Here is a 143,391-nt window from a genome sequence, read left to right as displayed (position 1 = left end):
ACACACAGACACATACAGTTACATTTAAACAGACTAGATCTGCAACCCAGCTGGACCAGTTTGGAGCCTGTTCAGGGTCGGGTAGGTCGCAGCCAAGCAAAGTCCCTGAAGGGCCCTAAAAACTCATTGAAACAGGTTTAGTCTAAAACCTTAAGAAACATTGACAGGTGTCTGACTCTTTAAGTAAAAACAAAGACAAGGAAGCATATTTATGCAGACATGAATGATAGAAGGGACACGAACATGTAAGAAAAAGTAGCTGAACTAAACAACTCCAGCTGGTAATTTATCATGTTTCATTCATCCGTCTATTAGCTTTCTCTTTACAACTGCTTGTTACCATACAAAGCAGCATGCCGCCTTTAAAAAAGATCTCATACGCGGCGCTGTGGACACCATGCAGCTAACTTCTCCACTGCCCCCTACTGGGATGGAGGTCAGCCTCCACCTGCCAAACAACCCCCCCACCCCTCCCCTCACCCCCAACCCCCAGCTGAGAGCATCACAGGCCTGGACTCTCACCTTAGCTCTCAGTAAGGAGCTCGCTCAGGTCCTCGCTCTTCAACCAGAGGTAATTATGACACTAATAAGAAGAGTGCAAATCACAGGGTAACACGTGGACAGGAAGACGACTTTGACATGCTGCTTCAATTACAGAGCAGTCTGTCTCTGTAGAGCCCAAAGACGAAAGGGCTTGAGAGGAGTTAAGAGGATGAGGGAGCGCAGAGGGAGGAGGGGGGAATATACGTCCTCTCTAATTCATGTTTAATATCTGCATTGGTGTTTCACAGCAACCTCGCAGGCCACCAGTCATGTAAGCATCTGCTGAACTGGGTAGTTATGATTGCTAATGCCTGAATGATGTGCAGCGATATTTCTCCTTTCCCAAAAAACAAAAAGCAGAAAATGCACAAAATTCCCAAAGAAAAGGTAAGAACAGGCACATGTTTTGTGGGAAAGAAGTTAAACTGTGTTTTGTTTTTTTTTTATAAATAATTTTTTTCAAGTGATTCAAGGTTACACCGGACACATTCAACTTAAACCTGTCTGAGTAGTTCTTCCCTTGGGGAATTCAACTAAACACAGCAAATCCTGACACTCTGTGTGACACGGCGACCTCAGCTAGAGTGACATAACCTGGAGAGGAGAGTGCTGGCTCAGCAAACACAGCTGTAAACAGTCACTCAAAACATCACAACACTCACACGCCTCGAGGAAAACACACAAACACACACACACACATGCACCAAGAAGTGACAGTGACAGTGACAAATGTCTCTTTTAGATATCACATTCAGCCAGTCTTCAGCTGCACACACTTTAGGAGAAGCATACAAACACAGGGTGACTGGCATGCACAAACTCCCACATGCTCACACACACACACACACACACACACACACACACACACACACACACATATTCACAACAGATCTGGCTGTTACATTACTATTCTATTGAGGTTTAGTAGCACCTCCTTCTCCTCCCACAGGGAATTCGATAAACAGGAAAATCACTGCATTTTTCACACACGCGCAAACATAATTTTCCTCTCTACCGCCTTTTATTTGTCAGTCATCTTCCCCAAATTTCCCCATCCTGTTTAGATAGAAAAAAAAAAGACTACTGGTCCTTGTAGGGTTGATCATATTAGAGCCATTATATCTGAGGCTTTTTTTTTTTTTTTGACCTGTATGTTTTAGCCCAGGCATCTTTTTTTCTATCCTCTGGTCCTCTCTTATCTCGTTACACACTCTTCAGGCTTTGTGGTTAAATTATGTATTAAGGTCAATGTCAAAACACTGAAGATGTGTAATCTGCAGGGAGTTTCCTTTTATTCATTATTACAGTGAAGGCTGAGCACAACTGTCAGCCAGCCAGGGTTGTGCTCAGCATGGAAGCTTATGAGCTCAGCGGGGCCCCACCAAGCTTCTCTCCCTCACTTCTCCAACTTGCCCTCGGCTTCTCCTCCACACACACCCTCTTCATCCTTTTCCTCCTCCTCCTCCTCCTCCTCCTCCTCCTCCTCCTCCTCCTCCTCCTCCTCCTGGACAGGTCCTGGACAGCTAACCCATCTCACTTTGGGATCTCCCACTTCGGCAGTGCCAGTCTCAGAGCTGACAAGAGCACCCATAAGCCAGGGTCATAAATCTGAAGCAGAAAAACGACACACTGATGGAAAACAGAGCAAAAGAGGTGTGCAGGAAAGGGAAATGGCTTTTGCAAAGACAAGATTGTCATCCCATTCCCTGCTAGTTTAGAGAATTTGTTCAAATTGGCAGTGCCGCAGGTGGTGGTGGTCATCGAATGTCCAGAAGGTTGGCAGTTCAAATTCTGCTCCTCCAGTCAATCTGTCATTGTGTCATGGAGTAAGGCACTTCATACACCTTGCTCCTAGTGATGGGGTCAGTGGTGTATGAATGTTTGGTGATGTCTGAGAGGCCGTTGACATTGATTGGCCGCCACCTTTCCATCAGTCTGCCCTAGCTGTGGCTACACATGTAGCTTACCATGATAAGGTATAGAGGAGTGAACAAATAATGGATAAAATAGAGCATTTCGAGTGCATTGAAAAGTGCTATATATAAATCTAATCCATTATTAGGGTCCGAGCCATACGAAGTATGGCAGGGCCCTATTGTTGTTGAAATGTTTATTATTATTATTATTTTTGTCTTCTTATCAGCACAACTCACTCAATTTTGACCCCTTTAGCCACCGTGAAAAGTTGCAAAACTTGGCACACACCTCAAGTTATTATTATTATTATTATTATTATTATTATTATTATTATTATTATTATTATTATTAATAATAATAATAATAATAATAATTTAAATTCATGCTTGGAGACAGTGAGCCTCCACAAGAGTATGCCTTCTTCTTCTACTTACATATAAGATATATATATTACATTGTATCCACATATTGTGCGTGCATGACGGAAAAGAAGAAAAACAAAGGAGTGAAGGAGAGCCATTTCTGTTTTGATTCAAGGTAAACTGACACTATTTGTCGACAGGATAAGCTACCACTGTGCATTCTGCTGTCCTCCATAGGGATTTCGATATGGGGAGCTCCCACTTTCCTCTCGCCTGTCTCATAAAAGCTGAACACTTGACCCCTTGTTTTCTCAACTGCTGTCAGTCAATGTCAAAGCAGTGTCGGATGTATACTGACAGCTGTGGCATGACCAGCTTAGAGCGCTCTGGATGCCTTTAACCTAACTGGGTTTGTGAGCTCTTCCTTTAATGGCTCACAGGGGCAGGAAACAGTTTGATGAATCAGTCCAGCTTTGTTCCAGCCAGTGTAATTATCTTCCGATTAGATTAATTCAGTTAGGCCTTGGTCGCATTTACAATACTAACAGCATTCCTGGGAGGAGGCCACTCTGTCATGTTAACAATTACACAATTATGGCTGTAAGTGATAATAACTGCTGCTATTATCAACCGCACAACACGAAGAGGCCCATAAATAAATATATGCAACAAAATGCAGACATATTACAAAAGAAACAAGAAAATATATCCATATTTGACTTGAAATACAGAGAGCAGAGCTGAGAGGAGGTGTGCAAAAAAAAAAAAAAGAATCTTCAAAGCGGAAGGAAAAAGACAAGACAAACAAAGCATAGCCAAGGTTGTTGCTCTTTATTCCATTGATGTGATGAGGGGATGGAGACAGGTTATCACCTGGACAGTGTAGCAAAGAGTCCAAGGTTTGCTTACTTTTGAAAGAATTCACACGCTCCCTTAACCTTCCTGTTATTTCGCTCTCTTCCTACAGCCTCTCTCCTGGCAGTTGCATCGTCTCTCTCTAAGCTCACATGTTGTACGTAAGAAAATGTGTCTTGACTGGTGGGCCTAATTACTGGCTCTTCACTGACCCGCGCCGGGCCGAGGCCTCGTCAGAACACTGATTCAACATGAGCCCCGCACCGGCCAGCACCTCACACTAATGAATACTAATGAATAATTATCACTTGCTGGCTGGCATGTTCCCACTGCAGGGACACATGCTAGCACCGCCGCTTGCAGAGCTGTACGAGAAGTGTAGAGGCCCTTACCCAGGGAGGAGGCAGCCCCAACCAGAGCACAAGGCTATGCAGGAATATGACGGCTACCCTAAAGGGATGCAGAGGAAGCGTACAAACTCTCAAGGTTAACCAAAAGTAACATTGAGCCGGATAGAGTGCACTGACCCGTGCACAGACTGTTTTGATTGTCATGACCTGTGCACAACACGTTGAGCCAAACTGCAGCAGTTGATATGGGGTCTCCAGACACTTAGACTGTGAGTAGCACCTTGTTTGGTGATGATGAAACATGTCAGCTCAAATGTTGCATCAACCATTAGAGATGTAAACCTCTCCTCTTCTTCCTGCTGCTGCACTATAGGAAATCTATACTTAAATATGACTGTGAGAGGCTGATTATTGGATTTCAACCAGTGACAAAGTAGCATGTAAACAGATTTACAACCTATGACCTCAAATCAACATTTATAAAGCATCACAACTACTCGTGTTAACATATAGCTTATTGACATTCTTTACAGTGCTGGGACGATAGGAACATTAAAGTAATTGATAAATGTGGAGAAAAAAATGTCAATAACTAACTATTAGTATGAATATTTTATGTGCAAACAGGACTTTCTCTTCAGTAGCTCAGTGTTTAGAAGTGCCCATCCTTTAATGCAGTAAAACTGGGGGTCTGGACCCCCATTAGGTTGTGGGATCATTTCAGCGGGGTTGGCAGAAAACTGTAAAGCCTACATTTATCAAATAAATGTGGGAAGTTAAACCATTAATGCAGAGATATATTTGTGAAATTATAACTATTTTACTATCACGTTACTACATAAACAGCAAGGAAATTATTCATTCACATATAAAAGCTCTACATTATCTTGGTAAGCAAAGCTGATTTTGAGTGTATTGGTGCCTTGTCCCAGCAGCTTGCATCACCATTTATGAAAACACAGACAGTTTTTCAGGCTACATTTAGAGGATACTTTCAGGATAACCCATCTGATATGTGTTCTGATATAAGATCAAATCAAATTTTATTTATAAAGCACTTTTCATACCAAGCAGTAACACAAAGTCCTTTACATCATACTCACTGATGACTAATTCACTGACACTGGCAACAAACATGACCATAAATTATGCCATTCTTACATATGACTGCATATAAAAATACCTATGATTACAATTATGAGGATGTTCCAGAATATTTGATTGAGCTCCAGTTGTGATATAGATTGCAGCGCTGTGTGAGACTGACAGCAGATTGCTATTTTACTGTACAGTAAGCTGCCATTCCCAAAGCAGTATAACTAGCAGTGACCCCACAAAGATGCAAACTGTTCACCACAACTCTTCTTTTCTGATTTGATAGTTACTCTTTCATGTCTCTTTTGATTTACCCTTCTTTTCACAATAAGATGTCTTTGGCATAACATTTACAATGTGTGATAAGAAAAAAAAAAAGACTACCACCATGTCCTTGAACATGGTTCTGTTTCTGGTCCAGTTAAATACCCCAAACCTAAATGATGACTTCTTTGACGGTTACATATGCAAACTTGATGATACTGTAAAACCAGTAGTTGTTAGCTAAAATCACCTCATTGGTTTGAGGCTCACTTACGCTCAACGCAGAAGACAAATGGGAAGATGGACGTACAGTTTCATTCATCTCCTGTGTCAGTTACACACATAAATTGGCCCATTTTCAAGGGACAAAGCTGTCCATCGTTTGACTCAGAAAACCACCAAGCAAATACCACCATAAATCGCAGATGATTGTCTCAATTACAGTCACTAACTGGTGTCGAAACATGGAAGTGGACTCTGAACTCAGCTCTGCCCACTAGTGGATGAACTGACACAACAACCATGGCAACATAAAAAAAAAAACACATTAAATAAGTATGAGGGTGGGGACGTATGTCGACATTTAAAATGGATGTCTTCATTTCACATACATAAGTGCGAATGGGACTTTAGTTTTCACACCTCAAATTTTAAGTTCAAGTTCAAGTTTATTTATATAGCACATTTCTACAGCGGCAGCTGCCCAAAGTGCTGAACAAACAACAACACTCCACAAATTCAAATTAAACACTGCACATTAAAAAATAAATAAAATCTGGACACAAAATAAAAATCTAAAATAAAAGTAAAAATTAAAATACACGAAAAAAAGCTCAGATATGACCAAATGCCAGCGCAAAGAAGTGGGTTTTAAAGACAGACTTAAAATCGGAGACAGATTGAGCAGCTTTGATGTGAAGGTGAAGGCTGTTCCATATCTTAGGAGCAGCAAACGAAAAGGCTCTATCACCCCTGGATTTTAATCTGGCCAATTGGACCTTAAGTAAAAGTTAAGAAGAGGACCTAAGAGTCCTGATGAGCATCATGATTCCAAACCCTTCTGATTTTATACTCATTAAGATCATAATTACAAGGTGGAGGTTGGTCATACTCTTGTTAATTTATAGTTTTGATATTTTAGCATTAAGACTCCTGTAGATCCATATTTGTTATTGTTAAACCTGTCATAGCTTAGCTGCCAAGCTATTTTTCCTGAAACTTTAAATAAAAATCCCTCCATCCTTATTATTGTGGTGCATTTAAAGGTTCTTTTTTTTAACTAGCTTTTTCCTTCATTTTTCTATACACTATGTAATACATGACTTTGTGACTTTAAAATTCTGCGTTCTGGACTTATTTGATGACATTTATGATGTACATTTGGATCTTGAGCTCTCATAAACAATAAAAGCTTTGATCCAGTGGCAAGACTTTTTAATAGAGCACATAAGATCCACTGCAGGCTCCCTACCTGGACTCACCACTGTTCTGCTCCGTCACAGTTAAATCCATTAAAATTTTGTACTGAGCCATAGGATCAAAATGTATTTCCACCTGTTCAGTAGATGCTCATCTACAGCGTTACCTGACTGAGCACCCAAACCTAACCCCAGATCTAGTCAGACTTCTGCCACGACCACTTTTTAGAAACTATAGACTAAGCTCTTTCTTTAAGTGCTGGCCAAAGGATGGAACAACATCCAATGTAAAATTAGGATTGTGTGGTGTTAATAATACTTCAGGACGCTTTTCAGGGGAGGTTTTAGAAAAATAGTGTTGTCTTTAGGTAGTTAAAACAAGTAAACACCTAAATATAGTCTTTTTGTAACTTCTTTCAGAAAAAGTTATTCCTCCCTTGCTGGTATTCAGGTAGTGTCCAGAATTGTAAAGCATAATAAAAGTTAAAAAGGTGAGTATATTTCATCACTACACCAAATAAATTTTGTTTTAATAATCTATTATATATGCAAAAATACCATTACTGTCACTATTACAATTTGAAATTACTACCTGTATTTAATATTAGATCTCTGTGATTCTATTGCACAAACTAAAACTGCATTTACAGTCACCTCCAAGAATAAAATATGTCTTAACCCAAAGATATAAAGCTGTATGGGAAGTAGCAAACAGTTTAGCGATCTTATTATCCCTCTTGCTAACTCGCAGTATGAGCAGTGGAGTATCTACTGTATATGGCAGCTGACTACACCCTAATACTAAGCGTGGGTGTGTGTACGTGGGTGCAGGAGTGTGCACAACATGCCGGTTTTCCCCCTTGTGAGGAAATGTAAAACTTCTTGGTGTGTTATTTTTCTCCCCACCGTTTGTTCTTTTGATCTGTGTGTACATTATCTCCAGCTCTTTGAATTTCAATTTCACTGTCATGTAAGCTCTTTTCATCACAGCCGACGGTTGCAGCTCTAATAATATTCAACTTTTAGGTCACAGTGGAATGCTAATTAGATTGCTATTTTAATTAATATGTCCCTGCAGGTTTCCATATCAATTCACTTTTAACACTGTATCGTGCACTTTGAGCCAATAAATTAAAATGAATGCCCAAAATAAAAACACTTCAAAAAAAAAAAAGGGAAGAGTTTTAAGGTGTACAGGAGCAGCGCTCGTTTGAACTATGTTTACATAAATTGCTTATTGTTGCCTAATAAAGTGGATAATATCAAGCGTACTAGGGTAAATTTAAACCTGTTTCAATAAGTCATTGTAGATATGTCTATTTTCTACTGATAAATCCATACATGGCTCTTCTCATAGGATAAAAGGCTCAACTTAGCTGGTTATTTTCAAGGGCACTAGAGTGTTAAATGTGCTTTAAAAAGACAGAGATAAGTGCAGGTGCTGCAATACTACAGACTGCGTTTGCGTGTGTGTGTGTGTGTGTGTGTGTGTGTGTGTGTGTGTGTGTGTGTGTGTTCGTGCTGCGGGTGGCATTTAAGGACTTAAAAGTGCTTCACTTTCCATCAGAGTGTCATTTGTCTGTCAGCATTTCTGTGTGTGTGCACGTGCATGTACACATATATGCTTGAGTGTGCATGTCACCGTGGATTCCTCGAATGGTCGTTCTGTCCTGCAGCTCACAGAGTCCCATTCATCATGTTGAGTGGGAACGGAGAGGCCTGGGATATGAGCACGGCTGTATTCCTCTCATAATCAAAGGTCATACTGGAGACCAGTGTTCAAATTGCTTTACTTCACTGCAGGGAACACACACACACACACACACTCACAAATCAGTTGTCATGCCAAAATGATGCCATACTAGATATGTTGCATATTTCATAAAGAATGTGCTGTAACACCTGCACGAAAGTGAGCAATCAAATAAGTGGCTCTGACTATAAATTCATTCATATTTCTTCTTTTTTTTGTATTCGTATTGTAACTTTTTCTGTTCTGACAGCCAAATATGATCATGAAAGTGCACTTCAGCCACTTTTTCGGCTTTTACTAAATAAGAAAGATTAAAATCTTTCTAGACCGCATTCACAAACCCATACTTTCTATACAACCTCCTTAAGAAACAGTAAACCCTCTGCTTCTGCACACTAGCCGAAATTTATATTCAAAGATGAGGAGGGTGGGGGCTATTTGGATGTTTATTATACTTTAAAATGAAGTGATCCGCATTTCGCTGCCTGCGAGGTAATTAATGTGGGGAAATCTTGAATTAAAGATGTAAATCCTGACACTTTGGCAGGGGGGCCGGTAAGGGACAGTGGTCTCCAAGGTCTGGATTATTCTTAGCGTATACCAATTAACACCATGTATCTTCTTTTATGTTCACTTCAATTAAGAGCCTTTACAATTTTTAAGTTCTTTTCTTCTCAGTAGTTAGAGAATGTCAAAGAGACTGATCAAAGGCATTAGCTACCGTCCGCGCACCATAGGTAATGCTGTTTTGCATAAAGAAATCTGCATATCGCTAAGAAGGTTTTCATTTCATTTTTGCATGAATTATAGAGCCAGAGATGCTGTGGTAGATGGAGATGGTGAGGTATGATCTTACACCTTTACACAAACACACCTCAGAAAGCATTCTGCACTGAAACGTCAAACCTGGTTGAATCTTTGAGGAGCTTTATGGTGATAATCTCATGATAAAGCCGACCAACACCAGTTGAATGCATCGGATGCTTTTAGATTCCTGTAGCTGTGAAGAAAAGGCAGATGGGGTCATGCAAGGCTTCTGTTAAAAGCTAACATTTATGATGGAGAATGTTAACAACAAAGTTTGGGTGCGGTAATTTTCGCACCAAATAACCCCCTTTCTGTAAGTAATCATGCTGTGATTTATGTGGTGAATTTGTTACCGCCGTCTGACAAAGCTGTGCGTCCTCAATATAGCCTCCTTTAAACAGGCCTGCAAATCAGACTGGCTACTAATGGCCTTCTCCTCCACTCCGCTGCCTTCCCCCTTTGTTTTTACTCTTCTTTCCTCTTTTCTTTGTGTTACCTACATTTTAGCCTCAAGATTTTCAAGAATTCCCATGCAACTCGTACCGCTTTGGGAACATCATTTAAAAAATAATTAAATTAATATCGATGTTTGTGTATGGACAGTTTGAGCATTGTTCACCTAAATGGATCCAATATTGCAACTATTTGTACCACTGTGGACAAATGCAGGTGGGGAAAAAAAAATACAAACAACCTGTTCAGTTGTGATAATCGTGGCCACTTAATTCAATTACATCGTTGGCTACCAATAAATCAATGAGCAAATGAACTGACTGGCTATGAGGAATAACAATCCAGTGCTTGTCTGTATTATTCTATTGATGTTCCTCCAACGGCCATCCTGGAGATATTGAATGCTCTTTAAGCGAAGTGTTGACATCATAATAAAAGGCCACCACAAACTGGACGGCTGTGCGGTTTGGGAGCTTCAGGCTAAAGAGACGGACGGCCTCTGAAGGAGGAAGAAGAAAAGCAATCTTCAAAGTCAATACAACCAAGTGCTCTTTGTGGTTGCATTTACTGCACATAATGAAACTACAAATAGCCTCTTATACAAAGCCCACACAGTGGATACACAAATGGCACTGCAGTCAGAACAATTATGCAAAAGCTGAAATGATAAATAATGTGTTCAATGGTATCTTTTGACATTAATATCACCCCTGACTCGCTTTGAAGTCTGTCACTTTACTTGAAGTCTTTCCTGAACAACAATAAAATAACAATCTAGATGTGCAGCATATATATTAAAATTGACATAAGATGGAGTTTATTTTTAAACATACTCAAATGAACTTTCACCTGTGTGTGCATGTGTACCTGGCTTTTCTGATGACAGTGTATTTACGCTGTCGTTCAAGTCTTCACAAAAACAAAAATAAAAATAAAAATTAAAAAAATGGTAAATTCAAACGTAAAAACATTAAGGTGGGTGATATGTCTTTGTGGCTGTGTCTATTCATAACCCAAGTGTCTCAAAGCATTATTAACAAAAAATCTTTCACTCAGCTTTGCATTTCTAAGTCCAATAAAAGCAGCATGAGGAGGCTGCACCAGTGCAGCATATAGCACACGCGGCACAGACAGCCATCTAGTGTTGGAAATGAAAAGGTGTATGAATCCAGGAAAGGGAAAGGGACTTTGTTGGAGCCTATATGGACTGTGTTTATATCTCTATTTAGTTTTAAGGGCTAGGAAAAAGGGACGTTTTAGTAGAAGCAGATAAACAGACAAGTCAAAAAATGAACTAACAAAGCCTAGATTAGCCATCAAGATGTTTGTTGTGTGACATCATTACACCCACAAACCAAGGGAAAAAAATAACACACTTGCTCTTTTGTACTGTGGAAACAGGCGCATGAGGTACATTAATGGTCAGAACTTGTCTTTTCAGCCCACACAGAACACAGCACACCCTGGTTTAGCCTAATAGCTAGCCCGCTGTGAGAGCTTAACCTCTCCTAGGCATACTACAGAAATAACAAGGCATCAGATCCTGGAGACTGTGTCCACCTCTTTTACGAGAAACTTGTCTTCACTGTTACCTTTTACCTCCATTTGCATTACAACAGCATAAAATGTGGTTTCGTTAATGTATGCAACCCAAATAAACAAAGATTATAAACAAATGTGCGCAACTGTGTGCATATTGGGACCATGAATATGTATTTGCTGAGTGTTCAAACAAAGACACAAAGGGAGGCCCAACCTGTTGTCAGCTCAGCCCCTTTTTTCCCTGCTGTGAAAACCCTGCTCCCTTAATAATCACACATCATTATGACAATAGATGTTAGGCAAAACACATAAGCCACACATGCAAACAGAAGCAGAAACAAACAAACATAAATACTGCAAACTGTGCATATCATCAGATACACCTTCACTGCGTAAATGTAGCTGGTCGTATGAGACATTTAACAGTTCATCCCCTCACTCTCCCAGCTGTAAGAAAGGTCTCAGCCTCTGCAGTCATGCACATGCAAGGCCACTCCCACAGACTTATCATCTAATTGCTTTTCATCGATCCTGTCTGATCAGGTGACCAGTGTTCATCCTTTCCCAGTGTTTTCTCCTGAGCATGTGTGCCATTCCTAATCTGGGAAATGTACATCTGTTTCACTGCTCATAAAACACCCAGACACAGGAAGACAAGATAACAGATAATTGTCTGTATACTGTTTGAAAAGGTCCTCCCACAAGGGAAAAAAAAAACCTATAAGAATGCATTTACTCTCGTTTGTGTGCTCACACATGTGCTTTCATGAAACAAGATACCCCTGGCCTATTTTCAGTTCCCAAGCAGATCAAATGACAAAATTTATGTTCTTTTAGTAGCTTTAATTATTTTTAATGCATTGCGAATGGACAGTAAAACAAAGAAGCTTTATTACCTCAAGACAAGCAGAGAGTATATTTTGGACATGAGGGAGTACAATAGCACATCTGTTTATTTTGAAGGACATGCAGAGAAAGCTCATCCCGTGAGGTGAACCAAATCGAGGATTTGGGACAGAAACTCCAAGTTCCTCTTAAAGATTAAATGGTGTCAGCATCAGAAGTAAAGGCCAATGTCTGTTGGCAGACACTGAGCTGGACTTCAGGGTGATATTACAATTTGTATGACTATCAATTGACAGCACATAAGTCCAAACATAATTTTTTTTTTTCTTTTAGTAATAGCCCGAGCCTGGACAACAGCCATGTGTGCACTTACACACACATGCACAAAATTCATCTGTCTCAAAGGAGATGTATCACAGCTTTGGTTTTAACATGCAGGCCAGTTCTTGGTGGTACCAGATCAATGGAGGATTTTAAATCAGACACAGACACGGAGGCAGACAGAGAAGACCATCTTTGGCGCACATTAAGAGAACCCTTTCCTTCTCCTCAAGATCACAAGTTTTTACTGTGCTATTGAGTAAGACTCAACTGTCTTGTGATGCCTATTAAAAATATTAAATTTAAAGGTGAAGAGTTTTTTTTTTTTTTTTTTTTACTCCAAACCATGAGCTGGGGTCTCTTTGAAAGAGGTGTCTGAATTACAGCAGCGCAGTGTACTATTATACTAATGCATCTCTGAAAAGATGGTTGTATCAAATTACCGGAGGTCTTTTACAAAACCAAATCTCCTCCAAATATGTGCCATTGTTCTAAGAGTAATTTCATTAAATGTTTCCAGAAGAAAATAGAGTGACATCTCATTTACTTAGGTTATATTTTCTTAGTTTTACCTATCTTAGCCAAAGATATGACAGAATGTGTCATTTCAATCTGTTTTACTGTTTAAAAGCGCAATCAATACCCTGCTGCATCAAGCAAAAAAAAAAAAAAAAAAAAAAAGGCAACCAACATTCAAGTTACCAAGCAGCTTAGTGATCCCAAATTCAAAATGCTGTTATCTATTTACTTCACTTCATCTTTATATCCTAACTCTTCTGTATATAAGGCATAAGGAGGCAATCATCTCTTCTTTTGCTAATTCCCTTCGGACCGTCTCCCGTGCATTATTCACTCGTATCCTGAAGTAACAGCCGTCCTCTACGTTCAGACAAGCCGACCACGAACGTGCCACATTAATGCGATGTAAAAATGAATGATGAAATTCAAGGAGGCCAAATGAAAGAGGAATCAATGTGTGTTTGTGTGTGCACATATGTGTATGTGTGTGAGACCAGTCATTGGCCCTGGTGTAAGGTTGTCTACGTGTGTTCAAAGGTGAGGCCTTGGGTGATGGAGAATAGGATTCCCTTACCTCCCTATAAGTACAGAGGAGGATAAAAGCCAGCTGTAATGACCTTGGTATAATGAAGGCCTCCCTGATTTCCATGATTTTTCTTGCTTTTATGCCCCGATTCTGCTATTCCATAGGAGGGGCAAAAAAGGAAAAGAGGGAGCTTTGTCTGCAGCCGAAAACATTTGCTTAGAATCGAACACAAACTCTTGTTCCCAAGTACAAGCCATTATGTGGGTGATTATAATCTTGAGGCAAATTAATAGATGAAACACTTTTTTCTTAATGGGCTGGTATGTTTTGCTTTTTTTTTTTTTTTAGGTGACCAATTTACTTGCAATTTTCTTGATCTGTGAAGTTATTTAGAAAGTGATGTAATGCTTGTTTCTTTTTATCTTGAGAGCAAAGAGGCTGCTTGTTGTTTAGGGCTGCTCAGCTAATATGCCACAACGAAATGAAAGGCTTCAAAAGAGCTTTTCCACTTGGAGCTGATGTAGTGCTGTGGCCGACCTCCAAATATGATTAGACTGTAGTAAACACAACAATAGAAAACAATAAACATCTGGTAATTGGTGTGATCCTCTGTTCCAACTAAATCTTTCTTGATTTGCTATGAATTATGAGCCTTAATGTGTTTGCACACTATGGGCCTCTGAGGATATGAAAAAGCTCCTGCACCATCCTGATGGGCCCATCTTATTAAAGCAGAGACAGAGGCTGACGCTGAAAATTCATGTACAATACCCTGACCAGAAAAACTGGCATGAACTCACCTATAACTCATGCTGAATTGGAGTCTGATTGTGTATGTGCATGTATCTGTCTATGAGAAATGCCTAAGAGAAACAGTGAAAAAGGCCGTACATCATCCCAGGCAAAGTGCGCCCTCTACAGGCAGGTTTTAGTCACTAAGATCCTATGCATCAGTGATGGTTTTAGAAAAATGTCTTGATTTTTCAAACAATAGAAATGTTTGAGTTAGGATTTCTTAAGTAAGTGAATATATCACATTGCATGAGTCTGTTCTATGGTCTGAAGATACATGCAGCTCTCTTCTGCATTCTCAAACCAGGTTTTCTTGCTTAAGCTTTCCAACCCCATACATGCCACCTCTTTCATTAATATGTGATGAGAGAGAAAATCTCCAAAGACCCCAATAGGCAGAGGCATTGTTTCTCTTTTAAAGTCATCTCAAATGGAAGGAGTGAACTTCAGAGCCTTAGTGAAGTGTCTAATGGAAGAAATCTCCTCCTCCGTAGCTCCATTTTGCACAGCATATTAGGAATCTAAATGTTGACTTAAGATGGTTTTATTCTCAGTCTGTGATATTCTTAAGGAATAAAAACAGAGTCGTGTGTTTACAGTGTAGCCATGAAAGAGTTATGAGAAGGTTCATCACTGCTCAATGCCATGTAGGGAGGCGGAAACGTGAGGTTCATACCACAGTTCATTTTAAAAGCCATAGCAAACAGAAAAGGTTTAAGACAAAGATCATACATATTTCTGCTCAAAAATATCATCGCCCTTGTTTTGACAATATCTTGGCTATTAATGGAGACCATACAGAAGTGCACAAAATGACTGATAGGGGCATCATTTTGGAATTTACAATACACTCAGGTACCCCAAGAATATTGTGAGCAGTGGATATGAGAGTAGCAGCGTATATGAGAGTTTAACAGCAAGTTTTTTTTTCTTTCTAACATTCACAACTGCGCAACAAATAAAATTATCTTTTAAGGCTCTCCGATTTAAAAAACTATATTTAAATAATGCCATGTTTGATCGTACTTATCAATATCATTCATAGAGGATAATCAGAAAATCTATATAATATCCAAACAAAATTGCATAAACCCCTTATAATATATTTTTCATTTAATTTCATAAGATCTAAAAGGCACAAAACATCCAATCCAAAATAATAAAACAGGATACTATTGTTTCTTTTCAGGTTTGAACTTTATTGCTGAAGGTAATCAGTGGTTTCTCTTTGCATTGAGTCATTTTATGCAGGGTGTCAAACAGGGAAGAAAAATCAGGTTAGAAATTTCACATTTTCCATCTGTTTTATTGCCTATTCAGGCATGTTGTAAGACAGAATTTCTGATGCTTTGAGATGCCCCTAGAGACCAAGAAGAAGCACATGAACTATGTCTTTTTGGAGGTGCTTTTTTTTTTTTTAATATAGCAAGGCCTTAAAAGGGTCAGAATAAAGAATTTTTATTTTATATATGTAACATGGAACATTAACTCCTGTTTAATCAAAAATTTAAATCAGTTTTTTGGAGCCAAGTCTGAATCAAAGTTGGGTGTTGAGTGTTTTAAAATGACAATGATTTCTTATCTGAAACAATTACAGTCATATTTTCCAGATAGTGTAGATAGAAGGAGAAGATGCCTGGGGAGGATAAAAACAAGAATGCGGCCTTGAATGTTAATTCATGACCGTGAGTTGCTGAAAACAGGTAAGGCGCTGTCTGCTTTCATTGTACCGCTTTATACACACACACAGAGTTCTGTTGCAATGTTTTTATTCACTATGTTTGTTTACACAGTAGTAAAATGTGCTGCCATTTTGTTATCATATCATCAAGGAAATAAAAGTTTGATTGAAGCATTGGCATGATTTGTTATTCTAAATACATATTGATTTTGTATAACAGACTAATCAAATTTAAAATATATCCAATTTACAATACAGCTCGCTATCGCTGTGTTTTAGTCCACAGGCAGCCAATTGACCTCTAAATATGCCAAAGTTATGACCCTCTTTTACATCTAATTTTTACATTTTCAAAGAAGTTATAAAACTGCAGTCCAGTGAGGAAACACAAAATATACTTTAGAATTTTTATGAACTTTTGACACGATCCATATAACTTTCCAGAATTAACGGTCATACATTTTTCACTATTTTGCAAGCAATAATTTAGAGTATGTGCAAAACTTTTATCAAGCTGACATTTATGAATTCAAAGTCATAAAAGAGAAAAAAATGTACATCAAATCAAATCAAACCCATTCTGCATATCTTCTGGGAAATCTGTTGAAACTGTTTAGGTAATTCTGGAAAATCTGGACCAGATGTAGAAGTCATTTGTTTGGGACGGAGGTTTGGTCTTATCTCTAACTCACACAAAAATGTAACAAAATTGTCTGCTTGACCAGAGACTGAAAGACCAGTTCAGACAGAGGTGACAACACAAACTCGAGTAAATGTCACTAACATGATTCTGAGCTTGAAGTGAAATTGGAAAAATTCCTTTTAGATGAAAACCAAAATTGAAAACAGACTAAGAGTTTAGCTATGCCAAAATCCCCAGAATCACTTAAAGCTATAAGTCTGGTGCAGAATCTGCAAATCTAACATATGCAAGGTCACTGCCATAGATAAAAGTATGGTATTTTGTTTGAATGGAATTGAAATTGTTAAATATCATTAATTGACCTGATATTGAAACCATTACCTATTCCTTAATGCTTTTGTTTACCCCTAAATATATGAAAAGTTCTGTGCATTTGTTTGTAATGCTCTGTGAATATTTCTGTAGCATCTTATTCAGTCAAAACACCAGAACTGTGAATCTGGAAATATATTTTTTTAGCAAAACAAACAAACAAAAAAAAAAAAAACAACATTTAAAAACAATTAAACAAAACAGATATATTGCCTATACTATCATGTGAATATGGTCCAATACAGTCCAAATAAATCTGAACAGCAAATAACTACCGCACATTTTCAGCGTTATTCATTCTCCTTATTGGAATTGATTGCTTATCGTCTACTTCACAGAGTGCCCATATAGCATAGCTGACAGCAGTAAAGAAGAGTTGCTCACATGAACTCCTCACTAACACTTTCCTACACTAACCAGCTGTCCCCCTGTGGATTCAGCCTCAGCCAAACCTTTGAAATGTCCTTCAAGGCGCAAAAAAAAAACAAAAAAAACAACATGCACACTGCTTTGGGTAAAATCCTATTTGTACACTATAATTACACTTTGAAAAGTTGCAAAGTTTAAAGTTTCAAGACCTTCACTTTTTCTCTTCTCATTTCAGATATTGATTGGGCTCTAAAATGCATGTAAGCCTGGATGTTTTACAGAACAAAGGGGTTTCTCATTACGTGCTATGCCTCAGACAACTTTGAATGTTTCAGATTTGATTTACTTGGGTTATCAAGGGACACAATCAGAAGAATGCAGTCGGTAATTTTTACAAGTGTGGAACAACTGTTAATCTGCTCTTAAGTACAAGACTGGAGGCACTTTGAATGTGGTTTGGAGTGATGGGTGTCCCTAATGCCTTTTATCTTTAAAAGAAAGAGAAATATCTACAAAGCCCATGACAGGTAATTTAGGTTAAGTCTGCACACAACTGGGCTTTGGTCTTTCCTAAAATTATTTTTTTGCTTCCAAGGTATCTTCTGAAGTATATCCCTAAAGGCATATCTTAGTCATAATGCCCTTGTGAAGGAAAATGGGCAGATAAATGACTCAAGGCTACAAACTAAACGAAAACAAAACTTAATGTGAAAAACATTTATAGCTCTAGTTTGTCATTGTCAAAATGGATAGATTAGTCTGGACAAAATGTGTTGTACTGGCTGCATGATAAGTGTAATTACCCAGCAACACTGTATTTATGGAAACAAACAGTAATTAAGTTGTTGGTTTTGCTTGCAGCATCTGTGTAAGAAAAAGCAATTACAAGGAAATTGTTTTTGTACCATTAAAACCAGAACCCATTCTCATAGATGCTCAAGTACAACTAAAATATGCCTATTTTTTATCTTTAATATGCATTAAATTATTATAATGGTGATTGAAGTCTGTTCATAGTCCAAACTATTCTGCTGAAATCTGTCAATTTTTTTCTTCTTTTTTGTACAGATGATGTCAGATACTGTGCCCATTACTTAGGCTAACCTGTGCTTAATTCCTTTCTTATAATGCTGGGGATACACCATGTCTGGGACCACTCCTCCACAAAATAATTAGTCAAGACCGCTAGCTCCATTCATACCAGGTGTTCAGGCTGGCTGGTTCGAAGAAGAGCAGGAAAAGAAATACAGGAAACAAATACAGATGCATCATTATTGGTCATGCAACAAGAATCTGGATCAAGTTAGTAAATGGATAGATTTAATCCGCAAGACTAGTTTCCTGGAAATTAATACTGGGGTGATTGCAGTCTGTGTACTAATCACAAGCTCAGTGTTTTTACATGCCTTAAATGTTTCCATTTGTGACTATTCTTTCTTACTGGAGAGTGATTGAATCCGCATTGTTTGGAAAAAATCTTTTAAGTCTTTCTAAATTGATGGACAGCAACTATTGTTTCTTTCAGACCATTGCTAATGTCCTTCCTCTTCGGTATTGTGTAAATAAACACCCATGCAAGCACATTTGCAAACTGGTGTTTTTTCAGAGATGCTGGTGATATTAGATAAATTAACTTAACTAGCATCACCTGGCTTCTACTTACCCTTTGAATTCTTTTTAGAAGTTTTACATGTGCCTTACAGATTATTAAGATTTGGTTATCTGAGATTATCTTTAACTAATTCAAGACCTAAGAACTAAATTATAGTTTGTTTATATAGTTTGTACTTGAAAACTCTGATATGCTACTTAAACACCCTTGAGTTAGAAAAAATAAATACTTTTTTCACATACACCTGAAATTGATATTTTTAAGCCAGTGTTTACCCTATAATATGTAAATAGAAGGCTTTGGTGTAAAGCATATGAATATTGGAATTTCCATGTTTTTGTACTTCCAAATGTAACTTCAAATGTACATTGGTACAACAGTATATACTAAAACAGGGCCTTACTTAAAATACAGTTTTTACTGGGCACACCACATTAAACTGGTTTGACTTAAGTTCAGTATTTTAACATATGCTTTAATACGAAATGTTTTAATAATAATAATGACAGTAATAATAATAATAATAATAATAATAATAATAATAATAATAATAATAATAATAATAATAATAATAATAATTAAAGCCGCAAGCAGCAATGAAGGCTTTCGCACTATGGCGTCGCTCGGCCTATTGCCACCGCCTTCCCTGGCAATATCCTTCCCATGCTTCACTTGACCTAAAGTGCAGCCAGACTGCACATCAGGCCATTTCTGCCTGAAAAAGGGTCACTTCCTGTCACTGGGGGACGGGGCTAAATTATAATCCAATTATTGACATGCACATGTGTGAAGGATATTACTGGCATCATAACTAGCAAATTTGGTGCTGGTAGGCTGTTTTTTGTGAGCGTTATATCAATTTTTCTTTTCACTGCATCACATCAACTTTGAGGCCCCACCTTTCCTAAACAATATTCCCTTTTTGAAAAAAATAACACAACTTTTAATCACACATGCCTTCTGAGTATCCTGACCAATTTGGGTGACAGTTGGATAAAATCCCTAGGAGGAGTTCTTCAAAATGCCTGACAAAGAAATTGGCAAAAATAATCACAAAAATGGCACTTTTTTTCAAAATGGCCGACTTCCTGTTTGATTGAGCCCATATGTCCAAGAGACTTTTTTGAAGGTACTGGAAGGTTATATAATCTGCAGAATTTCATCCATGTCCAACGATGTAGTGGGCAGGGTTGATTGATTGAAAAATTAGAGGGGGCGCTATGGAGCCATTTACTATCTTCTGCAGTGTATTTTAATTTAATTCACTTTAGGGAATGACTCTCATTAGTCATTGCAAGTTTTGTGAAGATCAAAGGTTTCATGGCTTTGTTACAGTTACTTCCTGGTTCACGGGATAAGGTTAAGACACTTCTTGTTGCCATGGGGTGGGACTAATTCATAGTCCAAATGTTCACTTGCAGATTTATGTATCATGGGACTTGTATCAAATGTATCCATTTTGGTGCTGATATCTTGTTTTATGTGAAAGTTTTATCATTTAGCCTTTGTTGGTGTGACATCACACTTTGAGGCCCCATCGCTCCTAAACTTAATCTATTGGAAGAAGTTCTTTATGGACGCCTTCCCGTCGACGTTTTTTGTTCGATTATTTGTTTGAGGATTTTTGTTCGCCCCCGTTATGTAGGTTGTGTATTAATTTTCATGAAGATTAATGACATGCAGTGGCGGTGTACCTAGAATAATAGGTTGTGCTGTCGTTCAGTTTCAACCTTGCCTGAACAGAAATTTTTCACATTCCATTGGGGGGGTACGTACAATTTGGTGAGTTTTTGAGCTTGTTCAGGCCTCCAAAAAAGCACTTAATTAGTCGGAATAATAATCATAAACACTACGGTTCCAATAGGCCTTCGCACCGTCTCCGATGCTCCAGCCTAATAATCATAATATATAAATAAAGAAAGAAAGAAAGAAAGAAATAATTATTATTATTATATATCGTATTATTATTATTATTATTATTATTATTATTATTATAAATTTTATTTGAACATAAAACGTATGCATGCTTGTGTCAAACAACATTGAAAAACATCTATTGTTCCAAATTACTTCCTGTCATGACTATTACTAGGTTGTATAATGTGGAAAACTGGAAATATTGATCAAAGGTAAGCTCTATCTTGGTTTTCGTTACTGTTATTTCTGGTCGTCGTTACTCGAACAGGTGTTTCGAAAATTTACCTCCTCGTGAATGGAGAGCCTTGTAGATAATCTCGCGATATCGCTGTGTGGTTACCAGGGGAACGCGAGCTCAAAAGTTGTCTGCTCCGTTTTCGCTCAGAAATGAGCGCTGTGTGTGTATGTGTGCGTTCAGAGCGTTACTTAAGTGCTACATCGTAAGTCAAACAAACCATCATCAGCCTCTCCTGCAAAGTCAAAGTAATGTAGTGCCATATCAACGTCTTTGGGTTTGCTGTTCATCCCCCTGCGAGGTCAGTATAAGAGCTTGACATGTAGCATTAGCTTGCTAAAGCTACGAAGCTAATATCGTCGTTTTTAGCCGCGTTAATGCATTTTTCCGACTGTAGTTAATGACTGCTCTTTTCTGTAAAGTGAGATCGTTTCAAGAGGTGTTACTTGCAGGAGTGTTGAGTTGCAGCAGAGTTTCGTTAGGCAATAGAGTCAACATGACCGGTTTATTGCTGGGATCTAAAGAGTTCACGTTTACTTTCACCGGTGGGCTATATGCAGCGGCTCTCAACCTTTTTGCAACACAGTAAAATATTTTTGTAGCCAAGTACCCTCTAACCACTGCAAAGTATTTTTAGTTAGGAAAACACATGAAATACAGCACTTTGTCATTTGTGTTTATGAAACTTTTGTTTGCATTGTCAAGGCGACAGTGACTGATTTGGCTCATAACAAGTGGGGTTCAATTCAAGTAGATATGTGGGATTTTAGGAGGAATAAAATGGTGTAAATCTAAATGTCAATTCAGTTTATAAATGTGAACTTGCATTTATTGAAATATATTAAATATTTATATAATACTATATTCATATTATTTTTTTAAGGATGTTTTAAAGAAAACATAAAAGATGTTTAAAAAAAAAAAATCAAATACCCCCTGGATTGCCTTTAAGTACCCCCATTTGAGAAACAGTGGGCTATAGGATTGACCATTCTCGCTGAAATTCAATAATGTTCCTGCATGTTCAATAACACGTGCACAGAGCACAACCCATAAAACCAGTTGTCATCGAATAGTTTTCTATCAAGCATTAACTGGTTTTCTATAGGAAAATAGATATTGTTAGGGATATGAATGTAACTGCTGTCCTTTATTTACACACAGGTACTCCTCCTGACAGAAAAGTATTCCTCAAAATGCCGTCGCCACAAGTCCTCCAGCCGGTTCTTGGAATGAAGGTGGATGAGCTGTTTCTCAACTGGTTGAGTGATCCTGGAACTCAGTCAGCACTCAAAGATTATCTTGACCTTATCAAAACTGGACAGTATATTAAAGAGTCCCAGGACAAAAGGTCGTTGAGCTTCAATGAGAACAATAATGTGGCATCCCAGAAGAATCTAGTAGAAAAAAAGCCTACTCCCCTTGGTACCCCCTCCAGCCCCCCATCAAACAGTACCCTGCCCTCTCGCAGCAGCAGTACCACCAGAGTGACAGGACCAAATGGCAGAGTACTACGGCAGTCCGTCAGCAAAAAAAAGGTAAGTGTTCTATTTAAATATTAAGTTTTAATGGTGATATTGAACACACCTATTTGAAAGCACATATCCAGCTGATCAGAATTGTAAAATGTGATTTCATTAGAAATAATTTGGATGTTTGAACAAGACTGAAGACTTCTTTAGATGTCGTGCCTCACAGGTTACTTGAAACAACATTGAAAACACGACTTGACCTGCTGTTCCTGTTTACTACCAGGTGCTACCTGTTCTACTCATCACATAAGAGCGTTTTGTGTTATAGTCAAAGAAGGGCCTGGTTCTCTTTGGTAGCCTGAACCTGCACTGCAATGTAAGTTGCAGGTAATGGAGAGGTACATATTTGTATTGCAATGTTTAGTTCATATAATGCTCTTTAAATCCATGACATACTTTTAAAATAGTTTTGCTGTGGACTGTACATGTGACCATATAAAAGGGAAGTGCTTAAAGATTTTTAGGACCAGTAACGATGATATAACCTCAGCACAGATTTACAGAATAATCTGACAGCTTGTTTTATTGGTTGTTATTTGCTATTTTGAGTTCCTCTACATTTAAGCAAAGTATGCACACAGACTTGTTTTTGAAAACATATTTCTTAAATAATTATTTTTAAAAAATACATAAGTTAATCCAGAAGAGACTAGACATTTCACCTAAGTTAATAAAGTTTTTAAATAACTTTTTATTAGTTTGTAATTTGATATTCAGAAGATCAGTAAATAAATAATTACATGGTATTAGCATCTAATGTCAACCACCAGCTCGTTAAAAACAATGTGCCTGTTAAATAAAAACCTTTTGTCAGATGGTCACAAACCAGTTCTGATATCTTACATTCAAAAAGCAAAACAAGATAAAAAAACTTCACAGCTGCCACTGTCTTGTAATAGTTTGTAAGTTATGATAAGGTCTAAAATCAATGTTAGCTGTTGTGTTGATGGGAAGGCTTGTGTGTCACATTTGGTATGAATGTGCACATGACACATCTTGACAGTTAAATGTGTTACTGAGTTGTTTTGTTAACTCTTCACTTGAGTTGAGTTTAACTATGAATGAGTTTAACAATGCCCACGACTCTTCATCGAACTAAGCAGATAGGATGAGGAATGAATGAGTTTATCAATGATGGCTTTTTACTTTCACACCAAAACATCATCTAGGATCTTTACTTTCCCAGGCTGGCCACAAGAGGCTGCTGATGACTCTGTAGCATCACTGACATAAAAAGGTTACCCACTCTGCCGTGTCATGGGGAGCCTCCCTGTCTGTAGGCATATGTAGTGTCAAATATTTTCCAAATGTTAAGGCTGTATCTACAAATTGGTGAGATATGAAAAGTGTCTGAGCCTAGCCTTTCCTTGGTACTGCTATTGGTCAACCTGTTGATCTTATGTGTGATGGAGTTCTCTGAGGGAAAATAATGATTTGCTTTTTACTTACTTTACTTTTAGTTGTCAGACATATAACTTTTGTAATTGGATTTACAGCAATGGTTTGTGTGTGTATACTTGAGGACATATACTGTACTATAAGATTGTGGACATACATAATTGTGATGACAGTGAGACAAGCAGACAGCTGGGGGCATGTACTTCTGAAGCCTCCAGATTCTACATGTTGTTGAGATGCTAAAGATTGACATGAGAAGTAATTCAAGTAGTTACTGAAGTGACATCTGTTTTCCGACTGGACCACCAAGGCAAAAGAATTAAATTAGATATTAAGAGTACAAATAGTGAATACTTGTTTAATCTAGTTAGGTATGCAGATATTACTAAGGTTATCCGATGAATATTTTACCTAACAGAAAGATTACATGTCAATTGAACAATTTGACCATCACCCCCTCTCTTCTATTAGTCAGAGGCAAACATGGCTAATTAAAATCAATCAAAGTTGACACATCCGGTAGTGTGAAGCATTCCAGGTCATCGTGCAAACAGATTAACCATAGGCCTTTTGTGGCCTCATGGAAGATAACAGCCTTGTTACAGCATCAAGTTTACATTTCACATTTGGTGTTTCTTTTTATTTTGTTCATTTTTAGTACTATGAAGAAAGAGTATGGGCATAAACAATTTGTGTATTCTTTAAGCTTTAAAGTTTGGTTCCCTTTCTTCCCAGTAGCCTTAAGTCTCTCCACAGTGCATTCTCACCAAAGCTAAACAATGAAGTGTTTGCTGGATGCTTTTTATGTTCTGCTGTGATGTGTCATGCCATGAGGCTACACTCTTATCACTCAATATTAAAGGGATTGTAAGGTTCTATGAATGTAATACTTTTATTTTAACAAAATGAACTCCTGCGTTCAGATGCATTCTTCAAAGGATTACTCAAAAATTCAATATATGTCACACTGATGCAGCCTGGAACAGCTGGTGTGACTTTGACATCAGACACTGATAAAGATAGCCTTGGTTCCCTTGTGTTGGTATTAGATACTCAGAACTCTGCCAGTGAGACGAGGTGTGGCAGCACATTCATCCTCTGCCTAATTTACTTTGAAACTACGCCTGTTAGATGCTGGTCATTGTCAGGATATGTGGTTGTAGATTGTTTATTTAAACTATGTACAGTAAATATTACCCCTCCGTGTGTGCTTGGCTTTCGCGTTGCTGTTGAGCTCAACACATCAAATTGTTTCTGTGTTATGAGTGCAGTAGGTCACACACAAGGACCCAAATGTTTAAAATATGCTGCTGTTAAAATATGTTTTCTTTGAGGTTTTATTTTTTTACTTTTACTTATTTTACTGTGTTCTGGACACATGCATTCAGGATAAAAGACTTTTAAAGATGTCTTTTTATAACATGCTTGATTTGGCTCAGTAACATTCAAGCTATTTGAAGCAGAGGGTCTGAGGTCACTTTATCAGTTGCCTGACCTGTCAGAGAGAACCAGGTGTCAAAACTGCTTCCCACAAGCACTTTACTCTTCTTTTTTTTTTTTTTTTAAAGTCTTAGTCATTTGTGTGTGTACTTGTGTCTCAAAGACTATACAATTGCAAACCTTCCTTTTGGGTCTTTTTTTTTTTTTGATCCAGGTATTTTTGTGAAACTACTTAAAGAAAATTTCACAAGCAATGTTGCATATATTGCTCAGTTTGTTTACTTCATTGTGTCATAGAGTTCTGTGATTATTTATTTATTTGCTTGTTTATTTTTGACACAGAAAAGACTTAATGGTTCTAATAATACATAAATATCTATTAAAAAAAAAAAATCAACATACAATTGAAGTGCAGAACTAAACCTTCTCAGACACCCAGTCTGTTGATCAATTAGATTACATCAAAGTGAAAGTCTTAAAAACAAAATATGGGACTTGTGTACCACAACAACGGTGCTACTTTCCTATAACCACTTTTATTTAATGATCCTGCGTCTTTGCTTTGGCCAGTGTTTGTGCCTTTTGCTTTATTACTTTTATACTTGCAAGTTAATCTACTTACATCATATTCTACTAGTTGCTCCTCCCAGGAAGTGACATGTCAGCAGGCCTATGTTTGGCACAGATTCACATAATATGCCAAATCCTTGTCTTAAATATTGAATTATGAGGTTTGAGCTGGAGATTTTCTGGTTTCAGAAGGCATATTCTTAATACCAATGATGTGAACCAGTTGTGGCTTTACCTAAAGGATGTGTGAAAGTCTGCGTTACCTCAGTTACTTTATTTGTGTAGCTGGTTCAGTCATGTTAGGATTGGTGAAACTGAAGCCAGTGGACCAATGTGTTTGTAGGTCACCCATTTATGCTGTTTTTCACATTATGGAGAAGTACTTTAGAAGATTTAGTTTTTGCTCTTTAGTGATGCAGCAGTGAACATGCATAATATGCTGTATCAAAGTATGAATTTAAAAGGTGGCTAGTACTTCCCTAGCTGTCTTTGGAAGGGGGGGAGGTGTCAGAAGTTTTACTCTTTTTTTTTTTTTTTTTTTTTTTTTTCCCCCAAAAAAAGTTTACATAAATTTAAACAAAACTTGGGTCATGCTGAGTCCCATGTAAGCTGAAGCTTGAGGAAAAATCCCACCTCAACAACTTGTCACCTGACAATGGTTCACAAACTCCAGACGTTGTGTTTCATAACCTCATCTGTTGCGCAAGGAAGTGAACATGACCAGACACGTTTGTGTATACAAACCAGATTTACTGTAGTAGTTGACAGATTAGGCACATTGTGGGGTCAGATTACATGTTTTGCTGTTATTGTGATCTGTTAGTCTGTGGATGTCACGCTTGAGCAACATGTCTAACTGATAGCAACCTCCTTGGACAACATCCCTTCAGTGGCATTTAGATGTTTCGATTTGTGATAATACTTGCTGGTGCATGCTCACTGTGTTAATTTAAAGCCACATACTTGATAGAGTCACACAGGAAACTTGCACTCAGCACCTCTGTTATGTTACTAATATCAACCCACCTCTCTGTATTATCTTCATGAATTAACGGCATGTTATGGAACAGATTTTGTTTGCTGAAAATGGACTGAAGAGTGCGTGAGAAATGCTAGATTCATGCAGGCTACTTGTTTCGTTTTCCACTGTCTAATTCACTGAAATTGATGAGCTCAAACAAAAGCAGCAAGTGTGAAAAGCCCTCCTGCAAACAGCTTATCAAGCGTGTACAGTGTCCTGTGTGATGACAACAGGAACTGGGTTTGAACGGAAACCAGTGGAAAACTGTGGACTCTATGAACCTGTCATCTAAAAATACAGTGGGTGTGCTTTTTGTTTTTGTTTATAACAACCACACTAAAACATAAAGGTGGATTTAAAACGTGTTCCAATGTAAATGTTACAGTGGAATTTCTGATTAATAATCATTGAATCGGTTTTCATTCAGTCGGTTTCCCTGGTTACAGTCGTGTTGTTAAAAAAGCGCCAGACCTGTCTGATCAAAGCATTTATGGAGAATTGATGTAATTGCCTTCATTCCCGGCAACAACCGGAAGTAGATGTTTGCTTGAAGAATAAAGATACACTCTTGTTTCCCCGGATCTAGTTTCTTAGATTGCCCAAACGGTGTTTGGTGATGCTTTTAATAGGCACAGACTGGTTCAGTAATCATTCTTTGAATTTGACGTGTCTCGTTCCCCCTCCTCTGTTGCCCATCAACTATAATAAGACATGGAATGGCTGGCAGCTCAAGCTTGCACAAAGAAGGCAAAACAAAGACCACCACAGGATGTAAAATAGTTTGGAGTATGTATTTTAACAGTGTGAGATTCATCCAGTGGCCTGACACACACCTTTACCTTGTTAAAGTTTGTAAATTCCATTCATCTAATTTATTGTGTTTGTATCATGTTAGTATTTGTGATTTTGAGCAGACTCAGGCAAATTTACATAATTTGCAACTTTATATAAATCATCACTTTAAGTTTTTTTGTCTTTTTGTTTGATTTGTTGTCTTCTTTTTGTCCATAGATTATTCATCGGGGTTTATGTTTCTTGTCCAATGTTCAAGATTCATACAACAAGTAAATATTCTCCTGAGTATTGTGTTGCATGAAAGGTTTTTCTAAATAAATGCCTGTGAATATGAATATTGTATCACTGCTGTAAGGAGATGCATCCTTCAATTGAACTCTGACTGCTGTAAGCAGCAACAACAGGTCCGTGTCTTTACATAACCTTCCATGAGCAAAGAGGAATGCAAACTGGAAAGGGCAGATCCACCTCTCACACCCCTCCCATCCCACACAGACAGCAAACAAGTCCTACACACATGCACTCAGTCACTCCTTATCTCCCCAGCAGCTTTGAAGCAAGGGCTGCCTGACCCTTCAGCCATGTGTGTATGTGCATGTTAGGTAGAGACAGGGACAGAACAGCAGGCAAAGCTAAGATTGTGCGACTAGATCTGGAATGGGAGGGAGAGTCACAGTAGCAGCTGCTCCCTTGCATTAAGACACTCTCTCTGACAGAGGACAATCACAGGGACATACTCACAGAGGACTTTTACTTACAGTCCCAACCGCAAGCGATTTGTACTTTGAAGAGGATATCGCTGGAATCGAAGTGTTATTTTTGTGTATGAGTGCCCCGTCCTGTTTGGAGTAAGGATGAGGATGAGGGAGCTGTCTTTGCGCCAGGATCCTGACCTGAGGAAGGAACTGGCACTGCTGGCACGTGGTTGTGACTTTGTTCTTCCTTCTCGGTTCAAGAAGAGGCTCAGAGCCTTCCAACAAGGACAGGCAGGTGTTTGAATGAGTGTGTCTTTTACTACACAGGGTTCACTGGCCCATCAGCCAGGGGGAGATTGTACTGAAGTTGAATTGGTAGGCTACACATCTTAGTACAAAGATTAAAGATTACATAGTTGTACAATTACTGTTAAATGGGACAAATTAGCAGCTATCTCACTTTCTGTAGGCAAATCTAAAACTTTAATTGAGGATCATCCACTTAAAAGCTTTTGTATTTGAAATATGAGTCTTGTGCATTCAGTTTCACTTGTATTCATAACATACTTCTGTGATGCTTCGCTGCCGTGGTATTCTTCTAGTAAGTAGGTGTAAGCTCTTTTTACTGCACGATGTTTGCACTTGTTAGCTACGTTGCATTCAGCTGCTGTGCTGTCTTTTTCAGACCTCATCATTGTGAATGTGCAAATGTCATGTGGCTTAGCAGTTGTGCTCAAGAGCTCTGCAAGCATGAAGTGAGAGGGGGGACAGTCCAGGGCAACAGGAGATGTTTATGTCCTTTTATAGCCATGACTGATACCAACACACAGCCCTGGAGAGCAGAGGATCAGCAGTATTTATCATTATTCAGGATAAAAAGAGGAGGTTATAACTGGCAGATTTCAGCTCATCATCTGCAGTCGGAGTTAGACAGATCAACGTTGACCCCATGTTTATCTTGTTCTTTAATTTTACGTGGTTTTTTTGTTGTTATTGGAAGTTTTCTTGATGCAATGTGATAATTTTTTTTTTTTCAAGTTGACAATAAGATGAGTGTTAATGAAATAAACCCTGAGATCATATTTTGGCATCTTGGCAGGAGACCCTGTAGCTCTGTTTAAGTCATCATTTAAGGCCAAAAAGAATGATTCAGTGGGTTAATTATTCATCTGTGTAAATGGTCTCTGCATATGAGAGCAAAGTATGTTCCACTCAAGCTGTTTTTAGCAACTAGCTGAATAGTGTGAGAACATATTTGGCTCTTATTGTAAAGCCAAAAATATCTGTCACGTCTGTGTTCTCTGCTTTAATAAATGCAGAAAAACACAGATTTTATAATTAGATATCTTGTCTTTGTCCCAAAGTTTTATGACCACAACATAGTTGACAAAATCACTAATCAAGTGGTCAAGACATGATCTCTGTGCTGTCAGTTTAGTTATACTTACTGTGCAATAGTCTTCCACTGAGATTGTCAAAAAGTTTTCAGTGTTGTTCTCACATAATGTTGACCGACTACCCAAGATTAATGTATATTAGGAAAAGACTATGTTCTAATTAAAAGTCCAGGTCAATCTATAACAGTATGGGGTAAGTAATCAGGTAGGTTGTTAAATCCCTGCCAAGATAACTCTGCATTCCTGTTCATAGCAAATCCTGGATATCACAGTTTGGAGCTTTATAGGTCAAAACCTCACCTCTAGAACATTGATAGATTTTTTATCATTAATTTTTGTTGTTGTTGTTGTTGTTTTAGAGGGGGGGGTGGGGGGGGGGGGTGTTAATTTAACCAAAGGCTTAGAATATCTGTAATTTCAAGGATAACTTGTAGATTTAAGTGACTGTATCATCCATTTAGAAATAAGTGCATTATGCGTTCAAACCTGTCCTTGGTCCACTTTGCATAAAAACACTTCTAGTTTAAGAAGTTTAAAGTGTATGAGTCTGTCTTATCGTAAAAGTTAACTAATAAAATTTCCTAGATCAAATTGATTTACATCAGTAACTAGAATTGTGCGGTTTATGACACCTTTTGCTGTTTAAAACTGCCACCCTGTTAATGTCAGATGACGCTGTTTACTACATGTAAACAGCATCATCTGTGATATACATGCAATGGCCTATAGTTAACTGCTGCTACAGTCCGCCACAAGTTTATTCATTATCCAGAAGGGTGTATTACAACTGGTTAGAGCAATACATCCTTCCCAATCTTTCATTATTATGATCTATTTTGCATCAAAGTAATATCCCTTGTAATAATAAACTGATCATCAGAAAAAAAAACAAAAAACGATCAATCGTGGTTTGAAATTTAAACTCTTCTACTTAGATTGATTAAAGGTGACACATTCATTTAAAACCTGTTACAGAATTACTATCAGATGGGAATGTAAGTCACAGGAGTATCAATTACAGATAAATGGGTAATGGTTACAAATGCTGAGTAGTTACAACTCTTCCCTGATGAGCCTTTGGGCTGCTCAGAGATATGGTTTCAAGAGTCCCAGCAGCAATGCAGAGTTTGTGAAAAGACAAACCTCAGAGCATGCTGGAACACTTTGAGCTGAGGAGTGTTAGCATTTGCTAGCCTCAGCTGCTAACTGTGTGTGTGTGTGCGTGTGTGTATTTGTGTCTCAGGCCCAGGTGAGGACGGAGGAGCCAGTCACCACCGCACTGAGTGAAAGCATTCCCAAGTTTTACTTCCCACAGGGCCGGCCCCAAGCCAACCTCAACATCGATGGCCTCATTTCCAAAATTGAGAAAATATTTTCCCAATTCCCAAATGAAAGGGCCACCATTGAGAACATGGGGCCAGTTGCCAAGGTGAGAATTTGACTTGTAGCATGGCAGCCAAGCCGCCACCCAGTAAATTATTTTTATTAGTGCCATTCAGCTCCTGACTTTACGAATGTTTGCTGGGTTTTTTTTTTGGTTTTTTTTAAACCACAAGGAAAATATCACTTCCCCGTAGGTGAGGAATGTGAAAGTTGCCCGAGGGGCAGATGTGAACGACGACAGCTAGATTAACTTCAGAAAGTTTGCAAATGATATTAAACTGCTTTACCACCTGACAGAAGTTGCAATAAATAGCAGGGGTGGGAAAATCGAATTTCTTCACAATTTTAAAATAGATTTTTTTGTTAAAAAGTCCTTTCTTTTTTTTTCAAATAAATAAAATTAATCCACTATAAAATTTTTGTCATTTTGATTGTTTTTATTGATCTTTTTACTTGTCTTCTAGGACATTATAGCAGCAGAATGATGATCTGACGACTGTGTTGTTTTTTCCTCAATGAAATGACGAGCAAAAAAAAAGTTTTGTATATTTTTTTTTTTTTTTTTTTTGTTCCTAATCTACAAAAATCAGCAATATCGGAGAACTATGAGAATCGCAATTTAAATCAAATCGGCACTGGAAAAAAATCGGAATCGAATCGGGACAAAAGCCATATCGTCACAGCCTTAATAAATAGTACTTAAGAAGTATATGGTGTTGCTTAAAATAACATTTACTTTTGTATTTTCTGTGTTCCATTTTTCACTCTCCTCAGGCCTGTGAGTGTCCCCTCTACTGGAAAGTACCATTGTTCTGCTTAGCTGGAGGCGATAGGACGGGTTTCGTGTCCGTCCATAAGTTTGTGGCCATGTGGAGAAAGTAAGACAATGACTGCTCTTATTCTCACTAGACCCATGCTACATTCACTCACAGTCAAACGGCTCATACAGTCCCCTCTGAACAATGATGGCCACTCGCTGGGGAACATAGTCACTGAATGGAACTCTCTTTTACTATAACATTTTCCTTTTTTTTTCTCTCTTCCCTTTTTTCAAATAAGAAATTATTTCCCTCACAAACAACCACAAGGGAAAGTCACTGTGCATATAAAGTGTAGTATATAAATGAAAACATCCATTCAGAGTTTTTCTGTATGAAACTCAAAGAAATACCAGTGGGCTTTTATAATGGAATCTGTGTGCTGAATGGTGTTGCGTGCAATAGGCATGCTCTTGTATTAATGAGTGAGCCTCCAGAGAACTGGAGAGACCTGGCCTTTGACAAGAGCCCATGACTGAGCCATTCTTAGATGAGAGGCCACAACAGACACTTAAATTATTTTTGCATCACTACCACAGCACTCTATGCCTATAATCATCCAGCACCAATTCAGAATCTTAATTTTCTGAATATATTATATCTACACTTGCATTTTCTTGTGGAACAATTTAAAACTTGAAAGAATTTAAAAAAAAAAAAAGATGGGGAGGTTAAAAGACAAGGGGCAAAGCGGCAGCAACCTTGCAACCATCTGTTCTCTCTTTTCTCCTCCAGAACTCTGCAGACCTGTCACGATGATGCTTCTAAATTTGTGCACCTCTTGGCCAAGCCTGGCTGTAATTACCTGGAACAAGACGACTTTATTCCATTCCTGCAGGTACCGGCTGCAGGACACCCAGGGAGAGGGCTGGAGTTGTGCTGTGTGGGATGACAAAATTGCACAGGCTTGGGTGGTGCGAATTGGGCTTAATTTTTGGACTTTGGTTTTTACTTTTTCATGTGGCATAGGACTAGTTTCAGGGAAACTAAGTCAGTGTTATAGCGGAGGGTGATTCCCCAGCAGCCCTGCTCAAGCTGAGTAATCTGATGGCTAAGGGGAAATGGAAAGTAATGTGTGAAAACATCAGCGTACAAAAAAAGTCCCAGAAACAGGCACATTGTGGTGTTTTTAATTTTGTCAAGAGAATTTTGTGTGTCCAGAAATGTGTACAGCGTGGATCTGCTGTGGTGGCAGTTTGTATTCTCATTCCAGCTGACAAGCTGTTTCTGTGCCACACTGGGCCTGCAGCTCACCTGATTCATTTTCATGCTGGCAGCCGCTTCCAGCCTGAGCTGAAAACCCGTTAGCATACCAGCAGAGATGCCTTGTGGCACACGCTGTTTAATTTGTGTGGCTCCACTCGGCGAATCGCCTTTGACTGTTTTGATGAATGAAAGGCGGATTGCAATGGAGTAGATTTGACTGTCCCTGCCTGTTTCCTGTGCCCTGTGATTTATGTGTTTCTCTATGATTTAATTTCTCACAGTAAGAGTCAAAGAGGCACAACAGCTGCCCTGAAAATAAGGCCTTTTAATTTCATTGCCGCCTTCGCATTTATGTCAACAATTCCTCCGCTCTGTGGAAAGCAAGGCAGCAGAATAAAGGAAGGCCATTGGAGACTTTAATAGCGAGAACATAGCTGCAGTTCATTTAAAATGCAGCACGCTTCCTCTGACTTTATAGCATTAGGAAGGAGTCAATTGAACAGATATCACTAATAGACTTTGTGCGTTTGTGTGTCTCCGTATTTTCTATTAAAGCAAAACCGTTAATCCAGTGTATTGTGACATAAGAGACCATTTTAATAGATTACCTCTCCCACTAAAGCCTGGAGTGTTTTTTGCCTCAACATTTAGTGCATATGGTGTGACAAAATGATTTTTAGTAGACGGACACTAGCAACTTCTGATCTTTCAATTAGTGTGGATTTATACTCCCACACTGACGGCTATGGGTGCCATCTCCCTGAAAATAAAGACAGATGTGGACTGCCATTTAGCTCGTGTCTGAAAGTAGCGGAAGAATTGAACCAAATGTATCTATCTGTTAAAGTCATAGTCATAAAACTTCATAGAGCTGGCTGGATTGTTTCTTTTGATGTGGAGTAAAAGACAAAGTGATCTGACTTTATGCTTTCAGGATGTGGTGAACTCACATGCAGGCCTGGCCTTTCTAAAAGAGGCCCCGGACTTTCACTCACGATACATCACCACGGTATTATCATAACACACACACACACAAGCACTTTAGAAGCAGTAAAGCCTTTTAATACTGCTCATTAAGATTTGTCTTTTATTGTTATACTCTTCAAGATGTCTTGTTTTGTTTTGTTTTTTTTCTTTAGGTGATTCAGAGGATATTTTACAACGTGAACAGGTCGTGGACTGGGAAAATAACATGTTATGAGCTCAGGAAAAGTAACTTTCTTCAGGTAAGTCTTCCTATCTCTCTAAATACATGTAAGTTATGTAAAAAAAAATATGCTTACACGTCTGCTTTGCTCATCTAAAACTTCTACCATTTGATGCCGTTGGCCTGATTGGTATTTATCTGTTATTGATATTTTTCATGAGAAACTTCTTAAACTTTCTTCTTGCTGGGCAGAATGTGGCGTTGCTGGAGCAAGAGGAAGATGTGAACCAACTGACAGATTATTTCTCCTATGAACATTTCTACGTAATCTACTGCAAGTTCTGGGAGCTGGACACCGACCATGACCTCTACATCGACCAGAAGGATCTGGCCCAGCATAATGACCAAGGTGCACAAACAACACAACCTGCTGGCATCAAACTTAATTTATCTGCTTATTTTATTTATTCGAGCATCATGTCCAGTTAACACCCAGTGGAAAATTACATGCAAAAGATGTGAAACAAATGAACTTTATTCTCATCTGGCTACCAGGCACTGGACAGCACGGTTGACTGAAGCCATGTGTGACAAGAAAATTTGTAAATATTATCTGGACCAGGAAAAAGATTAGTTTCTGACACCGCCGTCCATTCACTCAAGAGCACATGTTTTTGGTTGATAGTTTGTGAGAGAAGGAGGTGAAATAAGACACAAGATCAATAAGAAAGCAGCCTATGCACTCAGCTCCAATGACGCCATGTCTGGTGTAGTTTCTACCACTTCATGTGCAAAATGATGACCGGAAGATTTATGGCATTGTAAAGATCTTTTTTTTTTCTTTTTTCTTTTTTTTTTATAAAACAAAGAAAAAAATAAAGAGCTGGTCAGGATTTACCGTCTCAAAATGGATTGCATGTGTAGTGAAGAAGGTGTACAGTGATGGAGAGCAGGATCGTTAATGAACGCTTTGCTTTGTGTTTTCCAGCCATCTCGCAGAAAATGATCGAGAGAATATTCTCAGGAACAGTAACACGGTATGTTCAAATTTTCATTTTGTATCAAAAGAGGAGAGTGTAAACTCAACAAGCAGCTTTAAAACCTGTTTTGTGTTTTATTCCAGCAGGGACAGGCGAGTGTATAAGGAGGGAAGGCTGAGTTATGCTGACTTTGTCTGGTTTCTTATTTCTGAGGAGGACAAGAAGACTGACACCAGGTATCTGAACATGAACCCACACTGATACCATTTTTCTTCTTCGATCCAGTTTTAAAGCGCTTCCTAAACTCTTTCTCTGTGTCTAGTATAGAGTACTGGTTCCGCTGTATGGACCTGAATGGGGACGGGGTGCTTAGCATGTATGAGCTGGAGTACTTCTACGACGAGCAATGTCAGAAACTGGAGGCCATGGCCATCGAGCCCCTTCCCTTCGAGGACTGCCTCTGCCAAATGCTCGACCTCGTCAAACCTGAGGTGGAAGGTCAGACATGTTTCACATTTATACACACAGCACAGAGCCTGGCAGTTTCCACTTTGTCAACAGTCTCGGTGGAAGACACACAGGCCCAGTTTTTTTCAGGCCAGATCATTGATCATTGGCTGAGAGAACAGATATAGACGAGAGAACTGACTGTGCTGCCTGCGGCCAGCTGCTGGTGTCATCCACACTGTCAACAGATTCTCTCCAACATTTAACTCTTCCACTGTGTTATTTAGGAGATACCAGTCCACAGTGGGGGGGATGCAAGTTTAGTATTGATGGCCACAGCTAGAATGTGACCCTAAGGCAGCGGGATCGTGTGGTGTACGAGTGGAGCTATGTAATGTAACATGTAATCTGAGATGTTGCAACTTCGCTACGTGGTTATTTTCCCGAGCAAATCAGACAGCACAATAGTTCTAACAGGTTAAAAAGACCGTTTTTCACTTAGTAACGTTGTGGCTGGTGCAAGAATTACGTATTTTACCTTTTATTACATTTGAAGATTCTTTGTATATTGAGAGAATAATCTGTCACAGTCTGGACATTTTAGTAAACAGATTATTTTTCATCCAATTTAAGTTTGTTTTTGCTCTGTACTATATTAAAAGCCTGCTGTTATGATTCAACATAAAGTTAGCAGTTGACATTTAGGTGTTGTAGTATACCAGTGTCTCTGTAACTTGTCGTGTGGCTTGATGTTAAAAGGTGAACAGTATGATGACGCGGACGCTTTAAATACAAGATGCCGTTGAACCAGAACATTTAGTGGTCCATTCATGGTTCAGACACTTCTTTTAGTCCAGTTTTAAAAAGTTAATCACCTTGTTAGTTCACCTTTAAGGCTTATAGTGTATTTCAGGTGTATTCTAACATCATAAAAGGAAAAAAGCTAAACATTCATAAAAAAAAAAAAAAAAGAAAAGTACACTTGGCTAAATCACACAGCATGTCCACATTACAGTCCCTAACAATCTGACATCGTTTTAAGGACTCCATCAGTCAGTTTTGTGCGAAGTGGTGGAAAGCTAAGAAAATATTATTTTTACGCAACTATGAAAATGTTTCTCTGAAAATTGTGATTAAAATGATTAAGTGTTTATTTACACTGCCTGATGACAATGTCAAGAGAAATCTCCTGTCTGTTAATGGACCGAGGAGTAAATTATTCTTTTTCCTGCTGAGTTAAGTTCTGGTCTTAACTTTTGAGCCTGTTTGAGTTTTTCAAATTGTTGCACCTTGGTTTAACTGGGTCTCTCACATCCCTGGTTTAACTGGGTCTCTCACATCCCTGGTTTAACTGGGTCTCTTGCAGTTATCACACAATAATAGTCATGTTTATAAAATAAAAAGCTTGCTGCTAATCTAAAATCATCTTTAGTGAATCTTGTTTTTGTTTGTTTTTTAATCCCATGCAGGGAAAATCACCCTGCGGGACCTCAAGAGGTGCAAGTTGTCCCACATTTTCTTCGACACTTTCTTTAACATTGAGAAATACTTGGACCACGAGCAGAGAGACCCTTTCTCACTTATAAGGGTAAGACTGAATTCTGATTGGATGATTTTATCTATGAATCAGTCCCACATTTGTTTTGCCGTCAGAAGTTAAGTGTCACTTGTCATGTTTTTAAGGAGGCTGAGACAGATGGCCAGGAGGTCTCAGACTGGGAGAAATATGCTGCAGAGGAGTATGATATACTGGTGGCTGAGGAGGCTGCAAATGATCAGTGTAACAATGTGTAAGTATGATGTTCCTCATTAATCTGTCAGACATGGATGCAGCTACAGTCCCGGTCCCAAACGGATTCATTTCTTCTTCTTTTACATTTTTTCAAATATTTGTTCCTTATTTTACTTTCAAAGGAGTTTCCCATAATTTTTTTCCCTATTTTTATACCACATAGTTTGTACATTACATTTTTATCATCTTCACAACTATTATCTCTTGACTTAATGCACCTATTAATCTTTTGATTGTCAAGATTCTCCTCTGACTGACTTAAAGCACGCATGGTTCAGTTGTTTTTGCAGTTATGCTTACTGTTGCACCCATGTCTGTAATGTCCAACCTTTATTCCTTGTATTCCTCTGCATGAATAAGGGCCCTAATTATTGTTATGTAGCATGATTGTAAATATTTCCCATGTATTTGTGTATTTTAGAGCCAACATTATATGATTATTATATGTGAAGGTATTTAGAAATGTATTTAAAAGGTTTAGTCGACTGTGGTGGTTCATTAGAAAGTGTGAAGTAGTACAGCTGCAGTCAAGTTGATGTTGATGATCTGACAAAGTGGGCAGTCTACGTAACAGCGTGACAGAGCTCCGTGTTCCATTGGTGTGAGGATAATGTGCAGCAGCAGAGCCCTCTGAGAGTCAGTGATGAATGAGGCTGTTGACAGGCGCGTTGTGTGGCGGTTTTAGGAACACCACCGACTTCTAAAGACAGGCTGCTACGCAAAGCAGGTAAGATACGCAGCGTCCCAGCAGGAACAAGCGTTCTTCTATTTCTTCCTGTTCTCCTCCACTTTGTGCAAGTCTAGTCCTAAACCCACTCCTAGCCCCTACCCGCCCCAATCTGAGGCCATTGTTGACAGAAAGTGCTTGTTAGTCAGCCAGCATAATGTCATGTCTATGTGGTTGTGTCTTGGAGCTGGGAGTCTGTTTTTGAACCAGACAGCTTCAGTTTTTATCCTTCCCTTTTCATTAAAAAAAAAAAAAGAGATTAAAAATATATGAATTACATTTCTTTTCCTGCCGAGTATCTGTTCATGCCTTTGTGTGGTGCTCCTGTCTCATTTCCCGTCAAACTGGCTCGTTAAAAATCTTTTTAAAGAAGCAGTTCATCGTGTTGGGAATTGCAGTCATTTGCTCTCTTGCCAGGAATTAGAGGACAGGATTGAAATTGCTCATTTCTGCTGGTAGCATCACTTTAAAGCTGAGAATATATAATAACACCACACTGCTTCTTTATTGATTAACAACACAAAAATGGTGATTTCTTCACCTTGTCTTTTCAGGGCTGTTGAGTTGCCAAAAATACAGTTTTCCTGTTAATCAGTTTGTAATTGTTGCTGGTTGGATTTTGTTACTCCTGGCAGAGATTTTGCCTTCCAGAAACACTTTGGGAAGGCAGGCAAGTGATGTGTCCTCTGCTGCATATCATCTCCCTATTCTCTCTGGCCCCCTCCCTGGCGAGCTACTTAAAAACTAGTCCTACAAAAAGATTAAAAGCAAAAAAACAGCTTTGGCAAGAAGGCAAATGTGTGTTTTCCAGCTGTGTGTTGCATGGTTATCCTGGTGCACATTCACCACTGTATTACTCCCAACTTGGTTTAAATGTGTTTAGCAGACCATTAAAAATGCATTTGTCGCTGTGGGTTTAAAGAATATCAACATGTCCTGATGTACACCATGAATTCTTCTTGTAATCATTCTTCTTGTTCATACTGGCTGTTGCAAAATCCCTCCATCATTCCTCCAGAGGAAGAACTGGAGAACAGAAGCCACAACTCTCATCTGGAACAAATATGTTATACAAAGTTCCTGTCTTTTAAGCAAAATGGCATTTTTGTTGTTGCCTTTTCTGATAGTTAAACACCTAAAATAGGGGTGTCCAAAGTCTGTTCTCGAGGGCAGCTGTCCTGCAGGTTTTCAATAGTAATCCTTCTCCAACACACCTGGCTGAAAACAAAACTGGACCAAACAGCCTACAAACTTCACCACAATGACTCGTTAATCTGAGTCAGGTGTGTTTGAGCAGGAAACTTGCAGGATTGTGGCCCTCAAGGACTGGAACTGGACCTAGAAGTATATTTTGGGTGTAAATATTACGGTATTTTATCCTTAGAATTGCCTCAGTGGCCAAAATCACCGCATACACTCGTTTGAGATTTACTGTATCCATTTAACTTGTACTGATGACTCTGCTCTCCATGTGTCTGTTCAGGTATGATAATCCTCCGAGCCCTTTAGGCCAGCACATTTCCAGTGACCTGAGTCTGACAAAGAGACACTTCTTTGAGATCCCCACTCCACACTGCAACCTGGACCTGGACGAGTACGAATATGAAGACGACTTTGAATGATGCCTGCCGTGACGCTTTCTCATGGGCCTGCTGAGCTCCTTCCCCTCTCAGACGCTGAAGTCAACATGCGCAGCTGTGTTTGTGGCTGAATCACACACATCGTGCAGAAGATCAAGAGATCCGGGTCGGCTGCCGTCCCGCGCAGCAGGATACACTTCCCCAAACAGAGTAATGGAAAAAGCAGAAAAGCGCAGCAGGAGCACAGTGATTTTCTGTGACCAGCCAGAGACAAAAGCATGAAGCACCAAGTCCTTCTTCCACACTCAGCCTGATGTTTTTAGGATTTTCCCCTGCCACTCAGCTGGATTCATGATGTCACAGGCAGCGTGTTTTAGACCTTTGCCCTCCCCCCTCCCTCACAAGTTAACAAGCTGTTTTCTGCATGTTATCTTTATCAATAATGTTCAGGGAGATTTTAGTTTCATCCGAACGTCGGCGTTGTGTAATCGCATTCACACAAGCCAAATCGCATTAGTTACACACTGGAGCTCCCTGAATTGTTGGACAGAAACCATGATGATTTAATTCGGGGATCAAACTTATTGGCTAACGTTACATTCCAGTGATCATATCAGAGGTTTTCTATGAGGCTGTAAATTTATAAATGGTTTGGTGAGAAGTCTGAGGTAAAGTTGCTGTAAATGCCAAACAAGCCACCATCAAAGCCTTCTGTACACCCAACCCAGTTCAGATGGCCACACACAGCATGCATTGGACAGGTTTGTGTTTATTATGACTCATTTATGCGTGGGCTGGGGTTATAAAATAGATCAATTCCTGTACATATTTATTTTGAGGTTGCTGTGTTGTAAAGGAGTTTGTTACAAAGTGCTTCAGTTTACTTTTGAAAGGATAAAAATTAACATTTTATTTGAAATTCACAATAAAGCTTTGTTTAATGGAAGAGTAAAGGGAATAAACAGTGCATTTTAATGTACATGTGATAAATGCTGGTTTTCCAAACATATAAAGTGATTTTCTTTGTTTTCCACTTGTAATTTATTTTGCTGTTCACATATAGTAATATACAGATGTTAAACAAAAATCATTGAGATGCTTTTTGAATCTTTAAAATGTATTCTTGTTTATTATGTGGAACAAGGCGTGATTGTATTTATAGAAAGTAAATGGTAAAAGCTTTCAGACTGGATACATTTTTTATTGAAATTCATTTACATTAAACACATACGTGATAAAGTATCAACTCTGTTGATTTCATGTGATATGAAAAGATTTTTGAAACTGAGTATAATCCAGACTGGAAATAAAAAGATAAATGTCCTACGCAACATTCAAGTACAGTTTACAGTACAGCTGTTCTTTAGAAGTAACTCCATACAAATAATACAAATCCTTAAATTAACATAATTTATGAGTACTAAAAACCTGATGGAAGTCAATTTTTTTTTTTTAAAAAAGCAACAATTTGTAACTGAATGTTGACTTTAAGTCTTTTACATCCATCTTCATCCAGAGACCAACAGAATTTAAGAGGTAGTCCCCTTTTTTACAAAATAGAAAGTCAAACAAACCGCTGTAAATTCCGTAATCTCAGCCTGGAAAAAGTAAAAGCATCCTGTAAACAAGGAAAGGGGGGGGGTTGTCTTTCACTTCCTCTGAAGAGATATTTAGCAGAAGCTTTTATCCAAAGTGATGTAAAAGTAAGAAACATTGAGGCTTCCGCGCGGTTAAAACCCTGGCTTACGCAATAAGTGCTACATCTATTTAAATCTGCTCACAAAAAAAAAAAAAAGTGAAATATTTCTGGTGCTCAGCAGATTAGAGCAGATTATGATCTGGATGATTTCAACCACTTGCTGCGTCTCACTCGTCTGTATAAATTTACAAAAATCTTGCGTCAGGAGTTTGGACTTTTAAATGTCGACATGTGACCCTGAAAAAAAGTCATCTGAAAAGGCAGATTACAAATATTTGCTGTTAAATTAGACTTGATCGTTTTAATAAAAACAACAGAGCACCTTTGTTTTTAGCAAGAATAGGACATAATGGGCTAAAATTGTGCATTTAAAAGGAGTGCTTAGCTTCAGACTAAAACACTGAACTAGAGTATCAAGAAGGTTATAATGGGTCTGACTGGTACGGTGTGTACATTAACCTCTCGGCTAACTGGTTTTGGTCTTGGCATTATCAACACTTTCGACCTTTAGGATAGCTTAAAATACTGCATGATCAAGAAATTCAGCAAAAACATGGAAGCCTAAATGTTAGCATAAAATGGAGAAGACACTGGCTACAAGGTGAAAATCCAAGACAGATGTTCAGTGAGGTGTTCATACAGGAGATCAGATTCACTCTGACCTCCTCGTACTTAAAGCTCAACCTCCACCGTGCCATCGTCTGGCTCGTTGGTGATGCTGAGGACGAATCCTTCGGTGTGGAGGCTTTTCGCAGGAGGCTCCAGGGGGACAGAGAATGGATATGCATCGTCCGCCTTCTCCTGATGACTGAGCAGATGACGGTACAATAATTAATGTGACTGAGATTAGACGAATAGTCCTGAAAATTTATGAGGAAGCTCTTACCTTGGACTGATACCCGGTCTAAGAACTTTACAAACTTTGGAGTCAACAGGACTGAATGGACACGGCGACTTGCTTACTGTAAGAAGACAATATTTTTAAGCATTCAACCAAACAACTGTGGTGGACACCTGGATACTGGTACTGTGACTGGGTCATGCAGCACTGTACCTTCTGGTTTCTGTCTGCAGACAGGAGAGCAATTGTGCAGATAGGGCCTCCTGTCTGAGCTTACATATGATACAGCATCTTCTGCTTCTGCTGCGGCCAGTAAAGATGCACGATAATAGATAAGTGGCTGCCAGCACTCCTCCCTGAGGTCAATGATATGCTCGGCAGTGTGCTTCTGCAGGTAGGAGAGCCTGCACAGACAGAAAGGGAGCTTTGTAAAAGAGTCTGTATTTGTACTAGTTCCTTACTTTGCCTGCTGTTTTTTCAGCACTTACACTGTCTTCTTGTCTGGTTTAAGCAGCTTGCTGGAGAACTCGCTGAGGATGGTCAAGTAGGAGAGGTATGGCGGTATAGCTGTCTCTGGAGTCTGATTAAATTCTTGAAACACAAACTCAATCCCATTCCTAAACACATTTATATGAGAGCTTTAGCAAAAAAAAAAGCTCAAACACACACACACAAAAAAAAAAAAAAAAGAGCTTGAGATACGAAGGCCCGACCTGTGGATCATTACAACACATTCACGAAATTTGACAACGTCCCCGAAAGTGAGAGCAAACCGCCTGGCCAGCTCCTTAATGCTGGTAAAAGTCTGGACTCCTGGGTGAGCTCTGCCGCCGCCGCTTTCTTGCTCCTGCTTGAGGCGAACAAACAGCTGGAGAGAGCAGAGAAAAACACACCTCAGCGGCTCTGCTCAACAGTGACTGTGCACGTCTGAATTTTTTATGTGTACACGTTGACTTTACCTGCTGCAAGCAGAGCACCAGAGAACGAGCACTCTCTATTTTATCTATCAGCCGTGTCCTGCACATCGTCTCCTTGATGATGTCTCCAAAGTCACTGTAATACTGAAAGACAAAAGGGCCTAATTTATACACTTTACATAAGTTTTGTAATCACTACTTGTCACCTTTTTGTTGCCTTTTTGATAGGAAATTATATTTGTAAATCAAGATTTGACACAAATATTCAGTAAGAAAAAATGTAAACTTAAACAGCAACTGAATTTCCAACTTCAAGCAGATATATAAAATTTTATTTTCTATTTTTTTATATTGTATATATTAAAAAGAAACATTAATGGATGAGGGTTTTTTTTTGTTGTTTTTATACATTTTCATTTTTTTAGCAGTGTCTGAATTGCCTGCTGCAGATTTACAGATGCGTCTGGTTCCATATTCACATATAAACACATCAAATAAAGCAAAGGAAGCTTCACGAAGTAGAGGTTTATTAACAATGTCATCATTTTTAATGTGACAGAAATAAAACTGTAGATAAATCAGATGGAGTTTTCACAGTAAAAGTTTAAATAAAAATCTAAATATCGAAGTAAAACCAAAACAAAACATTGTTCCTTCAGATACTTTCTAAAAGGAAAAGTATTTGGAATATTTGCTTTAATTTTTGTTTGCCAAAGACGATCAAAGCAGTCAAAACGGATCCACAAAAACCTTTTGCTTGAAGAAACACGTATTTGTTCATTTTTTCCCTTTTTTTTTTTTTTAAAATGTTTAGAATATTATCAATCAGGATTTTTATCAAATCCCTCCATTAGATTCAAGAAGAGTGTTAATATTCTCAATGAGTTCTCACCAGGAGTGTGAGTCATTCCACTGGATGTCAGAGAGGTAAACGTTTACCTTCATGTAGTACATGAAGACCTCCGCTGCCATGCTCATCTCCAGCACTCCGTGAACGATCAGCTTACAGAAGGCTGCGAGCATATTTCTTCTTCTGTGAAGGTCCTCCAGCCTCTCCACCTCAGAGTTTTCACTGGCTGAGGGAGTGGGACGCGGTCGGAGCACGCGATTGGATGTGAAGGGGTCAACAGCAAAAGACAGGGGGGGGGGGGTATCATAAGAAATCATACAACAGAAAGGAAAGAACAAAGCAGACACTGGAGGGAGTGTTTTGCTTAGTTTCGGGACAATGGCTTTAGCAGGTGGAAATCAAAGATAACATCAGAATGGAGTTATGGTTGTGACACCATGTGGCTTCAATCTTTCACGGGGGCTAATAAAATACACTCGGAGGTGAGCCAGAGTTAATGGAATTTTCTCACGGAAAGAGATTGCCCTGATTTTATGATTTAACTCGGTACCCTTGCCCTCTGAGTGATCTCCGCTCCAGCAGCTAATAGAAAACACTGTCTATATAACAAAATGGTTACCAGGCAAATCCAATAAAACAATATATTTTTATTACATTTTCAAAGACCAATAATCCTGTTTTGTATTTTGGTTGAACATTTAGGAGGTTCCCACCAGGACCGTTTGTTGTTTTTTTTTTAACTTCTCTGAACTTCCACATATTAGGACTGAATGTCTATAAAAGCAGCAGCTATTAAAAAGATTCCACGTTTCTTTAGGGTCGTGCCGAATGAATTCATAAATTCACCTGCAGGACTTTAGAGAGAAAACACCTCTGATGCATTTTCCATGTGTCAGTCTTGTTTTCCTCATTATAAAACAGACAGGGGCATACGGCTGCCGTCGGTTTACAAGCCGCATCACTTTGCATAACAAAGACGAACATGCTTCCATACAAATTAGTCGACCGTGTTTCAGTCTGAAGAAATTAACAAGGCGTCTTTTGTACTGGCAGGTCAATTGTCAGGTCAGGCTGAAAATCACAACGCATTTACAGTCTGCGGGCACTTCTGCAGAGACTTGTGATGCCGAATGCGTGGCCATGCATTTAATATCTGCATGTTTTCACCACGCTGAAGTGCTGCAGGAGATCAGTGGCTCATTCACAGCCCTGGCAGAGTGACAGTGCCATCTACTGTGCAACAGCACAGGTTTGTTTCGCAGGAATGGAAAGTATTTGGGGTTCATTTTAATTTGCTCGCTGTGCTACTTTACTCCTCTGCACTTCTAAGGGAAATATTCAAAATTTACTTCTCTAATTAGGCTCTTACAAAGAAAAGTACAAATAATTTTTTTTTTTTTTTTTTTTTTTTAAAGGCTCTTTGTACTCTGGCCTTTGGTCGGCCCCTCTCCCCACTTTTCAAGTTTCAGAAGTCTACGCAGATCCCACAAAATTTTTTTTCCTCCTCGCATGTTGTCAGTTAATATTTGAGCCCCAAAGAAATCAAGAAAAAACTCTGTTTTGCTACAAAAGTAGAGATTATAGAAAAAGACTTAAAGATTGATACAGATTTTACACCTAACTTGAATGTAGCTCTATTCTCATGGGCATTTATGAACCTGTCATGTAATTTATCATATGATGATTTCTTAACCACTCAGTCCAGTCAAAGGTCACAGGAAACTGGAGCCTATCCCAGCAATCATCAGGTGAGAGGCAGGTACACCCCTGGACAGTCCATCCCAACTATTTTATATCACATAAAGGAAACAAAAAACAGAAAAATCTGGAATTTCTTAATATTTAAAGGTGGAGTATGTAAGATTTTCAATATTTCACTAATAAAATGACTACAATCATAATTAGATATTTTCTTTAAACATGTAGGTTCCAGTCTGTCCATATTTGATGTGTTATTAAATTACAAGTTTAATTAATGACAAATGACAAAAAGCACTTTTTTTTTTACTGGTAGGCAAACATTTAAAAAGGGTCTTTGTCATTAATTAAACTTGTAATTTAATAACACATCAAATATGGACAGACTGGAACCTACATGTTTAAAAAAATATCTAATTATGATTGTAGTTATTTTTTTAGTTAATTTATTTTGAAAATATTGAAAATCTTACATACTCTACCTTTAAATACTACTAATTTTTACTCTGGAAGTGATTCTGTGTAAATTACACACTTTGGATTACACTTCTTGTGAAAGCTTTCATACACATTTTCAGTAAATATCTATGAAACCTGAACATGAATTCAGTCAAAACGCTACAAATAAATGAATGAAGCCGCTGTCTCACCCTTGCTCTGGCTGTCGCAGTCTGGGCCAACAAAGACGTGCGAGCATACAAAGGTCAACAGTGCCCTCTGCAGTTTGGGGCTGGGCGTGTACAACAGTGGGCCGAAAGAGGTGGGATCCCACACGTGCAGCTGGTACGAATGAGCTGTCAGCACGTCGCACACACCCAGAAAAGCCTGACGTGGGAGAATGAGACGAGGTCAGAGCTGCTAGCAGGAAGAAGATGGCAGAACGCTCAGCTGCTGCTTCCTGTTGCACCTGAATCCTCACGCTCTGGTTGCGGTGGGAGAGACAGTGATGACTCCTCTCACAGTAAAGACGCAGCTGCAGCCTCTGGGCCACCGCCTTCTCCTAAAATAAAAATTAAAAACAGCTTCATTTCATTGGTGAATAAGGAAGCTGTCTCATGCAGAAACTTTAATCTTGTTTAGCTCTTTTACCTACGGCTAGACTTAAAACTTTTTCTCCTCATGTGCTAAAATAATTCTTCCATCAATGAAATTCTGAATCCTGAATGAAGACTAAGATTATTAGAAAATAATACAGTAAAATCATCTTAAAAATGGTATTAAATTCCAATTATTTAAAATCTAAAAGATGTTACTCACTCTGCAGGTTAGAGTTTCACCGCTCGTGTTGAGCGACCAGATCATGATGAAGGATAAGCACCGCAGCACCTCCTCCAGCACCTGCAGACCAAAAAGGAGGATTAGACAGAAGACATGAGGGATGACAAGATGAAGAAGTGGTCCTTCAGTGGGCAGTGATGGTACCTCGGGTGGCGCTCCTCCCTGGCTTTTCTCTATTGACAGCAGGGGAGACAGCAGATCAAACACACTCCACTGACTCAGGTCATGACAGCTGGCAAAACAAGGCCGAAAAAACATACACAGCACTGACTTTAAAAAAGAGTTTTATTACAGTGTGGGTGCACAGAGCATCGTAGGCAAATCGTACTTGTGGAAGGCTCTGAGTTTCTTCAGCATTGCTAGAATTTCTCTCAGCTTCTCCTCATCAGCAGAAAAACTGTCACCCTGCAAAGGACAAGGAGGAGAAATAAAAGAATTTGTTGAATGCAATTCAGCAATATTTAATCTGCTGTTTGCCAGTAAATCAGTGGTAATCAATGTTTTGTTTTGAGGTGTTTTTTGCTCAAAGAGGTAAACTGATTGCATATTTTACAAGAAAATAAAGGAAAAGACTGAAAAAAAGAACTTAAAAGAAAACAACACCTCTTATTTTACTGGGGGTGGAAAATAAATACAGGAATGACAGAAGTTATAAGACGCTAAATCATAGGATAAAAACGCTTTTACATCCATTTACACTGTTTTGGCCATGCAGCATAGCAGCGCCCCTCACCCTGAGCGAGTCCTCCAGCAGTTCTGTCAGTCGGCCCACCCATCGCTCCACCAGAGAGTCCCTGGCAACTCTGACTGCAGAGCTCCAGGCTGCCCCCTCTTCACACAGACTGAGGTATGTGCGAGCCGCTGCTTCCAGGACTGCAGGGCCCGAGTGGAAGTCCAAAACAGCAGCCATCTCCGCCATCAGGCATGAAACTTTCTGCAGAAATGAGCTCATATTTAATATGTTATTACGAAATGAATACTACAGGTAGAAAGTCTGCGATGCTCTTCATCATCAGGTGGATTTTATTCTGTTTAGACAGGGCTGTCTGAATTCCATAACTGTGCAATAAAGCATTTAACTGAAGTTAATCATCTGCCATAATGGACGATGTTTAATTTCCAGAATCTTATTTAATAGTAAAGCAGAGACATCAAACATTAGTCTTTGTTTGAAAGATTTAAATATTTCATCTGTCTTAAAGCTGAGGTAGGTAATGTTGGGAAACTAGCAAGATGTGAAAGTGGCTTCCTGTCTTTTGCTCCGCCCCCTCTGGTTTTCCTTGCTCCTTGCGTGATCCAAGGTTTTTTTCTTACCTCCGCCAAGGAGGTTATGTAATTACCGGCGTATATCTGTCTTGTGTTCAAGATAACTCAAAAAGTTATGGATGGATTTTAATGAAATTTTCAGGACTCACCAGCCAATCGGAATGCGCCCCTGAAAGAGCCCGCCCATGAAAGGTTTGTGTCAGAAATTAAACCAAACAACCGAGAATCAAAACCAAAGACTGTGAAGTGTAACCAAAATAGCAAGAAGAGAGGAAACTACAAACAAAACTTTAACCAAATAAAAGCCTAATAGTTTTCATGATGATTAATAATTTTTGACTTTGAGATCATTTATTTTACTTAAGTTTTAGAAAGTTTTGGTTTTAATTGTTGTTTTTTGCTTGAGTTTTTAAAGGTTTTGCTTGGAGATTCTGAAACAAATCTGATTCCATACAGGAGTTGTTGGAAATGTGAAAAGGAAGAACTGATTTGATTTTGGTGGTGATCCAGATCGACGTTTGGATCCAGGAACTTTTTAAAGGCTGTGGCGGAGGTTTGCGCTTTTCTAGTTCGCAGCTTTTTCCACCAACAATGTTCTCTTTCTCGGCTGTTTAGCGGGAGGAGGCAAATAAACCGAGCCGGGTCGGGGAAATCCTTCCTGCATTTTCTCAGCCATGTTTGCCTTCCGAGTTTCTTCTTCACTACTTTGTATTTTCATCCTGACATGTTATTTATACGCAGAGTGTGACTATCAGGTATGCACTGCGGGAGGGGGAGGAGGGGAGCCGGGTCAGAGTTTTTACAGATTTACAGTAAACAGAAGGGTCTAACTATATTTCTTATTGTTCATGATTACAATCACACAGACTACTATCAGGATGAGGAACCACTTCACCCAGAGTAAAAGAAAATGTCCCTGAGCAAGATTACCTACACCAGTTTTAAGTTATTTGGTCAATTTAATCACTATAAAAACTATTTTAAGCCTCTAAATGTGGAGCAAATCAACCATTTAATTTAAGGTATTGCATTAAAAATATTGTCTTTTTTTCAGTTTAAATATTACAATATCAATACCTCACAGTAACATTGTGCTTATAGACCTAAACATTGTACATACAAGAAAAAAACAAAACATTTTCAATGTAATTTCTAATGATATTATTTGTGTAAGCTGAAACGAAGCAGTGCAGACCTGTGTGTTTTCAGCTTCTGCACACTCTGGCAGGAAGTACTGAGGAATCCTCATCAGGGAGGCAACAATATCGTCACTATCTGAAAACTATGGAAATACAATGAAACAATAAGTCTGGTTATAACACAGCGGCTGGAGTTTAACCATGCTGAACACAGAAACAGCTCGAATGGAGGAATACCTTGGAGAGCAACTTCGGAAGCATCGTAAGGAGATGCTCAGTGAGCTTAAGACAGTCATCTGTCTGAGTTTTCTTTTCTCTTGCATTCATCACCTGTAACACACAATTTATTCAGCAGGTTGACATTTATAAACTTCTGTCTCATCAGATTAAAAGTTCTTTGTGTTTGTCAGAGCTTTGTCAGAACGAACGCTGACCTTCTTCGCGCCGCTCCTTCCCGCCAGCACCGGTCCCTCCGAGGCCTGACGCGCCGACGCAACCAGGATCTCTACGAGCACTGCTTGTTCTGCTGGAGTAAAACCTACAAACACACACAACTATGCTTTTATCATGAACTCAAGCCATGCGGTATACCCTTAAGAATTAAATACTGTATAATCTATTAATATCTTCGTAGACCGTCATTGTAAGCATACATTCAAAACATCTGATAATCCCTACCCACCTCCAAAATGGCCTTTTATACCAGTTTGTCCAGATGTCATTGTCATTGCCACCCAGCAGACAACAGCATGGAAAAGTACATTTGCAGCAACAGTGTGATAGAACATCTGCAGCATCACTGCAGATATTGAAGGACCTGAACCACCTGAGGAAGAAAAGGTGACTCTGCACCTTCATGTATGGTGTCTCTGTACAGGAAGACCGCTGAGTTTCTGGTCTAGAAACATCCCAAACTTGGCATCACGTGAAGTTAGCATGAGATCTGAATCAAGTCAAACACACTTTTTTTTTTTTTGCTCTTTACCTATTTTAAGTTGCCGTTACACTGTATATACAGTATTGTCCTTTAGTTACCAGTTCAGAGTCATGTCTACCAGTTTGCTTTTGGCTCTTTTGGTTTCTCTCCTTCAGGTTTGCCTCTTTTTCTATTTCTGTTTGAATATATTTGATTTCCAGCCAACAGCACCTTTTCTTTATCGGTTCATTCATATTATGGCTTCTGTTCCACATTCAGTACTCCAGTTACACCCCTCCCCCCATGCAATAATTATTGAAACTCTAGATTTTATTAAAGATAGCCCACAGAAAATGAAAAAAAAGTTTGAAATTCTGAAAAATTAACTTTTTCAGAGCTTGAGAGTTCATAATTATCTTAAATCAATACCAGCTGAAATATAACAACTGTGGTACTTTGAGTGGGAAGCTCGCCGAGCTGTGTATAATCATCCAGCTTCCTCGTCTTAACCCCCCCCCCCCAACAAATGCAAATCCTGCTGCTTTCCCTGTGCCCCTGGAGCGAGAAGTCAAAACTATTTTCTTTGTTCTTTTTTTGTCCCCGTTCACAGATAGTTACACAGTTCATATAAATTGAAAGATTAATGAGCTAACAATGCTCTGCTACCACTTTGTTTAATGTTTTATATCCCTACTGGGTAAACCAACTGGTGTTCTTTAGATTTTTCTCCCAGCTGAGAATCTGACTTTATATTTGTTCATTTGAAAATGTAACTATCCTCGAATAAGACTGCCAATCAAAGACTTTTCCAGCCATTTGGTGGGTGGTAGTGTGACCCTGGTTTGCTGTGTGTGCGCTAGTGTGAATTTTGCTTATCTACACCTTACAGAGGGATATTTTCTGACCTTTGCTGTTGGAGGACGGGTCCTGCAACAGTGCAGACGTGACTGTGGGCCAGTCCTTCAGCAGAGTTCCAGCACAGTCCCACAGACTGTCCACCAGGTACACAACATGCATGTGCAACTGAAATCGTACACAAACAAACCTTAGTCTGACTGTTACAATATAACACATTGATGACACATCAAATGCAGCTAGAATGGCTTCTTAACTCAATTCGGGGCCTTAAATGAAATTATTCATTGTTTTTTCACCTCAGAATCCTGGTAAAACTGCAGCAAAGCTTTCAGTCTGGCAAATGTTTGTCGCCTGTGTGCTTCCTCTTCATTCGTTTCATCCTGAGAATCAGATGCAGGAGCTTCAGCGTTGAGAAGCCTGGCAGAGACGAAAAGTAGCCGCTGTAAAAAAAAAAAAATTACCAGGATTTCTTTGCCAAGTGATTTTGGCTTTTGTACCTTGAGAAGAGCAGCTCTCCTGCAGTGGCAGCAAGAATGCGCTGTGAGGAGTAAACGAACTGAAGAAGCTGCTTATAATCCTCTGGAGTGAGAAAATCATCAGGTGATCTGAGGAAAGAGGACTGGTTTGATGCAGGATGCAACAGCATCCTGCATCAAAAAATTAAAGATCAGAAAAAAGACCCAAAAAAACTGCAAACTCACTTGGAAATGAGCACCAGTAGCTTCATGGTTTGCACCGCCACCTCGCTGTCCTTATCCAACGTCATGGAGATTATCCGTTCCTGCCACGGAGATATTGGATTAGTATTCATAAAAGTAAATTCACTCTGTAGCTGAATAGAATCACTTTAACAGAATCATTAAGGAAAAAATTACAATTGTAATCTATTTTGACATTCGCATTACCATCCTTTCCAGTGTCAAATAAATTTACAACCCACTAATTTAAACAAACTACTGAACAAACTATTCGCTCTGATTAGACCAGATTCTGGTCAAAACATACAATACACAACTTTAATTCCAATAAATGTGTAGAGTGTAAATAAAACAAACTTGTAACACTCATGAAGCAATATTTTATTAGAAATAAAGACATCAAAAAGTGAAATAAGGACATTTTTCATATTTTATAAAAAATATCAGCTCATCTTAAATTTAAAGGCTTCAACATGCCTTCAAACAACTACAGGTTGACAAAGTAGGCGGTACTAAAACGCAACATCTAGAGGAATATGTTGCAGTTTATCAGGTTAACTGGAAACAGGTCAGTAACATGATCACGTGTGGAAAGAGCACCTTAGAGTGGCAGAGAAATTTGGTTGGAAATTTAAATTTAGTATCTAAACATTATGGTAATGATGTTATTAAAAAAATAATGTTCCTGTGAAAACTTTCCAATACCTGTAGCACACAATACAATCAGAAGATTCCAAAAACCTGGAGAAATCTCTGTCCTGGCTGACAAGCAGTCCCGGTTACCAGGGAGATTTATACTTTTCGGCAGCACTACATTACTAACAGACATGACTATCAAGGAAATCACTTCATGGACTCAGGAACTTATCAAGAAATCCATGCTGATAAATACAGACAAGATTTAGAAGAGCATATGCTCCAATTCAGAATATGTCTTTTTCAGGTAATACCTTGCATATTTCAGCAAGACACTACTGAAGTGCAAACAGCAGCACAGCGTTGTGATAGAAGAGTCTGCATGTAGCACTTCCCAGCCTGCAGTACAGACTTATCACCAGTAGAAAATATTTAATCAAGAAGAATCCATTTCTGTTGAGCAGGTAAAATCCTGTACCAGACAAGACTGGGACAAAGTTCCTCTACAAAAGCTCCAGCAACTGGTTTCCACAGTTCCCTGATGTTTAGAAACTCTAACTAAAAGAATACAAGTGAACACGATCCGTTCCGAACTGTGAGAAATGTTGCTGCTGTCACGATAAGCTAATATTTAAAAAGTATTTGATCCGTTTTCTATATTCTATGAAGACAAATATATTGGTTTATGAGATTTATAAATCATAAATGTTGTTAAATGTTTCATTTGCCGTACATTTAACACACCGTTTTTGGAATGAGGCTGCAAAAACATTCAGACTACCACAGAAACTGCAATGAGGCTTAATTACCTTGAAGCGAGTTGTGAACAGATCAAGTTTAGGCAGCAGGAGAGGATCTGCATACAGACCCTGCAGACCTAGCACACACTTGAGACGCACATCTGGTATCTGAAGGATGAAATGCATGAGTATTTGGCTTGATTTTTGTGTTTGAGATATCTGCCTCTAGGTCTTGTTCACCTTGTCGTGCATCATCCAGCCCATGTATTTGAGGTATTTATCATTGAGGAACACAGAACTGTAGAGCTTCATCCACAAACCCAACTCCTCCATACATATAGAGCGAATTTCTGGGAGAACATCACTGTAAAATCATGCGCACAATTAATCATACAATACTACAATAAAGATTTCGACTTAAAATTGAACATGACAAAAACTGTACCGATATCTCTTGAGAAAAACTCCTTTAAAGATGACGTCCATCATGGTTTCTATCTCTGCTCGCTTCTCCTGCAGCTTGAGTAACATCAGGAAAGGCAGAGTTGAACTCATTCATACAAAAAAAACCAACAAATTTCTCTAAACTCCCTCACATTCAGCACCACACACCGGAAGACATGGATCTTACCTCTGCGATCTTCTTCTGTATCCTCTCCAGGTGTTGAGTGCTTTTCTGTCTCGATGTCTTTGCCCTTTGAACGTCATACAGTTTCTGACTGTTTTCAATCCCAACGCTCAGGCTGAGAGCCACGCCCACCAGAGAGCTCAGCAGCTTCACCGCTTAATCAGGCAAACAAAACAAGTCCAGATTAGCTCATTCAAAACATGTATGGATGCATGTTTATGTTGCTCATCTCTTACCTGCAAGCGTACAGGTATGTCTGAACGCTCGTACGTATGAGTCTGACAGTTCAGTCAGCAGCGAGATGAGGGTGTCCATCAAGTAGCTGTCAAATACGACGCTATGTTGACCCTGCGCTACCAGCACCGAGACAAAGTCACAGAACTCGGAGTGAAACCAGCGGCCGTACGATCCGGACTGCACGAGGGGATACTCCGCGCTATCCTGCAGTGGAGAGGGTGGGAGTGACATTTGAGAGCAGAAGTGACCTGAATGTTACCTACTGATGTCAGAACAGTGTAAACTGATTATGTCTTCATCAATAACTTATTAATTCAATTCAACTTTATTTATATAGCGTCAAATCACAGCAATGTCATCTCAAGGCGCTTTACAGACAGGAAAAAAAACAAAAACAAAACCATAATGAAAGCCAATTCATAATAGCCTATATATGGAAATCAACAGAATGAGTTGGAGGATCCAACTCAATCTCCCATCCTGAGCAAGCACACTGGCGACAGTGGGAAGGAAAAAACTCCCTTTTAACAAGAGGGAAACTTCCGGCAGAACCCGGCTAAAGGACAGGCAGCCATCTGCCAAATTTTAAAGCCCCAAAATTTGGTAGATTTTTGCTCTTTGCACCCTGTAAAAATTCAACATCTGTCTTGTGGCTAGTCTCTTCTCTGAGCTCTGTCAACCCAGTGAAAGTCAGTATAATGTTAAGTGCGGTGTCTCAGGCTGGGAATCCTGCAAGGATTGGTGGTGCAAGAAATCTGCAAAAAGAATGTCAGTGTACCGTCAAAATGAATCAAAAGCACAGAGTTTGAAGGTTTGAAATGTACGTAGTATAACTTAAACGCTAACCTTATACGGATGCTTTAAAAAGTTGGATTAATTCAGAGCTTTTCAGCAGAGTCACAAACACCTAATCTGGACTATGGACAGAGTCTTCAGGAAGAGTGGGTGATCCAAAGACAGCATCGTTGACACTTATTCCTTCCCTCCATGTCCCAATTAGTTGTAAATAAAAATGTTAAGTCTTAACTTTAACCATCACATCAATTACTTCACCAATCAGTGAAAGTCCTTGTTATTTAATCTACTAAAAAAAACAGATAGATTAGGACAAGATTATGCTGGAAGGAGTTTGAATAATTCGGGTTACAGTTTGCTTTTGTTGGTTACGTTTTGTTGTATGATCTTCCTAATAGTTACACCCCCCTGTGGGAGACATCGTGAACAGAATGAGGAGAAGCAAGTTGTGCCTGCAGGTGCATGAAGGTGAAAGCAGTAACACTTGCTGTATTTGTTATGAATCCAATGCTGTAAAAGTTTTAAATGAAGGACAATCCTCAAAGCTTTACGAGAGATTTCTTGGATACGTAAGCTCATTCTTCTGCAGGAAATAAAGTGAGATTAAGCTGCAATTCTCAGAATCCTAATTTTGTATTAACTCTAAGTCCATCGTCCATCAAAGGTCTAATATTAAAGTACAAGTTTTATCCTAAGGTATTTTCAGAACAAACATTAATTCATTCTTTAATTGTCTGATTTTTTTGTTTGTTTTATTCTTTATTTGTTTCTAATGTTTTTATGTTAAATGACTCATCTTTATTTGAGCAAAGCAAATACAACATTGGGACATTAAATATGCAAAACTGACAAAGTGCATCTCCCTACATAATTCTTGATTGTGTGAGTTATTGAAACGGCTACAAATGATTTAGGCAAATTGCTCTGAGTCTTTAAGAGTAAAAGGGCCAGTGCAGCTTTCCAAACCTAACAAGTTCAGACAATGTGATGACTTAAAAATACAACTCTGTATTTGTGTTCTATGTTACTGCTTAAAAAAACACTTAAATTCCAACAAGGTCGATAAAGCACCACTTTATTTTTCCCCTGACAGCCTGAGACTTTACGCTTTAGCTGCTCCAGATCAGCTGTTCACTGGCTCAGGCTGGAAATATCAGTAAATGAAAGTGAGAAAGGTATGTGAAACTGTATATTCCTGTAGAACAGGATTCATGCTAACACAACCCAGCCTGCATAAACAATTACAGAGCAACAACAGGCTGAAAACGGAGGCACATATTGCCTGATCAAAATATCTGTTAACATTTGTAAATTTAATTCTTTTTTTATATTAAAGAATTCATGCAATATTAGTGTGTAATCGTTTCTTGTGCAATTTAGAGTGAATAAACAGAAATGTACCATGACCTTTAAAGGATTTTAGCTCTCATATAAAGTAAATAATCAAGTACTAGAACATTGATTATTAGCTAAGGCTTGTCCACAGTCACTGTTAAGAAAGAACCCATTTATAAACTAAAAAAAATAATAAATTTGAAAGCTTTAAAATGACCAAAATCCCTATAACCCTGTCCTAGTAAACAGAAGCCATGGACTCCAATCAGCTCTATAAAACGCTGAAAATTAAAATAAATAATGCCCAAAATCAGGAAGTCAGAACATCAAGATGTCACACAAGCTGGGGTCCGAAAACATATTTGAAGAGTGAAGCTCAAAGAAGTGAAGCCTTTCCAGACTCTTGAGTCTTTTTTCTGTTTTTTTATATTATCACTCATGCAGCTTCACGACAAACTTTAGCATCAGTCATCTGAATGTCCTTAAATCTTGTGGATTTTTTAAGTTAAATCTTTAACTTTTTTTCATTTAATTAGCAAATGGTATTTTAGGGTTAAAAAAAAAAAAAAAAAAAAAGTGCATTATTACAGTACACCTCATCAGCATGGAGGTAGATAAGTCATGGTTTGGGCTTGTGTTGCAGCCAGTGGCAGAGATAAACAGTTGGTATAAAATAATATTTTTCATGCATTCATACTTTAAGTTAAAAAAAAAAACACATTGTAAATTGCACACTGTGATAAAAGAAATGGAAAAACAAAATAGCCCTGCAATAAATCAAAGATCTCTGACACATAAAAGTAATGATGTGATACAGAAAGAGCCATAAGAATGTACTGACGGTATCCAGGGGCCATGTGACGGTGAGGATCCATGGAAAAGCCAGAAACTTCTTATACTGCAGACCAGAAGCCTGAAACGCATAATCATACAGTAAAATTGTTCAAATGTTAAAAAAAAAAAACATTCCACATATAATGTAACACATAAGAGCAGGATTAACACAGATCCCCATACCTCATCCAGCTCCTCGACCATCTTACTAATGACTTCATCGTCTTCTTTGCTCTGACACATTTCTGCTGTGACCACACCTTCACAATGAATAAATAAATAAAACCTCATGACCCGATTTTGAGTGTATTTTGCATGTATGCATGTCTGCAGGCAGGTGTTTGAACATGGGCAGGCCTGTGTGGCTGCTTGCCTTTACACCCGGAGCACTGGATGAAGAAGCTGATGAGGTCGAGGAGAGAAGAGTCTCTGTCGGTGACATAGGCCTCGATCCAGTCATCTATCACCACCTGCTCCAGCATCACAAAGGAGGCAGTGAGTATTATTTCAGTCACCCTGAGCCCCAAAGAGTTCACATACAACAATCTCGCTCCATCAGCATAAGCATGAAAATCTTTCAAGATACCATCTATCACCTTTAGCAAGTATAACAAGGACATTAAACCCCACCCCCACATCAACAGGGCTTAAAAAGTAAGCTCTGGTAAGCAGCTGTTTTTCTACAAAGAGAGCTTGAAGCAGATCTGTAGCTATAAAGCAACTGGTGAATCAGCATATGGAACATGTAGACACATAGCTCACTGCAGTTCTGCTTACAAACCTACCACTGAACTACAGAAGTAGTCTTAACAGCTCATGATAAAATGTATTTGAGTATTCTTATTAGGAACAACATATTGAAATTTGAAGAAGCCAAATAGTCTGCTGATGACATATCACTATGTACAGGTTCATACTTCTGCAGCCTTTTTAAAACAACTGCTTGTCCTCTAACTACATCCCTAATATCACAAGGGATAGCCCTGCATCTTTTCAAGCAATAGGTCCAGATAAATGTATAATACAGAAGCTGACATGAGGATGAAGCAGGCATAATATGGCTCTGCCAAACACAGACCATATCAGAAAGACATAACAATCCACTTTGCATAAGCAGACAGGCAGTAGATGCTGTAACTCTTCCAAGTTCCAGCAACACAGCAGTCCTTCTTCAAGCTGAGAAACTTAGGATCAATTCCAAGATTGATGCCTGCACAGCATCATTAGAAATAAAAGTCAAATCTTCCCCTAGTTTGAGACCCTATAAAGGTCTGTAAGATAGGAGATTTTCAGAGCTGATTTTTTTTCTGTTGCTTCCAAAACGTCTACGCTTTTTTTAAATTTTCAAATGAATAATTTAAAAATAGAAAATAAAAAAACAAAACAACAAGAAAAATTTTATAGAGGTTTTATGAAATCTGAATTTCACCGTAGGACAAGCCTGCTCACCTGCATGGCACTCTTTCCCATTGTGATGACCTCAAACAAAGTGACGGCCTCCACCTGCTTCTGTTTACCATTTCGGCCCCCTGCTCTGGTCCCACCGCTGCAGCTGGCTTTGGCTCTTTTGCGCGTGACATTTTCCAAGAATTTGTGCGCTCTTTTCCTGCGTCTCTGCAAGATTAGGCCATGAGGCGATTCAAGGTGTCTTATTTCTTTTGCATTCAATGATAAAAATAAAAAAAACAAGTCAAGATCATTTAGATTGAAAAGAAATGTGAGACTTTCAAGAACTGTAACTTCAACAATAAAATACTTAAAAACACAAATACATTTCTGAAGTTGTCCTCAAAGGCAGTGTTTATATCTAAGCTTATAGCTGAATTTACTGGTATTATTTACATCTGTGTTTTCAACTACAAAAAAGCAAAATATTACCAGAAAATGAACCATTTGGATGAAAATTCAATCACACTGCATGCTTTAGTCATTGACAGCCTTCTAGTTTTATTCTTCTGCTACTCTATTGCTACATTTCTGCAGAAAACCAAACCTATGAACATCAGAAGAAAACAACCTACCACATTTTTCTGTCTGTTTTCGTTTCCTGAATCATCCTCTGAGTGATTGACAGCCCCAGAGGAGGTCGCCTCCACCCCAGAGTTTGTACTGCAAATTAAAAAAAATAATAAAAAAAATAAAAATATCACATTTGCTTACATTAAAAAGAGATCTAAATAAAAACATGAGACACACACTAAATGAAAGGCATGACTTGTGTAGTTTTGGTAAGCAGCTCTTACTTCTGCTCTGTGGACCTGGATGCAGCTGGAGCTGAGGGTTCTGGTATCATGTCCTCCTTAGATCTTCAGGATTCAGGTGTGTGTCTCTTCATCTGCAAACATGCTGTGATTAGTATGTGCGGAAAAATGGAAAATGCATTTTTAATTGGAAGTCAATGATCATAGCTTGAAAAGTATCCTTTGCAGGCATCAGCTGGGAGGAGCTGAGATTGGGTTGCTCAAAGACACCTCGGCACTGTGGATGCTTGGCGTCACAAGGACTAAACTTTATATTTTAGAAACCTAACATCAGCTGGTGATTTTTTATTTCTTATTTTCATAAAAGCTTAATTATATACAATAATTTATTGGTGTAACGCTCGTGCTTTACATAACTGGATAAAAAGGGAGCACAAATCGACACTAGCAAGTAGACTAAAAAATAACAACTGGGTCCATTCAAAACTTCTCAAACTTACCTTCTGCACACAGATCCATCTTTTTTGTAGTGTTCAATGACGTGTGAGTCTCGATTTAAAAGCTGTCAGACAAACAATTCAATCGTTTCTTCACATATCCTCCTTCTTTGCCCCGGCTCTCACAGTCAAGTTTTGGGACAGCCTAACATATTCTGATTGGCTACGTTCTAAAATTATAGACATGTGATTGGTCATTGTTCAACGTCACTCCAAATTAAGTCCCGCCTCTTGTGGCTGTGACAGCAGGCATGTACCGTCCGGTTTGTTTTTCCGCTGCCACAGCGATTTACAACATCTGTGCGAAGAAAGTCATCAGTCCCACAAGATCTGAGCTAGTTGGATCGAAAGTTAATGGTCTGTAATTATACAAAAAAAATGAAGAAGCATATTTATAATTCAATGTTATTTTTTCTATTTTTGTTTTAGAGTATGACATCCTTCATACCAGTGAAGGTAATGCGTCTCCTGTGTATTTTAATTACCACCCTGTAGCTTATTCAGAAGGGAGCTGTCATAGTATTTCTTTATTCGTTTTACAGCATTTGAACAGCAGGAGGAGCCATTTACTCGTTCAAGACAGTTATGACTTTGCTCTGAGTAACACAATGCTGTGACGAGTCCCCTTATGATCCACTTTCCAAGGTTCACCTGTAAAACTGCTTGTTAACACAAATAGCTTAATGACAGGCCAGCAGCTCAATACATTCATGCATGTAAACATGGACCAAATGACTTGCCAGGTTCAAACTGAGCATCTGAATTGGTAAAAAGGGAGACTTAGTTGTTGACATCAGACAGACTGGTCTAAATATGTCAGAGACTGCTGGTGCACTGGGATTTTTACCCACAACAACCTCTACGATTAATACAAGATTGTCTGAAAAGACTAAATATCCAGTGAGCAGAAGTTGTTTGGTAAGAAAAACTGTGCTGATGTCAGAGGAGAATGGGCAAACTGGCTAGAGATGATAGAAAAGCAACAGGAACTCAACAGACCATTGTTACAACCAAAAGAATGCAGAATATCATCACAATACCTCCAACCTTTTGCGTCACATGTCGTTTTATATTCATGTTTGAGTTATAATCTAATCTAATTATAATCTCATTACTGTTCGAAATAAACAATAAACAGAAAAAAAAAACAAAAAACCTTGGAGCAGATGGGCTTCAGCAGCAGAAGACCACATAGGGTGCCACTCGCCACTCCAGACAAACCAAGAACAAGAAACTACTTGATTTACAGACTCACCATAATTGTAAAACGAGAAGATTAGGAAAATGTTGCCTGGTTTGACAAGTATACATTTCACTTGCAGCAACATGGTATGGTCAAAATTTGGTGTCAAATTTAGAGCTTAACTGTTTCAGTATAAAACTGAATATGTATTATAAGAAGACCTGAAAAGGCAGGGATCACCAGCTCTGGTCCTCAAAGGCCAGTATCCTGCAACAAGACACTAGAGAGCAATTTATTTGAATCGGGTGTGTTTCAGTAGGAAAACATCCTACCTGCAGGATACCAGACCCCAAGGACACAAGTTGGTGACTCCTGCCATAGGTTGTGTTACATAAGCTCATGTTCTGAAGGTTCTTTTGTGGTTCTGCCACACCAGCTGGTTCCAATTGAGCAACCACAGACAGCCACACAATAATATCAATCAATCAAACTTTATTTATTCAACATTTTTTTCCACGAAAGCAGCTCAAAATACTTGACATGATAAACAAATTATGAATATATATGTATGTATGTGTGTAGAGATATATAACCATCACATACTCAAAAACATCAGTGTTCAATAACCTGATGATACTCGCTTTCTCACACACACACAGCTACATAGTACCCCCCCCCACTGTGACCCTTTACATAAACATAGTCCCTAACTTCTAATTTCTGTCTCTTTAACTAAAACATTAGTTTAAAAACCTTAGATTGGTAAGCATCTGTGGAAAAACATCTTGCTTGACCCTGAACTTAGGAAACAATATCTTGGGGATCCATCGACACCAGGAGCCACCCCACCAAGGATCCCAGAGGGCATCACCATGGAAACCACACAAAACAGGGCAATTACACATTACAGCTACAATTTTCATTCATGTGTGCTCCACCAAACACTGCAACGCTCCTTTTATCACAGTTTGACATGTGGAGATGATTTCTTGATTGTGTTTATTGTAATTGATTTTTTCTTATTTAGTTGTATGGAGTTTATATTTTGTTGATATCACATGCAACAGTTAATTATTTTGCTGTATGAGTTCTTTTTTTATACTTTAAATTTTGTTTCAATTTTGTCTTAATGTAGTTTTATGATTGTGTACATGTTGTCTCTATTGTGGTAACTTTGTGTCAAGCACTGAGCAAGTTACGAGCATCCCTGAGACAAATGAGCTCATTTGGGAATATACTGATTGCAACAAAACTTAACTTTTACTGGAAATCTATTCATCAGAACACAAAGTGAAGGTTTTCACTTACATGTCTTGGATATGACTGCATCTACTTCCTGTAACCAACATGGCTGAAGCGAGGCTGACACAACAGTGAGACAGCAAAGGAAATACCCAGTGGGATTAAATTTATTATTCCACTTAAAAAAAAACTAAAGCTGTAATCACAGCTCTACAATGAGGGATTCGACAAGTTTCCCGTCCCAAAACAACTGAGTCATCACAGGGGATAGCAACAGTCACATTCAGATAAATAAATTTTTTTAAAAAAAGATTCACATGAACTGTTAACTAAAACAGACAATGATATCCCATCATTATTTCTGCTGAATCATATTGTTGAGCACCTTTTTACAATCACATCATCAGTTCATAGAAAAGCAGGGGACTTTGGTGGGTGAGTCAGTGCAGGAACTGGGACATGAACGTGACGGCCGGATGAAGGTCTTCCATCAGCTCCTCAGGCAGTGACAAAACTACCGACATTAGGCTTTGAGTTATTTCTAATATCCTACAGAAGAAAAAGAACACGGGTGGAAATGAGATTGTTGCTGCATTATTCATCATCTCCTCGCCTGTTACATCTCGTCTGCAACTCACCAGTTGATGTAATGAGCAGCCAGCTGAGGCTCGTGCCTGCAGCCTTCTTCTGCCACGAGAGACTGCTTCATCTGTTTGAAGTTGGCCTCGATATCCTTCTTTATTTCAGAAAAGACCTGAATTCCCCTGAAAGAGCTGATGACTTGCTGCAAAATGGCAAAACGGCAAAGTTCAGAGGAAGACAAAAACATTAAGAAAGTGGGAGGACAAATGATAAAAGGACATTTGGTCGTCTTACATATAAAACTGAGAGCTGGTGAGCGATGTACTTATGACTGCCAAGGTGTCGGATATCCTCTTCTAATTGCTGACTCAGCACCAGCAGCTGGTTCAGTTTGGCAATGTGGAAGAAGTACTCTGCAACAGAGGCATCGGCTTACATCAGTAGAGGCAGCACTGCCCAAAAGCTAAACACTGAATTATACACTGATTTTTTACCTAAAATGATTCAAAATGTCTCATCATTAGGTTAAAAAAGTCTTAACCTCTGCCCAAAGGTGTGGCCTGCAGGAGCTACAGTATTACTAAGGTGCTGTTGCTAAATATTTACAAGTTTCATCGTTGAATGTTAGTTGGATTCCTCATATGAACTTTTACAAGCAACAATTTATCTATTCGATTTTTCTGTTAAAACTCTTGTCTTGCTACATGACAGATTTCTTGCCATTTTTCTTAACTTTTCACTGCTGTGGTTCAGAAAAGATTTTTTTTTAATGCAAAGGTTTCCTTCTCACAAGCATAACACAACACCCTTCATCTTTTTCTTCTTTTCCTCTGCAGATACACTGCAGTGCTACTTAAGGCAAGCAGGGACTTTCTTTTTTGGGACTCTGCCATGCATGTAATTATTTACTCGAGTTTTTCTGCAGATGGTGAACTCATTAAGACTAATAAATAAAAAGAAAGTACAGCACACTCCTACTCCACGTACACTTTTCCATTAGCCATCATGAGAAAAACTTCTCTTTGTGACCTTGCAGACCATTTACAAAGTTGTTGTTGGAGCAATCTTTATTGACTGACCACTCTGAGGTAAGTTAACTGTGGTTTTTGTCTTCATCTGCCTGGCTCAGGATTGGGTCCAAACCTTGGATTATTATTTTCCAGCCTAATGAGCATCTACAACTGTTTATTTACTGTTTTCACAGCAACACACATACTTACTTCTTCTACTTGAGCATTTTCAGACAGCTGCAAGTATTTGACTGTTAACATTGACTTCTTATTCATTCAAACACAACGGCACCTTGCTGAAGGAATAAACTCCAGCAAAGACACTTTCAACTTGCAACTTTATACAACACGACAGTTTGTTTCCATTTCTTTAGTTGCATCAACAGGAAACAGGAAAGAAAACCGGCAAAAATCTGCTGATTTTTGTAGATGAATCTGTTGTTCATTGAAGCCTCGTCAGATTTGGTCTCCATGGAAATGTTGCTGTCAGCAAACCATTTATAGGACGTGGTAAGAGGGAGGTGGGGGGGATAGTCTCCTCGTGTCGGTAGTTTTTAAAGCTTATTTTCTCCCATATCATAATAAGGAAAATTTACAGAAAAATAATAACACAGGAAAAACTGGTAAAAAAAAAAACTTGTTTCCCGACCAAAACGGGGTATTTGACAGGTATGATAATTAGTTACTTAGTCCACTACCAAATATGACAAGGATACTTATTTTTACCATGAAGGATACTTATTTTACCATTACACATCTTTTACAACTATCCACTTCATTTTTTTTATATTTGCTGGTGTTTAAGTGAATGAAGCTGAACATAAAATAGATGATTTCAAAAATCTTTCTCACAAAACTCATAAGTGGAGTTAGTGTTTCTCACCGTCCATCTGTGGCCTCTCCAGCATATCGACAGGACTGCCTTGAATGAGGAACACTTCAACACGAGGAAACATAGCAGAGAGACCCATCATGTCCAGGTAGTCCTGAGGAAGCAGATGCCAGATGATTTCTAATCTAACACTCTACTAAATGCTAACGTATGCCATGACATATGTGGACAATACAGTGTGGTGTGATACCTCTAGCTCTGGCATAGGCTTTGGTAGATGTTCAAGGCACTGCAGCATCTGGTCGAGAATCTCTGATCCTTTAAAAAATACAGTAAATAAAAACAACAAAACCTTAACCATACAGACCCTATCCAGGACTACCTAAGCTGCTCTGACTCTGATACCTTGAGCCTGAAAGGTGTCTGCCTCCTCCGGGCTGCAGCCTTGTCCCAGCTGCTCCTGGAACTGTAACAAAGACACATCACAGCATGATATAAAATTTGCTGCATGAACAACAGGCATGAAGCTAGTGACAATAAACCTGCCATCACAACTGTGGTCTATTGGAATAATTGCTTCCTACTTATCAGTCTTATTGTTCTTTTAAACTGTCATTTCCCCTCCAGGCTGCCTCCTCCCCATCTCCACCTCTTCCTGATACCAGAGGAGCTTCATCAGAAGTATTAACCACCTCCTTTCTTTGCTAATCCATCATCAGCATCTAGACCACAGTGGTTCCCTTGCTTTTGTCAGTCTAACTGCCAAACACAATCATTTTAAATTCTACCCCAGTAAATTAATGAGTTTTGCAGCCGATCTGTATTTATTTCAAATGAACGAAGATGTATATTTTAATGATACAGGTTAGATTATTAAGAACTTAAAATGTCTTTATGTGAAACTGATCAAAACTAAGGGAATATTGGATGCTAATATGTGTTTTGTCAGCTGTGAATGCCAAAATATGTTCATTGGTCAGACCTGCCTACCTGCTGCGTCTGCGCCCTGATGAGGAGGTCCAGTTGCCCACAGAGACACAGCATCTCCAGGCCCACCTGCTCTGGACTTAGCCGGACCGGCATCAGAGGTCTCCTTACCTGTAGCTCCACTGACCACAGCAATCCCATGAGTATACACACAAATATACAACAACACAACCACAGACATGGTAACACAGCGTGCACCTGTCATATGGTCCAGAGATGGATGTCTGTTTGGGACTGGAGAGGGGAGTGGTCAGACCCAGCTTGGAAAAACTTCCCCAATGTATATATAAATATAAATATATAGATATTTAAATACCTCAAACCAAACAGAAATAATTTAAAAAATAAATAAATAAAGCTGAGTCTTACCTTTAAAGCCTTCATGATAGATGCACGGCTGACAGAGCGGTTCCGACGTGCTTACTGCCATTTCTGCCCGAACCGGCTGTAATTACCACATTTTATTCCGTGTTGCTGTTAAAAGCCAAATGAAGCGCAAGAGGGCGAAGGCAACATGCTAGATGAAGCAAGAGGATTGTATGTTATGTTTATGCGACTGCATTTGGTTGGAATTATCTTTCGCCTGGTGGTGCGTTCGCGTGCCAAACGCATGGGCGGATAAATGAGAACCGCTCGCTCAGCCAGAAATTCGTTGTTCCCTATTGTCCAGTGGAAGTCTCGTGCAGAGGCGCGCAGGCACATTTCTAAGCTCTGGAGGGTCCATGCGGTTGCTCAAGTGCAAGTGCTAATAATAATAATAATACTAAAAATAACACAACATCTACGCCCTTTACAATAGACGTGCGGACACTGTCTGTGATTTTAAACGCCCCTCGACGCCCCACGCAGACTGATGAGCAGCTTTTTCAATGATGTCATATTTTAGGGCTCATAGCGTCACGTGAGGAGGATGAAACGTGAAAACATAGAAGTGTTTCCTGCGGAATCTACCCACAGGTTGGCCATACACACATTTACTCCAGTACAGAGAGCAGTAACACTAAATTTCTTGAACAGAAGACCAGCTGTACTTAACTGTGACGTTTTACTTAGTGAAGTGGTAAAATGAAATATTACTCATAAGTAAATACTCAGAAGGAAGGCAGAAATACAGAACAAGAAGAAGGTAGCACATATAAATGACACACTATCAAAAAAAGCGCTACATTTCAGGAAATTATTTAGTTAATGAGGAATTAGTACAGCTAAAGTGGTCATCTTATTTAAAAAGTGAAGCAAAAAGTGTAAAGAGTAGCAGGAATTTTTTTTTTCTTTAATCATTAGTTGAAGATGATCCTGCATTGCATGGCTTCAAACACTGCTGCACAAACATTTATGGTTCATTGATGAGAAAATTTTGCTTTGATCAAAAGCTTCATCAGTGTTTATTCATTTTTAATAAACTGCACTACAAATGTTGGTTTTATGACATTTACACCCTCTTTCTAAAGGGTAAACTGTTCAGACAAACTTAATCACTCATATACTTTATTCAGCTATGTGGCTTGTCAGTATGTATTGTAGCAAATGTGGTGTGATCTGACACTGACATACCCTGAGCTTGGAGTTCACTTTTAGTGTTTTTAGAGATTGTTTATGGCGCTTAAAAAAAATAAATAAATAAAAAAAGCCAAACAAAAAAATCCCCCAACACATTTGCATTTTCTCTCCAATTTGCCATCAGTTTTCTGTCTGCAGCCATGTCCAGGGATGGTGGCTACAGGCCCCTGGACCTTAAACTTCTAAATATAAGCAACTAGTCACATGAACGTCAAGCTGTTTTGAGATTAATGTTTGACTTTCTTTCTAATCTCCTGAGACAACTCTCTCCTTCACTTCCTGTCATCCATGTTCAACGTCAAACACACCATGTCACCAAACAGCACACTGATACTTGTCACCCCTTAAAAATCTGAATACAAATTTAAAGAGACCTGATTCTAGTCAGAAGACCTTATTTTTAAATATTTCCTAGGGGAGCCCGCATGTTTTTTATATAGTCCATGATTTTTCTCCAGACCTGTTTCATAAGTTGTTTTTTTGTTATGATTTAGATGAACAATTCAAAAGCAGTGTCTGATTTCATTGGTTGATTTTCAGTCATTTACTTTTATTACTTTAGTCAGTTTTAAATGATTTGTGACTTTTTCTTTCATCAGTTGAGGTCTGCCAACAATTTTGTCCATGTCCGAAGATGCTGTAAAAATACTGCATTATGGTAAATTACATGCTGTTATTAACAGCCTAGAGAAGTACATTATGTCATGTAAAGAAAATGTCATTTTGATGTGTATGAATTTTCAAGATGTCCTTATTCCAGGAACATCTCCTTAAAAGTGGATAAATCATCTGTAAATTTAAAATCAAATATCAAACATGAATAGGTCACTAATAAATGTTGATTTATGAACTTCTGAGCCAAGTTTTAGGAGTTACATGCTACGTAGTGCATTTTCAGTGAGGCGAATGTGGTGGTAGACTACTTTCTGCATTAAATGGAAGATTCTCAAAAGCACAAACCAACTCTGGGCTTGGTTTATTAAATAGCAAAGTCAGATGTCTCAGATCCATCATTCAGGACTCAAAACGCTTCTTAATAAAATACAACTGGCTTATAAAGTTTGTCACAGTTTTACAGTATTGAAAGTGAAACCTTTGAGTGAAAAAAAGTTTGATATTGACAAAGTAAAAGGCGAGAAGATAATTAAATAGTGCAGAAGAGAATCTATATCCCGATACTACAACAGTATCAGTCAGGTGAAAAAAAAAAAAGAAGAAATTAAAAAAAAGACAGAGCTCTTGCAAAAATCTAACAAAGCTGATTCTTTTCCACAAGCAAATATACAATAATGTACATATTTTTGTAAACAACCATAAATTCAATAGAATATCTTGTTTACAAGTGCACCTGGAGGAAAAATAATTAAACATTTCTTTTGTTTTTTTTTTTTGCATTCAACGTTGACTTTTGTCCCAGATCTACCTTCATAGTGAATCAAAAAATAAAGCCTGCGGTTCACATCTGTATTTTTTTTTTTTTTCCTTTCTTCAGAACAGTTACACAACCAGATATGAAGTCATACAGCAGAAGATGAGAAACACAGGCAGCTTTTTGGGACCACAGCTGTTATTTGTGTTTCACCCCATCAGTCCAGCAAAGCTCAGTCCTCCTAAAGACTCGAGTTGTCTCTGACTTGGTAGCCTCTTACTGTCGAGTGCCAGGAGGAAGAGTAAGGTTGGCCATTAGCTCGTGAACAGACGCAAATATAGTGCACTCACCTGAAAGAGAAACACTCAGTGTTAAACAGCGCCATTTTACATGAGGTGTCATTAAAAATTCAGTGTTCATTAACAGAGTGCAGTCTCACCCTGTCTGGAGGGGTGAATTTCATTGAACCTCTTGAGAATATTAGAGACCATGAGTGCTGCAGCCCCAGAGGAGCTGTGCTGTCTGGGGATGTCAGCCTGCTGAGTGAGCCCTGTGGCCATGTCGTAAACAATGGGAACAATAATGCTCACTGGCTCCTGGGGCACTTGGATACGCTGAGTCAGCTGCAACTGTTGGGCAAAACACACCGATGTATGTCAGGTGGTTCCAGATGTGCACAAGATCATAACTAAAGTCCTGGCAGAGCAGGGTGAATGTGAAGCAGCAACTTACAAAGAAAAGCATCTTTGACTTGAGCACTACAGCGATCGTCCCTGGTGGGGCAATGGGGGGAGCACTGGGAGGGATGGTGAGACAGAACTGGACGTTCCACTTGAGCTGCTGAGCCTGGTCAGGGAACTGTAAAGATGAGGTAAGAAAATAACCTAATTACATGACCTTCTTTCAATTGTTTTTGATCTTATTCTAAAATCTGTTGTCATCCGACTGCTACCAAATGTATTGTGTAAAAAAAAAAAAAAAAAGTAATGAGCTACATAACTCGTGAAATTACACCCACCAGTTCCAGTTTCATGATGCGCACACAATCCCTAAGGATGTTAGTTGGTGCCCCCAACAGCTTTGTGAAGGCACTCAGAGTGTTGAATTTAAAAGGAGGACCAGCAACCTGAAATAAGGATGAATTAACAATGTTACGTGAAAATCTTATATTATTTAAAAACACCACACCTTCGCTTGTTAACAAATGCAGGATTTTCATCTTGGATAATTACAGACTCGTAAAATGTTGCTTTAACTTACTCTGGTCTCAAAGAACCTCTCCAGCACCTGAAGTTCATCTGGAGACCAGGGACCTGCATTTTCTGGGGTGACTTTGAGCTGCAGTGTCTGGTAGTTCTTTGGATTGAGGGCTACCCGGCACTTGAGCACGTCCGTTTTGAACATGATCACCCCGGGCTCATTAGAGTTCACAATGGATAACTGGGGGAGACGTGACACAGTAGAGGTGTTACTGTACTGCAGAATAATTAATATGGTTGAGGAAACAATACACTACAGATACATTCAGAATGATCTGTGTGACACTCACATTGGCCTCTTGCTGGATGATCCTCTGCAGGTGCCGTCTCATTATAACCGAACCCAGAAAGCGTTCCAGTGGTGAGCAGAGGTAGCTTCCTGCCAGGCCTGGGATCAGGCTGGGAGTGGGTGAGGGGAGCAGAAGCATATGTAAGGCATTGTGGGTGAGGATGGTAGGAATGGAGGCAGCCCAGGGGCGCTGAGGTAGCTTTCGGGGTGGAGGCATACTGGTAGGCATGACTTGGGAACCTAAACCAAACAGAAAGAAGTACAAAAATAGTAAATATCAACAAATGGTAATATATTGCGTACAAACCTCCTTTCAGACACTGCTTTCAATTAATCTGAGCAAGAAGCCACGTCACCCTGAAGCTTTCACACTTGGGATGGGAAAATCGAATCGAAAAATTAAAAATCTGGATTTTTTTTTTGCTTCTTTTAAAATTGATTTTTTTTGTTTTAAAAAAAAAAAAAAAAAAAAAAAAAGAAAGGATTTTTTCCCCCAAATAAATAAAAAATAATCTATTGTAAATTTTTTGTCATTTTTATTGTTTTTATTGATCTTTTAACTTGTGTTCCTGGGCATTATAGCAGCAGAATGATTGTCTGGCCACTGTGTTGCTTTTTCCTAATTGAAATCAAGAAAAATGACGAGCAAAAATTTTTTTTTATACATTTATTTTGTTTTTAATCTACAAAAATCAGCAATATCAAAGAATTGTGAGAATCGCAATTTATCGAATCGGCACTCAAAAAAAATTGGAATCGAATCGAATAGAGACAAAAGCATATCGTCACAGCCCTATTTCCCACTAACATTTTGCAAAGGTTACATCAGATCTGATTAGATATATACCTATCTGGACATGGCACATGTGTGAACTGGTGCAATCATATTGATGAATGGGCACAAACAGTAGCAGTTGGTTCATTTGGTTTCTGATCAGCTGTTCAGAGGAATCCTGGCAGCTCTATCCCGAATCACTTCCCCTAGGTTTTACCTTTAACATATTGTACCCAGGTCTTGTTAGTCCAAGTCGACTTAAGTATCTGAGATGTACCCCTTTATCAGACCAAAAATAAATATCAACTGCCTCCGCTCACTGCCAACTTGTTTAAAACCATCCTGCTTGTTTGTTAGCTTGATAAGAATTGTTATGGCAAATCAACGTGTTCGAAAAGTAGATTTTCATCAGGACCGAGTTGTGTGTTTTGTTTGGGCTTATCATCTGACAAACGACAGTGAGAGCAAACTGTGATTAGATCAAATAAATATAATTGCTTTTACTTGAAACTACCGACTTTACTCATTACTTGTTACTCATTACTTTGCACATACGAGCTGCGACTTGTGTTGACAGTTTTAAATCTTTGCTTAAAACATATTTCTTTGCACAAGCGTTCAACTCAGGCTAACAGAGACTCTTTATTAACTTAAGTCCGAATTGTTTACTGATTTTTAAATTTGTGGTTACAGTAGTGTATTACTGTCTTGTTTTCTGTGTGTTCTTTTTATTGTTGAGCACTTTGGGAGCAGTGTTACTGTTTGGAAATGTGCTGTATAAATAAAGTTGGCCTTGACTTGTTACAATTTCACACTGACTGTCCAACAAGCTAACACATGTATAGAAGTAACATTTTCAATTCCTTCTGCCCACCAATCCAATTTTACACAATACATGATTATCATGTTAATGCAAGTTGTTGTGGTAATATGACAGTCTGTTGTAAACCATTACTGCATGTAGACTGTCGCAATATATCTAATTTGATTTAATGATCAATCATATGCAAATGAGAAACATCTCATGTGTGATTCTGTGTGACCAGTGTCTTTATGACTGGATGGCATCCCTTTTGCAGGATCTTGAAGGCATTATTGTTACACACCTCATGTCTGAAAAAGACTTTCCTCAGCAAGTATCTTACTGGTATCAGTACCAAGACTCAAGCAAAAATGCCTGAGCATGCTGACAAAAGAGTAACAGAAAACATATGGCCACAACAATCCAGGATATATATTAAAAAAAAAAAAAAAAAAAAAAAAAAGCGACGCAGTGTTGAGAAAAAGAAAACTCACTGGTTCCAGCGCGTGGAGAATGAGGGTCAGGAATGGGAGAGTGCAGCGAGGGATTACCAGGAGACATGCCAGGAATTCTTGTCCCCGGAGAGGGTCCTGAAACTTGAGGTGAGCCAGGCCACTGACCCCTATGGCTGGGAGACACCATTGTATATGGGGAGCTGGGGTCCAAAGGACCTAGGGGGGAGGAAACCAGCCTCTTAGCAATATTCAAGATGCAACGTTAAACACAGCCAGATAAACACACCACTGTGTGCCCACGCTTTGAAAGCCATTTGTTTGATGTTTGCTAATGTCTGCAGCCTATAACAGGACTAGTGATGTTCGGTTCAGCCCGTTCCAGCCCTTGCCCAGCAGAGCAGGGTTACCATCAGGCCAGCATTCATGGTCCCCCTGCTGCTTACCGTGGGGACTGGCAAAGCTGGTCTGGCCCATGGCTATGCCCAGAGAAGACGGAGACGGGGTGGGCCCAAAAGGAGAAGGTGCCCTCAAAGCTCCACTAGGGGAGCCAGAGGCATGGATGTTCCCTGTACACACATACACACATCAAAGGGCTCATCAGACTCTAGGGTTGACAAGTGCTCCTTGCACACGCGCTCACACTCACATCATGTGCACAGAAGCTAAAGCCGGACGGAAGGGCCGTTGACTCTGGCTGGCGGGCTGAGATGGAGAAAAATGGAAGGAGCATGACTAAATGCATGCCTTGTTTCCTCTTGGCTGTTAAGTGTGTATATGTAACATGAGAAACACAAACGATCTTATGGTTCCACAAAATTAAAAGGGCACACATGGCTGCACGTGCTTTTGTTCTGATATACACGCACTTTGCTCTAACAACAAATACGTAAGTGGGCAGAGAGTCTGGTGACAGCAATGTGATGCAGTCATAAAACAATTTAACAAGATGAGATGACACAAAGGACACGTTGACATTCACACTCGTAATTCAGAGACATGCCAAGTAGCACCCATCCTATTACCTGGCGACTGTGTGGGCATCATAGACGGCGAGGGAGTTACATTGGCATGATAATTTGGTGGAGGGGAAGTGAGAGGAGGATATACACCTCCTGCACCCCCTCTAATGGGCTGTGGCTGCTGTGGAGCGAGCTGGTTCAACAGACTTTCCATCACATCTACACCAACAGGGGAAGGTGGGTTGTCATCCTCATTGACTGAACGCCTGCGAGCATCTTGATTGCTGTCTACAAACATGTTCAGGAATGTCTAAAGGGAGGGGAAGAAAGAAAAGGGATGGAAAATGTGATGTGATAAGCTGGATCATAATGCTGGAATATGAAATGTAGAAATATTTACAAAAGGAGAATCCCTTAAATACATTATTTACTTAAAGATAAAAAGACAGAATATGGACACACACAGGAGAGATTACTGAGTAAAACTTAATCTCTTTCACGCTCTTTCCATCTTATTCTGGTTTACCTTGAGTCCTGGAGCGGGGTAAAAGCCTTCAACAATTTTAGTGTTGTCAAAGAGACTGTAGGCTCCATCTCTGATGGCTACCACCCCTCGGCTGCGGCAGTAAATGTCGATGCAGTACATGTTTCGGAACGCCAGTCGGATGTGTGTGGGAGACTGGGGCAGGATGGAGAAACACTGGTAGGCAGTGTTGGTGCGCTGGGTGAGGCCCAGCATGGGCACTGTCGGTAGCTTGTTGATTGCATTAAGAGGAGCCTGTGTGTCAAAGAGCACCTGGACAAACAAAGAAGAAATTCAACCAAACACTGGAGTTAAAGTCGATGGTATGTGATTAGACAAATACAAACTGGTCATGCATGTGATTATTGTAAAACCATAATGAGGAGCATTGGAAAAAAATTAAATATGAAAGAACAATAACGTATATTTTGAGCCATTTCTCCTTTCATTTAGAAGAATGAATTAAAAAAATACATTTTCCATATCCTAATTGTCAATTGCAGTGGAAACAGTACTTTGACTTCATCTGATAAATCTGACCACAGAGAGTGTGTCTGAAGCCTGGTTAAGCTCAAGTAATAAGAATAAAACATTATCATCATGTGATTTTCTGTACTGATCAATCTTGATGCAAGACTTTTTTATGCCCTGATGTACTTTAAGCTTAATTTTTGTTTCATATTCCAGCATTATGATCCATTTTAACATACAGCAACACATCAATATTACAGAAAACATATATTACATAAGCAACACAATTATTTCTTTGTCTTGTCAACATTTACAGCCGGCTGCCAACTTGCTGCGCTCACTCAAGACATTGAGGTTGCCTTTGTTGCAGCTTCGACTTGGTGAAATTGGCTACCCTCACACTGGAGCCCATTAGCACACACTTGCTTTTCTTAACTAATGGAGGAATGAGCAGTTCCTGCATTTTTTGCTTTATGCCTTGCCAGAGGAAAAACTCCTCTGTATTAGATAGAAAGAAAGGCTTACATGTTGAAACAAAAGCACCCAGGCAGCTACAGTGTAACCCAAGAAGCCTTGCTTCTGCACTTATTGATTTGGTGCATCTGTAAATACAGAGGGGAGAGGCTGCTGTGCACCGAGCGTATGTGGACCATTAACCAGAGAAAGAGAAAAAGACTATCTGATCACATGGTGCTGGACACCGGGAAACAGTACAAGATGACACTATTTTGGAAGGTAAAAATGACTAAAATAAAAACCTGAACTATTTGGGAAAATAACTCAAGTTCAGTCTTGGTCTTATTTCTGTCCCTGTTGCAGGGTCAACTGATTCTGCGCCTCCTGTTCTCTGTTGTTAACTCAAGCTATGTTTTGCAGCAATAAAACGGACGAGAGTATTTATACATGATGGTCTGACACATTGCAAGTGTTGCAGTAGTGTGTGGTGAGGGAGAGGACCTTTGTTTGTGAATAGATGGACTGAACATGTGCAATGCTTTTGACTGACATTTCCATGACTGTAAATTTCAATCTAACTTAGAGATTATTTTAATCTCGCTGCCCTAGTTGCCTTGTATAACTATTATACATACAATCTTTGGAAGATCAATAACACTATTTCTTCTCAGCTCTATGTAACATTGCTGTATTCACAATATGCTTGACATCTCATGCAATTCAGTCACATCTGTCAGTCTGACACTCCACTTTTCCACTGTTGTTAAATTTCCCTGGAAAAGACATTTCTAAAAGTAAACACTCAATAACCTTTTCCTTGGTATGAATAACATCCAAATGATCAAACAGGGTACAAATGAAAGAAGCACTATATTGATATTACTCAACCCAATTCTAACAGCACACGTACTGTGTTTTCAAAAACATGCTGTTGTGTTACCTGCAGCAGCTGCATCACATTTGGGCTCTTGTTGAACATTTCCTGTAGCTGGTGGAGGATGATGTTATGGCAGTTGGAGCAGCCTGAGTTGGGTCCCACAGTGCCCAGGGCAAGGTGGAACCGCTGGCTATTCGAGTTCCACTGGATGGTGACAGAGCTGCCTTTGGTTGTGCCGTAGCACAGCACCAGTTTACGATAATTATACAGCCGCACTTCTGAGAACAGGCTCAAGGTAGATGGCATTTCTGGAGAGAGAGAAGTTCCAATGTGTACTTTAATTGACAGAATTTTTTTTTTTTTTTTACTCCAAATCTAAACTCACAAAAGTTGAACAGATTACATTGAATTTTTAAATGAGTCAACATGTTATTTTCCATTTTAGTAACAACAAACATCAAACAGGCCAATAAATCTGTGAAATTCATCCATCACTGTTGTTGCATTTTAAAGTAAAGACAAGGTCACACTTACCTGGCAGTGCACGGGAGAAGTTCAGAACACACTGGTAGAGCTGACTAATGGCATTCCAGTCATTTAGGAACATCTCAACAACCTTCCGCCCACCCACCGGCTCTGACAGGGGGTTTTCATAAGTCAGGTACACATGGCGTGTAGAAGCTACAGAAAGGAACGGATGGGACTCGTTTAGAAGCTGGGCCATGATGCAGACATACTAGCACAGATAATATAGCACTATTTCCTGTAAACAAATGATATGACTCATTTGTTAAAAGATTAGTATACAAACTGCAAACAGAAGCAACTCAAACTAAAAACAAGCCAAACAAAAAACATGAAATCTAAAGCATTATCTTTTAAAAACAGCTCATATTCATGTCTTGGATAAAACAAGATAAACATATTGCTTCATCCTTAAATATCAAGTTGTTATTTGTGGCTGTTCTAAGGGTCTGAAGTACCATCTACTGGAAGTTTTGTCCATATTTATACATGTAGTCTTTTACATATTTCCTATTCATGTTGTTTGCTACAAATCTTGGACTCAACATGTGATGTTGATTCCTTTACTTCAATAATTTTAATATTTTTTAATGAATTTATATATAAAATAACTTTTGACATACCTTGCTCCTTGCTGTGTGTGCTGTTTAGAGGACAGTTGGCCAGCACCAGTTCAGCCACCCAGGTGCGGTTATTCCTTCCCTGCAGGCGAAACGTGCTGTCGAGCAGGGAACGGTCCAAAGCTCTCCTGGTCTCTTCTCCAACACCTTTACAGGGAGGAACCCTGCAAAATAAACCCAACACTTCTTAATATTTATAATTCCCAAAATTTATAACATCTTGACGTAGTAAAGATATCTGTGCACAAATGAATGTTTTGCGGATTACTTCAGTAGTCGTATTGCATGACTGCTGCAATCTCCTTCCACTTGAACTCCCTGATTTGGAATCTCCATGTTGGAAAGCTGCATTGAGGACAGAAAGACGTCAAAGTACTATCGAGAAAACACAATATCAGAAATCACTTCCATGCCAGAGAAATGTGACTTACCTCTGCTCTGAGGCCAATAAAAGGCATGTTGGTGTCACACATTGCCACTAAATGAGCCAACTCTTTGTTGAAGGCACACATTTCCCCTGACCTCTTAGGCTTCTTTGGTTCTGTATCCCCCTGCTCTCCAGATATCTAGTGTAAAAAACAAAAAGAAAAGCCACACACAATTAAGGCTTATAGGCATATATGTCCAATATGGTGTGAGTGCATGCATGCATGCATTTATATATATATATATATATATATATATACACACACACACACACACACATACATACATACACACACTTTGCTAACTAACTATTGAAGTCTAGATTAACTATGGCTAATCTTGTCAGCAAAGACATAGAATATTAATATTTAGATTTTCTTCCTTTTAAACCAACAGTTTTGACTTCACAATAATTAAAATCAGAGAAAATTTTACTTAATTTTTATTTAAAATGTCTCTATAACTACTTAGAAAATGCCTGCCTTTCTCTTTGTTCCAGGTTTGACCTCTCTACATGCTGTAGTGTCCTGAACAAGGTGCTCAAGGTTGGGTTTGAAATGCTGCAAAAGCTGTGCACACATGGGTCCATCCTCTCCGTCTAACTGAGTCACTGAAAGGAAGGAGTATTTGTACTGCAATGCTGTCGGACTGCTAGGCACCTCAAGCATTTCTACCACCTACAAACAAGAAGACATGAAAGGATGACAATAAAAATTTAGAAATAAAATCATAATGGCAGTTCAGCCTATTCAGGAACATGTTACAAACTCACAGTGTAGTACTGAGGAAGACGGGTTAGCTTGATAAAAAGTTTATGCTTGGACAAGTTGCCGATGGGGTGAGAAGCCGAGTTGGAGAGGTGAAGGACATCTGTGCAAACAGTAGGAAGGTGTTTGACAGACTGTCGACAGCGCTGCTCCCCCAACCAGAACCTGGTCGGATAGGGAGAAAAAGTCAGTCTCTTCATGGAAACTAAGCTGTAAAACATCCAGGATCCACAACTCATCAACTGTCTTAATACTGCTCACTAGTTCAAGACTGTCACAGCTCAGGCAATTTGCCTTAACATCCATCATCCCACCTTCTAAGTTCATGGTTGCTAAATCTGTAATTTGTCAATTTTGATTAGTTAAAGCAGATATCAGACTCTGTTGTTTATTTGTTACTGTTCATGAACTCTTTCTGCTTTCACCCATAATGTCAACTGTAAAGTCATATTCATTTAACCTACTTCAGCTGCTGAAGCCATGATATTATGCGCTTTATATCGTCGTTGATGGTCTTTTCAATATCATCCAGCATGGACTGATCTACAGAGAGAATAAATCAAGGTTTTATGTTCAGAGCTCAGAATGAAAATTATTTTACAAAACCAAACCATAACATTAACATACTGTACTTAGGTTTTTGTGCTTTGGCTTTTCATACATAATCATTAAAAACCCAAGCAATCAACATTTATAAAAAAATATATATACATATATTAATAATAATTAAAGGTTTTGAGTTCATATTTGATTCTGCTTACCCAATCCATACAGCATGGGTTGAAACATGCCAGAATGCAGATCTACAAAAATGTGGAGGCACTCTGAACGACCACAGGGCTCAAGTATTGGAATAACCAATGTGGGTAAAGCGGTCTCAATGAATGCTGAAATGCAAAAATGTAAGGTTTTAATAACACTGTAAGTTACTGGAAAGCATGGTTAGAAATATTAAATGACAAAAAGGAAATGTAGGATATATGAGAACGTCTTTAAAACCTAAGCATATAAGTCATCACAGTTAAAACCACAGATAATACCTCATTTCATTTTTTTTTTTAAATGGATAAAATTGTATATAAAATGGTGCAATCATTTGTGGAAAGACATTATTTAGCTTTGCTGAATAAACGCCAAATAATATGTTTTTCTTATTTGATAAGAAAGAAACTAAAATACATACAGTTATCACTGGGATTACTGGTCTTTAAAATTGCCTTAAGTTCCTGCAGCTTCTGATGGGATCGGGCATGCACACTGTCGATCAAAAGCTTTTCCACTGACAGGTGGTCGATCTAAACAGCAAGCCGGAGAAAATAAAGGCTGTTAACTTTATAATGAAATTAGATTTTAAGAAACATTTTCCACAGAAAAAAAATTGCACCTTCATAGCTCTTTCCATTAATTTTGAATCACATGCAGGCAGAGGTGGCTCATGAGATATTTGTAATGGCTTAGATCCATCAGATTCATCAATCTTGATTGTGACTTTATGCACAGAAGCTGTGCCTGTTTTTCTCCCCAAAACCTGTTGGCTGTAGGAGAAACAAAACAAAAAGGAAGAAACTTCTTAAAGGAATTCAGAAATATTGGATTGTATTGCTTATCTAGCTTTGGAAGTTTTTTAATAGAAATCTGTTTTCCTGTCTGTGTATGTGAGAACAGTTATTAGTAAGTCTTACTTCCAGACAGAGAGTGTGAGGTATTTGGCTGGCACATATCTTTCCTCCTGCACCAGGTCTCCCCAGCGCTCTCTGATCAGCATCAGCGTCTGAGAGTGGAGTACCTCAAGCTGCAGTGACAGACAGAAGGAGTCTGGGAACAACACAGTTAAAGAAAAGAACAGTGTAGCAAAATACAGATCAGGTGACTGGAGGTAAACTATTTCTTTTACCTCCCCCATTAGCATTCAACACATACACACACATATATCCTCAAGACATAGCTCATTACTTAAAGGGGTGTTTGTGCCTCACACAGACTGCTCTTTGAGATGGTGGTGGGAGAAAGGCAGAGCAGAGATGTACTGATTAGCATTGTGCTTAGCACAGTTGTGCTCATCTCGCATGCTTGATTAAGGACTTTGATGACAGCTCAGTAGCAACCCTCAGCGTGAAAGATGTATTATCCCAGAGACTTCAACTTAAAGCAAATTCACACACCATCATCATTGCCTGGTGCAAAATAACATTTTATTTATGCAGTTTGATTAAAAAAAAATAAATAAATAAAAATAAAAACATTTCTAAGACGTGACTGACTGTATTGCCATAAACATACATATGGGTGTTCAAACAAAGGCATCCATAAAGAACTACAAAGCACTTGATCAGAGTAAAAACTGCCCTTTACATGCCATTAAAAAAAAGGCTCTCCTGTTAATTAAGAATTAATGGAGGGTGAGGTCTAAGGAGGACGCTGTTCTGCAGCTGTGTTGCTCATTGGAATGCTGCACTTGTCGGCTTGATCAGTCAATACTCTATATGCTCCAGCACACACTCCCACCCAACTGCAGTAATTCGAAATGGACTGGGACAGAAGCCAAGTCGTTGCAGGCAGGACATACACAAGATGCCTGTGCGTGCATGCACATAGACAAACACAAAGAAAGGATACGCAAACAGTTGTACATATCCTGTAGGGGTTTATCGTCTGCACAGAGACGGGCCTGGACCAACTCGTGGATGAAGTTCACCTGCAAACTGTGGACCAATGCTCTTCCGTCTGTTCAGAGCAAGGGAAAAGATTAGCGATGAAGTATACCATCTCATCTTGTAAATGTTACTATGGTTTAAAGTAATGTTAAAGGAGTTTTGCTTTACCTCCAGTTTCTTTGTCTTCCACCAAAATCTCCAACTTCAACAACCTCCAGGGAATATCAGGATCATCTCCCATTACAGTCAAGGTAGCCTCAAACTCTCCCTCCACACGAAACTTAACTCGGCCATTAGCTAAAGAAGTTCAAACACACAAAGATATTTCTGGTGCAAATGAAAGCATGCTAAAGCAGTTCTACAAAGAGCATGTTAGTTTTACACAAACTTCTTACCAACAGTGAGATTTGCGAGCTGGGGTGGCAAGTCTGTTGTGACAAGGCGGTGACGTAGAATCTGATTCAGTTGGTTCAAGGTGGTCTGCTTCTCAGTTTTCGTAATGGGATCTGGAGGAATGATCTTATCCTACAACAAGCATAGAATCACGTATGCTGACTGCGAAAAAAAAAAAATATTCTAATGGCTCACTTTTCCACACAATGCAATTACTAACAGAGAAATTAAGAACTGCATAGTAGTGTAGTGGTTAGCCTCTCTTTGCTGGGGAATAGCCTCTGGATATTGTATGGTTTCTCTCTGGGTATTTTTGGTTCCAAAACATGCATATTAATTGGTTACTCCAAATACTCCCTAGGAGTTAAGTGTGAGCATGGATTCTTGTTTGTATCTCTGTTTTGGCCCTGCTGCAGACTGGGGACCTGTCCAGGATGTAACCTGCCTCTTGTGTGATAATTGCTGGGGATTGTGACCCTCAATTGGAAAAAGTGGTATAGAAGATTAGACTTACTCGTATGCATGTGGGCAAGCGCGGGTATGATCCTGTAGTCAGCACATCAATGGCAAAAGGAATGGCAAAGCTGGGTAACCTAGCATGTACTAACGCATCCCTGGCTAGTGATGCCAGTCGATCAGCTGTATCCACAAATAAGATGGTTTGCTGGTCCAGGAAGCTGGAGATCATCTGTTAGCATGAACACCATGGGAAGGGAAAAGGTTATTTCTTTTTGTTTTTTTAATGAATGAAAGCAAATAAATTTTTAGCACATTATATACACCAAACAACATGCAATGGTTGAATTTAAATATGCACAACATACCGCACACTTCTCAACTTTTCCTGCATTGCTTGCCCACTTCACCAGAGCAAGAAGACGTACAAACAACTGCCTGGTACGGCTTGCAAACTGGACAATCTCAATTTTCCTGATCAAGAACAATCAGTCCAAAAGTTAATATATATCTATACATATCATAAAAGATTATAAATAATAATGGATGATTTAAAAGTACCTCTCCATGTCCGTTTTTCTGGGCAGCCTAAAACAAACAAAAAAAGATTAAAAAAGATTCTGTAATAATTTCATTCAAAGCAAAGTATCAGAACATCACATTTTCATATAAGTTATGGGAAGCTTATGAGCAAAGTCATTGCGTTAAAAATGTGGAAAATACTAACCACAAAAGTAAATTTGATACTCCAGTTGCATACTTACAAATCTACGCAAGTGCTTCCCTTAATAACAAGCACATTTTCATTTAAAATCATCTGATGGTCTTATGTTTACTTTTATCCTTCTACTATACTAGCAGCTGCATGCACATCTGCCACCTACTCATATAAATATTATCAACACAAATACAATGATAGTAAATTCAATGGTCAAAACAAAAGAAACCAGCAATTTTCATTCGAGTTATTTAAGTTTATAAATGTAAGCTGGTTAGTCCACTCGTTAGCCTAGCGAGCTAAAAGGCCTACAATGCTAACAGTTACTTACAGTTCCGCCAGTAGTGTAATTTCATGGTAAGTCCTCTGGAGAAGAAACTCAATAAGCAGACTCAGTCGGACACCCTGAGTGGCCGGAGCTCCAGGTTGAGGTGGCTGTGGACCCGAGACAACTGGACCCCCAAGTGGGACAAGTTGCCCATCTGAGCCGATCTGCACTGGAGCCATTTTAAAATGACTGCTCAGGCTAGTTAGCTGCAGGCTAGTTAGCTACAGGCTAGCGCTACAACGGAAGACTCTGAAGGTTTAATGGCTTACTCCACACGAAAACACTTTCCTTGCAGCCTCACAACATTTCTCACATGGTAAGAGTTTCTCAGAGTATACTTTGTTATTTTACTTGAAAGAAAACTCAGCAAATGCATAAATTTAAATAACTCATTGCGGAGAAGATTCAATGCCGCTCAGCCGCCATCTTTGATATCGGGAGGGGGGATGATTATTCCGGAAAGGGTGGAAGAGAAAACCCGAACAAGACTTTTGAGGAGTGAGAATTCTGATTAATTTTCCCCCCAGCCGACTACGTTGCGGTCCTACAAAACTATTTGATTAACGGGATGTATATAACTAAGGCCAGATTATCCAATGGGCATTATGGGCAAGGACCCAGGGGCCCAAACCCTCTTGAGGCCCATGTGGGGATCACGTAAGGCATACACCAGCAGTTTGGACATGAAACAAATGTACATAAAAGCTAGATAGTTACACCACAGTGTCTAGTGTGTTGCTATTGATACCACTGGCTGAGAGATGTTAGAAATGTCCTTTTACAATTCACAATGTTGTGGTGTGGAATGGGGCCCCTGGAACACTCTGGGCCCAGGGGCCTGTGCACTTTTAATCCAGCCCTGTATATAACTCAGTTTTTTTCATGTAATATCTTAGTGTTTGAAAAATTTGCTTGATAATAACTTTTTTTTTTCCACTAACACCTTGCAGAACGTTAACGTTACCTGGCTATCCAGTTTATTGCCCTGGTAACAGGTGATAGTCCAACCACTCCCTTTTAATTGAGATTACTCCACTGAGTGGGACAAATGACATAAAAACATTTCTGTGTAAACTACTGTCTTTTACTTTGCCATCAATAAGGACTAATTGGAACCGACTGTTGTATTGGTGTATGCAGGGCCAGATTAAAAGTGCACAGGCCCCTGGGACCAGAGTGTTCCAGAGGCCCCCTTCCCCACAGCAACATTGTGAAAATGGAATGATACACTCTGAAACAACATTTCTAACATCTCTCAGCCAATGGTACCAATAGCAATACACTAGACACTGTGGTGTAACTATCTGGCTTTGATGTACATTTTGTTTCATGTCCAAACTGCTGCTGTTGGCCCTACGTGGGCCCCATATGGGCCCCAAGTGGGTGTGGGCCCCTGGGCCTGTTCCTCTAATACCCATTGGATAATCCGGTCTTGGGTGTATGGAGTAAGATACGCAACCCTCTCAAAGCAGTGTACCTTGAATAAGTAGACATGGACTTTGGTGTTGACTTCAGTGGTGGAACAAACCTGTGCGAGTCAAAAGCAAGAATAAGCCTTGCCGACTGACAAATATCACCAGGCCCAGGAATAGAGAATGGACTACAAGTGTTATGATCACATGAACATTTTTATATGATCATGATCGTTTTAATGCACAAAGAAGTGCAACACCTGCTTCATCTTAAAATGAAATTAAATGAAATAAAAAATACTTTATTAATCCCCTAAGGGAAATTCAATATTGTAGTATATAATAATTAATTTGAGGAGGTCTTGTTCCAGAGGCTGATGGCTGCTGGCAGGAATCATCTTCTGTATCTTTCAGTCTTGCATCGGACCTGAAGAAGCCTCTCACTGAACACACTTTGTTGTTTCATCACTGTGTTGTGGAGAGGGTGTGAAGAATCCTTGATGCATTTACAAACAAATAAAAACACCAGAGACCTAAAATAAGTAATGCAATTATGCAAGAATTACCAAATTAGATAGACAGCAAAAGTACAAAACTAACAGTAGAGGTTGGTGAGATTATTCTTTGCTGTTTTGCGGATTGTTGCATTGTTCAAGACTGCCTCGGTAGTTTTTAGTTCAGAAATACCCTTGAGGACTTCTTTATGTAAAGACTTGCTCCGTGTGTGAATTCTAGCTTTTGCTATTACTTATCATTAAAGGAAACATAACTTTATTGCTTTATGACCACCCCGTGCGACAGGAGGCGATATACTGAAGTAGGTCGGCGATCCTCTCTTTGCGCCTGGTTTATATCAAACTACGGACTGGACTTTATTGTTAGAACCGGAGCCTCTTATCGGAATTGAGAGGGTTTTTTGCCCTTTACATTCAGCGGGTGTTGTGTTAGCAGAGCTGTTGTGAGATGTGATGCAAACCAGCTCATAGACATTGCTGGATGTTGGAGTTCAAACACTTGTTTGACCTGTTTTACCGAGCAGCATTTGTGTCCGACTTCGCTTCCGCCATGTTGAGCTGATTCAAGTTGTGAGTGACTGCTGGGACCGAAGTGACAAGCCCCAGAAACCGGACTAGATAGAGTTAGGGGGGCTGTTACCGCGCCGGTGACGCAGGAAAAACACCCAGAAGCAGAGGAAAAACGTAGGAAATAGATCTTTCTAGTAACAGCTTTTTTGTCCTGCGAAACTGTCACTAATATAGGCCACGTTTATATAATATACGACGACACCATCATTGAAGGCTTGGACGTGAATAGAGGGGAAGTCGTATCAAATTCCTGGTGAGTTGTTAGCCAACTAGCTCCGTCTATTTGCTGCTGATTGTTAGCCAGCTAGTGTTAGCGTCAGCTGCTGGTGTATTCAAGGTACCATTACGGCTTTCGTTGTTAACTTGCATTTCTGTGTTTGCTGTCTTTGTTTTCTCTGTTAACCACTGAATTTTCGACATTGTCAACGTGATTAGACTGCAATGTGTAATCGTAACTGTGTTTTCTGACTAGCTTTTCTCGCTAGATTCACTGAATCCAAGCTAACGTTAGCTACCTGCAAAAAGGACCTCAACACTGTCTACTTGCAGGGAAGGAACATTTCCTATAAACGTCCCATGTTTACAGTTTTGTGACATGTAGGTTACATTTAAAAATCCTTTATCACCATTTCTACCTAACAGCAACGCTGCTCTTAATATTTTTTTTTAAATCACTGGAGCGTCGGGGATCTTATTTTCTGTTTGTTTTAGCTAAGTTATAATCAAAGGGATATGGGTCAGAGCACTGTTAAATTTCAGGAAATAGACGACTCCCCTGTCACTATAATTCACCAGGATAGCGAGATAAGTTATTTGGGATGTTGAAATGATTGGAAAGTATTGTTAAGTTTTTATTTTATTGACTCAAAAGTAAGAAGTTGTCGAGTCATATCAGGGAATTGCCTCGCTAAATGCATTTTCGGATATTTATTCACACACAAGCTAGCTGTTAGCTAAGCAACTGTTTAGGTTGGTCCTTGTTAGCACGGCCGCTGCTCGCTGCAAATGGCCTTCTCGTCACATAGTTAGTCAGCAAGAATGGTATGTAAAGTGATTTTTGACCCATAATTATTGTCGTTGTACAACAGATTTAGTATGTATTGAAGCTCGCCAGTTTTGCTACAACGCTTTGCAGGGTAAATTCAGTGTTAAGGCCCAGACGAACATTGAGGCCTGTATGTGTCAGCGCAGTGAGCTTTGGACGACAAGGCCTTCATTGCCCTGCTGTCTGGGCGGATCGCCTTGCAGGCTAACCTGTACTATTAAACACCAGCCAGCAGCAGGAGTTGACTACCCAAACCACCAGCTGTTAATGGTAGTTGACTACGTTGGTATGTAACGATAGTTGCGTAATGTCATCGTTCACTTTTGAATTAATCTGCATTGTGTAGTTTAGGCAGATAGTCTGAGATGAAACATTTGAGCTTACGAGACCGATTTATCCGTCAATAAGATAGTGTGTAAATAACTTTAGTGACTAAAATTTAAGAGCCGGTGTGGCACCAAATTCTGTTAACCGAATCCTCAAAAAGTTTCAGGGAAAATTGCCATGCAAATGATTTATGACACTGTCTGTCATGATTTAATAGTAGTGGTAGTTTTGAGGATAGTCACTTCAATGTAAAGTAGGGCATGCAGATTACTAGTTAATTTTCAATGACAAAACTATTACTATTAAAGCATTGTTAATTCAACTTTATTTATATAGCGTCAAATCACGGCAATGCCATCTCAAGATGCTTTACAGACAGGGGAAAAAACAAAAACATAATGAAAGCCAATTCATAATAGCCTATATAAGGAAACCAACAGATTGAGTAACTTTTTGTGACTTGAAATCTCAAACTAAAGCAAAGAACAATTACTACCACATTCTGCAGATTTTCCCTCTGGTTTGCCTTAAAGCATTTATCATTTCTGTCCAAACAATGTTTACCATAAAACATTGCTATACATTTTTTTGGTTGCGCTGTAGTATTAGAGCACTTGCGATTTTTACAGAAAATATTGCAAGTTTTAATTCTTAAAAGGACGAGGTGATTAGAATAGGACTTGGTTTGTATAGAACCATAAGTAACAAGAGTCAAGCCCCTTCTCAATGATCATCATCTTTTGATTATTTATATATATAATTGCAACGGTATGTTGCATATAACTAGATACATCACAGCATGAGAAAGTTTCCAAAATGGCTCTTCCATAGCATTTACATGTTTTACACAAATTTATAAAACTTCTAAAATTGTTGCCGTATAATATTTGGACATCAAAGACCCTAATTTTTTTTTAAGCTTTAGCCTAAACCACAGTGTCTTATTGAATAGATTTAACAAAGCAGCTTAAAATATTCGGTCAACAATTTCCGATGTAAGAAAATATGATGGAATACAAATTGCTCAAATGACATATTTATTTTTGACCCAGTGTGAATACTATTGTGCCAACATGTTTGAAAATTATTCTGGCGGTAACTAAAACTACTTATCAGGTCTAAAAATTGGAAATGGCTCAAAGAGCAGTTCTGTAACTGTTTAGTACACAAAATACTATAGTTGTATGTGGCATAGGCCTTGGAGTAATATAGGTTGTTGTTATGGTATATACTATTATGACACTGGTTTCAGGCTATATATTTCAGTATGCTGTGCTCTTAAAGATTGCTTCTGTGTGCTATGAAAGTAATATGATTATTTATTTAAACTTTATGAATAAATTATTTATTTATAAATTATAATTGACTTATATATTTTAGTTCCTAATTCTTGATATTAACTTGTGCTTGGATTTTGCCCGTGTTGACTGATTTGCAGTATATTCAGACGAGCTTTACTTACTATTACGCTTAACTGCACTGACAAATGCTAGTGCTCAGGCCTTAGACATTAACTACCTGTAAAGAAGGACATTTTGAGTTAAAACTCCTTTGAACTGAATAGACTTTGTAGCAGCACAAAAAAATCAGCTTAATTTGTTCAACGAAGGTTAACTTATTGAACGGTACATAAGATGACAATATTTTAGTTTTAGTTTCAAACTTATGATTACAGAGGGCAGAGAAACAATAGTTAAGGTTCTTAGTTATGACTGTTGTGTAAAGTTTTGCATAATTTTAATCTATATTTCAATTTTTATGTAATGTGCATCCTACTCCGCTCTAGTTATGTCTTATTTCCAGCCATGTGTTGGAAAACTTTTTTCTGAGCAGAAGACTTTACAGAGACATTGTTTCAGGAAATAAGATAACAATATTCTGTAATTTGCTTGAGGTGCTTGATTATATTTTATACTGTAACGGTTTAGTTGAGAAACATGTTTGTGTTTTTTTCTTTTCTCTCAATTAAGATACACATCTTAGTGATTAAGCCTTATGTTGAAATGTAATTAGAAGTTTGCTTGGTACGTTTGTTTGCTTATTGATTTTAGTATTTCTGAGGCTTGCAACTAATGATTATTTTAATAGTCGACTGATCTATAAATAATTTTTTCGATCAGTCAATTAGTCATAATTATTTCTGTCACGTTCACCATCTGTGCTTCCAGTTGACACAGCTCTTTACAGGCTCCAGTATGTTTTAGCCCACTCTCTTCATTTGCATCATATGAATTTCCCCCTCATTCCCAGTCAGTTACAACATAATGTAAGTTAGTAAGTTAAAAGAATGTCTCCTGAATCAGTGGAATATTAAATTTAAGTTTAATAATTTATTTTGAAACATTCAAACTTAGCTATGATGTCATACCCAAGCTGTACAGGATTTGCCTAAAAAGGAAAACAAAATAAATTAAATATTTTGACATCTTAATTTTCATAGAATTGCATTGAAATGATTTACATCTTGGAAAAACCTGTTTTGTAAGGTAAACAAGGACCAGAATCCTTTAAAAAAAATTCCTGAATCTTAACAGTGATCCGGATCACCACCAAAATTAAATCACTTCTTCCTTTTCACATTTCCAACTCCTGAAAACTTCATGAAAATCTATCCATAACTCTTTGAGTTATCTTGAACACAAACAAACACTTAAAAGCCGGTAAAAACAAAATCTCTTTGGCAGAGGTAACAACAGCACATCACTGCTCGCTAATGCTAACTTTGCCATCCGGAAAGCTGGAAACCATGACTCGGGGTGCTTTCATTTCAGATGTTCATGCTGCCATAGTACGCCAACACATTTCACCTGTTTGACACTTTGTTTAGCGTGAAATATCCGTGAACTTTGAAAATAGTTCGTGCCGCCATCAGTTTGTTCTTTGTTGGCTAAACAAAGACGCTGCACAAACTGACAATACTGCCCCCAGCACTTCCTGTGGTGCATTTGCTTGGTGTTTAGAGTTCTTATGCTGTCTGAAAAGCCGTGGTTGATAAATGGCGTTAAGTTGCCTGGTGCTGTGTTTTATTAGCAAAGCTGTTGCGGGCGTTCATAATGTGAACAATTAGTCGACCAAGTCGACAACGTCAGCAATGAAAATTCATTGACGCGAAATTTCATTGTCGACGTTGTCGACTAATTGTTGCAGCCTTAGTATTTTTGGATTACAAGGAACAAATCAAGTAAAATGTTTGCTTGGAGCAAAGCTCAGTCTGAATACAGCATGTGATTGTTCTGATAAACAGATGTGTTTGGAATGGAAAATTAATGCAAATCCTATCACTCAAATTTTTTTGTGGTTATACATCCAGACCAACCTTCTGGTTTCATATGATCTGTCTGTAGTATTTACTTTGTAGGGGGTACACCAATTCACTTTTTTCACTTATCAGGTTATTATTGTCTGACCCCGATCTGGTACTGATCCCGATGCATCTTGCAGCCACCCTTTAAATTTGGAAACCTTTAAGGCTGGAAAACGGTTAGAATCGACATAAATAAGGAGGAAAGAGTAGTTTTTGTTGGATTCTGTTCACCACTGTGACAAAGCCCCTAAATGTTTTAAAAAAAAAAAAAAAAGATTCTCAGCCAGGACAATGCCAAATTTGGATATTTAATATGGCATGAATTATAATTTTGTTACAGAATTGAATAAATAAAAATGGTTGGCATAGAGGAAGCAATTCAATCAAAAGAAAAAGTTCAATTAAATAGGAGAAAGACTGTAATTATTGCTCAAATTTAAGGTGGTAATGATTGCGCATAGCAAATACTGATCATCTTCAGTCATAATTTGAAACCCCACTGAACTAATAAAGTAAACAAGATAGTTTACCAAATGCTTGGATGCACTGTTCTGCCTAAGTCACTTATGGGGTACCGCAGAGATTGATTCAGACCAGTTTTGTAAAAGGAGGACATCCCTTTTCTATGTTATTCGCTCTGGTCAAACACACCAGTAGTCTTTATAAACTCTGAATGCATTAACCTGGTAAAATTGTGCACCTTTCCTCCGAGCTGCCCAGACCAAGTGGCTAGTAACAGGCTGCGGTTTTTACCTAGGGTTTGGTTTGAGGGTTGTGCTATGATGAGTCCTGTCCAGTTCTTGGGGCTGGAAGAGATTTCCACACTCGAAGCCAATTGCAGAAGTATTATTACTAACTTTTGCAGAATGCATTAAAATAATGTGTAAAATCCATATATTAATATCTTTGCAGTAAGTTTGACAACCCTAGTTTAACATTGGTATCAGTTCTGTAGTATTGCAACAATTTTATGATTACAGAAAACAAGTATACATATACTATCTGACTGATACTAGTATACGTGCACCCCTATTGCTTCAAGCATACTTGTATTAAATTCATAACAGGATTGTCAGAAACATTGAAAGTTGACAATGTACCATTTAATTTCTTACAGCTGCCAGAAGAAGTTTTGATACTTTTAAAATAAACTTTGTCTGAATATGCTTTATGTAGAGGAGACAAATGTAGAGACTTTCTATCCTTTCACCTGAGAAGTTGTGCGGCTTTTAATGATAACATCTACAAGCTACTCTACTGGTGTGACTCAGAATGACTGAAATCTCATGTTTATTTCTTATCGAAAATTTGTCGCGCATCTTAACAGTGTCTTATAAAAATAATTTTTTTTCATCAATAGTCCTTAAATTTTCTATTTATGTTCTTTCTGTTGTGAGTTGTAGATGCTATTGAAATTAGTTGTACTACTGTCAGCATAAATGTTTTTTGTTTTTTTTAAATTTGTTTATGTGCTTCTTTGTGAGATACATAGAAATTGTACATGGTGGGACGTTATGATAGCTCCTTCTGGCTCAATCACCTTAAGCGATGCAAATGCAGCAGCATATATTCTGGAGCATTTGCTGCCATTGTTTGGTTTAAGTGAGTGTGCATGACTCACTTAAGTTTATGCTCAGATACACTTTCTAGCAAAATCATGTCATCAAGAAGCCTAATTTTCCACATGTAGTAAGAAAATACTCAGAATTATATGCTAAACTTTTTTCGTGTTCAGCCTCCTCGCTAGACACTTAGTTACATCCCCTTCGGTTTGTTTCCAGCTGTGAGAGTGTTTCTCCAGCATAAAATCTCCTGCTGTGAAGCGCTTGTGTGAACGACTGCAATTGCAGGATAAGACTGGACCAAATTTTCCATGTTTTCTTGAGCATGTTGGGTGTTATGTGAAAACAAGACTAATGAAATGCTACCCTTTCACTGGTACAAAGATGTGCCATGAACCATGTTGGAACTTGGGATGGATTCATGCAGACATTTATTGTGACACTAAAAAGTTAATACATCTGTGGTATCATAATGCAAAAGATGTCAATTAACATGAAAACAGACTTTTGAAGACATCATTTTGAATTCTGGGGATTAAACAGTGTTAAAATACCATACTAAGAGGTTAACTATGCAACAATCAAAATGTCCTCTGCGCAAAAGACAGCGTCATAGATAGATGGGTACTTTTATCAATCTCCCGCATCAAATCAGAATTGGGAGAAGAAAATCAACCAGAGAGGTAGCAGCTGATCATATGACACTAGCTTTTAAGGAAAGGGTGTATCCGACGACTTAGGTGGTTGCAAACAGTGGATCACAATGATGAAGTTAACTCTGAACTCAGCAATGCCCACTCGTGGGTGAAATGGCTCAACCATGTAAAAGACTAAATATTAGGCAAGTGATATATGAACATTAAAATTGACAAACCTATTTACCTACATGACAGGAACATAAGTACAACTTAATGCTAAATTGTTTTGCTACGTCTGTGGCAAAACCCTTTTAACATGGGACAGATTAAGTTTGCAACAGCATTTGTATGATCGAGCTTGTAAGGTTGGGCTGGTGGTTACAAAAGATGTAAAAAAAAAAAAAAAAAAAAATGTTAGCAAGGACATTTTGAAACATCTCTGTGCTAAGTTGGAATTGTATGCTGATTGACAGATGTATATTTAATTGCCATAGAAAAACAGTTCATGCCCAAGGCATTTTTTTCCAGTTTCATATTCTTTCATTTTAGGTTAAATAACTGATCCCTTTCCATGCCGTGCACACCTTGGTTGTCAACTGAAGATGAATAGGTTATTGGTGATTGGCAAGTCCAATTTTGTCAATTTAGATGACAACTTTTTAAGTACATGTTAAAATTCTGACCTTTGCCCCTCTTCCCTGCTACAGGTTATGCAATGGTCTCAGCAGCACATCCAGATCTTCAGGTGCTTGTGTCCCTCTCTCGCGTGTTTGGCGTCTCTTCCCTCTGCTCTACAGCTGAGGTGGCTGTGATTTTCCTCCTGGCCAGCGCTCCCTAAGAGGCCAAGATTGCCAAGATCTGCCCTGTGGCGAGCATGACGGCCACCACGCGTGGCTCTCCGGTGGGGGGCAATGACAGTCAGGGCCAGGGCCAGGCACCTGATGCTCAGAGCCAACCCCCACTGCCACAGAACCAGGTCAGTGTCATTTTTCTACCCAGAATTAAAACACTTTTATTTATTTTTTGCTTTTTATGGTCTTTTTCAGCACACTAGAAGACAGTCGTGTTGATGTTTTCTTTTTTTTTTTTTTTTTTTTTAAACCAATATTGCTTGCACATAGCCACACACAGATGCCCATGGGGTACCAAAAGGAAGGGAGGAGGGAGCGGAAAAGAGTGAGAAAGAGAGCGAAGGCGAGGCATCAATGAACAGAGCCTTCTGAGTGATGGTTAAAGGATGTGTGTGTGTGTCTTTGCATGTGTGCTCATGCAGGCCTGTGGTGGTTAGAGATGAGCTTTGGTAAGACGTGAGAGGCAAGCTGCCTATGTAGGTCAGCCAAGCAGAAGGAGCCTTCACCATACACCCCCACATTTTACGTTTCTCAGTTATGTATCTCTTCTATCCCTTCTTTTTTACTCTTAATAGACTGCTGCTCACACCATTACTGATGTTTATGCATAATCATCGGGTGATGAAGGAAAGAAAGAAGGAAGTTATCCTCTTGCTTAATTTCACTGTTAGGGATATTGTTTGTTTTTCTAAAAAATTGATAATGACCCATCATTTTGGTCATTATCACTGAGGTGTACCCACATAATTTTAAATTTGTGCCTCAAACATCGCAGTCCTCACTTTCTTTCCTTTTTGTTGGTAGGGATGAAAAGAAACTTGTCCATTCATATGAATGGTCAAGCTGAAATGCTATAGATCTGATGACTAAATGGCATTGTTAAAAAGCTTTTCAGAAAACACACCTGTCTCCTTTTGTTTGTATGTTCGTTTACTCAACAGGACAATAGTAACTCTACCCTTAACCATTGCAGGGCCTGTCTTTTCAGTAGTATATGAACATGTGAACAGTAGTCTTGAGCAACAATTAAAGTGTCACACTTGCTTTTGCTGGTCAATAAGTTGGTTAAATCTGGATCTTGCACTTTATCTGAAATATAGAATGAATGGTAAGTAGCATTACTGAAAAATGCACTCTGTATTTTTTTTTTATACCACCCTGTGAGTAATTTAGAGGAAAGCTTTACAAGTAGAAAATAAGGAAATTTAGTGATATTTTGGGGCATTGAAATTGAATGTAATTTTCTTTGTCTTTCTTTTCAATTTTTCCTACGTTTCCTCGTTCAAATTCTATAAGCAACTTACAATATTTTTGGTATTTTGTCCACTGCATGTGTATTGTTGATCAAAACGGCCCATTGTCCAACCACACAACCCACTAGAAAGTAGAACATTCAAATCACACATCAGCCTTGGCGAGTCAGAAGGTTTCAGTGAGATTATGGATTAAGCTGATGAAGTTATTTTCCTTTTTCATGGCTGTTTAGCCAACTTTTTTTTTTACAACTCTGAAATAAAGATGTTGTTGAAATCTGTGTTTAACAGTAATGGACTTTGCTGTTGGATGAAGCACAGCCAGTTAAATTCCTTCTGGTTTCTTGTCCCTTATGTGTGAGAGACATGTGTTTGATCATCTTTATGTAGTGCATTCAAAATAAACAGCACAAATTGCTCTGGCCATGCTGTTGCTTTAATATGTAGGAAAGTTATAAATGGCATTTTTGCATTAATTATATGTAAATTTCACCCTCGAATTCTTGTTGCATGCCAACTTCTTCCAGGCCAGAACCTATATGTTCTGTGTGATGTACTGCCATACAGCTGGAAAGTAGAATGTACAAAGATTTAAAAAAAATCTAGCCATTTCAAAACAAAGATAAATGAACAATAATATCTCTACATCCAATCCCAACCTGTTTTATTTTTTTTTATTTTTTATTTTTTTTTGTAGCAGATAAGTCAGTGATGATTGTGATCTTAAGATTTTTTTTTTTTTTTTTTTAGCTTTTATAATATCACATATGAATCATTTGGGAGAATACCGCATAAGCCAGATATCATCCACCATCACAGTGTTCAGCTTTTGGTGAGAACTTTCCTCGCAAGAAGCTCAAGCTTTGGAAACAGTCCTGCAGGGTTTCAAAATAAAGGCGGCCGTGGTGCCCGTACACGCATCATGTAAAAGATAAATAAAATTTTAATTTTTCCCTCTTTTTTTTTTTTAAAAAGACAACAAATTATCATTGATTAAAAATGTATAAAAAGTCTGTTTTCATTCCTTGGTGCGTCATGTTCCAAACCACTGACTATTTCTTTGTCCACTGAGCTGCAAATGAACAGTTTCGACAGTTAAACTAACTGGTTCTGTTGAGTTGTGGTAAAACACAACAGAGCGGACTAAAATGTATTACCTGTTTAAATAATTCCCATTTATCTACAACGAGCATATTTTAATGAATGCATATTGCTGGCAAATGCAACTTAATAATAATAAATATCCTGGTGAAACGGCTTGTATCTGAAACAATATGCAGAAGCAGATATTTTAAGATGAAAAAAAATCTGCACCAAGTTCCAGTGAAGCTCATTAAGTTGCATAATTGGAAATACATCCAGAGTTTTAATGTTACATCTGAAAATGTATTCTTTATGCTGTTAATGGTCCTGCAGCTTGATTTCATGGCTCAGATGTTTTTGTTTTCTCTGCAGCATAAAGGATGCAGTTGATTTTTCTTTATATCTTTGTTTGAGGTCTCAAGAATTGTTTTGATTTATTTTAGAGCATTGTGTCTTTGAATTGTTTTGAGTTTCTGGTTTTGATTGTCTTTCTTTTTTCCTTCCCATCTTAAAAAGACGTCATCTCCTAACTCATCTAATGAGAACTCTCCAGTGAGCCCGCCGGATGAGCAGGGCCAAGGAGATGGGCCCCCTCAGCTGGAAGAGGAAGAACCCGCTTTTCCTCACACTGATCTTGCCAAGCTGGATGACATGATCAACAGGTATTTACTTGCCTTCTCAGTCAGATGCTACCTATAAACTTATACATAAGCCTGTGATTTGCATGACCATGACTTTTAACATTTAAAATTTACCAGGAACTCAGCTTATCACAGTTATTTTATTCCAAGGCCCCTTTCCTTGTATGAACCCATATGTTAAGAAAGTTTGCATCATGTCGACAAGCTTCTTTCCACTCACTGTACCGTAGTTTAGTCTGTTGCACATTTAGTCTGAGCACATCACAACAGTCATACTCTCACAGGGGAAGTGCTTACCAGTCTAAATTAAAATCTTTTGAATGTACTTAGAAAATACAGCATTCATCCTTTTAAGTGAATATAATTGTCTCATCTTCATTTTGATCTCTCAGGCCTCGTTGGGTTGTTCCAGTTTTGCCAAAAGGAGAATTAGAAGTCCTCTTGGAAGCTGCTATAGACCTGAGTAAAAAAGGTAGGAATGTACAGAATGTTCTTTTCAGTCCATGCTTTGTGGCATTTGCTTTTTACCAGCTGTGGCTCTTAAAGTAATGCTGGGAATCTCTTGCCTTCGACTCATTTAAGACATGTTAATAATCAAAAATCACTATAAAAACAAACAAAAACCAAACTATTACGTTTTGTTTGTGGATCTGTGTTTCTGATATTATTTATGCGTTTTATTTCTCTTATATTTTTTTTTAGCGAGTGATTCAGCTTCTAGTATTTATTAGAATATGCTATTCATAATTCCGCCAACGCTGATGGGGGTCTTCTGCATCCTAATGAAATTATACATGTATATTATAGACTTTCTGAATTTTACATCAAATCTTTAATGTGCAATTTTCCAGAACTGAGCAAAGAAGCATTGCTGAGGAAATCAAGCTTTGCAATTAAGACAATCAAGATAGCGCATACAGCCATGACACAACTACTTCATATTGCAGAACATCAGCTTAGCTTTTCTTAAACATTGGATCTAGTGGTACACAATGGAAAAATGGATTTCGTCCTTCATCTCTTGCACACAATTTCCTTTTGTGATATTTTCAGATGAACTTTATGAAGTTTGTGTATCTGTCATGCTTTTTAAACTTTATGATTTCACAAGGCAAATGTAAAATAAGTGACTGGTTTGGTATCTTACCAAGATATTTTTACTTGCAGGACTGGATGTGAAATGTGAAGCATGTCAGCGGTTTTTCCGAGATGGTTTAACCATTTCCTTCACAAAGATCCTGACAGATGAGGCAGTCAGTGGCTGGAAGTTTGAAATACATGTAAGTTTTCATTGTTGCATCCTCTTTTAGTCTGATTCTTTAAATCAAGGAATTAATGTGAAGTAATCGCATAGTCTATTAACTTAGGGACATGATGTTTGCTACCATGAAAGGTTGACAGAAATCTGTTTTATTGACAAGGCTGTGCCTAATCATGACCAATCATTTTAGTTGCATGTCAATGGATGAAAGCACTGTTTAGACCAAAGTATTGTCTTTAAATTGAGTTTTCTGTGTTGTTCTTGTAGAGCTAACTGAAAGCAGCAACGTCAGCAGTAATCAATAATGGTTTTGTTAGAAATGGGTGAGGCTAGCTGTTGTGCTGTATTACGATTATTGATTTTCTAGACTTTCCTCACAATCAGGTAGTGAGACGAAGAGGTATGTTATGAAAGAAAACTGTTTTAGTTTTACCTTCACCTTGACTTGTAATTATGTTGATATGCTGCTGTAAAAGTGCTTAACATCTTGATCACAAGTACTGGTCCATTACGGCAGACTTCCCTAATTAGTCTGTACTTACAAATAGTCATTAGCTTCATAAATACATTGTAGTGAGGAAGCACTGTGAAAGCTCGCCAAGAATACTGTGATGAGTCAGTCTCACATTGATTGCTCATCTGGTTTCCTTAGATGTGAATCAATCATGAGTCCACATAGTTAAGATTTTACTTATAAGACAATTTATAAGAACAGCTGTTTTTGTGAAAATGTGAAAGTTGTACATCTTTTGATGAGGTGAAACTGGAAGTTAAATCGCCAAAATGTGAGGTTTGCTGATTTTAAGAGTAAAGTATGTTATCAACTGCTCAGTCATGGTACAGCTGGCAATCAATATAATCAATATATGTTTAGATCAGAAGGCATAAATCGTGTAATATTGGTCACATTTTTGGGAAATGATTACAAACTTGAATTTGAAAGAAATGTACATATATGTGTGTGTGTGTGTGTGTGTGTGTGTGTGTGTGTGTGTGTGTGTGTGTGTGTGTGTGTGTGTGTGTGTGTGTGTGTGTGTGTGTGTGTGTGTGTGTGTGTGTATATATATATATATATATATATATATATATATATATATATATATATATATATATATATATATATATATACATACACACACATACATAAAATGTGTGATAGTTATATTTATCAATACCAATTTTCTGTCTTACAGAGGTGTATCATTAATAACACACACCGTTTAGTGGAGCTATGTGTGGCCAAGCTCTCTCAGGACTGGTTTCCTCTACTGGAGCTGTTGGCCATGGCCACCAATCCTCACTGCAAGTTCCACATTTACAATGGCACACGGCCCTCTGAGACCGTCCCTGCTGGAGCCCAGCTGACTGACGATGAGCTCTTCGCTCGACCACCAGACCCACGATCTCCAAAGGTGAACTATTGTGACTGTTGACCAAAGAAATTAAATGGCAACCATCATCATTTATTTAACAGATTTCTCAAGGACAGCCAACCTCACTTCCCTTGAGGAAAAAAAGTCATAAAATAGCGTTTTAGTCTTGGTTTTCTGGCCCTCCATGAACACAAAGAATTTCTCTCCTGATAATGGAAAAATATGGAAGTTGCTGTCCGCAAGACATAAAATTCTTTTCCGAGAAATGAGATGGTACAAAAGAGAAGGCGCTTACATCAGGGAGTAGGACAGTAAGAGTGATGAATACAGTGTGGGCACAGGGTCAGGATGAACACTACTGTGGCGCTGCTTGTCTGTCTGCCACCGTTGGCAGGAAGCCCAGCACTATTGGAGGTTGTCGTATGAGCTGTCAAGTCATGTTTTGCTACTGATTGATGGTAAAGATTGACATTTGGTGAGTCATTTCTGAACAATACTATAACAGTACAGGTTTATGTTTGTTTATTTATATTCTGGCAGTGTCAGGTTTTTGTTGGCCAAAAGAGTGTCTTTTACATTATGGAAATGGCGCTCAACCTCATGACTGTTTTTATCCCTATTCCAATGTAACTTGTCTTTTGTTTAGAGAAGATAGTGGAATAAACCGTTGTTTAGCTTTTAATTGGAATATAGTCTTTTAAAAATGTAAATTGATTACAGTGAATATGTAAAGCTTTTGTTTATTGTAGGTTTGTCTTTTTGTCTCCACAGGGTTGGTTGGTGGATTTAATAAACAAATTTGGCACGTTAAACGGGTTTCAAATATTGCACGATCGCTTCATGAGCGGCCAAGCACTGAACGTCCAGATCATCGCTGCACTTATCAAGTGAGGCTGTGTGAAATGCATCTTAGTGTACCCCATGTTGTAGACGTTACTCACCTCAAACTGTTTTTTCTTCATAGCTGTGTTGTTGCAAAGGTTTTGAACGGTTTTTTTTGTCCTTCTGTGTTCCAGGCCTTTTGGCCAGTGTTATGAGTTCCTCACATTGCACACAGTAAAGAAGTACTTCCTTCCAGTCATTGAGATGGTGCCCCAGTTTCTAGAGAATCTAACTGACGAGGAGCTAAAGAAAGAGGCCAAGAATGAAGCCAAAAACGACGCACTGTCCATGATAATCAAGTCTCTGAAGAATCTGGCTTCACGTGTTCCAGGGCAGGAGGAGACCGTGAAGAATTTAGAGATTTTTAGGTTAAAAATGATCCTTAGGTGAGTGTTAGAGCTTTTTGTTTTTAAGTTTATGTAATTAAAAACAAAATAATTGTGTTCTTATATGTCAAAAAAATAAGATGTTGACTTAACTCAAACTTTTTGTCATTACCAGGTTATTGCAAATTTCTTCTTTTAACGGCAAAATGAATGCACTAAATGAAGTAAACAAGGTGATCTCCAGTGTGTCCTACTACACTCATCGGCATAACCCTGAAGAGGAAGAATGGCTGACTGCAGAGCGCATGGCGGTAAGCTTGGCTTGTGAAATTTGAGATTTTCACGATGTTCCGCTTCTCCTTTCCAGACTTTTTTGAAAATCCTTTTGCCTCCATGCTGCTCCAGGAATGGATCCAGCAGAACCATATCCTGTCCATTGTGCTGAGAGACAGTTTGCATCAGCCACAGTATGTTGAAAAACTGGAGAAGATTCTTCGCTTCGTTATCAAAGAGAAAGCTCTTACCATGCAAGATCTGGACAACATCTGGGCTGCACAGGTGCTCTGCAGCTAAGTGTATTTCAATGCAAATAACTGCTTGTGATAATATTTAAGATGAATATTTTTGGAAATTTGCTTTATTAGTTAGATGTGCGTTAGTCAACAGCTTTTTACTTTGTTTTGCATTGTCAAATAGAAAAGATGTGTTAGATGGCTATTCATCTTGCCCATTTGTGTTGTTTGTTTCCTTATTCAGGCTGGTAAGCATGAAGCAATTGTCAAGAATGTCCATGACCTGTTGGCGAAGCTAGCGTGGGACTTCTCACCTGAGCAGCTTGATCATCTTTTTGATTGTTTCAAGGTAACTTTCTTTCACCAGTCACAGTAGTTAAACCATTTCACTTTGTTTCAGTTTCTATTAACTTTTTCCCCTCATCATTCCAGTGTTATTGTGTATCTTAATTGTGGTTCTAAACTATGTACAGGCAAGTTGGACCAATGCCAGCAAGAAGCAGCGTGAGAAACTGCTCGAACTTATCAGGCGCTTGGCTGAAGATGACAAGGATGGTGTGATGGCCCACAAGGTCCTTAACCTGCTGTGGAACCTGGCACACAGCGACGACGTGCCTGTAGACATTATGGACCAGGCTCTTAGTGCTCACATCAAGATATTGGACTACAGCTGCTCACAGGTACATGTAGAACATTGCTTCCGACAATAATGTTTAAATGCATGGCCAAAAAGGCTAGAGAGATCATTGCACTTGAGTTACAACGGATGTTGTTTTTATTTATTCAGGACAGAGACACACAGAAGGTTCAGTGGATAGATCGCTTCATAGAGGAGCTACGAACCAATGACAAATGGGTGATTCCTGCCTTGAAGCAAATCAGAGAAATTTGCAGCCTCTTTGGAGAAGCTCCTCAAAACCTTAGGTGAGATTATGGAAGGAATCAGTTTGAACTGTTAAAATACACTCTTGTGTACAGATAACCTGCTTTCTATCTAGGACTGTAGTTTATTAAAAACAAGCCACTATCATGATCTGTTGTTAATTAAAAGATGCATTTAGTGTTTTTTCCACCTAAGACATTTTGGTTTGTGACATAAGGGAAAAGTACAGTTATGTTTTGTTGTTTGTTTAATTTGTTCTTTGTTTTTTGCCTTAAAATAAAAACAAGGATAACATAATATCCTGGAACCAGTCAGGGTTTTAAGATTTAACCATCCTCAATCTTACTTTAACCTGTACTTTTTCTACTAAGTTGAGCTTAATTCAGATCTTGCTCTGTCACTGAAATGCATCATGTCATGGAGCTGAGATATACTAAAGGTAAATTGATTTAGCAGTGGTCTACAGACTTGTCAGACAAAAGGTTTAAAGTTTCAAAGGTATTTTTTGATCTGAAATAGTTTTTTTAGTCACTGTAGAAAATATGTAGTATACTTGTTTTTTCAGAAAGAAAATGCCAATTAACATACAAACGAACTTAGTGGGGTGAGTGACAATTCCAGGGTTCTTCTTGCTCTTCGTTACGTCAAGTCTAACTTTCTCTTTGAATGTAGTATGTAATATAAATATTTCAATCTAAATTTCTGCCATGAATCTGCTTAAGCAGTTCTTTGGGTTTCATCTCAAATGACTGTTCCTGACACAGAATTTAACAAGCAAGACTTGAAAAAGCTGTTCTTTTTCCAGGTAGTTAATAATCATGTAGCTTTAAATTTGAAAGGAGGAGCACAAAAGAAGGCCGAAAGATTAATAAAAAATATAGTTAGATTGTATTGATTACTTGCAACCAAGTTGTGGCTAATTATGGAAAAGCATGACTGAAATTTTAGCATTTGTTTTACATAGATATAAGCTGTTATGTTATAAATGATTTTAAAAAATCTTGATTCATATTAAAGTAGATATAAATTTGATATAAAGAGTTTGACCCAGCACAGTATTGTTAGAAATGTATCTTGGGATTAAATGTCGACTTTGGCTGCATTCACTTAAAATTCAGAAATGCGGCACCTTCCTGCAGGGCAGCACAGAGTTGTAGATGTTTTCCAGTTCAAAGTATGTTTTTGCTTAATATGTTTTTCCACTTTAAAGTAAATCAAACAAGATATGATCAGATAATTCTGATGCAAAACCTATTAAATTGAGCTGCTTTCAGTTTTTCAACATGTTTGCTGCAAGTTTAGTTTTTAACTAAACACAACCTGCAGTGTGTACTGAGCAATATAGTTAAGGTGGTTGGTTACACAACTTAATAAAAAGTCCTTTGAGATGGAGCCCACTCTTTATGCCAGCTCCTTTCACCCTCAAATCATTCAATGCAAAATATCAAAGGGATTTCATGCCTTGAACCCAATTGTTATTGTTTTAAATACATTTTAAAATTCATTATTTGTCAACTGTGTTGTTTTTGTTTTAAATTAAATGACACCGCAGTGTGACTGCACTGTTACAATAAAAAAAAAATTCTATTCAGTTTTTATGAGTAAATAATCATTGGGAGTCTGAGGTAATGATTTCGAACATGTTGGGTGTCCTCATGTGTCCCATTGTAGTGTTTTATTAAAACTACATGTACTGAGGGCTCGTTTGGATTAGGGTTTGGGTGTAAAGCTATAACATGTATTTAGGGAAACAAGGCAGGAAATGGCCTTTATTGATATGAGCCAACACACATACACACACTCACACATATACCAAAAGATGCTTTCTTCATGTTCTGAACAGAACCAAATGAAAAAATATGTGATGCTGTTTTCTAAATCTGACGTTACTTAAAGTATTTAATGTAAGCTTAATTCTCAGTTTGTCGCTTGCTGTCTTAACCACTGTTTTTGTATCCCTTCCATCTACCACACCATCCTTGTTCTCTGTGCAGTCAAACCCAGAGAAGTCCTCATGTGTTTTACCGCCATGACCTGATAAACCAGCTGCAGCATACCCATGCTCTGGTCACCCTGGTGGCTGAGAACCTTTCGGCTTACATGGAGACAATGAGGCAGTTATCCAAAGGTATACAGAAAGCTTATTTTTTATAGTAACAGAGTCTCAAGAGGAAGTGAGAACTGTCTGCAGTCTGAATGGGCATATATTTGTTTTTACAGAAGAACAAGCAGAGTTTGATCCTCAAACAGTCAGACCAGGAAGTCGCTACAGTCATGTCCAAGAAGTACAAGAACGACTCAACTTCTTGAGGTAAATCAAATTAATTCTCATAAGTAACCTTAAGGTAAAGCGACATAAAGGAATTGAAAATAATGAACATGAACATTTTAATTTTCAGCTCAGACTCTGTTAATTTTATTTGTAGGAAAGTAGATTTGTTAATTTGAGTATTTATACCATGGAGATTGTATTGTTTCATTAATTGAGATCTTCACCCTGACTTGTTTCATTTTAAGGTTTCTACTCAAAGATGGCCAGCTGTGGCTGTGTGCCCCTCAAGCCAAGCAGATCTGGAAGTGTCTGGCTGAGAATGCAGTGTTTCTCTGTGACCGAGAGGCCTGCTTTAAGTGGTATGATTCGATTGTGATCTCAACTTACTATTGGATTAAATGCATTTCCCAATGTTTGTCTGTCTGCAAACATTTTTCGAATACCGTTATTTTATCCCATCTAGGTACTCCAAGCTAATGGGCGATGAACCAGACTTGGACCCAGACATCAACAAGGACTTCTTTGAGAACAATGTTTTGCAATTGGATCCTTCTCTGCTGACCGAAAATGGCATGAAGTGCTTTGAAAGGTTCTTCAAGGCTGTCAACTGCAGGGAGGGCAAGCTGGTAGCAAAGCGCAGGGCCTACATGATGGATGACCTGGAACTAATAGGCTTGGACTATCTGTGGAGGGTGAGGACAGCAGTTGTGACAGCAACACACATAATTTCTTTGTGTCATGCACTTTGCTTTTTGAGACCTAATTTAATATGAAGACTAGCATTGGAGGAAAATATACATTCATTGAAATTCCATTATAGCAACTCGTATAATATTAATTAGGTCCCCCTTTTAGTTATACCTGTTAGTTTATATGTGAGTTGTCGTAAGTCCATTAAATCTTCCATGTTTTCCATATGTTCCCCTGAAATTGTGATAAATTAACCAAAGATGGGCTTGTAGCTCTAAATTTGATAGCTTGTTTGTTTATTAGGCCTGAGCACCAGGGGCGGTGTGAATGCCTATTGGAACTGTAGTCTTTATTATTCTTATTTTTATTCTGACAAAAGAAGTTCTTTTTTTGGAGGCCTGAGCATGCTTGAAAACTCACCAAATCTTGTGTACATCCCCAAGGGAATGTAAAAAACTTTGTGACCTCATAAATCACTATAAAATTCTTCATTTTGATCTGATCACCCCAAATTTTATAGGGATTGATCAGGGCCCAGTCCTGAAAATAATAATGTGACCATTGCTGGTCTAAACCTAAGCCCCGTCCACTTATTACAAGAAGTGTTGTTTTTTTTTTTTTCCCCCCACGTTTGAGGGTCATCCTCCTAAGCAAATACTCCCAAACACTTGAAAGTACTCCAAAACATGTCAAACCCTTTCATGATGTCACATTAAAAAAACTCAAGTTACTACGCCAAAAGTGACTATGGCGAATGGTGGTCCGACGCCATAAAACAGGAAATACATGTAACCAAGCCATTAAACCTTTGATCTCCACCAAACTTGCCATGACTGGTGACAGTCAGGCCTTGAAGTGGTTTCCATTGTAACATACTGGATACATTAAAGTAAAACCTTCAAAAAAGTCTCTTGGACATATGGGCCAACAGGAAGTCAGCCATATTGAAAAAGGTTGAAAAAAGGACAATTTCTTTGTCAGGCATTTTGAAGAACTCCTCCAAGGGATTTTATCCAACTGACACCAATCTTGGCCTGGATGCTCACGAGGCATGTGTGATTAAAAGTTATTTCTTCTAATAGATTTTGTTTAGGAGGGGCGGGGCCTCAAAGTGTGACGTCTCACCAACAATGACTAAATGATAAAAATCACACATAAAACAAGATATCACCACCAAAATTGATACATTTGATGCAACATACCTGCGCCAAATTAGCTAGATATGATGCCAGTAATATCCTTCACACATGTGCATGTCAATATTTGGACTATAAGTTAGCCCCGCCCCCTGGTGACAGGGAATGACCCTTTTTTAAAGCCTAAATGACCCGATGTGCTGTCTGGCTGCACCTTCGGTCCAGAGGAGCACGGGGAGAGGTCACCAGGGAAGGCGGTGGCAATAGTCCGAGCGGCGCCATAGGTGCGATGACCTTCATTGCTGCTTGTGCTTTAATTTAAATTAATTATTTTCTCCCTCTAATACTTTCTCTAAGGTGGTCATTCAAGGAAGTGATGATATTGCAAACCGTGCAATTGACCTATTAAAAGAGATTTATACCAACCTCGGGCCAAAACTTCAAGTCAACCAGGTACTGGGAGCATTTATTTTGGTACAAGACAAGTACTCTTTGCATTTTATGTTATGGTAAGGTGTTTTTCACATTTTATCTTTCCTTTTAGGTTGAAATTCACGAAGATTTCATCCAGTCATGTTTTGACCGCCTAAAGGCATCCCATGACACCCTTTGCGTATTGGATGGAGATAAAGACAGCATCAACTGTGCCCGGCAGGAGGCCATCCGCATGGTGCGAGTTCTCACTGTACTCAAGGAGTACATTAATGAGTGTGACAGTGACTACCATGAAGAAAGGACTATACTGCCCATGTCCAGGTACAGTTGGAATAAAATTGTACTTAAGTCATTGTGCCATGTTAGTAAAGTCTCTACAAGTCACCAAAGAGTTACCAAAATGGAATTTTTTCCTGAAAAAATTTAACCATTGTGGTGTTTTGCATGTACTGTTCCACTCAAAGATCTCTCTTCTACCTACCTATCTTGCAGAGCTTTTCGTGGAAAGCATATCACATTGATTGTACGTTTTCCAAATCAAGGCCGTCAGGTAGATGATTTGGATATCTGGTCACACACCAATGACACTATTGGCTCGGTCCGGCGTGCCATCCTCAACAGGATAAAGGCTAACGCAGCACATACAAAGATCGAGTTATTTATTGGTGGGGAGGTTGTTGATCCAGCAGACGATAGGAAACTAATTGGACAGCTCAATTTGAAGGACAAAACGGTAAGTCAGAGTGTGCTTCTTTGTGTCCTTAAGGCCAGGGATACAGTGTTGAACATCTATCCTTTAGACCAACATTAGCAACTCGTTGTCATTCTATTGTACAGCTGATCACGGCCAAGCTGACCCAGGTGAGTGCCAACATGCCCTCAAGTCCAGACAGTTCATCAGACTCATCCACTGGCTCTCCTGGTAACCATGGAAACCACTATAGTGATGGGCCCAACCCTGAGGTAGAGAGCTGCCTTCCTGGAGTGGTGAGTTAACATTACAGATTCTGTACCAGCTGTTTAGAGACTTTTTTTCTTGATCCTTTTAATGTCCGCAGTGATTTACTTTCTTAGAATTGGCTATCCACTCGGTTTAATGCAAGTTATAATTTTCTATCCTGTTTTACAGATTATGTCGCTGCATCTGCGTTACATATCCTTCCTGTGGCAGATTGCTGACCTGGGCTGTAACCTTAACATGCCTCAGCTGAGAGATGGAGCTCGAGTTCTTATGAAACTTATGCCCCCAGGTGTTTATATGCTCCTGTGTTATCCATCCATTATCCATCCAGTTTGCTTGACTACAACTTATTCCTACATAATGCACATATAGTTTACTTTAGTTATGTTTGTGCTATTCCTGTGTATTCAGATAACACTACAGTGGAGAATCTGAGAGCTGTATGTCTGGACCATGCCAAGCTTGGAGAGAACAGCCTCAGTCCTTCACTGGACTCCTGTTTCTTTGGCCCTTCACCTTCACAAGTGCTCTACCTCATTGAGGTGAGGCTTCAATTAGATGTGAGAGTGCTGTGATACAGTTTGATGGCTTAAGTCTTCCTGCTTATGCTAATCTTTCTCATGTTGTAGGTTGTGTATGCTTTGCTAATGCCAGCCAGTGCCACCCTGGGCGAGGATGCCAGTGACTTCCAGTACAACTTCTTGAAGAGCGGTGGTCTGCCATTGGTGTTGAGCATGCTCACAAGAAACAATTTCCTCCCGTCTGCGGACATGGAGACACGTCGAGGCGCTTACCTCAACGCACTTAAAATAGCTAAGCTCCTCCTGACTGCAGTTGGCTTTGGGCATGTGAAGGCTGTGGCTGAGGCTTGTCAGCCCAACGCTGAGGGAAATATTCCCGTCTCTCCGGTTAGACCATACATATACAACACAGAGACAAACCTGTGTAACTGGTTCTTCTCATTTACATGTTGTGGAGTTAACATTTATGCCTTTGTCTCTATATCTGTGTGCAGATCAATCAGGCCACTCATGATCAGGCGCTGGTTCTTCAGAGTGCCTTGCAAAACATCCCAAACCCGGCCTCAGAATGCATGCTACGAAATGTAGCCATTCGACTGGCTCAGCAGATATCTGATGAGGTAATGGAAAGTTTATAGGAAATCATTTCTCCAGCATAGAGTGTATAAGGCGAGAATGCCTTGAACTTAAAAAGGTCCAGAGTTTGGATTTTTAATTTGACTGTTGTGTAGCGTTTAAGTAAAAGAATGGTTATTATCTACTGATTAAATTGTGAATCTAATGCATTGTTGGTCGTTTGTGAAAGGTGAAAATAGGATTGCAAGAATAATCGTAATAATAGACTCTTTGGAAATGTATTTTTCATCAGAATTTCTTCCAGGCATCGAAGTACATCCCAGACATTTGTGTGATCCGAGCAGTACAGAAAATTGTGTGGGCATCAGGCTGTGGTACAGTGCAGCTTGTCTTTAGTTCCAATGAAGAAATCAGCAGGATATATGAGAAGGTAAAAAGTTGTCAGTCTTATAATTTTTTTAATTAATTAATTTATTTATTTTTGTGTCTTTTTTTTTTTTTTTTTTCCTGAACAAAATTTAAATATGTTATTGTAATCAGAGCAGAAGGGTTCAGCAATATGAACCTTTTTAAATGTTTCTTCTTTTTTTTTCTTTTTTTTTTTTTTTTTTTTTTTATCCCTTTAGACAAATGCAGCAAAGGAACCAGATGGAGAAGATGAGCAGGTGTGCTGTGAAGCCTTGGAAGTAATGACACTGTGTTTCGCCCTCATGCCCACGGCTCTTGACACACTCAGCAAGGAGAAGGCTTGGCAGACCTTCATCATAGACTTGCTGCTACACTGCCACAGCAAGTAAGTGCAGCAGAGCAGCATATGGTGCAGCCCCCTACTGAAGCATAGATTAACTAAAATGTTGGAAACCGATCAACTCCAGCCTGATGCAGTTGTTGGAGAATCATGATACTGATGTTGAAATGTGTCTAATAGATCCGTGCGTCAAATGGCCCAGGAACAGTTTTTCCTAATGGCAACAAGGTGCTGCATGGGCCATCGACCCCTTCTTTTCTTTATCACCCTCCTCTTCACAGTGCTGGGGGTGAGTGGCTTTTTTTTTTTTTTTTTTTTTTTTTTTTTAAATTATATTGCTTATGGTTTAGTCCAGCATTTGTCTCCTCATCTGCTGAATTCATCCTGAAACTTCAGCTGTAAATAAACTGTTCACTGAATTTTAATTTGGACTTGTCTGATTTTTTTTTGTGTCTAGAGTACAGCCAAAGAGCGAGCCAAACATGCCGGGGACTACTTCACTCTGCTCAGACATCTACTGAACTATGCCTACAACAGCAACATTAACCTGCCAAATGCTGAAGTGCTGCTAAACAATGAGATCGACTGGCTGAAAAGAATACGGGTAAGCCAGCTTTTTAATTAAATGTTAAAAATAGTTTTCCATGCTAGATATAAAACCTGTGTTTGGTACAGTATTGCCTTAAAGGCTTTTTCAGTTGATCAGTTTTATGACAGCATTAGTGGAGCACGGTATGTTTTCACACTCTAGGATGAGGTTAAGAGAACAGGGGAGACGGGTGTGGAGGAGACGATCCTGGAGGGCCACCTTGGTGTCACCAAAGAGCTTCTTGCCTTCCAAACACCAGAGAAGAAATATTACATCGGCTGTGAGAAGGGAGGAGCCAACCTCATTAAGGTACAGAATACAAATCCTGCTATAAAGATAGCAGATTGGAGAACCACATTATTTCCTGTTTTATTGTATCTAATGCCCGCCCCCTTTTTTTTATTTTATTTTTTGTAGGAGCTTATTGATGACTTCATCTTCCCAGCATCTAATGTTTATCTACAGTACATGAAGAGTGGGGAGTTCCCCACTGAGCAGGCCATCCCAGTGTGTAGCACTCCTGCTTCCATCAATGCCGGATTTGAGCTTCTGGTAGCATTGGCTGTTGGCTGCGTCCGCAACCTAAAGCAAATCGCTGACACTCTGACTGACATGTACTACTTAGGTGGGGAGACTAGTCTGTAGCCATTCCAGAAGTAACCTGAGCTAATAACTTGTTAATAACAGTATATTTAAGGGTGTTTTTGCTCCCTTTGTGTTCAGGTTGCGAGACACTAACAGAATGGGAGTACTTGCCTCCAGTGGGGCCACGGCCCAACAAGGGCTTTGTAGGTCTAAAGAACGCCGGTGCCACTTGTTACATGAACTCTGTCATCCAGCAGCTGTACATGATCCCTCCCATCCGCAATGGCATCCTGGCTATTGAGGGCACAGGCACTGACGTTGATGACGACATGTCAGGAGATGAGAAGCAGGAAAATGAGGTACGCTTCAGTTTGTTTCAATCAAGTTTTGCCCCATGAAGATGTTCATCCTTTCTCAGCATTTAGTGGCTGAAAAAAATGGCCAACTTCAAGCTCATATGCCGTGTAGGCTGAGTTCGGAGCTGAGGGCAACAGTTTAGTTTCTGTTCAAAATTATTATTTTATTTATTATTATTTATTATTATTATTATTTATTTATTAAGGCATTTGTTTTCACAACCAGAACCAGTTAAACTTGATGATAAATACTTTTGGTCTTTAAGACATCTGTATTGATTTGTCTTCAGAGTAACGTAGATCCTCGCGATGAGGTGTTCAGCTACCATCCCCCAATTGATGACAAACCCTCCAGTAAGTCAGAGGACAGGAAGGAGTACAACATCGGTGTGCTGCGTCACCTCCAAGTCATCTTTGGTCATCTTGCTGCATCCAGACTGCAGTACTATGTCCCGAGGGGTTTCTGGAAACAGTTTAGGTATTTCAAAGACACTTTCACTGCATCTGCATTTTAACTAATTAACAGTTAGTGATGTTAAACTACCTCCATGTGGTTTAATCTTTTTTTTTTTTTTTTTTTTTTTTTTTTTTAGATTATGGGGTGAGCCGGTTAATTTGAGGGAACAGCATGATGCTCTGGAGTTCTTCAACTCTTTGGTGGACAGTTTGGATGAAGCTCTGAAAGCTCTGGGTCACCCTGCTATGCTCAGCAAGGTTCTAGGAGGGTCTTTTGCCGACCAGAAGATCTGTCAGGGATGTCCTCATAGGTGAGCGCTGTTATTCCTCTGTTTCATGACTGGAAATGGAACTTTTTGACTGATAATAATTTTGTTTTCAGGTATGAGTGTGAGGAGTCGTTCACAACACTGAATGTGGACATTAGAAACCACCAAAACCTATTGGACTCCATGGAGCAGTATGTTAAAGGAGATCTGCTGGAGGGAGCCAATGCCTATCACTGTGAAAAGTGTAATAAAAAGGTGAGACTATGAGGCCCTTCCTTATTGCCGAACAATAATTTTGATTTTATTTGTCGAAATAGTTGCAGCAAAGCAACATTTGTACAAAGAAGTAGGGGAGATATCGCCTTTCCTCTTCTGTTATTAACCTCTGTTAATAGTTAATCCGTAACATTTGGCTTTCTCCCCTCAGGTGGACACTGTGAAGCGTCTGCTGATTAAGAAGCTGCCGCCTGTCCTAGCCATCCAGCTGAAGCGCTTCGACTATGACTGGGAGAGGGAGTGTGCCATCAAGTTCAACGACTACTTTGAGTTCCCCAGGGAGTTGGACATGGAGCCGTACACAGTAGCAGGTGTCGCCAAGTTAGAGGGTGATGATGTGAACCCAGAGAACCAGGTGATCCAACAGAATGAGCTGTCTGAGGCTACACCCCCAGGCAGCTCCAAATATCGTCTGGTGGGAGTGCTGGTCCACTCAGGCCAGGCCAGTGGTGGACACTACTATTCCTACATAATCCAGAGGAACGGGGGTGATGGTGAGAAGAATCGCTGGTATAAGTTTGATGACGGTGATGTGACTGAGTGCAAGATGGACGATGAGGAGGAGATGAAGAACCAGTGCTTTGGCGGTGAATACATGGGGGAGGTGTTCGATCATATGATGAAAAGGATGTCTTATCGAAGGCAGAAACGTTGGTGGAATGCTTACATCCTCTTCTATGAGCGAATGGACTCACTGGACAAGGACAGCGAGCTTGTCAAATACATCTCGGACTTGACCATCTCGTCCACCAAGCCGCATCAGGTCAAGATGCCGAGTGCCATCGAGTGCAGCGTCCGCAAGCAGAACGTCCAATTCATGCACAACCGCATGCAATACAGCCTGGAATATTTCCAGTTCATTAAGAAACTTCTGACCTGTAACAGTGTCTATTTAAACCCTCCTCCAGGTATGTATATTTTTTGCCTGCAGATACAAACACAACTTTCAGTGTTGGTCTTTTTTTTTTTTTTTTTTTTTTTTTTTTTGTATTCTCAAATCCAAATCGTAAATGAAGGTATCTTTGTAATCTTTTGCATTTGAGTGTAGTCTTAAAGCTCTTTATAAACTTCAAATATGAACCACAGTTTTTTATACATATATATATATATATATATATATATATATATATATATATATATATATATATATATATATATATATATATATATATATATATATATATATATTATAAGTTATAAGTGTAGCTGTCATATTAACCCACATAAGTACAAACATAATTTTTATAATATTTAGTTATCAATTCATTTACAGATATTTATGCAACATCACCAAAATTTCTTGAATATTAGTAATATTCCTGGCTAACTATTGTTCTATAAAAGGCTGAGCCCATGTACATGACCATCACAATGAGATATCTGGGCATAATAATATAATAAGCCACTAAACGGTATACAGATTATTGCAAACCAATGGTGAATGGAAAAATCTAGATTCTGCAGTATCTTATTGGGCACATAAAGTAACACCGGTAACACCGGTAAACTTTCAGTTGTGTACGTATGCTAAGATCTCATAACATCAGCGAGTCATGCGAGACTATGGTCACTGTTTTTACCAGAAAAGGAAATGTATTTTGGGGGGGGGAGGAAACCACCTATCTCTAAATTTTGCGGCTTAATTGAGCTTGAATTAATGCAGATCAATTGATCTTTTTTTTTTTTTTTTTTTTTTTTTTTTTTTAATAAAGTCCAGCCCTACTTAATTCCACAACATATCTGCTTTGAGTTTCCACAAATACGGCAGCTGTCATCATAATATTTACTGATGTCTAATGCCCCTGCCTTTTAAAAATGAAATTTCAAAGTAATGTTTATACTCTGAATTACTGGGAGAAAGGACAGCGTATGCTGCACTGAACTGCACTGCCTTTCATGCATAATTTCCCTATGCATTATTGATCAGGCCAGAACCCATTTCAAACATTTCACAGAATAGTTATCTTGAAGTAGTCATTACAGCAGAGCTACTTCATTTGGAATAAACAAGATACATCTTCAAGAATGTGTTCATTTTCTACTTTTTATACAACTAATATGTCATTTGCCATATCAGATAATTGCTTCTAAGGATTTTCACTATCAGTGATCAGGTTTATTGCGTTGAAAAGAAGCTCATCAAATTATGCTGCACACTTTCAGTTTGTTTTATTGTTTTGTTTTGACAGGACAAGACCATCTTCTGCCTGAGGCAGAGGAGATCGCTATGATTAGTGCTCAGCTGGCGGCTAGGTTCCTCTTCAGCACAGGTTTTCACACCAAGAAAGTAGTACGGGGTCCTGCCAGCGACTGGTAAGTTTTTGTTTTCTTGTGGTTGGGGCAGACTTTTTTTTTTTTGTCTTAATTAATAAAAACAACTTTTCTAAATTAAACTGTTTTGTTCTGACCATCTTTCCTTCCAGGTATGACGCCCTCTGCATCCTGCTGAGACACAGTAAGAATGTACGCTATTGGTTTGCACACAACGTTCTGTTTGCTTACCCCAACCGGTTCTCTGAGTACTTGCTCGAATGCCCGAGCGCTGAGGTCCGTGGTGCGTTTGCCAAGCTCATCGTCTTCATCGCTCATTTCTCCCTGCAAGACGGCCCCTGTCCTTCTCCCACTGCTTCTCCTGGACCCTCAGCACAGGTTGGTGTCAGACCTCAGCATGTGGAAACTTGATTCAGCTTATGTGTATCAAAATGGACTTTTGATCAACCGTACTTTGGTTTAACTGTTCTTCCTTTCTGTTTGTGCATCAGGGCTGCGATAATCTCAGCCTGAGTGACCACCTGTTGAGAGCTGTACTCAACCTGCTAAGAAGAGAGGTTTCTGAGCATGGCCGCCACCTGCAGCAGTACTTTAACCTCTTTGTCATGTATGCCAACCTGGGTAAGGAACATAATAACTTCTCCCTCTCTTCATGCTGATGTGTTCATCAGTGCACTAAAAAAAGCTGCTTTCCTCCTCTGTTTCTACCTCATACAGGCCTGGCAGAGAAGACTCAGCTACTGAAGCTGAATGTTCCTGCTACTTTCATGTTGGTTGCTCTGGATGAAGGTCCTGGCCCTCCCATTAAGTACCAGTATGCAGAACTAGGCAAGCTCTACACTGTGGTCTCCCAGCTAGTTCGCTGCTGTGACGTCTCCTCTCGTATGCAATCCTCAATCAACGGTGAGTGTTACCCTGAAACTTAGCGGTTGTCAGCTAGAGTTAACCTTTGAAACAGTCTGTTGTGGTGTGATAGTGAGAGTTGGAGCCCGATGAGGATTTTCATCCTTGCTCAGGATCTAGTGACTGACAAAGCAGCCACTCTGAGCCTCTGTGCTGTGTAGGCATAGCTTGGAGCTGAGGGCTTCCTGGATTGATGCATTAAAGATGATGTGGAAAGAAGTATTTAAAGCATCTTGTGCTCTTTAGGTAACCCTCCCTTAGCCAACCCATATGGGGATGCCAACCTGACAACTCCGGTGATGCCTGTTCAGCAGCTGGTGGCAGAGATCTTGTTTGTGAGGACGAGCTACGTGAAGAAGATCATTGAAGACTGCAGCAACTCAGAGGAGACGGTGAAGCTGCTTCGCTTCTGCTGCTGGGAGAACCCTCAGTTCTCCTCCACTGTGCTCAGTGAACTGCTCTGGCAGGTAAAGATCTGATGCCTCTTCAGACCAACAAGATGGCTGAGTTCCACATATCTACATTAAACATGTCTGTCTTCAGGTTGCATATTCCTACACCTATGAGCTGAGGCCTTACCTGGACTTGCTGCTACAGATTCTGCTCATCGAGGACTCCTGGCAGACACACAGGTCAGACTGACTGCTCAGTGTGAACTTTGGAAGTTCTGTGATGTTTGTACTGGGAAAATGGTTAAGTTAATGTTCTATCTTCCTGTATTCAGGATCCACAATGTGCTGAAGGGCATTCCTGATGATCGAGATGGGCTTTTTGACACCATCCAACGCTCAAAGAACCACTACCAGAAACGGGCTTATCAGTGCATCAAGTGCATGGTGGCCCTCTTTAGCAACTGTTCTGTGGCTTACCAAATCCTACAGGTACACTTCCTCAATGATGAAGTTGTTTTTTTTCCATCGTACACTCCATAACATTCAAATATGACTGTATCTGAAATCTTAAATACTTAAAATGAAATACTGTGCTTGGTAATAAGCCTTTTCATTGTGAAATTGTCTTTAAACTCATACAGAGTAATGGTGACTTGAAGCGAAAGTGGACATGGGCAGTGGAGTGGTTAGGGGATGAGCTGGAGAGGAGGCCTTACACAGGAAATCCTCAGTACACCTACAACAACTGGTCCCCTCCAGTTCAGAGCAACGAGACCTCCAATGGATATTTCCTGGAGCGTTCTCACAGTGCACGTATGACACTGGCCAAGGCTTGTGAACTCTGTCCTGAAGAGGTAATAGCACTTGCATTATATCCACTTCACACCCACAGTTTCACATGAGGGATTATGTTAAGAGATATTCAGAAATCCAACAGAATTGCAGAGTCTATGTGTATCGTATCAATACGACTACCCACTGAATGGCCTAACAAGTGTTTGTGTAGCAAACTACAAGAATTAATTAAATAATTTACTTAGTTGATTGGTGTTATTAATTTAGCTTTCTTATTCTCAGAGTGTGTATTTAGCATGTTTTGGGTTTTTTATTTTATTAATGATTTTAAAAACCAAGAGGAAAAAAAAAATAGGCTGAATTTGTTTTCTTTTCATGACTGAAGTCGACAATACACACATAATTTTATTGTTCTCACTTAAAATGAGTAACTTGTATTTTTAATGATGAAGAAATCCACTAAAATGACACACTTCTCCTGTAATATTCCATACACAGCTCAAGTGTACTCAGGGAAGCCCAGGGAAGGTCAGTATTCCAGGCACCGCGACATAAAGGAAGGAAATTCAACCAAATCTACTTGAAGATTCAGCAGTGAAACATTTAACAGTTGATCAGTGTTTAGGCATTCAACACATCCAACACTTGTTTAGTTAGCTTTGAGCTTTCTAGCTTAGATTATTGCTGGAGGTTAAACACACTGTCAAGATTGTAAGTTGTCATCTGGTTTATATCAGATTGATATTACACCTGAAAAAAGACATTGCTCTTCTGTCTTGTTAGTTCTTACTCTCATGCTTGGTTGTAAGAGACAAGCATTTAAAAGAAAGCTAGACAGGCCACTGGTGAGATGTGAGATGCCATGTAGTGTAACTGGCATCCAGAAGTCATCTTATTCAGCTGCACAGTGAACAGATCTTTGTTCTCTTCCTGTCTAATTGCTCAGTCCTAATGATTCAGAGCAACAACACTGACATTAGCAGTCCATCTCAATCTAGTCCTCCATGCCAGTTTTTCCCTTCCTCCCCCACCAAATTGTGGTGTGTCTCACCACCTGCATCTCTTAAGCCTCAGCTGTACCTCAGTCTTCAATAGAAATTACAGTGTCTCTCCTGCTTGACTAGTATTTATGTGACTTGACATTTCAGAAGTGATAATTACCTAAATTTTGGCTAATAATCAATAAAAGAAAAAAAAGTCAATTAGTCAGGCGAGAGAGAAATATTAAGTCAAGTTGAAACGTGATGATGGCACGTGAGTCTGTTTAGTCATGTTTACTCATATGTCTTTACATGAGTAAAAATAAAAGCTGGCATCACTCATTATTTCTCTTACTTCCCTCAAATTCAGGTATAAATATAAGTTCTAAAAAGCTTTATCATCTGAGAACTGCACTCTGAAATTACTCCACAGTGGGGGAGATGTGTGAGATTTTTTTTAGCTCTATTTCCAAAGCTTGTCAAAGAGGTGTTCAGGTGCACGATCCACCCACACACACTGTCTAATCTCATTTTAACCTCATTTACTTGACACTACAATAGGAAACTTGACTTTCCCATGCAACCTACTCACTGTTTCTCACTGAAATGCCAGAGCTTAGCGTTACACCCATTGTTTTTTTGTTCATATAAACAAGCAGATCCTACTTTTAATATTTGTCTAGGAAAATGTTAATGATTTGTGATGACATCTGCCTCTCAAATTCTAGGAGCCGGATGAACAGGAAGCACCCGACGATCAAGACTCCTCCCCGCCTGAGGACACCTCTCTGTACCCACATTCTCCTGGATCCACTCAGTTTCAGCAGGTAGTGTCTCAGAGTGACACTCTGCAGCATTAAACGGACCTTCTGGTCTCCTTCATTTCACTTTCAGTTGTTGTTTGTGTCTTCTAACCGTCAGAGCAGAGCATTAATGTGAAAATGGCGCCAATTTCCCGACCCCAGTCTTGCACTGTCAATTAAGTGCCAGTAGCCATGGTGACAAATAACATTTTCTATGTGTTATTTTGTGCCTGAGTGCTTATGTAATTAGAGGCTCAAGTTTCCAGTCAGTTTATGATACAACCCTGCAGGCCTTGTATGGCTCTCTTCTGGCAAATTATATTCCCATAATATCCTTTAACGCTTACGAGTATCAACCCACTCCAAATTAAATTACACAGGATTTGAAAAGCCTCATGATTCTGAACAGAAATGTTCAATGTCAGTATATATGCTTGAAGAGTAGTTTCTTTATCTGTTGTGGTACAAACATGTTGGACTGCCACTTGCTGCATATTGTCTTCATTTTCAGAAGCTAAAAACAGCTTATTGCTGATTACATATTTGGTTAAATGGGGTAAATAGTGATATTAAAGCTATAAGTTACTGGAGAAAAAAAAGACGGGAGTGATATGGTTCATTTAATAATGGAGATTAAAAAAGTAAGACAATTATCAGATTGTAACCAGAGCATAAAGAGTCCTGTTATGTAAAAACAGGACAAATAATTCCACATCCAGTTTGATAAAACGCCTTTTGGAAATGACTGCTAACTAAAGTATTTTTCAGCTTTAATTAAATTAGACATCAAGGCAGTAAGTACCTGAAAACACAATAAATATGAATAAATAAAAGATTAAGTAGTACAGCATCACAAAACAATCTGAGTGTTAAACAGGTGAGTTTTTAGTAGTGATTTGAACCTACCAAAGTGTAAACGGTGCATCTGAGAGTTAAACTGTTCTAAATGTTTGCACCCACTAAAAAAAAAAACTTGTTTAACATTTATGTTTTTGACCTGTATCTGTATCATTGACTTCAATGTTTTAACAGGGGGGTGGATATGGAAAAAAAGGCACTGAACTTTTAAAAGTGAGCAGCATATATAGTGATATGAACAGTTCAACAAGACTGGAGCTTTACATCCAATCATGCTTTTCAGGCCAGTTAAAATATGTTGTGAACGGTTTCCGATCGATGCAGAGAAGACGGATGCAGCTTGAGATGAGTAATGAACAGATAAAAGCATAAATAACCTGTTCCAGGTTTTTTAAGGTTTCTTTAACTTTCTCTCCAGATTTAAAACGATGTCGACCAATCTAAGTTGAGAAAAAATATATTGACCTTTCTCATTTCAGGCCATTACTGTCAACACATTTTATTTAAAGAGCATTTTCACCAACAAAGCACAAGTTTTTGTTACATGATCTTTCCAATGATTTCTATTGATGCCATATTACAGTGTGGACTTCCTGTTTATCTGGCCTCAGCTTCCTCATAATTACCTCTAGTGTGTAGTTTCAGGATCAAATACATGATATTTAATTAGTTTTACTTTTTCTTAAATGTACTTTTTTTTATTACTATTGTGATTTAAAAAAACAAAAAACAACAAACATTTATGACACAATCACAGTGACCTTATGGACTTCTGATGAAAATTCAGTGCAGTGCTGTAGTAAAGAAGCATGTTGCACAGCATGGTTCAGGCTTTGTTTCTTGTGGTTTTTGTAGAATAAGTGTGAAAATGCAGCTATTTATTCTTCTGTAGGATTCATTTCTTGTGCTGCTTTAGATTTATTACGTAGTGTTTAATCGATCCGATGAACAAAGCTCCGCTGACCCTGGTGAGGTGGTGTGCTGACTGGTGTGAAGGGTTGCGTGTATAGCTGGGAAGATGGGTTCTGTTATGATTATTTGGAGAATCCAGCCACGGGAGACGTTCTCCTGGTCTGAACGTATGGATATTTTAAGTCCTGAGGTACAGAAACTCATGCTGGTTTCCTTTACTCTCCTCTGAAACAGAACAACCATCCTCACGGGCAGCCGTACACCGGGCCTGCTGCTCAGCACATGAACAACCCCCAGCGTCCGGGCCCTGCTTCTGCTCCAACTCCAGGCCCCACACAGACATCCACCCCGGGCCCTGGCACCACTCCTGGCTCAGGCCCACGAACACAAGAGAACTGGGAGGGGACCGAGGAGGTTGCCCCTGCCCCCACCTCTACCCCAGCGCCTGCCCCGCCTAAGGAGTAACCAACCCATCCCCATTCTGCTGTGCCTCGAGCCTCCATCGTCCCGCTCTCCTTCCTCTCATCCTTCGGTCAACAGAGCTCCTCATCGGGCCTCCTTTCCTCTCCGTCTCTCTCTTGTTGGGCCCCAGGACAGGGCAGAGCATGGCCTCCCACCCCCCTCATCCTCCAGGCCACTTCTCTCCCCAGTCATCTGCGGGAGGTGCCCTTCCCTGGCCTGGAGCTGCCTGACCTTGTGACAGGGGGGTCTGCTGGCGGCCGCGGAGGCGACGGAGCGGACAAGTTGTAATACAGAGAAACAAATTTACCCAGAGCTGACGATGCTGATGCGCTTGTCTACATGACATAAAGGTGTACATAGTATGTTAATGTTCTTGACTGTTCAGATCCCCCAGTAGCATAACCCTGGTTTGCTCTTGGGAGATGTTGCAGATACTATGAAAAACTAAATGGATATTATAAATAAGAAAAAGTTCCCCCCCCAAAAAAAAGGAAAAAAAAAAACAAAAAAAAAAACTGTAAGAAGACAACTCCTTGTTTTATCACCCATGCTCAGCAGTACAGTTTGTTCCACCATCGGACGGTATCTGGTCATTCAACTGTAGAAGGACGCATTGTTATTATCATAACTATATTATTATTATTCTTAAGCTCCTTGGCAACCTTATGACCCATGCCAAATCGACTCACGAGCTGTGGTTGGTTTTAGTGTGAGATATGGATTGGTTGGGTGGACTTTAACGGTGTTTGGTTGATGTGAAAAAGCAGTGATGCAAAATTGTTCTGAAACTCATTGCCTTTCTTTTTCTTTCTTTTTTTTTTTTTTTGTTTGTTTGTTTGTTCTGGTAATTCAATCCTTTTTGAAGCTCTAGTTAATATGCTGTAACATTTAGCATGGCTTCTCACCAGAATAGTGTAGCCCAAGGGAAGACTTGTGATCATAACAACCTAAAGCTGTTCTTAATCCACTTCTCCAGAAGGGGAGTTGTTACCCTTCTCTCTCTTTTTTTTTTTTTTTTTTTTTTAAAAAGTTTTTTGTTTGTTTTTGTTTTCTACTCATCTACCCGATCTACATTGAGGGCGATATTTTGAACCTATGTATAAGTGGCTTTTCAATTGCACATTATAATCCTCCAACTTCACATTTGGCAGTCAGTTTTGGTGGGTTAGACAGCTTAGCTTCCATTTATAGGAATTAAGAAAAATGAACACATATGCAACAGGATTGCTGCACTGGGCTGTCTGGTGTATTATAGACTGTGTGGTTTGCTTCTGTCTCTTCAGTAGAGCTTAGTTGTAGACAGACTTGTTGCCCATCGGCTAACTCTCTAACGTGGAGCCAGTCAGGTTGGCATCTGGCTGCAGTTCTGGATGATCCTGAGCAGCAGCAAGACCCCCCCCCCCCCAATCCCCTCCAGCTTCACACAGAGAAGGTACCACAGCAGGGTTTTACAGTAAGAATAGCAGCTGGTTAGTCATGTTGCAACTTGAGCTAACTTGTAATTCTGTAGGAGTAAAAGGTAAACATCAGTAAATACTGTATTTAATTGGTAACTTGAATGCGTGTATTTTTTGAACTTTTTTTTTTTTTTTTTTTTTTTGTCTAAAACATACCAAATACTCCTGCAAATGAAAATATTCTGCCCACCGTATTATATTTAAATATTTTGCTCTTATTTTATAGAATTTATTTTGTTGTATTTCACTAAAAATAGAATTTGATTTAAGAGGAACATTTTTGTCCTTGTGTTATTTTTAAAGAAGATATTGACTGTACAGAGTTCTGCGCCCTGTTTTTTGCCGACTTTTGTTTTGGCCATGGTGTGACGTTGAATTCTGGAGCTACAGTCGCGATGTGGACTTTCACTTTGTGAGGTTTTTTGTGCACAGAAATATAACAAAAAAAAGCATTGCGCCCTTAGCAAATAAAGAACATTGAATCTTGCTTATGTGTCATTTTAATTGTGAAGATGTCAGAAAAGTTTTTTTTTCATATGTTCTGTTGCTACAGCTGTTGGGCAAGTTTGAGGTTATTTTTTTGTGCATGTCAACTTATAACACAAGCAGAGGTGAGAAATTTCTTTGAATGCTGCTTCACTACTTGTGAAGTGTTTTCAACACAAGGATCCAGCACACTGATGGGACACGCCTACCTTCTGTAACTAAATGTAGAACCTTCAGAACCAGTTTCCCTGCTCTGACAGACTAAAATGCATCTGTGTGTGTGTGTGTGTGAGAGAGATAGTCAAAATGACTTGTGAAACCAGCATTTCGCACAAGGATTATAAATACATGCCTGCAACTCTGACCCCACCTCGTGGCCAGAAGGGATCACTGCAGCACAAGCTTTCAGGACTTTTTGAGGTTTCAAGTCTGGCTTTTGATGGTATAGTGGACCATAAATGTGCAGTTTTAATTTATTTTTGTGTTTTGCATCAACTAGTGAAGAAATAAACAGGGAGAACCACTATGACGAACTACTGGCATAGATTGTTCTGGCATTTTAATAAGATTTACAGTGGGTGGAAAAATCCAGAGCATCTATCAGAGCGTTGGATAACTCCAGTCCTCCAGGCATAAAGTCCCGCAAATTTCCCTGATGCAACACACCTCACTTAAATCAATGGATAACTTAACCCTTTAATGTTCTTGCTAACAGAAAAGCAAGAGAAAATATATATATTCTGGTTTGTTTTGGAGAAGAATAAATGTTTTAGCAAATGGTTGAGATGTTGAAAGTCACAGGTTCAGGTTTTACATACCCAACACAATGGTAGAGATGACTCAGGTTTATTTCCAGAATTTTTATTAAATTTATCAGTGTGCTAATTTACCTCTACCAAATGGTAGAACAGGACCATAAAATGTTAATATAAAGCTCTGCACCAGTCTTAAGTGTGATGCAGCAGAAAACTAGTAACACTTGCACGAGTGGAACATTTGAGGACCAGAGCTGCTCCCCTCTTGTCTAGCAGAAACCTTTCAGAGGGAACCATAACTTTATATTAGATCTATCAATGTTTTACTTTGTTTTAAGATGTAAATGTAATTAGAAACATTACCCTTATTGTCACTGTATCTCATTTACCATCTAATTACACGATCAGATTAATCAGTTGCCTGTGTACAAAGACTCAAACGAATCTGTTTTTGGAACATATTTTATTAACACAGTCATGTTCAGTTCTCCTTCTCTTGGACGGTCTTTGTTCCACGCAGTCTGCCTGTACGACGGGCAGCAATAAGACCGACCTTGCGACCAGCAGGTGCATCCCTCCTGATTGTTGAGGGTTTGCCAATATGCTGATGGTTACCACCACCGAAGGGATGCTCAACCGGCTGTGGAGAGACAAGAAAAAAGTTAGATTTTAACTATGTTTATGTTCAGAACAGTCCAAACCCTTCAAGAAAAAAGTTCTAACTATGAAGTAGAAGACTATGAAGTAGTCCCACCATCAGAAAAATTCTTACGAGTTTACTGTCACTACTCAAGAACATTTAAAAACAAGGTGTGTTTCTCTGCTTCTGTCAGTACTAAGAACTCTAATCCTACAACAAGCCGTTTCATTTCCATCAGAATGATTGCCCAACTCCATCAGACGTGCATTTCTGAATATGACCTCCATTTGCCACCAGTCTCTTCTGTTTTATAGATTTACCATCTTAGCTCTTTAAATTATTTATGTTTACTTACATTCATAGCCACACCACGGACACGTGGCCAGCAGTTCCTCTTGGCCTTGTACTTGTGATAGGCACGACCGGCCTTCAGGATGGGCTTGTCAATACGACCGCCACCAGCCACAACGCCTGAAACACGGGAACAGAGAGTCAGATTCCCACCAGATTCCAACAACTCAACTGTGCTGCAGTCTTAAGGAGGACATACCGACGACAGCTCTGTTGGCAGAGGAGATGACCTTCTTGGAGCCTGATGGGAGCTTCACTCTGGATTTCTTTGTCTCGGGGTTGTGGGAGATGACGGTGGCGTAATTTCCTGAGGCGCGGGCCAGCTTGCCTCTGTCACCGGGCTTCTCCTCCAGGCAGCAGATGATGGTTCCCTCAGGCATCGTGCCAACGGGCAGAACATTACCGATGTTGAGCTGAGCTGTGGGACAAAAAGTTTTAGTTACACACATGCCTTTCCCCCCCCACATTCAAGCACACAACACACTTTGTGTGATTTGGTTTTAAACTGTTCAAAAACTCCCCAGATTTACTTCCTGAAAGGCTGAAGCTGGTTTTATTCTTTTCTCCACTGGAGTGATGGTTACACCTCACGCAAATCTTGTTTTAAAGTGTTCAAATAACAAGATTGTAATGTATGGATATTAATCTCAATAATGGTTAGAAATATGCAAGATTCTCAGCTTTGACACGATCAATCTGCCTTAATCATCCACCTGGATCAAAAGGAATCAAGTGTCAAACAAAAACATCCAAAAAGTTAATAAGCTGAGTGACACCGCGATGCAACAATCTATTTAAAAACATTAAAAAAAAATCAATGCAGTCAGATTTTGTAGACCAGCCTCTCTCCCCTTTAGATACAGATGAAGTAACTTCAAACAGTCCCTCCTCTGGTTTCTTTCATTTTATTTTATAGCTTCTCTTTCACATGTAATAAGTTTACCTTTAAACTAACATGCTTTAATTTACTACAATTTAAGCTGCAAAATTAATTAAACATCTTCACTTAGGTGTACAAAGAATGGAAAAAAAAAAATCTGATTTTATCTGTGTAATCTTTGTACAAAAATATACTAAGTCCACCTCTTTAGCTGTGGTGTTAAGAGTTAAAGCTAGATTCACACATCAACATAAAAGATGTGTGGTTCCTTTCAGAGAAATAACTAAATTTCTGTCTGGAAAATCTGCACCATTCACAACATAAAAACAGTAAAATGGTAGCTGCATATCACAAACAGCTATTACGAAAGACCTGTTACTGTGGCTAAAACTAAACTAGCCAAACATCTGTAAGAATGACAGAAAGTTAACTAATAGTGAAAGCAAAAGGGTGTTATTTTATTTTATTTTTTTTACACAATATCTAAGTAAAAACAAAATATATTTCAGGAAGCATTATATTTATCATTGACCATTGCTTATGCACAGCCCATGCAGCAGTGGAGGTGAACTTGAATGCCCACAGAGGAGTTTCTTGCTAAGAAACTTACTTTGGGATATTCAGATTACATAGGAAGCATAAACTGACCAGCCTCAAGTGACCAATAATGACTCCTCATTTGCAAAGGGGAAAAAGCAACTAAGTTGAATAATTACAGGTTATGGAAAGGGTAGATTGTGGTAAATATGATGCAGCACGTTCAGGTGCTTAGGCAACAAATGATCAAAATAGCTAGCACGCACTGCTTACCTTTCTTCCCACAGTAGATGAACTGTCCAGTGTGGATGCCCTCAGCAGCAATGAAGAGCTCCGTCCTCTTCTTGAACCTGTATGGGTCACGGAAGACCACCTTGGCCAGGGGAGCGCCACGGCCGGGGTCATGGATGATGTCCTGAAATGACATAATTGAAAAATTAACATACATACACAAACAAGGACAGTGTTTTTCAACCACTGAGAGATCATCAGGTGTGCCCTGAGAAATTATCCAAATTCACCTGATTGGTGAATTGATTTTTTTTTCCTAATAAAAAACATTTTGGATTGTGGTGTGCCTTGCGAGTTTACAGTGGAAAGAAAGTGTACCTTGGCTCAAAAAAGGTTGAAAAACACTTAACTGGGAGGACATAAATTTTGCCATGAGATTCCTTACCTTCACAATCCCCTTGATGTAACCATGGCGTTCAGCGAAGTCAATATGACGGAGTTTAGCAGCACCTTTCCTGTGCTTGACATGGGCTCTGAACACAGAGCCTGCACCTTTTCTCTGCCCCCTGATCACACGTCCCATCGTGTACTGCAACACAGTTCAGGTTTGGATCACTCATAATGAAGACTTTAAGCTGACAAACTGTCCAAACTCCTTAAGCAACATTTTTACCTCAGGAAAGCTTAATTATTAATGTATGAAAGGGTTTAAACAGCAGTAAATGTGTTTAACCTGATCGGATACAGTTAAATAGCCTAGCAGCTAGCTAGGAATGCTTCCGACTCTACCAAAGTAACGCAAGCGGTGAATTATTAATGGTCACAGATGTCACAAGTGCTTGCTTGTCTTATTTAACACATTGGGACAATCAAATTGTCTCCCACTTCTCCTTGGGACATATAAACTATGGCCAAAGGTGTTTGCCGGCCCTTTAGCCATGATCACACCGCTGTTACTGCGCCATGTCACTAAGCCTAAACACACACTATAAAAAGGTACTAAAAGCACAAATTTGCAGATTAAATAATAACTTTTCTCTGTTGTTTAACGTTGATTGCATGTGTAAATATCTTTATTTACAGTGGATGACCCATAAAAGTCTTGATTTAGTAAAGATTTGAGAATGAGGTTCAGAACTAGCCAACCTACCTAAACTCCGTTGACGGAAAGAGGAAGTGCAAAGAGCCAGTGGAGGTTTTCTTCCGGTGAAACCATCAGAGGGGATTATGGGAAATGTAGGCAAATCACTGCGACGTTCACTTTAAGCTACTTGAACTCAAATTTAGGACACAATCTTAAACGTCTCGCCCAATGTTTGGTGGGGAGTTTTTAAAAGTAATATAGTTTGACACCAAGTAATTTTACTAAATTTAAAGCTACTTAAATATAAATATAACTATGTTTCTTTTCAATGTTGAAATTTGAATGAAAGAATAATTCGAGTGGATAATACAATATTAAGTATTTTACTTGTTTACAGAGTTAACCTTTTTTATTATTGCTAGTTTTAATATCTTAAGAAAATAATCGTGTCTGCTACTGAATTTCACATAAGCAAACATTACTTGAGGAATGCTGAATGAATGAACAAAACTAGGTAAAATGGGTGTTTTCAATTTGTTGCTGTTTATATTGGTGATCTGGGGGTGGGGCTAAGTACCAAGTCCACTGCATATCTAATATCTGCAAGTACTGCTGAGTACTTTGGAACCCCAAAAAATGAGAGGAAAAGTGTACTTTATTGAAGCAATAGCGCTGACATGAAAAAATAGAAGTAAGTTCTATCCATAGACACATTATATGTGGAACCCATCCCATCTGCCAACTGATGAGGGGATAAATGGTAGTTATATATGTATGAAAATACTTTAAAGAAGAAGCCATCAAGATGAATTTAAAAAAAAAAAAAAGAGAAAGCAAGAAAAATCCTCAAATAGTGTTGAAGTAAGAATTAACTAACACCAGAAGATGGCAGCAATAGCACACCAAAGATGAAAAGTTACTTTTGTCTGTACTTAAGTCTTGTTTTGGATAAACAGTTAAGCCAAGAAAAAAAAACACTTTCAGAAACTATTAATTTCTTTCCCTGATTCTTTGTATTTTTCATCTTATTGTTCTAAATTATTATTATTTGGAGGGACGCTCCTAAATGTATGCACAGATTTATGTGTTTGTTTTCCCCTTCACATATGTCTCTTGATTTCTACAGCACAATTAAATATGGGTTGTGAGCTATATGAGAACATTAATAAAAATATAATTTTTGCATTTTAAAACATGTTATTTCAGATTTGTTGCGTTTGACTCCAATTTCAAGTTTTCAGTCAAACGTTGAGCCAACCTGCTGCAGAGAATCCCCTAAACAGATTAGTTGGGCTCTAGTTCTTGTGTAAACTATGTTTTCAGCAGGTGTTCCCACCATGATTCTGACTCCTGGAGGAGAATTATTCTCTGTGGGTCACTGGTTAATGTTTTTGGGTTGGACTATGCAAGCAATGTTGAAACTAAAGTCCGTTGAGAGGATACAAAATGGGTCTACTTTGTTTCAAACTGAGCTGATCTCAACTATGGATTATTTCACATCTTCAAAAGATTATGTTTTCCCAAAAGAGAAACCAGTGACTCTGAGTCTCCCTATAGCATCATTTGGAGGATAAGAATTTGGCAAGTATAAGTCTAATTTTAGCTGAAGTGTAGATTTCTTTGTTTTGTTTCTTGAGGTTTGCAGAGGGAAGTACAGACACATTTGTAGGATCACTTTTAAAGATGTTTGAAGACTGAACTGCATTACATGAAGAAATTGTCGCTTTTCCTTGAAAGTAATCAAAATCTGTGAATTCAAGTTCAACTCATGACTTGATATTTTTCTACCAGCAGTTTTCATCATCTCAATGTTTACCAAATTTTGTTCAGAGTCCACTGTGTTTCCTCTTATTGAAGAAGAAGAAGAAGAAAAAAAAGAAGAAGAGGAAGAATTGCGCAACAGATGGTTGCCCTCCTGAGATGAGAGCGTTCTGCTGCAGGAACAACGCTGCTGTGATTAATGAGAGCATGCACACACACAGGGCTCTCACAGCAGGTGATAAATATATAGTTCTGTTATTATGATACTGCATTGTTTTTTAGAGTCCCGCAGGTACAGCATGCATAAATATTGCACACCCACACCCACGTATTCTGGTTATGCCCTATATTGTTTTACTTGATTTTACTCCTCTGAGATCCCTGACTCCAGTCTGATAAAGATGCTCCAGTTGATCTAAAATAGCTTGCATTTGTTTCAAGTCAGGTCTGAGATATTAAAGCCTTAATATTCAACCTTTTATTGTTTCCTTTTAAGGTTAAGGTTATCACAGCATTGTAATAAAAGCGTATATGGCTCAGTAAAGTCAATATTTTTTTGCATACTTTAATATTTGTAAAATCACCAAACTAGCATCCATAGCATGTTTATCTTCTTAAACCTATAAAATTAAACATATTCTATTTGATACATACAGTTTCTCAGACATTTTTCATCACTTAATGGTGGAAACTTTACTCAAGTCCCTGTTGTACCATATGATACTGGTCTCCTGCCGTCTGGTGGATACCAGAAAGCAGAAGATTACACTACAAAAATTTTGACCTGTCACATGGTAATAAATGGTAAAAAAGGAAAAAAAAAATCAAATGACCTACAGATTTTGTCAAAGCCAAATAAAGACATCAGATAAAAGAAATGGACTTTTCTGCCCAGTTGTTCTCAGGTTGATTGGGCTTTAAAGGGGTTAAACATGAGATGAGACACCTGTGTTTGGGTAGACAGTAGATAACCTAATAGCATCATGCATTTATTGTTGTTATTTAGTTGGGGTTTTTTTGCCGTGTTCGACAGTGAAGTTCAGGATGAGTCTTCTGCTGCAGAGAACAGTATTATAAACAAACTTGCGATTGTGCCGTTGAAACAGAGCAGGACCTCTAATGGTGCTGATGGAGCCCTGAATCCTCATGTGTTGTTGTCTCATGTGCATTTGAGCATTATGTCCATCCAGATGTTACACACATGCACAGTAGGGCTTGTGGTGATAAGTCATTTTCACTTGTAGAGCTGGACTGAGTGTTAAAATAAAGAAATATGGAGGAATGATGAAGATGACAGTTAATCTTCAGATAGGAAGTTCTGTTTATTCTTAGTGTTTGTATCGGCCTTTTCTTTGCATGTGGTCCCTCTTCCTATTGTAATGTGCTGTATTGTGATGTAATTTCTAGACGTTTCCAAAAAGAATATTAAAATTTATTTTCTATTTTACATTACATGTTAGTTTTATGTCAAAAAGATACAACTGACAGTATAGTGCTTCACATTGTTGTGAAGTGGTGCTATACAGATAAAGCTGAATTGAATTTTTTAATCAGTAATTTCCTGGAAAACAATTCAAACAATTTGTGTGTCTTTGAGCATTTGCTGACTCATTATCCAAAGAAATGACAGCGTCTGAATGTGACGTGTTGTCTCAATAAACAACATTTTTCAGTCACACTTCTGTCATCTGACTCTTTCTGTCATCTGCCATCAGAAACAGAACAACGTGTAAGTGAGAACAGCTTTATGGGGAATATTTTAATGTGCAGTTTATGAGACCTCAGAGGTGAGGAGAAACCATTTCCCAACTTCTCTTTCAGGTTATTTAACAGACACAACATGTGTTAGTTTTTCTAACATATCTATGACAACTGAGTGCTTTTTTCTACAGACATCTAGACATCTTTGTTATAATCAGTAATATTCATTTGTGCTAATCTGATATAAACTAGGTAAAAACCACTAAAATCTTATCTTAAAAATATTGTAATGATATACAGTGTGACAACAATGCAGAAATGGTGTTCCCAGTAGCTTTATAGTAAGTTACAACTTCTCACTGATGTTTGAAAAAATAGTATGTGTCCCAGACAGAGTCTCTAAGTTGTTCCAGCATCCTGTTGAGACGTTATGTCTTTATAGACCTCTCATAAAGCCTGGAGTGTCAGGAGCCGATGACGCAGCATTCCTGATCCAAAAGACTGTCATCTATTTTCAGTACAGGAGCTAAACCTGTAACTTTTCAGACTCACTGAGAGGTTTCGACTTGTCTTGTTGGTTTAGTTGCTATAATATATGCCAGCATCCCTGCTGTCAAGCAGGTCCTTCCAACAAGCCAGTTACTAAAAACATGCTATTTCACCATGTGATATATAATGTTACTGCACTGTAATTGATACAGAGATTAAAAACATACCATGAGGTCAAGCTAAAAGGGGGGATCCACTCAGTGTAATCCCTTTCTCTGTCATCTGCTTCCTGTCAGCATCCGTACCCCTTTCTGAACCTACACCCTTCTGTCATTCATCCCTGAAACCGACATATATTTCCTTATCTTCACTTTCTTCTTAATGTGTTGCTCTGTCAGTGGGCCTCTTCTACTCTGACCCCGCTGGTCTCTCATTCGTTCTTCTTCATTTCTCTCCTTTTGCATTTTTCCTCTCGTTCCTCAAATAATTTAGTAACTTTTTCTTTTTATTGTACACTACAACTTACAAGTATAAAGTTTTGAAAACTATTACACAGAACCATGAGAAGTCTATATAACATGAAGCTAGAAATGTTTCATCTCATGCACACAACTGACAGAAGTAGTTATATTTATATATATAAAACTATATATATATATATATAACTATATATATAACTATATATATATATATATATATATATATATATATATATATATATATATATATATATATTTATATTTATATTTATATTTCGACAACTTATTTTTATCTAAGCTTTATCTGTTAATTTCCCAATTTGACAGTTAGGGTGTCGTGTGGGTTTATTGTGCAGCTGTGATACTGATCATATGGAAATGTCATTGCAACTTCAGCCCCAGAAAATACTGACTTCCTAGCTATTTGCATATCCAGATTAACTGCTCTCATGTTTACTGTAATCAAAACAAACTAACCAAGGAAGCATGTTTGAACAACTCACATGTGACGATCAGCAAGCGGTTGATGAATGTGTTAAATCTCAACTGTCCATCATCTTAAGCAGACATGCATTACATGATAAATATAATCTAGTGTTAAAACATCTTCTGGAGAAATTGACTTCACTTGGAGAAAGCTGGACAGCTCTGCCACTCGGTTGCAGATTGATTATCTCTTAAATGTCTATGTCTGTAAAACATCAGCATGTGTGGCTGCAGAGCAAGAGGCTGATGGTGTTAGATGCAGGGCCCCTCTTGCCAATAGATCAGCCCCTGAATATCAATAAATCTTATCAAGACAAGATCAGCTGATGTTGTCCTATTGCCATTAGGCTGCTTGCAGCTAACAGGCTAAATAATGCACAATGGCAGTCTTAACTTGATGTCTCTTTACATATTTTAAAGGAAAAAAATAATAAACTATTATCAGTTAATGAAGAAACAAAATTATGAAATTGATCTGATGGAGAAAAGAGAACTACAAGGCTAACTCGCAGTGACGGGTGAAACTCAGGTCAATTAGGCAAGTAAATGCAAATGTAAACTAAAGACAGGAGGAAGTGAGAATCCACCATCACCCAAACAAATTCTAGATAGACTGAACAAACCAGTTTATGCCCTCAAACCCTGACATAAAAGTTATAAAGTAATCAAGAATCAAGAAACAGCAAAGATCGGATGAAACACAATAATGTTGCATTATGTAACTTTCCAGCAAAACCTGACAGATTGTGGCATTTAGAGGACCAGAACTAGATGTAACCTTTATTAAAAACCTTTATTTACAACTCGGCAAGTCTACTGAGAACCAGTTCTCATTTACAACGACAACCTGGCCGAGAGGCAGTAAGAAGGCAACACAGAAAACCAAAGAAAACAAAAACACTTTTTAAAAAAATTCTACAGCATGAGTTATAAATACAGTCATGAATAATAAAGTTAACAGATACAAACAAGCACAATTTATACAAAAACAAGCAGGAATAAATTAGGGACTAAAATAAAGTACAAGGGTTTTGCAGCAACAATTGTGAGGAATCTTTGACAAAAAGTTATGAATAAGTTCAATTTCATGGTTTGATTCAAAATGATTCCAGTCATCTACAGCAGGACACTGGAAAGAACAATGGTCAGAAGAGGTCTATACTTTGGGTGTGAGCAGAACGAAGCTACGACTCACAGAGTCGACTGCGGGTATGATGGAGATTTCCCAGACTGGAAAGAAGACCAGTTTAACAGAGAATACAGGCGTCAGTGATGACTGCTGAAAGAAGCACCGCTCACAAACAAATAGCAGCATTGTGGATGATGTCAGGCTTTTGAGCCAGACATCCCTTCTTTAAACATTGCATTCCTGACTTGTTTGACGGCACAATGACCTTTATTATGTACATTTCTTGAGCTGATACTAAGAAACTACTTTTCACAACTTCTGCTTCTGCAACACTGTGTGTTTTGAGCGTGCATTGTGGCTGATTCAGAAAAGAAACGCAACAAGACATTACTAGAGGAAGAGAAGAAAAGAAAGCCTCACTTTAGGTGAGTCAAGTCTACATTTATCCTGTTTGGAATAGTTTCAGCCCAGTGCTGCTTGCAACGTTTCTGGTCGCATTTTCTGTGGAAACCTTTTACCAAACATTAAACACAATCAAAAGGGCTCTAGAAATAACACGGAAGCATACAAGACAACCTGTATGTAAAAGTAAAAATTGCAAAGTCTTCTTTTTATAACTTTATAAGTTCATAAATCACCAAGTTTTGACTCAATAGTAAAATGTGTCAAACTTAAAGTATATTCAGCATTTTCAGTTTAATTCTGAATGGCATTTAAAGCCAAAATACAATTTTTATTAATATAAAACTCATGAATAAGTTCAGAGAAGTCATTTGAGTCACTGAATTAATACAAACCAAACTAAAGTACATAAAAATGCAACATGATGTTTTATAATTCTACTTTCCACTGTTTTGTAGAAAAAGCTTATTGTTTCCTTATAAAGAGCAGCACAAAGCACAGTCACGCTGAGACTCAAGTTTAAGCTCTAGACATCAGAGAGGAGGAGGAGGCCAAGGGAGAGGAGAAGGTGACCTCCGACCTCTGACCTCCCAGTGGTGGAATAACCTACGGCCTGCGTATGAAGGAAAATGCAAAGAGCTGCAGATGTGACAACAGAGCTCCATTCTGCTGTCCAACAACCAACCACAGCACTGTGTGTATGCGTGTGTGTGTTGGTCTCTTCATCATTAGTGCAGTTAGCTTTGTCAGATCTGGGACAAAAACAGAACAATAGAGCCGAAAGACCAACAATGCCCACAGTTTGTTGTGTTTAGTTGAATGTTTCCTGTTTCTCTGAGACACAAAATCCAGCAGTGGTTCTGTTCCTGTTCCTGCTGCTGCTGCTGACTTACCAACGTTTTTTAATGCTGTCACCACGTATAGCAAGAATCTACTGCGTCTCCTTCCCAAATTCTCATGTGTATTTACATTTGTGCGTCGCTCTACAATCAAACAACATTTGTGTGTTGCTCTACAATCCTCTAGTGACCGTTGTTTCTCCCACGGTCACCAGAGGAACAGCAGACAGGAAGCACAAATTTAGATTTTATTCAATTAGTCATGGATGCACACAAGCAGACAGTGTTCGCCCTGATTCATATTTCACATTTCTGATTCTCTGTAAACATTCAGCTGATAGACGAGCAACTATTCCAGCGCTTTGTTCTGATGTTGTAAGTTCTTCTCATGGTTTCGGGTTCTCCTTTCTCGTTTTTTCTTTTGTAAGGGAGGAGCTTCGTCTGTGTTCACACTGACTCTTCATACCAAATAAAGAGTTGTTCTATAAAAGTGCATTTTGTTGGATTATAAAAGGAGCTGCTGTTGCAACTGTAAGAAAAAAAAAAGGCCCAGGAAACAGAAGCTTTTGTTTTATGTTATGCACTGCAAAAACTGAAATCTAAGTAAGATTAAAAATCTTAAATTGAGTACACATATGCTTATTTTTTAAAGGTAAGATAATTCTTAGATTTATATAAGAGAATTCTCTTGTTTTAAGAGTATTTTTACTTGTTTTGGGAAGTCTTGACAACTCAAATGTCTTGTTCTGTTGGCAGAAAATTTATCTTATTTTAAGCAACGTTTACCTCATTTTTGTATATTTTTTTTTCTTGTTTTTAAAGGCTTAGTTTTTGCTGTGTGTTCCTCACATAACAGAGTCTTACCAACAGATGGATGCTTGAACAGTTTGACTATGACGAAAAAAAAAAAGATCTAGCAAACTTTTTTTTTGCATGAACTGGTCTTTAGTGCTGAATGATGTTCGTGTGGATGGAGCGGTTGTCGTAAGAAATATGTGCTCTGAGAGCAGCAATCTGTGCTGAGGCTGAGAACAAACTCCTGCCAGCCGGCTCATCTTCTTCCAATCTGGGTCTCTGGTGGTCCATTACCAGAAGCTTTGGTCATTTTCGTTTTTATGTCTGTTCATCTGAAGGACTTATTTACACACGCTGAGCCAGATGGAAATGTCTAACGACCCAAAATGGTACATGAAGAGTGTGATGAAGGAACAGCTGCTTCTCCTTCCAGAGAATTAATGTGGTCACCACTAATTCTTCTTTCATGTCACAATGCGTCCAGTTTAAACAGATTCCTGTTGACCTCTCTGCTTTCTCTGCTGTATACAACTGGGTTTGTTTGAGTCTTCATCTTTGAAGTCTTGTTTCTATTTTGTGGCCATTATTTTCTTTATTAGGACCACGTGTAATAGCCCGCAGCACCTGATGTCTACAACATTACAAGCCTAGTTTACTCACTTTTAAGCTGATGGAAATCTGAATGAGGGACGTTTAGTAAGAAGCAGCATTTTACTTGAAATTCCTTTGAAATATGTATGGAAAAAGAACTACTGACGGCAACAAATATTAGGTCAATCAAAACTGTTTTAAAACTTTGTAAAGATGGTCTTTTAACATGAATGTTTTATTTTATCGCATGTATAATGTAAACTAACTCAATATTTCATTACCTGAATGATGAGATTAATGTTTCAAACTCCATTTTAGCTCTAAAATATAGTTAGGCAACATTATGACCAGTGTTGAGCTGATTCAGAGGGATCCAGCGGGGAAAATCATCATGGTCCTCTGCCATCTGATTGTTTCGAAGTCTTCCATCTGCAGTATTGTCTCTTCATATGACAGCAGTTTTACATGGTTTAATATGAGACGCATTTTCTTTAAGCAGTGTTTAGATGTAAGACATCAACTATTTGCCCTGCAGGATAATAGTTAAATGATGCAGTGTGGAACATTTTGGGGATCTACAATAAAATTTTTTGAAGTGATAAATTCAGAGAAATGCTGAATGAATAGTTTATTTTGAAATAAGAGAGAAAGCAATAACAAAATGTATGGATGTTACAATGCAATACAGCAAAAAAAAGAAAAAGAAAAAGCTTAAACATATTCAAAGAAATGTAACAAAAAGTTCAAAGTTATGTTTCAAGAGTCAAATAAAAAAATAAGAACAATATATATATATATTATATATATATTATAATATATATATATATATATATATATATATATATATATATATATATAAATAAATTGAAGACAAGCCGTTTCGGCTGCACTCCTCAATTTTCTTAGAAAAAAAAGTTTGTTCAGTGCTGTGATGTGAGTGAGATCTGCTTAAAAATGAGAAGTTTGATGAGCTTTAAATACTAAATCAGCTGCATTTTGGTATCATGTAATCACAAGAGATTCTCTATATCTCCCATCCTCTCTCTTTTCTCTGTTTTCTAGGTCTGTTGCCCTTGGACAGAACAGCTGTCCTACTCCAGAGGCATCGTGGGTCTGTGTTGCTGTAGTGATGCCTCCAGTAATGACAGCTGTTCTATTTCTCGGTGTCAACATCGCTACTGGCAACCACAATGAAAACAACTCAGTCTCTGACAAATTCAGGAGTAAAACCTTCGTTAGTTTAAAAGCAGGCTGTCTCCTCCCTCCGCTGCAGCGTAATCTCCTTGGTTGGGAACAGAAAATGAGCTCTTGTTCTGTGAATTTCCATCTGATGGCGCTAAGCTGACAGGAAGTGACCTCATTACAGCTCGGTTCTGTAACTGGAGAGGATCAATAACTTTTCAGCAGTCTCTCCCTTACAGGATGTCCCATTCTTGCCATTCTGTCTTACTTCCTGTTTGTTTATGTTAGCCAAGAGAGTAAACAGCAGGAAGGGGGCTCTGGAAACTGGTTACTATGGAGATTGTAGACAAACACACCCTCACACAGACACAGAATGCAGCTGTCAGCTGGTTGAGAAGACTTCCTCGTTGTTCAGGAGAGACATGAATGAACAGTGGAGGTGTTGTCAGGATAACAATCAAGCAAACACCACGATCAAAGAATAATTCTGGATACTTCAACCCGGCAAATCTATCTCTGTGGCACATTTAACTTTTTAAGGCAACCCAATGTGCTATACAATGTGCATGATCAGAAGCAAGAGACAAAAGAATGGGTTACATTTAATACTGACAGTAAATACGTCATCATCTTGAACATTAGTGTATGTTTGTGAGAAAATAAAAGAAAGAAAACTCTCTAATTCAATGCGTTGGTAGTTAGTTTGAAGAGTTTTAAGGCCTGGATTTAAAGAAGTAAAGTTAGAGCAAACTTCAGGTTTTCTGTTTGTTTATACCAGATATTAGGAGCATGTAAACAAAAGGCTTGTTCTCTCCAAACTCTCCAGATAAAAAGCAAACTTTACCCATGCAGAAGCCTCAGTGGCTCACATGGCATCAGCAGATCACATACTGAACCATTTAGTTCTTTGGTGCTCTGAAAGTCAATGTAAAGATCTGAGAACCTGGAATGTTCTCTTTTTTTCTTTTTGCAAAGAAACAAGCCGCAGCACTCTGGTTTAGTTGCAGAAACTTTCATCACAACGCTCAAGTGGACTGAAAACAAATGATGTATGATCTTATAAGTCATGCTGACCTAACAGTTCTATTGATAAGTTCTTCAGGTGGTAAAAGGCTAATTTGGATCACATGATAGTTAAAAAGTCCAAATTTACAATGACTTCTGACTTGATCCAATAATTTAAAAATAACTTTGAAATGATCTAATCTTTGGACACCCTGTTTTTTCCAAATATTGTGATTTTACATTCATCTTAAGTTGAAGAAAATACAGGCACATCCAGGGAATTATTTCCACAATCTGAGCTAGTCGCAGTTTGTTCAGTAACAATAACGAAAAGGGTGAAAAATAGAGCTTCGTGGAGCTTTGCATGTTGTCTTTGTTTGCACAGATAGTTGGTGATGGGCATGAAGTAGTCCCTGTCTTTCAAGAAGGACTCAAAACAATTCATAACCAGATCAGAGATTCCCACCCAATTCTCCATTTGGTATCAACTGATGTTTGCTTCTGAGACGAAGAATAAAAAAAATATTAAAACAACTGCATGCATCTGCAGATAACTTTTTGTGGTTTAATACCAGGGAAAATCCATCCACCCACAGCGGATTTTAAACATGTCATGGTATGTCAACTTTCTTTCTTCAGTTGTGTATTTGACATGTTGAAGTCACAGCGACCCTCAGAGGGAAGCCGAAGCCCTTCCCTTCTTCACTTTTTCTTCAAAGAGTTGGAGGAAGTTGGAAAGAAAGAAGTTGGAGGATGCGTAGGAGGAATAGAGGAAGACAGGAAGACAGCTGTAGAAGTGTGTGCGTGTGTTTCAGTGAATGTGTTCAGGATGTTATTTTTCTCACTGACAAAAAAGGTGAGGGGCTCAGCTCTTATTTTGACAGAAGGTCAGCATACAGTACTTTTATTTTGATGTCCTTGATGGAAGTGAACTTCCTGTGATGGGAAGGAATAAGTTAGAGACTGAGATGAGGAAACAGACCATGAGCCAACCTCCTTCACCAGAGGCAACGGGTACCAAAACCTCCCTCCACACCGTAGAGAAGTTGTGGGAAGTTGCTATGGTTCTCAAAGTGTTTACAAGCAAATATGAGAGAAAGCAGTGGTTAGAAGGATTTTCACTTCTTAGTAATTCAGGTTGGGCTTTTTTTTTTCCAACCACAGAAACTTTTCCTTTTACTTTCTTGGTCAGAAACACAAAAAAACTTAGTCAGACCAAAAGTGTTACAACTATCATTTTTAACCACAAGTTACAAACACATCCATTTGAGTCCTGACACAGCTGCACAACCACAGGTGTTATCATTTGTTGTGAGATACTACAAGTGGTGCTTTGCTCTTTTTCATGAAGTGTGTTTGTGTAGTACAAAAGCCGTTTCTGTTGCCTTCCATGGTTTTAAGATTTTTTTTCCCTCTGCTTTTCTGTTGAATCTCTACTTCCCTTTACACAAATGTCAGGTCAAATGCATCAAATGATCAATTTATGAGTCATTTCAAAAGCAACCTTTTAGTTTTTTCCTGTTTGACTCTGTCCACATTGCATCAAACTCAGCTTAGTCTCGTGATATCTGTACTTTGAAGGGTTCTCTCTTTCAACGAGAGAAGTCTTTTTGGGTTTTTTTTCTTCACACTTCTTATTTCAAGAATAAAGTCAAAATGTTGAGAACAAACATTACATTTTATGTTAAAGCTGAATCAGACAACTTAAAAGGGTTGAGCTACTTCCCCATTTATGGAAGCTACAGCTTCCTGACCCAGCCAGCTTATGTTAGAATACCAACCTCAGACCATTTGATTCACGTCATTCATGTGCTTTCTGACCCACACCAAGCTATTGTCAGTTAAAGGCCCCAAAAAGCTGAATCATAGCAGTAAAACCAAAGCAGCAGTAGTGCTGCGATGTGTCTTGCTCAGTGACATTCTTCTTCAAAACAGCTTTTAGAAATAAGAGAATTCTTGCTCCTTTGTAATATAAGTAAAATAGGATTTTTGAAAATCTACATATATACATGTCTTCGTTTTTGTGATAAAGTCAATGTTGCTTCTCAACACTTCTTCAGGGAATCCTTAAAGAAGGAGTGTCAAGGTGGAGTGTTCTCTGTGTAAAGTCGTGGTTTCTTGTTTTATTTTGAAGTTTTCTTTGTTTCCTGTCCATTAGGGCACCTGGGTTCATTTAGCACATTCATTACACCTGTGTCTTGTTATGTTTGTTGTGTATTTACAGCCCTCGCTTTCAGTTTGTCCTTGCTGGTTCATTGTTTGTTTGTTTGTGGTTCTTCCCCACCGATCTTTGGTCATTAAAGACAAGCCTCAGCATTTCCTCTGCCACTCCGTTCTGCATTTTTGGTCCACATCTCCACGCTCCATGACAGACAGAGCCTGGAAGGGCTTTTGAAGTTAAGGTTATTCCATCCAGAAAGTACCTCAAACAACAGTCATATGTTAGAGGAAGGAAAAAGGCCCCACACAAACAACTCTTTGGAACATGGTTTAGTAGTTTAAAGACAGAAAGGTGAAAATGATATCTGTTCAGCATGAGAAACCACACAAAAACTGTCTTTTTGACTGCCTGAAAGCTGAAATAGCAGTTTGCGTTTCTCTCCATGTATGCATGGGTTCTCTCGGGGGACTCCGGCTTCCTCCCACCATCCAAAGACATGCATGTTAGGTTAATTGGTTACTCGCAATTGCCGTTGGAGTGAGTGTGAGGATGAGTGGTTGTTTATCCCTGCGATGGACTGGTGACCTGTCCAGGGTGTACCCTGCCTCTTGCCCAAAGACCGCTGGGATAGGCTCCAGCTCCCGCATGATCCTTGATCGGATTAAGTGGTTCGGATAATGAAAGGATTGATTCCCAAGCAAGGACCATAGCAAAACAGTGTTGGTAGTGATTTAATAAACAGCACTTTTTAGCTCTTATGTCCACAAGTCCCCATATGTGAACATCATTTTTCTCTAAAAGTACAAAACATAAAAACATGTTCCTTTTTTAATTTATTGTAATTGGGTTTAAACGAGCTCAAATTACAAAGTGAAACTACATATGCATGTAAAAAATCTGCTTGGGCCTAAAGAGGTTAAACGTTTAGTAAGATGAGGTTGAGGTTCATGAGGTGGATTTTCTGGGGTCTCATGGTGATCTTACAGGTGGTGGGAGGCTTTTACGTGTGCGCAGTACAGAGATGATGTATTACAACAGATACAGCAAATCAGATAATCTAATCCTGAATTTGCTGAGTTGGACACATTGTATGTGAAACACATTAAACATCCGACTTACAATGAGATATAAATTCTTACATTAAAGATGAAACCATGTGGTATTGTCACTAACACCTGAATGATGTGTGGGGGACCACACCACCAGAAACCTTTTTGCTAGGCATGCTGCAGGTTGACTAGCAAACACTCACAAAAACTCAATTCAAGAACAAAAAAAGCTTTCCGGACATTGAATTTCTTAGAAGAGGAAACAAAAAACCCATTTTTTTTTCTCAGTGATATAAATATATCATTTTACACAGTTGCTTTTGAGGAAATACTTTTTTCTTTTTTTTTTTTAAGTTTTGGGACATCTGATAGCAAATTGTTAAAAAGTTTGATCTTTTTTTTAACACAGTTTGTTCATTTTAAAACTAAGTTTTAGAACAAAAAGATCAACCTCCTACCTGAAAAACCTGGTCGATACTGATACTCCTAAAAACAACATCAAGGCAAGGCAGGTTTATTTATATAGCACAATTAAATGACAGGGAAATTCAAAGTGCTTTATGGACACAATAAAAAAAATAAGAAGCATACTTTAAAATAAAAACAAGAAAGCAAGGAAAAGGAAATAACATTAAATAAAAGAATTAAATCGTGATCAACTCCAGCTTTAGCGAAACATGCAGATTTGGACTTAAAATAAACTTAAATATGTAAAGGATCATTCACACTTCATTGCACATGGAGTTGACATCGGAACAATAAAACCCAAAAATTCCTGTAGTTTTGTTTAAACCACTGGTCGTCATGGCCAAAGTTGTTGTTGCTTCCTGTTGTTGCTGACTGCTGATATTTGAAGGTACAATCAAAAAAAGAAATAGATAAATGCAAAATGTAAAATGTTAATGCTGAAGGTCACTGTGAAAAAACGTTGTGAGCAAGTTAAAATTTCTGCAGATATCATTTCCATCATGACTCAATATAACATCCAGGGCTTCATGGTGGTGTAGTGGTTAGCACTGCAGCCTCACCCAATGATTGCTGGGATAGGCTCCTGCAACCAGTCAAGAAAAATAAATTAAATATTGTCTGAACTAAATTTGAAAGCATGATAAATAGGAGCAATCCTCCATCTGGTAGTTTTGCCTTTTTTTGCTTCTAATTCCAAGTTGTATCAGATTTTTTCAAACAAAAAAATCAATAAATAACATAACACCGACAGTAAGGTCAACAGTTGTGGCTACATTGCCCTTTCCCGAGGCTGTACGCTGCATTCAAGTCAGCATGTGACTTCTGGAAAACACTGTAGAAAACAGGTCATTCCACTGCTGAATTGCTTTAACACTCTTAACTTTCACATTAATAAAAAGGCCAGAGAAAAATGTTTTCTGTGTTTTTCTGTTTGTTTTGGACAAGAATAAACAGAATAGATGTTTTTTAGCAAATGGTTGAGATGATAAAAATATCAAATCAACAATAATGTAACAATTAGTGAAATGGTTACAATTTGAAACAGTAGTGTTAAAACAAACAGTTTTGATTTTCCATACATAAAACAATTGGTAGAGATGGCTGAGGTATGTTTATTTCCACAAGTTTTAAAGAAATTCATCAAAATCACTGCACATTTCGACTTTCTACCAAATGGTAGAGCAGGACCTTAAAGGGTTAACACAGTAAGGGAACGACAGTCTGTATTTGGTCACAGATTTAATGCCTGGAGTGGGAAATGTAGGATGTTTCCAGAATGACATCATTTGAAGATTAATATTAAGATTTTCAAAGTGTCACAGTGACTGGCTTTGCATGTTTTTGAGTGAAAAGATGAGACAACCACAGACAAACAAAGAAGGAAATTATCCCAAAAATACCAACAAAACCTTCAGGATATTTTTTTTTTATTTTGAAGGCACAAGATAAATGACATTCTTCATAATGTTAAGGATAGTTTGCAGTCCATGACACAGAAAAGAAACTTGACCCTGACCAGATCAAGATGGGCTGGCTGAAGTGGCCAAAGACCTTGTGGCACTTCCTCTGACTGGACCAGATTTCATGATGAAGTACAGCTGTGTGACAAAACACTGTAGTGTAGCGGACAGATAGCTTTTCAATACAAACAGCCACATCAGGGGGAACGGTGCTTCACCTCCAGCAGAGTCTGTTAATGAATCATCAGCAGTTGGAAACCAGTCAGAGCACCGTGGGAGACAACGCAGCTGCTAATGTGAGAGTATGCGTTGTGCTGTTCAAGTCGCAGTAAGCCACCGCGCTGCAGTCTCACGTTATGCTGACATTGTCTCTATTTGTCCCAAAGAAGCTGAATGTTGAATGAATAAAAGAGAATCTGAGTCAATGGTGGAAATTTGATTCTGGCTCCATGCTGTGTGCTGACACGGTAAACTACTGTGTAATGAGGCTGACGATGCAACATTGCTCCAGTTAATTTACATCCTGTGCTGCTTTATGTATCACCACATTATACATGGTGTCAAACTGCGACTCTCACATTTTATTACTCATTACAGATGTCATGTAGGACTTAGGTGTTTCTGTTATACTAAGTTTTTTTTTCTTTTGCTAGTATGACACTAAAACTGTGGTACTGTGATTGAATGTTAACATGATAGATTTAATGGTGATCTAAAAGCAACTGCTCTGATGTGCTCCAGCAGCTCTCGGATGTTTCAGCTGAGCAGTTGAATACGGAGTCAGTGGAAAATCAGGTAGCTGTGAATAAATGTTTTATTATTTAATTCATAATTATTTTAATTGTTACGACAATTGTACATCAGCTCTATTTTGCACTTTGTACCTTCATTAGTTTGAGTGTCATTGCTTGTACAATAGAGGAGTTTACTGAGCTCCAGCCACATTATCTGGGTGTGTTGGGCCTGTTGCCTTTGACTGTCTTGTGATTACCTCTGTTCAGAGATGCATCAACTCTCACTCCCCCGTTTCTACTGCAATCCAAACAAGCAACACGGCAAGCCTTAGAGAAGGTCCCTGTAGCCATGAATAGGGTAGTGTAAAGAAAGGCTTAAACACACACCAGCATGCAACTTGGTGTCATCCACTTTTTGATATTTTGATTGAAAAAGTTTATTTGAACATAATGAAAACTAAAAACAAAAACAAGAAAAAAAAGACAAAAAAACCCCAAAACAAAACATAGAAATAAGAGATGACGAAACGTTCAAAAGGAGTGGGTAGAGGCATAAGCTGATATGTAATTCCACACCAGTGATGAGCAATACAGTATCAGTAACAACAATATTAACCCATAGCAATACAACAGTAGCAACCCAGTATATTATTAATACCTATATAAAAATAACTACAATAATAATAATAATATCCTTTACATGTCATAATCTATATGAATACAATAAGCAGTTACAGTAATGGAGTAATGCAGTCATAATACCAATAACTATAATAAAAACAATAGAAACATTTATATCAAGAATAATAACAGAATTACTCAGTGTATGTAATATGTTTCATTCTATAATATTT

The 143,391-nt window shown here is 38.7% G+C and overlaps 6 protein-coding genes across 14 annotated transcripts; 2 read left to right on the top strand and 4 right to left on the bottom strand.

The window, feature by feature from the left end:
* Window positions 1-28,546: 28,546 nt before the first annotated feature.
* ppp2r3b (protein phosphatase 2, regulatory subunit B'', beta) lies at window positions 28,547-40,170 on the top strand. Of its 4 annotated transcripts, none has more exons than XR_013771605.1 (13): window positions 28,547-28,934; window positions 31,284-31,469; window positions 32,198-32,301; window positions 32,977-33,079; window positions 34,382-34,456; window positions 34,587-34,673; window positions 34,847-35,003; window positions 35,583-35,631; window positions 35,718-35,810; window positions 35,897-36,065; window positions 37,491-37,609; window positions 37,705-37,811; window positions 40,024-40,039. XR_013771605.1 is itself a non-coding variant. In XM_079254851.1 (13 exons), exons 1-13 carry the CDS (start codon window positions 28,803-28,805, stop codon window positions 40,160-40,162), a joined length of 1,524 nt encoding a protein of 507 aa, XP_079110977.1. In that variant the 5' UTR covers window positions 28,547-28,802; the 3' UTR covers window positions 40,163-40,170. The 4 variants fall into 4 exon arrangements, 3 of the variants coding, with proteins under 3 accessions (XP_079110977.1, XP_079110976.1, XP_079110978.1); XM_079254851.1 differs by having other exon boundaries at window positions 35,721-35,810; window positions 35,897-36,072; window positions 40,024-40,170; XM_079254850.1 differs by having other exon boundaries at window positions 35,897-36,072; window positions 40,024-40,170.
* A 2,311-nt stretch (window positions 40,171-42,481) lies between these two features.
* Window positions 42,482-60,320, bottom strand: LOC306766978 (cohesin subunit SA-2). Of its 2 annotated transcripts, XM_079254848.1 has the most exons (32): window positions 60,187-60,320; window positions 59,729-59,820; window positions 59,507-59,594; window positions 58,935-59,099; window positions 57,859-57,955; window positions 57,669-57,745; window positions 57,493-57,564; window positions 54,521-54,725; window positions 54,288-54,439; window positions 54,102-54,175; window positions 53,897-54,020; window positions 53,726-53,824; window positions 52,284-52,363; window positions 52,080-52,187; window positions 51,879-51,999; window positions 51,630-51,747; window positions 50,243-50,346; window positions 50,046-50,138; window positions 49,865-49,951; window positions 48,137-48,337; window positions 47,732-47,808; window positions 47,548-47,635; window positions 47,383-47,463; window positions 47,033-47,125; window positions 46,776-46,950; window positions 44,517-44,653; window positions 43,620-43,721; window positions 43,374-43,528; window positions 43,149-43,277; window positions 42,874-43,064; window positions 42,706-42,781; window positions 42,482-42,627 (listed from the first exon to the last, which is right to left on the bottom strand). In XM_079254848.1, the coding sequence occupies exons 2-32, from the start codon at window positions 59,776-59,778 to the stop codon at window positions 42,492-42,494; spliced, it is 3,555 nt and encodes a 1,184-aa protein (XP_079110974.1). In that variant the 5' UTR covers window positions 59,779-59,820; window positions 60,187-60,320; the 3' UTR covers window positions 42,482-42,491. The 2 variants fall into 2 exon arrangements, with proteins under 2 accessions (XP_079110974.1, XP_079110975.1); XM_079254849.1 differs by lacking the exons at window positions 59,729-59,820; window positions 60,187-60,320 and having other exon boundaries at window positions 58,935-59,140; window positions 59,507-59,577.
* A 2,722-nt stretch (window positions 60,321-63,042) lies between these two features.
* Window positions 63,043-65,341, bottom strand: LOC306766187 (uncharacterized protein). Its single transcript, XM_079253820.1, has 5 exons — window positions 65,283-65,341; window positions 65,084-65,186; window positions 63,485-63,603; window positions 63,247-63,392; window positions 63,043-63,157 (listed from the first exon to the last, which is right to left on the bottom strand). Exons 1-5 carry the CDS (start codon window positions 65,328-65,330, stop codon window positions 63,049-63,051), a joined length of 525 nt encoding a protein of 174 aa, XP_079109946.1. The 5' UTR covers window positions 65,331-65,341; the 3' UTR covers window positions 63,043-63,048.
* A 3,295-nt stretch (window positions 65,342-68,636) lies between these two features.
* med14 (mediator complex subunit 14) lies at window positions 68,637-83,114 on the bottom strand. 2 transcript variants are annotated; one of them, XM_079254896.1, is made up of 29 exons: window positions 82,705-83,114; window positions 82,217-82,243; window positions 82,024-82,129; window positions 81,714-81,887; window positions 81,202-81,331; window positions 80,975-81,103; window positions 80,769-80,876; window positions 79,835-79,967; window positions 79,537-79,687; window positions 79,336-79,447; window positions 78,914-79,039; window positions 78,617-78,695; window positions 78,158-78,317; window positions 77,868-78,062; window positions 77,391-77,525; window positions 77,228-77,304; window positions 76,963-77,123; window positions 76,349-76,495; window positions 75,878-76,122; window positions 74,014-74,283; window positions 73,551-73,797; window positions 72,972-73,094; window positions 72,568-72,744; window positions 70,498-70,736; window positions 70,209-70,388; window positions 69,967-70,074; window positions 69,681-69,806; window positions 69,388-69,577; window positions 68,637-69,298 (listed from the first exon to the last, which is right to left on the bottom strand). In XM_079254896.1, the coding sequence occupies exons 1-29, from the start codon at window positions 82,878-82,880 to the stop codon at window positions 69,225-69,227; spliced, it is 4,305 nt and encodes a 1,434-aa protein (XP_079111022.1). In that variant the 5' UTR covers window positions 82,881-83,114; the 3' UTR covers window positions 68,637-69,224. The 2 variants fall into 2 exon arrangements, with proteins under 2 accessions (XP_079111022.1, XP_079111023.1); XM_079254897.1 differs by lacking the exon at window positions 72,972-73,094.
* A 1,974-nt stretch (window positions 83,115-85,088) lies between these two features.
* usp9 (ubiquitin specific peptidase 9) lies at window positions 85,089-121,329 on the top strand. 4 transcript variants are annotated; one of them, XM_079254452.1, is made up of 47 exons: window positions 85,089-85,451; window positions 92,782-93,050; window positions 95,778-95,923; window positions 96,295-96,374; window positions 97,070-97,182; window positions 98,357-98,575; window positions 99,308-99,423; window positions 99,553-99,804; window positions 99,920-100,055; window positions 100,150-100,302; window positions 100,501-100,605; window positions 100,730-100,936; window positions 101,044-101,180; window positions 103,134-103,267; window positions 103,360-103,450; window positions 103,657-103,770; window positions 103,875-104,103; window positions 105,595-105,690; window positions 105,782-105,993; window positions 106,165-106,405; window positions 106,510-106,659; window positions 106,802-106,922; window positions 107,045-107,175; window positions 107,263-107,541; window positions 107,649-107,774; window positions 108,035-108,160; window positions 108,357-108,523; window positions 108,659-108,767; window positions 108,936-109,082; window positions 109,230-109,376; window positions 109,485-109,692; window positions 109,791-110,011; window positions 110,299-110,486; window positions 110,602-110,775; window positions 110,847-110,988; window positions 111,161-111,917; window positions 113,199-113,322; window positions 113,433-113,658; window positions 113,772-113,901; window positions 113,998-114,183; window positions 114,430-114,650; window positions 114,727-114,815; window positions 114,908-115,064; window positions 115,217-115,429; window positions 115,869-115,898; window positions 117,079-117,177; window positions 119,158-121,329. In XM_079254452.1, exons 2-47 carry the CDS (start codon window positions 92,949-92,951, stop codon window positions 119,386-119,388), a joined length of 7,782 nt encoding a protein of 2,593 aa, XP_079110578.1. In that variant the 5' UTR covers window positions 85,089-85,451; window positions 92,782-92,948; the 3' UTR covers window positions 119,389-121,329. The 4 variants fall into 4 exon arrangements, with proteins under 4 accessions (XP_079110578.1, XP_079110577.1, XP_079110580.1 ...); XM_079254451.1 differs by having other exon boundaries at window positions 108,023-108,160; XM_079254454.1 differs by lacking the exon at window positions 115,869-115,898.
* A 1,200-nt stretch (window positions 121,330-122,529) lies between these two features.
* Window positions 122,530-125,918, bottom strand: rpl8 (ribosomal protein L8). Its single transcript, XM_079254590.1, has 6 exons — window positions 125,873-125,918; window positions 125,168-125,311; window positions 124,765-124,906; window positions 123,274-123,492; window positions 123,079-123,194; window positions 122,530-122,723 (listed from the first exon to the last, which is right to left on the bottom strand). Exons 2-6 carry the CDS (start codon window positions 125,303-125,305, stop codon window positions 122,565-122,567), a joined length of 774 nt encoding a protein of 257 aa, XP_079110716.1. The 5' UTR covers window positions 125,306-125,311; window positions 125,873-125,918; the 3' UTR covers window positions 122,530-122,564.
* Between the last annotated feature and the right edge of the window lie 17,473 nt (window positions 125,919-143,391).

This window comes from Telmatherina bonti (assembly GCF_933228915.1).
Source record: "Telmatherina bonti genome assembly, chromosome: 15".
Classification (NCBI taxonomy): Eukaryota; Metazoa; Chordata; class Actinopteri; order Atheriniformes; family Telmatherinidae; genus Telmatherina; species Telmatherina bonti.
Note: the sequence above shows the minus strand (reverse complement) of the source record. Positions and strands in the feature narration are given on the sequence as shown.

Excerpts from the sequence above, each read along its gene's own strand:
- med14 (XM_079254896.1), bottom strand. The coding sequence starts at position 82,880 with ATGGCTCCAGTGCAGATCGGCTCAGATGGGCAACTTGTCCCACTTGGG. Across the intron at positions 80,877-80,974 it reads GGAAGACAAAGAAACTGGAG|ACGGAAGAGCATTGGTCCAC; the intron begins GTAAAGCAAAAC and ends TGCTCTGAACAG. Across the intron at positions 70,389-70,497 it reads TCATCCAGCAAGAGGCCAAT|TTATCCATTGTGAACTCTAA; the intron begins GTGAGTGTCACA and ends CGTCTCCCCCAG.
- usp9 (XM_079254451.1), top strand. The coding sequence starts at position 92,949 with ATGACGGCCACCACGCGTGGCTCTCCGGTGGGGGGCAATGACAGTCAG. Across the intron at positions 100,937-101,043 it reads TGGACTACAGCTGCTCACAG|GACAGAGACACACAGAAGGT; the intron begins GTACATGTAGAA and ends TTATTTATTCAG. Across the intron at positions 108,524-108,658 it reads CTGCTACACTGCCACAGCAA|ATCCGTGCGTCAAATGGCCC; the intron begins GTAAGTGCAGCA and ends TGTGTCTAATAG.
- rpl8 (XM_079254590.1), bottom strand. The coding sequence starts at position 125,305 with ATGGGACGTGTGATCAGGGGGCAGAGAAAAGGTGCAGGCTCTGTGTTC. Across the intron at positions 123,493-124,764 it reads CATCTACTGTGGGAAGAAAG|CTCAGCTCAACATCGGTAAT; the intron begins GTAAGCAGTGCG and ends TTTGTCCCACAG. Across the intron at positions 123,195-123,273 it reads TGCCAACAGAGCTGTCGTCG|GCGTTGTGGCTGGTGGCGGT; the intron begins GTATGTCCTCCT and ends CCCGTGTTTCAG.
- LOC306766978 (XM_079254848.1), bottom strand. The coding sequence starts at position 59,778 with ATGATACCAGAACCCTCAGCTCCAGCTGCATCCAGGTCCACAGAGCAG. Across the intron at positions 51,748-51,878 it reads AGTTTTACCAGGATTCTGAG|TTGCACATGCATGTTGTGTA; the intron begins GTGAAAAAACAA and ends GTACGATTTCAG. Across the intron at positions 43,065-43,148 it reads AAACCAGACAAGAAGACAGT|GCTCTCCTACCTGCAGAAGC; the intron begins GTAAGTGCTGAA and ends CTGTCTGTGCAG.
- LOC306766187 (XM_079253820.1), bottom strand. The coding sequence starts at position 65,330 with ATGCTGCAGTGCCTTGAACATCTACCAAAGCCTATGCCAGAGCTAGAG. Across the intron at positions 65,187-65,282 it reads AGCCTATGCCAGAGCTAGAG|GACTACCTGGACATGATGGG; the intron begins GTATCACACCAC and ends CTGCTTCCTCAG. Across the intron at positions 63,604-65,083 it reads GGAGAGGCCACAGATGGACG|AGTACTTCTTCCACATTGCC; the intron begins GTGAGAAACACT and ends CCTCTGTTGCAG.
- ppp2r3b (XM_079254850.1), top strand. The coding sequence starts at position 28,803 with ATGAGGATGAGGGAGCTGTCTTTGCGCCAGGATCCTGACCTGAGGAAG. Across the intron at positions 34,457-34,586 it reads ACTCACGATACATCACCACG|GTGATTCAGAGGATATTTTA; the intron begins GTATTATCATAA and ends TTTTTTCTTTAG. Across the intron at positions 36,073-37,490 it reads CGTCAAACCTGAGGTGGAAG|GGAAAATCACCCTGCGGGAC; the intron begins GTCAGACATGTT and ends AATCCCATGCAG.